The sequence below is a fragment of the Dryobates pubescens genome, chromosome Z, assembly GCF_014839835.1.
Source record: "Dryobates pubescens isolate bDryPub1 chromosome Z, bDryPub1.pri, whole genome shotgun sequence".
In the NCBI taxonomy this organism is placed as follows: Eukaryota; Metazoa; Chordata; class Aves; order Piciformes; family Picidae; genus Dryobates; species Dryobates pubescens.
In genome coordinates this window covers 58,363,866-58,485,761 of record NC_071657.1, presented here as the reverse complement: position 1 = coordinate 58,485,761, position 121,896 = coordinate 58,363,866, and the positions used below count along the sequence as shown (strand labels likewise).

Sequence of the window (121,896 nt, the reverse complement as noted above, 5' to 3'; positions counted from 1 at the left end):
TATACTAACACACCGTACCTTAAGAAACATCTTTTAAAGGAAATGTAAACATCTGTTCTTGACTCCTGCTGTTTGAATGCACTCCTATCAGAAGAAAAGTTTGGGAAACCACATTTGCTTAAATTACTAACCTGTCTCACACATAACCATTTTTAGAGTTACTGGTTTCAACAACCTACTTTTTCTTCTTGAACGAAATAGTGAAGTGTCTAAAGACACTGCATTTAACAGTTCAGGACTTTACAGGTAATAAGTTTTTCATAAAGGAATAACCTAAACTGTGAAATTAAAAACGCTGAATGAGGCTTAGCTGGAACGCCAGCTAAGTACGGTATGCAGATAGAGTTTCTATAAAATTAATGATCTGATAAAATTTTCTAGGACCTATGCTTTACATGTGAACAAAATTAAATTGGGAGCTGATGGAAAGCGATTAAGCTTGCCATCATTTTAAAAACCATGGCAAAGACCAGTGCATTCAAGCCAAGTTTAGATCTACTTTTTTTGGTTTGGTTTTGTCTTCCTTTTTTCCCCAGATGTACAAAGTACATGACATCACTTTTCAGCTTGGTAGTTACCAGGAGCATAGTTGTCAGAATAGTATCCACCTGTAAAAACCAGAAGACTAATTCTTTAGAAAATGCTGTGCAGGAGTGAGAATTCCAAAGCCATGCTCAAGACATCTGACAAGACTTTTTACATATAGTCATCTCTAACCACTGAAGGTCAGAGGTCTACTTAGTCTCACAGAAGTCTGTTGAGCTCTCAGATTACTTTACACAGACAGTGGGTTGAAGGCGATTTTCATTATAAACTTCACAGATTTTGTTTTGTTCCCCCGTGCACGTAGTCAGCTGCTAGAATAATTCTTCATTGCAAAGCCGATTTAGCATTCAAGCCACTTTCTTAGTGCAGGTTCCTTGAAGATCTTGTAGGTTTATTTTTGACCTAACAAAAGCAGTACAACAACTACATTACACAGTGAAAATGTCACACTGATGCTCTATGTTGCAATTACACCAGTAATTATTATAGAATCTCGTGTACTTGATGGGCAAAGCAGCAGAGATAGACAAGAATTTCTCCATTTCTTACCTGTTGTGGATCATGTGGCTCTTGACTAGATGCCCAGCTGCAAGAGCTGCCATTAGTGACAATTCCCCTGCCATCACTGTAGCACAAACAATTTTAGCCAGCTGACGGGCATTTTCACCAGGGTTATCTTGGCTTGCACCTTGAACCCCTAACATCTGGAGAGAAAGACATGTAATATTATGCTATCAAACCTAAGTAAGTTTACACTAAATTTAGTGTTACAGTAGTCTTTTCAAATTACATCCAAGCAACTAGCTTCAAGTCTAGTATCAAACATCTTAAGCTTCAGAAACTAGACACATGAAAATAATTCATTAGCTAATTCTAAAATTTCCATGTCAAATCCACCACGTTTCAAGAAGCTCTACTCCTACAACATTACTTGGACACAACACGCATAGCATGAAAGTGAGTTTTGATTTCAGAAGCTAATTTACTTCAAACTTTCCGATTTATACCTGCAAACACGCCTGCTGTGGGAGCAAGTTGGTGCCTCCACCAACAGTTCCTACTTCTATGGAAGGCATTGTGCAGCTGATGTAGAGGTCTTCATTCGTGGAACCAGTTTGCTCCATCAAAGTGATGCAGTTAGAGCTGCCCACGTTCTGTGCAGCATCCTTCAGATGAAGAAGTAACAAAACAAAACCAAGACACTCAACTAAGTGTTTAGTTAAGAATCACCAAAGAAAAGCTACATTAGTGTAAAGTAAACCTACCTGACCACAGGCAATGTAAATAGCTGTCACAATGTTGGCCGCATGTGCGTTGTAGCCACCTATGCTACCAGCCATTGCAGAGCCCACCAAATTTTTGTTTATGTTGACTTCAACTATATCTTCTGTAGTTGTCTTCAATACCTAGACAAAGTGATACACTTTTACTACATTGTTCCTTGTTAGCAGTAGAAGTATCCAATTTATGGTTAATAAGCCCTCACCCCTCATTTGCTTCCATACGGAACGTGACAATCATTATCTGAGGTAAGTACTTCTATTTTATTCAAAATGCAGGCTGCATTATCTAAGTAACAATAAGAAAGTCATTGTGAAGGGTTTGGACTTGCAGAGTCCTTGAAGAAAAGCTCACCATCTACATTCTCCATTTCAAATTCTCCTTTGTCTTCAGAATGAAGTAAAACTGTCTTGGCAGAAATACCTCATTAATTCACTTTACAGGATGGCAGCATGTCTCTCAAGTTGCTCCAGACACTGAACCCTCCCCAGTTTTGCTCTGCGTAAGACTCTTGAGCTAAACTTAAGAACTCAAACACAAACCACTGTGCTACACTGGTAAATTAACACTGCACAGTGATACCACATTTAGTGGCACATTTATACTATATTGGCTGTATTTTTAAACCTTCAGGTAAGGGATTTACACTGAATTAAGTATAAAAATGATCAAAGAACAAGAAAAAGTAGTGCTGTGAGTAAAATTTAAGATATTCCAGTGCTGTGGGAGTAGCAACTGATGACAGAAATTGCACAAAGTCTACAACACTGACAAAAATACAAAGCTTATGTATTAGAAATCAGTCTAAGTAAATTTAGTGATGCACGTGGCTGGAGGTTGGAGAAAAAAACATCTCAAACATACTCCAAACCTATACACGCCCATTACCAAAGGCCTGGGTCCCTATTACCACACAGGAATGAAGTCATGAAGTTATAATAGACATTGCCATTGAGCAGCCTTAAAAATACTAACAATATGAGAGTTAGGAAACTACTAGGAAGCCCCTGGCAAACTTGTTCTACATCACAAGAGCTATCTGAAGATTCTCTTCCACCCAAGCTCAAAAAACTGGCTGTGTCAGACCAAATTCATTCTTTGTTATCTGGTTGCCAGCACTGGCCATGAGAGACAGTATCTCTGCTTATAAAGGCTACCTACCCTTCACCATGCAGGACTCTAAGGCAGCTTTGGAACTAAGTGAAGCACATGACTATGTTTTCATTGTAGTAGAGCACATATCAACTTTGAAGAGAACGCCAGGTTTGTGCAAGAGACAACTGAGTGAAATGGTTCTGTTCAATGACAGACAAACCCCCATGTGATAAAAAGTTAAAAGCATAAATCCTAATGCCTTCAATAATGAAATATCTACTGTGTCAGGGAAAACTGGCTTATCCTACAGCAGTATCTGAAAATGCATGTAGGAATGATCCTTACCTATAAAAAACCAGCCATTGTTAGTAATGTAAAACAGCTATCTGGTTTTTTTAAATATAAGCATTTTTATAAACAAGTAAAAGACAGCAGACACTTACTTCTCTAACAACCTTGGCTGGAATGACTGCTTCACAGACAACAGACTTCCCTCTTCCTTCTATCCAGTTGATAGCAGCAGGTTTTTTGTCTGTACAATAGTTACCACTAATAGCTATAACCTGAAGATCAGGAAACTCTTCACTTAACCTTGCCAGTGCTTTTTCAGTACCCTGTTAGAAAAGAAACAGGTAAAAGTCTAGTATATCATTACAGTTGCAAATCAAGCTACGAATGGCAAGATAGAATTAAGTCTAATCAGATTATCAGTTACAGCTGAGGAAAAGGACATTTTCAAGAAGAAATGTGAAATAAGGTAAACCCCTTTCTGCTCCCCCCAACTCCTCTAATTACCACTGTCTTTTTTCCTAACCACTTTAGGAATTACATGTGGAATAATTAGTTCTTCCTGGTACATATGGACTCTCCAGATACACTCTAGGTGCATACAGCTACCATGCTGAAGATAAAGCACAAACCCAAGTCCAACACTGCAAGCATGAAATGAATTAACTCTGGATGGGGTGGAAAGGGCTTCTCTACACTAGGATATCAGACACAAAAGTCTGCTTTATGTAGTACCTGTCTATGACCAGAACCATTTATGTTGTGGATCTTGGACTTAAATTTTACCTGAAATAGGCAATCAGTATTAATCTCAATCACCTCAAGACATCCCAACAGTCTATGGGTCACATCTCAAGTTTTTCCACAGATCTGCATAAAACCAAAACCAACCAACCAACCTAAGTAACACCCCTTTGCTGCCATTTACCAGATTCCTAATCCTCGATTTTCAAGGAAGTGATAAGCACAGTAATACACTAATTACTGCTAAATAAAACGTTTGGCCTGAAGATACAGACCAACCAGCTTAACTTCCATATTATCAAGACTACCTTTAGATAATATAGAAAAACAAAATACAAAACAAAACCAACCAAAGTAAGTTACTTTCTTTCTTCATAATGTTCATCTTATTTGTGTTTACACTTGACATCAAATACTTCTATTGTTTTATAGGACTGTGACCTGTGCTACATCTTAGGTTTCTGTCTTCACAGACCAAGCATTCATATTGGTAGGGTGTCATTTGTTTGTTTTAAAAAGAAACACAGATTATTTAAAAAGACCTAAGGAGGCTGGTCCTTACTTTTGAAATCATATTCATTCCCATTGCATCCCCTGTTGCAGACTGAAAACGGATATAAAGGTTACGACCAGCCAAACTGATGAGAAGTTTTTGTAGACGGGCAAACCTGTAAGAAAATTTTACTATCACTTACAATCCTCAAGGGAAAACATTAAATTAAGTGACAAAATGACAGTAAATCATTGCAAACAGCGCTGTTAGCTACACTGTGTTCTTCCTTCCTCAGGGCAGGAAAAAAACCTTTAGCCAACATGCATAGTTCTCTTGAGCAAATCTTTCAAAGATGTTGATTGCAAAAGTGTTCACTGCCTTTTTTATGCTTTCTATCCCTTGACTTCGTAAGATCTCCTGAAATTCTAACATGAATTTAAATTTATTTGTAATCCTTAAAGCATGTGACTACCAGGTAAAATAAAATACAAATGAGGCCTTTTGAAATTCTTACATCAATTTTACAGCCAGGCAAAACCCATGCTCTCAACAGTGGAAGCTCCACAAGTCAAACATAACCCAGGAAATGCTGCATTTGAACAGCAGCAAGAATTGATTCTGTCCAAAGGACAAGCATAACCCTTGGTTGACACTTGTAAGATCAGTAAGAAAATTTCTCTGAATCTTCCTAATGAAAGCAGATAATCATAAATCTTAAGGGGACAAAAAAACAAACTCTAGAGCTCGAAAGAGACTTATTCTTAAAACTGTTTTGCAGTTTTAGCATTTCAATTCTAGAATTAGTTTATCTTTTATTCTCTGGAACTTCACAAATGAATTAACAACACTGGTAGTACCACCTGAAAGGCTAGATTCCAAACTTTAAATTACTTTTTGCACAGCAACTGCCAAAAATCCAAAGAAACTTTTGTACTTATCTTAAAAATGCTTAGATAAAATAAATCATGTATTAAGTACTACAGAATCTGAATGTATTTATTGCTAAGAGAGTTGTTTACAACTTATCATTGGAGAATGTTTATTACTAGCCTTTGCACACAGAGTGGCTTTTGCTCTCTTAACATTCCTGCTATTTGGGAGACCCAAAACGAACCCAAAACAAGTATGTAACTTTCTGTACTGCAGCAACCCCCCCACGCCCCTCCCCCAAACATGATACACAATTAGGAGCCTTCTACTATCCATAAAAGTCTGATGTCAAGAAGTAAGGCTGGAATAGCTATTATGTTAACCTGCTTGTGCTGTCAAAAGCTTCCTTCATTGTTTTAAAGCCTTCAGGGCTTTCAAGCCAAACTTTCACTTCTGCAGCCTGGCAAGCAGTGGGCATCCTTACAACAGGTCCTCGAGTCATTCCATCTGCAAGAATACAGCTACTTGCTCCTCCACCCAGCTAAAAAACAAAACAGAAAACAAACAGAAGGTAAACTAAAAACTACTGAAAGTGAATTTCAGTTTTAAAGAAGCAAAAAACATGGTTTCTATCATAGAATGATGGGGGTGATCAGCCTAGGTATGTTTTATACTAGAGGAAGCTTTTCAAGCTAGTTCAACAATACTTACACATATTGCTCTACATCCTCTGTTTGTGCTTGCTACCAGACATCCTTCAGTTGTTGCCATTGGCACCTGAAACTCTTTGTTATCCAAAAACAGTGGTCCTGCTATGCCTACAGGAATAGGCATATATCCAATCACGTTTTCACAGCAAGCTCCCATAACCTTACAAAAATAATACAGCACCATTAAGAACACACTACAGCAGTACAGTACAACATGTTAAACACTATGCCTGTGACTACAGCAAAAATCCCAGAAGCCTACCCATAAAACAAGCAGCTTCCACCTCAAGAATTTAAACTCCTACAGCCATCAACAGACAATACTGTTCAACTCTAGTTTTTTGCCAGATCAATCTTAAGAAGTTTTATAATAGTACTTAAAAATACCTTAAATGAATTTTAAATAAACTTTGATTTTAACCCGAGATCAAAGCAGCATTATCATCTGGCTGCCCATGCTCAGTATTAGTAGCATTCTGCATTTCTGATGTAAGGCAGCTGCATGCTTTGGTGGGAATTATTTTTTGAGTATTACAGAATTAACAGACCTCAAGAGCAACCAAAGTGCCTGGTGATTGCTTTTTCCATCTGCATCAGTTTTCACCAAGCTCACTGTTAATTCATATACATCATTCTAAGCATGTACATCATGTATTTGGAACAAGTTTTGCTTGTCTGCCTTTTACTTACCAAAGAATAATTGTAATTCCTGTAAGGAAGATACTGCAAAGATGAAGGATTAGAGAGTTTCTTAGATAACATCTGTCGGCGAATGGACACACCTCGCTCCTGAGTTTCCATCAGGGTTTCCAATTTGTATGCAGGAATATGCTTAGCATTAACTAAGCTGATAACCTCAGTATCAGTAAGGAATTTGGCTCCTTTCTGGAAAAGCAGAGGATGGGGAGAGAGAGTACAGATTCTCTTGGTGAAAATATTTTTATGTGTTTCCAAATGAAAAAAGGTAGCAAACTTTACTGGACATTATTAGAGTACATCTAAAAGGAACCAACTGCCAAGGTCAGGCTTTACAGTAGGCCAGGAGATGACCAAAAAACGTTTTACTCAGACATCCCCCTATGTGTTTACAGGACAAAGTTTCAATGACTTGGTATGGCATGAAGCTGCTTCCCCTTTCCCCTCACTGACTGACTGGAGGACAAGTGACTTACAGAAGGGTTTTTAGTTGTGATCTTCCACCTAACTTATTAAAGCTGCCTATTTTTCTGAAGACTGACACTACAATCAATAGGATCACTTAAAAGCTGGAAAACAAACTGCAGAGATTCTTAAACCAGATGTTTCAGTGAAAGTTTAAAAAAGCCCCACAAGTTATTTTTCCATACCTCTGCATTTTGAAGTATACGAACACATTCCTCAATAGAACGTGGCTCTGCAGGCAACTCAGTTTCTCCCTCTTTTCCATTAGGAAATGAAGATGTTTCCACAGGGCTGCAACTGCCAACTACAAATGTAGCCTTGGCTGATGACTCTGCTAGTACAGGTTTTATGACTTCAGCTGCATAAAGACATTTAAAAATGAACATTGGTTTACAAAATTCCTAAGTCTTGACTCCAAATACAATCTGCCAAGAGATTTCACTGTTTGTTACAAATATTCAGTTATAGGCTCAGACTTTACAACGTTAAAAATTACCATTTCCATCTTTGGGAACTAAGCCTTCTTCTACTACGTTAGATTTATGACTGGTTTTCAGAAGTACAGATTCCTTCCTGCAACAATTCTCAGGGACCTTTTTCTGGACCATCACTGGAGATGTTATAGGATTCTTCAGTGAGAGTGTGGACTCGGTTTCTGCTTGCTCGAAGAAAATATATTTGACGGCAAGAAGAAGGGCTAATCCAAGAGTGATTACTTGTTCAATATCCATGCTGGCCATTCTAAAACAGACAAATCGAGAAGTTAATACAAAATGCAGAGTTTGTTGTTGGTAACAGCGTTCTGACATACCTTTGCTTTAGAAAGGGTAATTGTTTCATCCTAATTTATACAGTTACAGAAACTACAGTGAAAAGACATTTTCCATCAGGACATTCAAGTATGCTTTGTTGGGATAGAAAAGCCATTCTTGGTATTAACGAGAAGAATTTTCAGATGTCCTCAAGCATTTACTCTTAAATCAAATACATCCCAGGAAGATAAATGACTGTAAAACATTCACTAAGAGCTACATCAAATTGATTCAACACCTCTCTCCCAATGGTAAAGCAGAAAGTTGCAGTTACCATCCTTTACCAATAATGAAAACCTTCCCAGAACAGATTGTTGAGTTTTCAGAAGTAATATGGAAACACAGATGTCACTGACTTCAGATGAGCTGGAGGGAAAGCAATAGTGACATGGCTTTTACACTTGTGTGTGAGTGGTCAAAAGCCCTGCACAAATAATTGCTCTAGCACAGTCAGAAAATTTATTCACCAGTGTGCTCTGAAAAGTATCAGTGCTAGTGGGAAAAGGTAGTGTTTTGATGCATACAAGACAGCTGGCTCCTGATCTTGTTCTTGATCACTTCAAGAATACCGGACAAACAGCGTAATATTGACATTTCTTATGAAACGTGATCTTTGTTTCCAAAAAATCCTACACCGGTCAGATCTGCAAATTTACAAGTGCTGTACCCTAGGACCATGGCTTAGTAGCACTGGAGGATAGATACACCCTAATCAAGGAAACACATTCCTTTCCTGTGAAGTCACCTACCGAGAAAGGTAGAACTGCCATAATGAAACATTAGGCTCAATTCTCTTTGGTGCATTGTCATCCAGTCCCACTGAATTTTCTACAGTACTGTTCTGAGCAGCCGGTTCCGCTATCCAGCGACTGTGGGCGTGAACAAGAACCAACCCCAGAGACTGCATTAAGAACACAAAACAACAAACAGGTATTAACTTTTCAGCGGTATCTATACAGCTACCCCACTGAGAGTAAACATCATCTTTTTTTAATTTGTTTGGGTTTAGATTTTTTTTTGCTGTTTCCCACGCCATAGAAGTCTAAAGCTTAAGGCTGGTGTTCCACCTTTCATCAACATCCTTTCTGGCCTACACCACTGCGCCTGTCCCACCACATCCTTCCTCCTGCTCAAGCAATAAGCAAAGGAAGCTGAAGGTAACTTAAGGATAAGAGGGAGGGAATTAGTACACACTAGCTCTAAGTGTTTGGCATAGGAATGACATAATGAGGACGAGTTTAGGTGCAGATACAGATGTAATTAAAAAACTACCATAGTAAACTAGACTAACAGGATGCAGAATACAATTCTATACAAAACAAAAGCTGGATTCATTGCACCAGGACACCTTACAGACTGCATAACAACAGGTGAAAGAGCGTCACAAACCATAATCATTTTGACCCTCTGTGTTACAGGATTTGGCTTGTTTTCTTCTTCTTCCAGAACACGGGCAAAATGGCTGAGTTGCCATATAGGGCGTCCCTCACGAGACTCTCTCGAAAGCTGCAAAAAACCCAAAAATTTAAGAATAGGTCCCATTTAGCATGTATTAAAAGAACCAACAAGTGATCTTCAGCATTACATTTTTATTTTTTCATTATGAAAATGCCAATAAAACAGCTAGCCAAAGACACTGTTTAGCCTACATAAGACTTCAAACAGTGGAAAACCCTGCACAGACAATAATTTACAACATTTACAAGTGTTTCCTCAGCTTTACATCTCCCTGTGAGAGATGGGTGTGATTGATCTAAAGTTGAATGTGAATCCTTTAGCAGTATCTTAATGCCACCGTTATCAGCCCTAACACTTTTTGCATATTCCCTTTGTCCACTTTGAAAGGAAGACAAACGTGCTGTTGCATAACTTGATGATGAAATGTACAGCCTACAAGAAACCCACGTTCTGCATACTAAGCTGGATGCTGTCTTGGAAGATGGCCTTACCTCCAATACCAAGGACACACAAGCTGGAAAGAAGGTCATGAAGACAAAGTAGTTGGCAAGCACAGACATACAGCCAAAGCAGCACATAATTTCAAGCTGTCGTACACCTACATGAAAAGAGAAAACATTTCTTACATTTAGATATGTGATGGGATTTCTGTGTAGTCAAGCACTGCAGAAGCAAGCAAGCATTAAATGGGCACTACGCATCATAGAACGAACTGTCTTAATTATGAACAACAAGTATGCTAAGCCCAAGTCACTGTGTCTGAGCTTACTCTAACCACAGCATGTATTTACAGAAAACTTTAAAAATGTAATTCTAAACAAATACCAGTAACTAATATTCACCAAGATTTAAAACTTCACATTGAGAGCTTGAAACTCCTCACTTATCTAAGGAAAGAACAATCAGCTGACATTATGCATTGAAACCCCTTCTGAAAGATGGCCAGTGAAGTGTTTAGGCACTAAGAAACAGTCTATACCCCACCTACTGTTTTACAAGCCTTGCATGCAGAAATCACCATTACAGAACAGCCTTTAGTAGAGCTCAAAGAGCTAACAGCATAAATCACGGATTATTTTTTTTTAAATCATCTTTATGCAACACCAAAAAAGAGTGTTTCTTCCCAGATGTAAAGGGGAAAACAGCTTAGCAATACACAACACCCTGAAAAGATGCAAAAATAGTCTGAAAACTGAGTGCTTTGAAATATGTCTTTAAGATATGCAAGGCTGCATAAATAAAACCCACACATAAAAAACAATAAATAAAAATAAGCATGCAAACAACCCCCCACTTTAGTCCTTAACATGGAGCTCTGATGTATTCTGAGATGCAGTTAGTTATTTACGTGCAAAACTCCCTTGCTTAATACATTTAAATATTCTCCTGATAAGGAAAGAGAACTGCTACTGCACATGGAACTGATAATGATTAGAAGATGGGGTAGGAAAGAAAGTAATCTAAAATGGCTTGGGTTTAATTGAACTCGAGTAACTTTCTGTGCCTGGAGTGATTTTGATAAATACTCTGTTTTGCAAGAATAGTAAGTAACTGTGCATGCACTGAAAGTGTAACCAATTTAAGAATGCCCAACAGAAAAATTTAGCAGGTTCTTTATGATGTTAAAAAAAACGACTGGAATGATAGGAGGTCTTAGTTTTTTACAAAACCAGCTGCATGCAATCCATTACTGCATGATGCTCAAGGAAATCTGCCATCTGTATTTCAAACTTCTCTTCAACATGTAGGTATTATCCCTACCTGCAGGAAATTACTAATACAGGCTAACTATATAGGCAAATAAAAAGCTAGATAAATAGCTGAAGTCACTCCACTCTCAGGGACAACACCTTCCATTTTACTGTCAGTACTGCAGTGGCTTTCAAGTCTTTCTTGCGTGCAAAGATTTACAGCCATAGGCTTTATTGCTCACCTGACATAGTGCCAACACCAATTACAAGACACTCCACAAGTGCATCCAGTGTAAATGTAGGGCCTAAAATTGCCATTCCACGTGAAATATTTTCTCTTACTTCATCCTAAAAAGTTCATTCAGACAAAAAACAAATTAAGGGACTACACATAACATGATCAGTACATGATTAGTAAATTGAGTGATATTATGGTGATGAGGCCTTATAAAATGTATTGAAATTTAACTGTAATGAAATAATAGTTTCTTTGGTTCCTCTATTTTCCACAGTTGTTATAGCAATTGTGATTAATATCTCTACATTTGACCCATTGCTATTCTAAGCTCCTAAAATACTGCTAGGTACAGACATTAATTATCATATATATTCAGAAGAACAGGATGTCTGCACTTTAAGATATGTCATGGTATTTCTGAAGTTCTTGCATTGCATATCTGTATGCTAACTTTTATTACTCTATTATTTAACTCTCTAACCTCAGCTGACATGAAAGAGGACACAGAGATACTGAATCTTTCCCTTGAAGGAAGAGCTATTTCCTCCAGCAGCCAGGCACAGCAAACCACATCTAGAGTCTCATGAGCTATGTTTGGTGGTGATGGAGGATTTGGGGGGGGAGAGAGCACAGAAGCTGTAGGGAAAGTCTATTTATGAAATACTTTCTTGAAACTTAATTTCAAATTCTGTACTCAAAATTACCACAAAATAATACAGAACACACTATAACAATATTGCACGTACAGAAGGGGTGCAATATATGCTAATATACCACATATTAAAATATGATCTGCATTTATGTTCAATTACTATGTGCAATATTTTATAGGTATGAATTGGATTTCCATAAATATACTCTTATTTCAGAACATTAAGGAAAAAACATTACAATGCATGATACACTCTCCTGTCAGCCCTTCTGTTCCACTGTGTAAATTGCACCAGAACATTAATGTGTCTGTCCACATGTATGCTATGTTTTTTCTATTATGACTTTGTCCAGAAATATGCTTTTTCCAGTAGCAGTGCTGTAACATTAGATGTCTCTCTACATAATGTTCCTGAGCCCTAGAAATTTTTCTATCAGTAACTGGTCTAGGCACTTTAGCCTCCTTAACAGAGCAGTAAGTGTTCCTTAAAGATGTGAACCTGCACGAGTGCACACACTAATTTTACATTGGTATTACCCACTTGAAGACTCATCTCAAAAGAAGACAAGTGAACACAAAATTTGGCTAAAACCCCATCCTTTTTATATCATCACCAGTATGGTATTCATCTTTATTTCTCTCTATCTGGATTATTAAAGAACCCAAAGCTCAATGCCATGGGATAATGCTCATCTCTGAACATTAAATTCAAAAACTCCCAGCCAAAACAAACAAACAAATATGAAAACCCAAACCCTCTGACCTGTGAGTTGGAACTGAGAGCAAATTTGGCTAATGCACTTGCTCTTGAGAGATCAATCAGAAGCAGAAAGAATGGTAAAGCTTCACTGAAAATAAAGAAAAAAACCAAAACATGTATGTTAAAATTTAAAGTTTATTGCATAGGAGGGGAGGAAAGGAGGGCAAGGAATCAGAACCAACAATTCATTACTTACTTTAAACCTGTCAGCTCTTTATCCAAGAAGTGAATTACCACTGTACTAAAAACAAAACTTGAGAAGATTGTGAAGAGGCCAGCAATACCTTTAGGGGGGGGAAAAATAAAAAGAGAGAGATAGTGAATTTTATCTGTTTATCTATATTTGGAATTTTAAAAAATCAGATAAATTCTGCAACAAAAATGACACTTTTAATCCCTCAGAGTGCATTAACATCAACTGAGATACAAACTGAGGTAGATGCCACTTTGTATACAGATATATTGCATTTGAAGTAAGACTCTAAGAAGTAACAGCCACATATCTTCTCACTCATTACCATCAAACATGGAAACTGGCTTTAACAGCTCTGCATTTTCAAATGTTTCATACAATACACAATTATTTTAAAAATTACACTGTGTTTATATAAAAACTACACAGTATCTCTTAAAAAAACTGTACTCTGATCTATGCAGAATATTTATTCTGCTGTCTAGCAAATAATTAAAATAACCCTCTTCTGATAATACATATTAAAATTCCAATATCTATTACCAACTCATGTTTAAAATACAATTAAAATACATACAGCAAATACGAAAATCAGATACAGTACCTAAAATGTATTTTGATCCAAGCTGCCTTAGGTTCTGAAACTGGAAATATATATAAAGGATTGCTATACAGCGCGTGATTGTCAGGATGATGATGTCACTGCTCAGAACATCCTGTGTGAAATTCAATGTGATTCAGTTAGCTTTGACATTAAGCAGTAACTTCTTGTTAAGTTTCAATAATGAAAAAAAAAAAAACAAACTGTGAAGATGCACTACAAGTGAGGTTGCAGAACAAAATACTGTACTCAGCTTTAAAACACTGCAAACAATATGAATATCAAATCTATTCACTTGCAACTGTTCACTGTGCAACTGCAAGTTAAATGTAATGAAAACCTTCTGTAATGTATCACTGACTGCATACAGTTTTAATATCCACAACAGGAAACAAAAAGCGTTACAGCTTCTGCTACTTTTCTCCTAATACATCATAACCTGATCTTGTTCTGCAGAAAGCCCTGGATCTAGTGATTAAGAACTAGTAACAGGAATTAAAATCCTTACTTCCTCGAGTTTGGGGCACTTATAATTCCAGCCACAGATCTTATCATTCCCAGTGAACATCTTCATGGACATCATACAGATTGTGAGAGTCACTGTCCCCACAATGACTTCCCATGGATGAGAGGCTACAAAAAGGCCATGCATTCTGAAGAGTCTGGACAACATTTTCAAGACTTCTTCTGTACTTCACTGACCTGCAACAAAAGAATATTTCATATAAGGAAGTATGAAATTCAGGGAAAAAAAGAGAGAACTCTACAAATTTCTGCAAGTCATTCCTCAGAAGAAAATCCACAGAAAGAAAACCAGCTAAGCAACAGCTGAGTAAGGCAACTAATCAGCAGCTCTCAGCCTTCTTCTATCTTCTCTGCTACAGTATGATCTGATCTTGCCTTCCAATTATTTTTTTTTTAATACACATCTCCACTGTTCTTTCAAGGTCTTATAATAAACCTCCAACACCCTCACATCTCTTAGTATCTTCCTATCATACAATTGTGATACTTCTGAGGTGTATTACTCTATGTAAGCAGTTACTAAATTGTTACTCTTCTCCGTTTACTCTTCCTACAACAAAGATTGATTCACTTCATTTTAAGAACGCAAATTACCATTGCTGGTAATGCTCAACTTCAACACAATGAACTGCAATGCAATCTTTTTCTGACTTCGTTGTCTTTATTTTCTGCTCAATATTCTTCAGTTGTTCAAGCTAATCATATTCAAAACAGTTTCCTCCTCATCTCAAGCATGAATGCTTTTCACATACAGCATTCTGTGACAATTCTCTTACACCCATAACTAGTTTCCCGGTTATGGACAATCCCCACTGCTTTCAACAGGTAACAGTCAATAGAAACTTTCACACTTTTCAGCTAACTGAGAAAATGTATGTTCTCCATGCCCTTCAGTTACAAACCCCACATCTCAGTCTATCTGCTGTGTTGTACCTCTAGAAAAGTTCATCACAGATTCTTACTTACATTTTATAGCACAGGAACAAAATACCATAAAATTATTACTTAAATACATTACTACTGGGACCTCACTTTTCTTGATGCTCAAAATTAACAGCTTGTAGAATTCTATAATGAATGTTAATATTGTGAAGCTCAAAACCTGCTTAAATAGTAAGCCAGGCTAACAGACACAATCCATTGTTCGGTATTTACATGTACAAACATAGCACTGAAAATTTCCACAGATGGTTTGGGGCTCTACACATTGTCATTTCAAAGTGGATATAAAAACACCTTCATGTTGCCTTAAAAGTAATAATTCATCCACCAGACTTCTCAAATGACAGACTCTCATTTCTTTTGCTTGACCATAATAAAAAAAGGAACTGTCATTCAGTGGAGAAAAAAATCCAAGGCACATCTATCTACGTAGTATTCCTGAAGATACCAGAACCATCTTTATTTCCTGCCAATGCCAGTCTTCATCATATGAAGCACCAACATATTTTTCTGTAATCCTTCCACAGTGTGTGGCAGGAGTTTTGTGTAGCTCATGGAACCAAATAGGAGAAGTTATTCAAGGGATTGCCTTCCTTATAAACAAATTATCCCAACAAGCATTTTGTTTTTAATACACAGACAACCCCACCTCCAAACAAACAAAGCAAACAAAACCCCCAAACCCACAAAACCCAGAAAAACAAAACAAAGCACAACAAATCTATTCCTTTTAAAGGCCAAACTAGTAATATATTTTTCCTCAGCAGAATAGGGGTACCTTTTAATTATGAACATTAAAATAAGCCAGAGGAGTATCTTGGTGCCAAAGGTTTTGGAACAACCAAAAAAGGAAGGAAAAAAAAAAAAAAGCCATAAAAATGTTCTATGAAACTACAAATACTTCAAGTACTTTTGAATACCACATTATTTCATGGAAATCAGAATCAGTATTTACTAGATGACTACACAGTCCTATAGGTCCTAAAACTAGTAACAGAATTGCTAAATACTGACAATTGTAACTATCAACTAGGCAATTAACAAACTGTTTGCAGTACAGGTAGAAAGATTTCAGAATCTTTTTTTCAAATATAATTTTTAACACTTCTAAGCAACACTAGTAAGTATAAATAGGGTTCACAAATCAATTAAGTAAATTTGGGTCCTTGATCATGAAAGCAATGATCCATAATATATATATATATATATATATATAATTAGCCAATATTTTATAATTAACTGCTGATAAGAAATACAGGATGACCTACTGCTGATCTTTCTGTTAACTAAGTGGCAGTAACTTCTCACCTAAAAGGATTCTTTAAAGCCTTTAAAGCCTATTCACCCTGACTAAAGTGCATGGGTAGTGCAGCTGACTCTCCTATAAAACACTGATGAAGATTTTGTACACTGATTCTGCATTGAACAACCGAGTCTAATTGAGAGGTGTCCCTGCCCATGGCAGGGAGATTGGAGTAGATGATGTCTAAGGATCCCTTCCAACCTAAGACATTCTCTGATTACTGAGAGCAGTCGAAACATAATTCAAGGGATATCACTGGCTCGCATTTCTAATTCTGTTTATAATATTACTATTGTTACATTGATTTAGAGCTTCAAATCAGCAATACAATGTTAAAGCTTAAGTTTATCATCAAGGTAATTCTGATTGATTTCAAAATGGTGGGTCAAAAGGGATGCTTTATAAATGCTATCATTTCCCTATCAAATAAAGAAATCCATTCTTAGAACCAAAAGAAAACGCAAAGAAAACCAAGGGCAACTCCTTCAAAAACTTAACCATCCTGCAAAAAGCAAATAAGATAGGTTGTACGCAATGCTTTCGAGCATCTAATCTGCCACGTAACCGCGTAACTATTTGAACACCTAACCCGTGTCACAGCTCTCACTAACTTCAGAGCGGTCATCCGCAACACCATCTATCAGAACACCACAAATCTCCCTTGCTGGCTGACTCAGCAACTGCTACAGCGTTACAAAGGAACCGAGCAGCCACAACTGAGCGAAAACATGTGCAGCGCTCACCTGAAAAGCATCTGACATCCACCAGGTCGTGTCAAACTGTCGGGTGGCGTTTCGTGATTTTAAGAAGGGAAACCACCCTGACACCGGCCCGACACTACAGCCCCTCTCAAACCCTGCACTGAAGTGGGGGTGGGGAAGGGATGCAGCCCGGAAGCCGGGACGGGTAGGGGTTCCGTAGGCTGCCGGCCGGGGCTGGGCAGTCCTGCGCACCGGTAGCGCGCTCTAGGACGTAGCGCCGTCAAGGCACCGGGACAGCAGCTCTGACCTCTCTCGCCCGTCACACCGGGCGGTGGCTACATTGGGCCGGAAAGCGGGGCGGCCGATGCTCCCTGGAAGCAGCGATAGTGACAGTGCCGTACAACGCGGAGCCGTTATCCCGCCGACCTCCGTGAAGCAGCTAAGGGCGTGGAGCCGCAGGCCGGGCCCCGGCCGCTCAGGACCCGTGCCGCAACACCGGGCTGGCTCATTGCGCCTGACCGAAACGCGGCCCTGCTGCCCTCCCCTGCCCCGCTAGGACCGCTCACCTGGCGCTACACGGTCACACGCAGGCAACACCCTCCTCTTTCGCGCTGCTCTGCAGACTGAGGAGTCCGCTCCTCTCCGAGAAAGGACACCCTGGCACGACACACCAGCAGCCGCCATCGCCCGATCGCGCAGCCAATGGCGAGGACCCGATACGCCCAGCCTGCTCTGCGTCACTCGCTGCGTCGCTCGAGTCTCGATCAGCAGCGGGGAACACGCCATCGCGCCATGGGCTGGCCGCCAATCGGCCACCGCGCTCCACTGCGCGCGTTCCGTGATTGGGCGGCAGGCTGTGGCTCATTTACATTCGCTGATCGACTGACAGGCCCGGCGTGCCCCCGGCGCCAGGGTGGTGCCGCCTGCCACGAGCCGAGCAGCCGGCGCGGGGCCCCCGCCCCTCCCCCCCCCCCCCCCCCCCCCCCCTTCTTTTCTACTCTCCCCTTCCCACTCCCCCCCGCCACTGTAGTCCTGGCCGTGTCGTCTACCCTGACGCAGGTTGCCAGCCAGGGCCAGGTGGTGTTGTGCAAGGCGGGCAAGGCCGGCAGGCCAGCGGGCGAGTGGGTAAATTCTAGGAGTCTTGATGCTTCTACGGCTCACGCAGATGCTGACCCGCAGCCTTGATATGCTTTACCACGGCGTTAAGTAATAGTGTGATAATTCATGGCTTTCCAGCTGGAAAGCAAGGGTACCCGCGACGTTCCGAAAAAAATGTTTATGACTTTCAGCCAAGGAGGATATACTGGTTTTCGCTCATGAAGCATGGGAGACTCCTTACTCTCTGGGCACACTGAGTCAGGTGCAACACACTGTTGGTGAAATGCATCGCTCCAGTTCTGTTTGTTACCTCTGACCGATTGCTGACACGCTTAAATACAAAGTGACCTGCAACAGTGTTGCACTGAATGATCTACAGTCCCGTTTTTCTCCAAAATGCTTCTTGCATTTGTCATTTTGTTTAGAAAATCTTACAGTAGCGCCGATAGTAGTGAAGTGCTAATGTGAATCTCGAAAAAGGATACACTGATCACAAAGTTTCCTAAGAACTCCACCCAAAGTGGCTGCAGTGATGAAATCATCCATGCTATCTCAGCCTTTCTACATGTAAATACACTTTTCATTCTCATCTTCAATGTGATGCTTATAAATTGTAGTAACTTCTTACTGTGCATCCATCTTCCCTGCCAGATTATTTCATAACATATTTTCTTGTACCTCTCCTGCATTATATGAACAAAAGTATTACTTTTGTCCCTCAAATGGGGTCATTCACCTGGCGTGGGAACTGCCAAAATGTATACAAAGCATTCTGATTGTATTAAATAATTGCAAATATGGGCATGCAGGGGTGATGAGTCACTCAAGCGAGAACCAAATCACACAAATCGATCATCATTTATAGACCTCAGGTTAGTGAATCCTTCCCATTTAATACATATTAATTAATATTCTACTGGTAAGTCCATTCCTCATTTCACTTTATAGTATTCAAAAAAAAATCAAAGCACATGGCTCTAGAAGATGGGGTTCTTCAAGAAGGTGCCAATCTTAAGAGAGGAGGTATGTCACTAAGATGTTAACCACATTATAACAAACGTAGTTCAGGCAAAGTTAAACTATACTTACTTTTATAACCACTAAACCTGCTTATTTTGCCAAATTTATGTGGTCTGTTTAGCAAGATGGTTATACCTCTAAGCTCTATCAATGCTTTTCCTATCTCCTCATTTTTCAAGTCATGTAGTCTTTCAGCAGTTACTCATCCATTGTTTCTTAAGACCTATGGTCATTTGGCTATCATTCATTCCTACCCTTGACATTACAAGCAAGATTTCAGAAGTGACTTGATAATATGCACAGCAATTGCTATAATTGCATGCGGATGTGACTAAGCCAAAGCAAAATACCAGTTTGTACACAGTTGCAACAGTTACGTGTAATTGACACACTATTTTATGACCTTTAGTATTTTGCACTCTTTTCCACAATTTCTCCATAGTAGTGGGTGATGGATATGATTTGCAAGTACTAAATATGATAATTTAATCAAGTTCACTGGAAGCAGAAGTTTCTAGGATTTGGAATTTGCATTCTGTACAAGCATATGGCATCACACTTGCTGCTATGAAGTTTTATCTGTAGCTCTGGTGGTGGCCTGGGCAGCCCAGCTGCACACTGGGTGAGCAGTACTGGCACTGCTGCTGAAGACTTGGAGGCCAAACTGAGGTAGAATGTCTCTGAGGAGTATGTTGCCATAATGACTGCTGGATTATGAACAAAAGCATTAATGCAAATACTCTGAAAATATTGGCAACTAATGATTTTGGTTACCCCAAACACTCCTACTCATGAACTATCCACTGTGCTCTGGACAGCAGATGAAGTTAGCTGCTTAGATGGGGCCATGGACACACCCAGATTAGGAAAAAAGGTGCAACTGTGGATGACATGTAGGCCAGTTGAGTACGCTAAGTGCTTGGTGGCTGTGTTGATGAATGTGCATGTCAGGGCCTGAACCAGAAGCCCAGTACTAGTGAGAAGGCCCAGCCCTTTGTCGGAGGTGTGGGGATGGCATCACCACCCCAGTCTGGTGGTGCTTGAGGGAAATTCATCTCAAAGGCATTGAAGGGAGAGCTTTATTTAACGTCACTCCGTGCTCATGGGGCTGCACTTGTTGATGTTGGGCTCCCCTCTCCCATTCTGCCTTTCCCCCCCAATCCCCGCCCCGGCTAGCGATGCCACCCGAGACGGGTACTAAGAGTTGCTGGGCACTGAGAGTTGCGGTTCTCAGCCTTCCCTAAGATGGCTGCCACGGCTTCTACTGCAGGGTGCCGCGCGGCGCGCCGGGGACAGGGTGGACTGCTGGGCGCGCCAGAGGAAGAGGAAGAGAGGGTGGAGTGAGAGTGGCGTCATGGCGGAGCTGGGCGGCGACGAGGACAGCCATAGCGACGAGACCATAGTGGAGGGCTCCGTGATGGATAGTGATGTGGATGAAGAAGAGTTACAGAGGAGGCTGTGGTAGCGCAGTTGTTGTCTTGAGCTGTAGCGGTGCGATCGCGGCGGCAGGTGTCGCGGAGAAAGGGGCGAGGGGCCTGCCACGGCGGGCTGAGGGGCCTGCTCCTGGCCCGCCCTTCTCAGCTGTGGGTTTGGTTTCGCGAAAACGCCAGTCAAGGACTCATCCTGTCCGGCATATGGTGTAGTGGAGAGCAGAACAGCTCTCCGCAGTGATTTAATAAATGTGTAATTTTAGGGTTGGTTGGTTCGCTTGCTTCTGTTTCGGGCGCACTGGTTTTATTTGTTAGGATATTTTTTTTTTCCCCGTGGGGATGGTGGCGTTTGTTTGGTTGTTTGCTCAGACGGGTTTTCTGCTTCCTTAGATTCAGTAGTTCTCAGCTCTCTGCAGATGGCTCCATTTATTTTACACACACCTCGTGCTCGATTTTGTGTCTCCACACCTTCCTGAGTAAAGTCAGTGGAAGTGAAAAGCACCAGAACCCGACTCACAGAAAATAAAAGAACACACCATTAAATACAGCTACTGCTGATGTTATTTACCAAGCAGCTGCACTTCTTCATACTGGCTTTGTGACTTAGTATTGCTTGGAAATACATAAAGCAGTGATGTACCTTCTTACCTAAGGTTTTCTAGGCAAAGCATCCTTAGAATGTGGAGGTCTCTAACTCTTCGTGTTTGTGTTGTGTGCTTGCCCAGCGCACGGTGAGCAGTGTAGTGACAGCAGAGGCTAAGATGTGTGCCCTCAACTGTGATGTTAATTTGTAGGACTGCAAAGCAGAGCATACAACTGTTTAAATATTTTTATTATTATTTTTATTATTTTGCAAAGGTTGCCTATTCTTGATACAGACATGGCTTTAACAGCTCAAGTAAGAATTAATGGAGGTAGGAAATACTCTTTTTGTCAGTCTATTTTTTTTTTCTGTGAATGGTTGCTGTGAATGTTCGTGTGAGTTTGTGTTATTTAAATCCAAGTGCTGCATGAAGTTCATTCTTATGAACTATTTGTGCTCTCTCAGGTCCATAGTTCTAGCTTTTATTTTAGAAGACTATTCAGGGCATTTTTAATATTTGAAAAATAAATCAGCTGTTAATTTCTCCTTTGTACTATGACTGAGGATGCCTGGCATGAGAAGTGCTTGAACTATGTGTGGGATTTTAATTTTTATTTATAGATGTTATTATTGATATTTTTATGCTTATTTATACTGTGAGCAGGATAAAATAATGGGAACTACTCATGTAACAATAATGGAATGTATGCACACAATAGTAATATGTAACTGTAGTTGCATATAATACTTTTTAAAAAAATACATTGTTCATATATCCATATACTTTTAATTTAACATGCAAAATTTGGGTAGGGATACTTAAGTGCATTAATTTAAATGTGTTATTAGAACAGTTTAAACGTAAATGCATGCACATTCATTTAAAGCCTTAAAATCTTCCCTAATAACTCCCTTAGAGCTGATTGTGTGAGCAAGCATACTGGAGCTACATAGTAGTTTTACCGGTACCTCCTTAACATTTTTATATAATCTGTTTGACTTGCACCCTGTACATTTTATTCCAGCACTACAGAGACTGCCTGTTCTTAAGGTGGCATGAGATGTTCTGAGTATCTTTCCAGATTGTATTTTTTGTTTGTCTTTTTGCCAGTTTGGAGATCAGGCTGGACCATTATTTTTTATCAGCCTACTGTGAATTAGTATGTCTCATCTACAGCCCACTGAAATCTGCAGAAACTTTTCCTGTGGCTGTGGTTTCCTGATGATGAATCTTTTATAGTTTCTCATTAGTTTTGTCTGACTGAATAAAACCCTGTGTTTTGAACTTATTTGTGGTTACCCACTTTTATTAAAACCCAGCAACATTCAGCATACATGGTTTAAGCCATGTTTGAATTGTGGAGTGGGGATTTGCCTGAGGGCTGTCTCTGTATAGATAATGATTTTTTTACCATTATGCTTGTGACATTTGATATTCAATAAGTTGGAATTAGTACTTAATTATTTGTGTATGTGTGCATACCTGTATAGTAGTGATTTGCTAATGAGATATGTAACATAAAGATTAATTTAATGAGTACTTTATTCATATCAGTTTAGTTTTGAAACCTAAGGGTGCAGCCTTAAGGGGTCTCTTTTTTTCTAGAGATAAGTTCTTCCTTTGCACAAGTCCTTTTCATCATCAGAAGAGTATTCCATAGAGGAATACAGATATTTTTAGTCAAACAAATCCATTATTTTACCTAAATCACAGTCGTTAGTTTAAAAAGCAAGAGGACAGAGCTATCTCCAGTATGAACTGTGAGATGTTTCCGGAACACTGAATGAAATAAATTCTGCCCCCAAGCTGGTTTTATTAATTTCTTACCTCATCTTCTTAGGCAGAGTGTTTGACCACTTGAGTCCTCCATTACTGTGTTACACAGGAATTCATGAAGAATTATATGTAATTATGGAAAGTTATATAGAAAGTTATATAGAAACTAAAGCAACCAAAGCCTCCTTTAATTACTGTATTTTTCTGTTTTGTTTGTTTATCTGGTTGTTTTTTTTTTCTAGGATCTTGCTCTGCAGAAATGTATTTTATATTTCATGAACCCCCCTGTAGTCAGAAGGAAGAACAGGTAAATCTGGTAGGTATAGAAATCATGCATTTCCTGCTACACATATCTAATTATTCATTATTAGTGAACTCACTGGGCCTCCCGTTTTTTATGTACAAAAGAGCCCTTTAGCTTGCAGCTGAAATGAATTTTATGGCAAGGTACTTGTCCTGTGTGTAGCACATTCTCTCCAGGAGTGTGTCAGAGGCTCTTCCCTGCTATTACATGAAGCTATAACTTTTCAAATTTGAGGACAAGCCCATGACAAAGATGAAGAAGTTGTGGAGCACAAACTTCATAATATGTTGCCTTCAGGAGCTGAAAGGTAACCATCTGAATTAACCATGGCAGACTCTGCCCTTAGTTACTTGTTATGTGATCCAATAATCAGATAATTGCTTATTTAGAATAAAGAAAAAATACATAATCTGAAATGCAGAATAAAATACTGCTTGTGTGATGATGGATTGATTATTCTGCTCTATGAATAATTTTGCACTGCCTGATCTACTAATCAGCCATCATTTTATTTGCCACAGTCGGCAGCTAGCCATAAATTATCATAGAATCAATAAGGTTGGAAGAGACCTCTAAGATCATCAAGTCCAACCTGTTACCCAAGACCTCATGACTATTACTGTTCACCTGTGAAGTCGCCTTTCCACCAGCATATGATATATTCACAAAGTAATCAGAAACAAGCAGAAAAAGGTGTCTACTCTTTAACTGACATTGTTTAAAACCTGTTTGTGTTAACACTGTGTTAGGGCTGTAGATTCACCACTACCTCTGTATCCTTTTTCCAGTATAGGAGGGTTTTTTAAAAATAACTCTACTGCTTCCTAGAGGTCAAAAACTATATTGAAAAAACACCCTTCTTCTAGTAAAGTGGATGTTTCCCCAGAGCATTGCAGAGCTGAAAATTAATTTGTCTCATCTGAAAGTGGAGGAAACTCTGAAAAGTTGGAAAAGATGCTGTTATTTCAAAAGCTTTTCTTCGTAAGTTTATTTTGCTGCTTGCATGTCCCAGAGTTGTGTGGACAAATTCATCACAATTTTCTGAGGACAGAGGAAATAATGGAATTTCACATTTCCATCCTGATCTGAGTATCTGCTGCCTAACCTACGGCTCTAGCTACCTGGCTCTCACCAGAGTAGCCAGTCTGCAATGCTATTATGGGATTCCTCCACCTCTAAGGACAAATCCCCTGTCTGCAAAAGGAAAGGTCAAAAAACAAAGAAACCTAGTGCTTTTCACAAAAAAAGTTTATGTGTAAACTCTCACTCTTTGCTTTTTTTGGTGACACCTAAACAGCATGCCACTGGCAGCTTAATCACATATGGCATGGGGACAGAACAGAGTTTAAATCTGTATTGAGTGTTGTTAGAAATGCTTTTGGCCTATTGTCCTTGATACTTACATGTGTAGATTGCAGCAATGTGTACCACTCAGATCATCTTTCCTTCACTGTGGCCTCACAAATGATCATGTGTGAATACAGCATCTTGATATGATGTGGTCTGGGGGTCATGCTGTCCATAGTGCCTGTGGATTTTTTTTAAGGAAATGTAACATCTGTTGCAGTAGTTCCAAAGAGTCTTGACTTTGTACTTCATGTGTGTTGGGGGAGGATTGAATGCACAGTTGTGTCTTTGATTCCACCACACAAGATTTAAGACTTTCCTTTCACTGGGGATGCAGTAGATATTCTGACAGAATTTGTAGGATTCAAGTTCTTTCCAACTAACAAGTCAAGCTGTTTCCTTTATTAACACCTTATTCTAGGGTTTGTTCAGGCAGGCCTCAGGACTGTGAGTTTGTGCTTTCACCTTCTTCTTGCCCAGCTTGATGAAGTGCAGCTGAAGTTGTTAGGTGGCATTTACAGCTTTCAAGCATCAGCCTTTTTTGTTTCTTTTGGGGGGTGGGGTGGGGGGTGGGGTGCTCAGGCTCACATCTAGAGCTCCCTCAGATAGCTGGATGTGTAAGTAAGTGCTGAAGTAAGAAAAATCACTTTAATTGTGTAGGCATTTTCTTACCAAAAGCAAGAGAGCAGGGCAAAAGGCTGTTTGCTGTACTTGCAGTCAGTATTTGTGTAACTTTTATGATTTGAGAAGACCTCTCAACCAATCAACAATACACTGATTTTGCTTAGAAGACATTTTTTTAGCAGACAAAATATTTCCTCCTCTTTCTTCTGAGATACAAGAGTAGTTCATTTAGCTTTAAGTGCCTGTCTGAGTCAGTGAAGGAGGTTTAGCAGTTCGTTCATCCTCCTGACTTCAGTTGGTGTCTGGATAAATGTTCTGTGTAAATACCCAGGATGATTTGTACAAAGGGTGCATTTAGCACAGTCAGTAACTTTCGGCCAGCTATCCCTCTGCTATATTTTGAAACTAGGTAGGTAAATAGTTGTTGCACAATCTGTTCTGTTCCAGGCAGCCCTTTACCAGTCATTCCTACTGTTTCTACCTGGTGCTCTTCAGGCCGTTGGTAAAATGGTTGTTCTTACTTTGTTGCTGATGCCTTGTGCAAATGGGATAGGTCATCACTTGTCAATACCAGAGTTTTCCTAGTGCTGTGAATGTTCTCCACTGTGTCAGTGATTTGTTTAGAATTGCGGTCAGTATGCTGATAGTCCTCTAGTAAACCTGGGTCTTTGATTAATCCCAAAGAGAATCATTCTGCAGTTTACTTGCCTATTTTAATCACAGGATCATAGAATCATTTTGGTTGGAAAGCACCTTTAAGATCATTGGCTCTAACCATTATCTATCTCTAAGAAATCTGGTGCTAAACCATATCTATTAGCACCACGTCTACACATCTTTTAAACACCTCCAGGGATGGTGATTCAACCAGCTCCCTGGGGAGCCTGTTCCAGTGTTTAATAAACCTGTCTGTGAAGTGGCCTATTCTAATACTGGATTTAAACCTTTCCTGGTGCAACTTGAGGACATTTACTCTCATCCTATCTGTTTTACTAAGGATAAGAGACTTGACACCTATCTTGATGCAACCTCCTTTCAGAACTCGCCTCAGCCTCCCTTCCTCCAGACTAAACCACCCCCATTCCCTCAACTGTTTCTCCTAAGGCTGGTTCTCTAGACCCTTCATGAGCTTCTGTGACCTTCTCTGGAGTCACTGCAGTACATCAATGTCTTTCTTGTAGTGAGATCAAGGTGTGGCCTCACGGTGCTGTGTCCAGGGGAGCAATCACTTCCCTTCCTGCTTGTCACAGTATTCCTGATACAGGCCACTATGTTTGTAGCCTTCTTGGCCACCTGAGCACACTGATGGTTCTGTGTTCAGCCAGCTGTCTAGCAACACCCTCAGAACTTTCTCTGTAGGGCAGCTTTCCAGCCACTCTTTGCTAAGCTGGTAATGTTGCCTGAGGTTGTTGTGACCCAAGTTCAGGACCCAGCATTTGGTGGTGTTGAATCAAATTCAGCTGGCCTTGGCCCATCGATCCAGCCTGTCCAGATTGGTTCCTCTATAGAGCCTTCATACCCTCAAGTAGATCATCACTCCCTCTCATCTTAGTGTCATCTGCAAACTTAGTGAGGGTGCACTTTATCCCCTTGTCTAAATCATTTATAAAGATACTAAAGAGAACTGCCCCAATACTGAGCATAGGTATGTTTTCCTTCTGAGTCAGTGTCGTCTTTCATAATCCTGATTTATTTTTCAACACTTTTCTTAGAGCAAATAAAAAAATATTTAAGTGTAATGGCTTTTCTATCTTGTTAGTAATATGTATGTAAAGATCTAAAAATCCAGTTTCCTAAATCACTTAGAGAAGGAAGATCATAGAATTGGTTTGTTTGGAAAAGACCTTGAAAGATCATCGTGTTCCACCATCAACCTAACATCACCATGACCATTAAACCATGTCTTGAAGTGGCATGTCTGCACAGTCTTTGAACACCTTCAGGGACCGTGACTCCACCAGCACCCTGGGCAGCCTGACCACTCTTCCAGTAAAGAAATTTTTCCTAATATCCATTCTAAACATCCCCTGTTGCAACCTAAGGCCATTTCCTCATGTCCTATCACTTGAAACTAGGAAGAAGAGACCAATACCCATCTCACTACAACTGTCTTTCAGGTAGCTGTAGAGAGCAAGAAGGTTTCCCCTGACTCTCCTCTAGTCTAAACGACCCCAGTTCCCTCAGCTGCTCCTCATAAAACTTGTTCTTCAGGCCACTCACCAGCTTTGATGCCCTTCTCTGGACATGCTCCAGCAACTCTTGTAGTAAGGGGCCTAGAGCTGCGCACAGTATTCAAGGTGCAGCCTCACCAGTGCTGAGTGCAGGGGACAATCACTTCCCTAGTGCCAGTGGCCACACTATTCCTGATGCAGGCTAGGATGCTGTTGTCCATCTTGGCCATCAGAACACACTGCTGGTATGTGTTCAGATGGTTGTCAACCAGCACCTGCAGGTCCTATTCCACCATGCAACTTCCCAGCCACTCTACCCCAAACCTGCAGCATTGCTTGGGGTTGTTGTGTCCCAAATGCATTTGTCCTTGTTAAACCTCATACAACTTGGCCCATTGATCCAGCCTGCCCAGATCCCTCTGCAGAGCCTTCCTACCTTCCAGAAACTCAACAGTCCTGCCATAAGCGTGTCGTAAAGCTGAGAACGTAAGCAATGCAATACTTTGTTTACTGATTCATTAATTCATGGGGTTTTGCCCATACAGATACATCAAGAGGCTTGCACATCTGACCAGTCTCAGTCTCTACTGCAGTGAGTATAATACCTCCCACAGGAACTCCAGTCAGGCATACTGTGATTAACAATTCCATTATACCTCCATTTGTATGGTGGTTTATTTATTTACATATGTAGGTAGGTTCTCTGTGTTCTATTGTGAAGCAGTTTTCTTGTTTGCTTAGTGAAAGGTCTCTGTGCCCAATATGGGTTAACCTTTATCTGTGTTTTTATTAACAATACTACTTTTAATAGTGTAAGGGCATAAGCAGCAGGAATGACAGTAAACCACTCAATGAAAAATCATTAGACAAATAAGCAAAAATGTGTAATAAATAATATTAGACCTTTTGTTCTTAGAAGTTACAGAAAGATGTCAGTAGACGATGGATTTACAATTGAAATACTGAAAGAAGTAATAAAAATAGGAAGGGTCATTCTTTTTTGGTAGAAAGTGAGTGTGCAAACATAGCCAGCTCCACTTAGGAAATCTGGAAGTCTTAGTTATACATTTTCATAGTATCATAGTATCCGTCAGGGTTGGAAGGGACCACAAGGATCATCTAGTTCCAACCCCCTGCCATGGGCAGGGACACCCCACACTACATCAGGCTGGCCAGAGCCTCATCCAGCCTGGTCTTAAACACTTCCAGGGATGGGGCCTCAACCACCTCCCTGGACAACCCATTCCAGGGCTTCACCACTCTCATGGTGAAGAACTTCCTCCTCACATCCACAGCCTGAATCTCCCCACCTCCAGCTTCATTCCATTATACATGCCTTGACTGTAACTGTAGTTATGTCCATAAATAATTGTTAAGTACAAAACTGCATAAATAAATTGAAAGTACTATGTAAATTTTCTTAAAGTGAGCAGATTAAAATTCTTTCAGAATAAGAGCTTTTTACTGAATTATTTGATTCTAGGGGTTGGATAAACTGTCCATCAGCTACTGAGAATATTTCTAAGCCTGATTTTTCACTAAATGCTGCAGTTGAGGAACAGCAAAATAATTCTGTAGGTAAGTTGTATTTTGTACAAAACTGAGAGTTGATCTAGCTATGGCAAAATCATTCAAGAAGCTGAAGATTTGTATCCCTCTAGGTTTATTTACAATCTGACTCTGTGTGGCCTTTGAAACAGTTCTTTTGGTTTTCATAAGTTGTCTTGGATTACAAGTTATGTTTTTGTAAGTATTCTGATAGGATTTTCTTTAAGAAGTAGCTGTTGTTCCAAGCCAGTGATGTATGTCCGTTGCTGTTTAATCTTCTGACACCAGTTATAGGTCACCTAGCACCCAGGTGCTATATGGATGTGTAAAAGGTAAGCATGGACATAACAATTGTTGAGTGTTCCGACATGCTTCTTACTAACACACCCAAGAACGGAAAACATCTCTAAGAAAGGAGAAACAAACAAGTTACTGGTTGTTCCCTAAATCTGTGTGTCACCTGCTGGTACTTTCAGTTGAGCCTCCATTCCTCTGTGCACCCAGCAGTGCAGGGCTGCCCCATCTGTTCTGCTTTGTATCTCTTGGAAGTAATTTTTGCAAATCTGGTAGAACCATTCACTGTATTTCTGATGAGGAATTTCCCAGGGAGTCACATAAATGTTGAAACATGCTGATGTGAGCCAGGGTTATGGGACCAGCCCATTTCAGAAGCAGTAAATTACTGAATTGTTTTAGCTGTCTTGTCTGATTCCATTGTAATTACAGAGGGCAGGAGATAGGTCTCATGCTGTGGAATGGGTAGCAATTTCATATGCTGATAGTCTGTGGAAACACAAGCCTCTAAACCTCACTGAAGAAGTGTGGCATAATGTCCCTACCAGAGCCTAACTTTAAACCTAAAAGTCAGTTCAACTTAGGGAACATGACTACAATAATTTGTAAGAATGTTTGCAACTTTAGTCCTAATCAGGAAGCGTGGCCACTTTGTTAGAGATGATGAGATCTTTCAGAAGTGGAATTCAATGGTAGTACAACTGAAATGTTTGTTTACTTTCCTAAATGTAGGTATTGAATTGAATGGAGTTCAGAAAGATTCAGAAGAAAAGGTTAGTGTGTTTTTAAAACTGAATGTATATAAAATATCATTTAATTCAATCAACATTATATAATATTTTACTGAAAAATATCTGGTTCTTTCATTTTAAGAAGCAGTTTAAACTAACTCTGAGTATATTGGATGAAAACATTTATTTTCTTCTCTTTAGATAGGAGCTGCAGTTATTAAGCTTGCAGGGCACAAGGGTGAGAAGCATAGCAGTAAGTGAAATAGGAAAGATAAGGAACCTACAAGAGCTGTTATCAATCTAAAGCACTGAAGACTTGTAGTAGATTAAAACATGGCTCCCACCAATGAAAACTTTACAAGAGGCATAAGGAAGGTCTTTGAGGATGAACAGAATATCTGTAGCTGTACTCCTCTTTGGGTGTAATGGCTTTCTTTGGCCAAAAATAGATAGTGCCAGTTACATCTCTTTCAGAATTGTAAAGCTGCTCATGAGTAACAGATTTTAGTGCTGATGATGGGCAGGAACAACCTAGTCTCAGCTGCTCAAGGCCTCATCCAACCTGGCCTTGAACCCCCCAAGGAGGAGGCATCCACAACCCCCATGGGCAGCCTATTCCAGAGTGTCACCACCCTTGCACTGAAGAGCTTTGTCCTAAGATCTAACCTACTCTCCCTCATCTTAAAACAATTTTGCCTTGTCCTATTGCTAGAAACTCCTACAAAAAGTCCCTCTTCGGTGTTCCTGTAGGATCCCCAAGTATCAGAAGGCTGCTGTAAGTTCCCCTCAGAGTCTTCCGTTCTCTAGGTGAACAACCCCAGTTCCCTCAGCCTGTGCTCACAGCAGAGGTGTTCCAGCCCTTGGATCATCTTTGTAGCCCACCTCTGGACTTACTCCCAACAGTTCTGTGGCTTTTTTATTATTGAGACACCAGAACTGGATGCAATTTTGGGCAACAACTGTCGCATGCTGTTGATTTGTTTTAGTTGTCCTACTTTTCAGACAGGTTATCTTTTCAATCCAGCTTCTCAGAAGAGTAGATAGGTGTCAGTGCAGCATAAGAAAGGATGTGGAAATCCATATCTGAAGGCAAGCAGAAGAAGAGGGATTGTATTAGCACTGGTTTAGATGAGGGTAATCTGAATGGTACAAGTGTAGCTGACAGACTGATAGTCACTAGTGGCGTCCCCCAGGGATCAGTGCTGGGCCCCATCCTCTTTAATATCTTCATTGATGATCTGGATGAGGGGATTGAGTCAGTCATCAGCAAATTTGCAGATGACACCAAGTTGGGAGCAGATGTTGATCTGTTAGAGGGCAGAAGGGCTCTGCAGAGGGACCTGGACTGGCTGGACAGATGGGCGGAGTCCAACATGATGACATTCAACAAATTCAAGTGCTGGGTGCTGCACTTGGCCACAACAACCCCAGGCAGAGCTACAGGATGGGGTTGGAGTGGCTGGAGAGCTGCCAAACAGAAAAGGAACTGGGGGTGCTGATTGACAATCACCTAAACATGAGCCAGCAGTGTGCCCAAGTGGCCAAGAAGGCCAATGGCATCCTGGCCTGCATCAAGAATAGTGTGGCCAGCAGGAGCAGGGAAGTCATTGTGCTCCTGTACTCAGCACTGGTTAGGCCACACCTTGAGTCCTGTGTCCAGTTCTGGGCTGCTCCATTTAAGAAGGACATCGAGACACTTGAATGTGTCAGAGAAGGGCAACGAGGCTGGTGAGAGGCCTTGAGCACAAGCCCTATGAGGAGAGGCTAAGGGAGTTGGGGTTGTTTAGCCTGGAGAAGAGTGGGCTCAGGGGACACCTTATTGCGGTCTACAACTACCTGAAGGGTGGTTGTAGCCAGGAGCGGGTTGTTTTCTTCTCCCAAGCAACCAGCACCAGAACAAGAGGACACAGTCTCAAGCTGCACCAGGGGAGGTTTGGGCTCGGGGTGAGGAGAAAGTTCTTCACGGAGAGAGTCATTCGTCATTGGAATGTGCTGCCCAGGGAGGTGGTGGAGTCACTGTCCCTGGAGGTGTTTAAGAGGGGATTGGACGTGGCACTTGGTGCCATGGTCTAGTCATGAGGCCTGTGGTGATGGGTTGGACTTGATGATCTTTGAGGTCTCTTCCAACCTTGGTGATTCTGTGATTCTGTGATAATCTTAGTATTTAACTACTTGCAAGCATTGCTTTTGATTGTGAAAGACAGAAAGGAAAGGAAGAAGAAATTCCCTGGCAACTTGCAGAAAACACAGTAGCAAAAATTCAATAATACATATATCTGAACTATCCAGCCCAGAAATATGCTGAGCAAGTGTTGGTGGCTCTGCAGCGATTAACATAAACATCCAGTAGTCAAATGTTCCCCTGAGTCCTCTCTACTTCCCCAGCCCCTTTTTCCTTTCACTAGTCCCTCCGTTCTTGGTTTGCAGTCAGTAAGTTCAAGCAGAAATGAAGGACTTGGGCAGATTTCTCTCCAATTAGCAGTGAGAGTGCTGGCAGCATTTCATAAAGGGGTTCTTGGCTTTTGCTTCTGTATTGTCTGTCTATATGCTATAACCTGCAACCATGATGTTAATTTATGTGTACAGAGAATCACAGAATGTTAGGGGCTGGAAGGGACCTTGAGGGATCATCTAGTCCAACACCACTGCTGGGACAGGATCACCTACACCAGTTCACACAGGAACTCATGCAGGCAGGTCTTGAGTATCTCCAGAGAGGGAGACTCCACAACCCCCCTGGACAGCCTCTTCCAGTGTTCCATCAGCCCCACAGTGAAATAATTCTTCCTCCTCTTTTCATGGAACTTCCTATGTCTCAACTTCCACCCATTGCCCCTTGTCCTGTCATTGAGCATCACCAAGAAGAGCCTGACTTCATCCTCTTGCCATTCACCCTTTACATATTTATAAACATCAATGAGGTCACGCCTCAGTCTCCTCCAGGCCCAAGAACCCCAGCTCCCACAGTCTCTCCTTGTAAGGGAGATGTTCCACTCCCTTAACCATTTTAGTGGCTCTCTGCTGGACTCTGTCAAGCAGTTCCCTGTCCTTCTTGAGCTGAGGGGCCCAGAACTGGACACAACATCTCAGATGTGCCCTCACCAGGGCAGAGCAGAGAGGGATGAGAACCTCTCTTGACCTACTGACCATAGCCCTTTTAATACAACCATTTGCCGCCTTTGCCACATGAACACATTGCTGGCTCATGAATATATTGAACAGCATTGGTCCCAGTACTGACCCCTGAGTGACTCCACTAGATAGAGGCCCCCAACTAGACTCTGTCCCATTGAGCACAACTCTCTGACTTCTTCCCTTCAACCAGTTTTAAATCCACCTCACTATCTGATCATCCAGACCACACTGCCTCAGTTTAGCTGCAAGTATGCTGTGGGAGATAGTATCAGATGCTTTACTGAAATCAAGATAAACCACATCCACTGCTCTACCATCATCTACCCACCTGGTTATGTCACTGCTACCTCTGCATTGTTACCTCCTTCTGTTGCCCCTCTGAGGCACAATGGATCCTGTACTTTTTCGTGTCCGATCGTAGTTGATATCTGGTTGGTTCATTGCTTTCAGGCCTACATATGCTGGACAGAGAAACTTTCCCTGAAATTTGCTCTGTTGCTATTTCTGGAGCAATGTGTTGTGGTTCAAGTTGAACCTGCTGCTAATGCTTAGTATCATGCTGCTCTCCTGCCAGCTTCAAAATGAAAATGCTAGCTGGAGCAAAGTATCATGAGGCTGGAAATTCAGATGGTAACATGAGAGGCTTCCTGTTCCCATTCCTGCTTTTGCTTTCCAGTTTTGGGGTGTTGGTCTTTCCCTCTAGGCATTCTGCAGGTGAAGGGGGGGTAGGGGTGGTTCCCTGGCTTCTGGTACTGCTTCTGCGTTTTGCACACTTTTCCTGCAAGTGTGTTACTTTGTGTATAGAGAGGGGGGACTTGTGAGACCAGGCTGTCTCAACCCAGGACACAGCGCCATGGGCAGTTTTAAGGATTTCTGCAGCACTAGGATGTCATTTACATGCATTCTAGAGAAATGAGAGGATCTTACTGAGGAAGACCTCGGTGAGAGAAACCAATATATCACAGGCTTCTGTGTATCAATTTGAAGAAAGGGTGGGACAAACACCTTGACAGCCAGCAGTGAATCACTGGGCATATTAGCTTTGTGTACCTGTTTCTGAAAATACAAGGTAACCTCTGCACAGAAGTCCTGATGCCATAAAATGAGTCTTGTTGAGTTTTCTCATTTTGATGACATATCAGGTTTGACTGCCTTTGTGGTTAGTCTGTTGATAGTGGGGCCAATACTGTTCAACATCTTCATTTATGGCCTAGAAAATGGGACAGACTCTGCCCTCAGAAAGTTCAGAGGTGGTTTTGGGAGGAGTGACTGATAAACCAGATAGTTTTGTTGTCATTCAGTGGGAGCTGGACAAGTAAACTTGTGAAATTAGACAAAGCTGCACATCCAGAGAGGAATAACCTCAAGCTCCAGCACAGGCTGGGGACCAGCTGGCTGGAAAGTATCTCTGCAGAGAAGGACATAGGGATCCTTGTGAACAATAAGATGGCCACAAGCCAGCAACGCACTTTTGTGGCAAAGAAGGTGAACAATATCCTGAGCTGCATTAGGAATTGTTACCAGCAAGTCAAGGGTGGTAATCTCCTACTCGGAACTGGTAAGGCCACTCCTAGAATTTTGGATTCTTAGTATGAGAAAGATATGGAGACAGTGGAGTGAGTCCAGCACAGGACTGTAAAGATGATTAAAGAAGTGGTGCATCTGGTTCTGTAACACCTTTGACACAGTTCCCCACAACATCTTCCTCTCTGAGTTTGATGGGTGAGCTGTTTGGTGGATGAGGAGTTGGTTGGTCACACCCAAAGGGTAGTGGTCAGCTTAGTGTCTGGATGGAGATCAGTGATGAGTGGTGTTCTTCAGGGATTTATAGTGGTGCCAGGGCTGGTACATAGCATCCTCAGTGAATTTGCATGTATCACCAAACTGACATATCTGAAGGATGGGATGCCATCCAGAAGGGCCTGGAAAAGGTCAGGGACATGGACCTTTTAGAGGAGTCCAGAGGAGGGCCACAAAACTCATTGAGGGCAGGAATACCTCTCCTATGAGGATAGGCAGAGAGAGTTCACAGGATCACAGGATGTTAGGGGTTGGAAGAGACCTCTGAAGGTCATCAAGTCCAACCCTTCTGCCAGAGCATGACCATAGAATCTAGCACAGGCTGCACAAGAACACATCCAGATGGGTCTTGAAAGTCTCCAGAGAAGGAGACTCCACAACCTCCCTGGGCAGCCTGTTCCAGTGCTCTGTGACACTCACAGTGAAGACATTCCTCCTTATGTTGAGGTGGAACCTCCTGTGTTTATATCCATTACCCTTCGTCCTATCACAGGGTGCAAGTGAGAAGAGGCTGTCCCCTCCCTCTTGACACCCAGCCCTCATATATATATAAATATTTATTAAATCCCCTCTCAGTCTTGTCCAGACTAAACAGCCCTGGGTCTCTCAGACTCTCCTCACAGGGCACATGCTCCAGATCCTTAGTCATCCTGGTGGCTCTCTGTTGGACTTTCTCCAGCAGATCCCTGTCCCTCTTGGACTGGGGAGCCCAGAACTGGATGCAGTATTCCAGGTGAGGTCTCACCAGGGCAGAGTGGAGGGGGAGGAGAACCTCCCTTGATCTACTGGACACACTCCTCCTGATGCACCCCAGGATCCCATTGACCTTGGCCACAAGGGCACTTTGCTGTCCCATGGATAGCTTGTTACCTACCAGGACTCCCAGGTCCTTCTCCAAAGGGCCGCTCTCCAGTAGATCACCTCCTAACCTGTACTGGTGCAGTTTATTATTCCTCCCCAGATGCAGGGCTCTGCACTTATCCTTGTTGAACCTCATTGGTTACCTCTCTGCCCAGCTCTCCAGTCTGTCCAGGTCTCACTGAATGCTGCACAGCCTTCAGGTGTATCAGCCAAGCCTCCCAGTTAGGTATCATCAGCAAACTTGCTGAGCAGACACTCTGTCTGTCTGTCCTCTCATCAGTGTCATTGATGAAGATGTTGAATAGGACTGGAACCAGTACTGATCCCTGGGGGACTCCAGTAGTTACAGCTCTCCAGCTGGACTTGACACCACTGACCATCACTCTTTGGACTCTATTTTGTAACCAGTTCCTAATCCGTCTCACTGTCTGTTCTCCTGTCCTACACTTCCTGAGCTTACTCAAAAGGATGTTGTGGAGTACAGTGTCAAAGCTAGGTCAAGGCAGACTACATCCACTGGTCTCCCTGCATCTACCCATTCAGTTATGAGATCACAGAAGGCTATCAGATTAGTCAAGCGTGATTTCCCCTTGGTAAATCCATGCTGACTACTCCTGGTCATCTTTTTGGGGTTATTCAGCCCAGAGAATAGATGGCTACAGACCTTGTTGTGGCCTTTCAGTAGGGGACCTCTAACAAAGATGGGGCCAATATTTTTAGCAGAGCCTGTTTGCAACAGAACAACTGGTAATTGTTTTAAACTAGAAGAGGACAGATTCAGACTAGACTTAAGGAAGACTTTTTTTTACAGGAAGGGTGGTGAAACCCTGAAACAGGTAGCCCAGAGAGGTGCTAGATGCTTCATCCCTGGAAACATTCAAGGTCAGAGCTAGGAGTTGTGAACCTAGGGAAGAGAACACCTGGGGGACACTTGCCAACGTATATGAACACTTGCCAGGAAGGAATGAAGAGGAGGGAGCTGGAGTTGTCAGCAGTGCCCACTGATAGGACAAGAAGGAATAAAACATGAATTTAAAATAAATTATGTCTGAACACACAAACCCATCTCTTAATTGTGAGGGTGGTCAGACACTGGAACATTTTGCCCAGAGAGGCAATGCATTTGCCTTCTGTGGAGATACTCAGAACCTGACTGGAATGGTTCTGGGCAACCTGCTGCAGCTGATACTGCTTGAGTGGTAAGGTTGGACTAGATAATCCCAAGATATCACTTCCATCCTCAACTGTTTTGTTACTCTTTTTGCATCCCTCATATCCCAGAACATTGCAGTGATCTTCAGCTCAGCATTCTCCCAAATGCTCGTAATGTTGATCCTTGGGAAGCTTTAGTTACAAGCATACATTGAAAGGCTGAACTTTGCTGCTGTTGTTCAACTCAGGACTAGCAAACAGAGGAGTTCGCTTAGCATTTCCACTCTGTCTGTAGTATTTATGTTTCAGTACTAGGCTGTCCAGTTTTATCTTACAGCATTTGCAGTCTGCAGTCTCTGACACCAGATAGCCATCAGTTTCTGAGTAACTTTTTATTTTTTCTCAGACACATGGAAGAAAGATCCCTGCATGTCAAGATTCACCTGTCTTACACTATCTGCTGCAAGTCACAGGCCAGATTTAAGCTTGCTCATATAGTGCACAGGGAGAGGTAGAGAACAAAGGCTTGACTAAGCCTAGCTTACTCATTGGCCTGTGGTACAATGAGTTTAATAACACAAAGTTTTTTATATTCATGGTCAAGTAAACTGTTTTTTTCAGATGAAGACCTCTGTCTTCCTTATCTTCCTGCTTTCACTGGTGCAAGGTTCCTAAAAAGCTGAGGTTGGAGTTGAGTGTGGTCATACTTAGCTCTTACTGAGTGTGTGCTTACTGGGTAAGACAGGGAGGTGAGAGATTCTGGACTGCTGCTAGTGGGTCAGCAGAGTTTGTACTTGGATTAAGGAGCACTGTGATTTGGGTTTGTACTCTAAGTAACTGAGACATGAGGATGGTGGGATTTAAATCAGTTTATGAAGTTGAGTGCTTATGCTTAGTGGAAGAGATTCACAGCCTTATGCCAAATAGATACCTTTTGGACATTCTTTTACATAGGAATCCCATTTTTAAATTGGTTGCTTGAAACATCATCTTCTGGTGGAGGATGGACCTTAATCTGCATTTACCACAATGCTGATATTTTACTTCTGAGTTGCCAGTTGAGGGGGGATCCTGCTCCTCGTGTGAGTGAAACTTATGACACATATTTACTGGACTGGGATTCACAGGAGAGAATTCCAAGTTTTGGTTCAGATCCCAGCAGGTGCAGCCTTTTTTCTTGAGCAGAGTCTCTTCCTTTGCAACAGACATTTGACAGGTACAGGGACCTTAGTCACCACTGGGGCTTTAAATGTAATTATGGGTAAGTGTCAGCTGAGGATGGCTTTTAGGGAAGGAAAGGTTTGACTTTTAATATGTTCTGCAAATTTTAGTTACTTGTAGAGCAAGTCCCACAGGAATTTTGCCAACAGAAGGGAATGCCAAGGAATTTAGGTACCTGTAACTGGATGAAGGTTTTGTGAACACCAATCACATTTAAATGTTGGATTTCAGTTGGCAATTGGGGGTTCAGGATCTTGCAAAATTAGTCATTTATGCTTGCCTGATACTTCTCCATTAATATAAATAGAAGTTTAACCTGCCCTTTAACAAACGAACCAAGCCTTTTTTCTTAGGAAGTTTGTAATACACGTACACACTGTTTATTTCACAGTTCTTAAAGTACAGAAAATTATGCCAGTGGAATTTTCCACCAGTTGTTTAAAGTCTGCACAAATTAGAGAAGTGATCTAAAAATAAACTGTAACTCAATACAGCAAAGTAAGAAATATCCAGTCCTTTAAAAGGAGCAATCAACTGCGCAGGTAACACAAAAGGAAAGAGCAGATGGCAAAATAATTTTCAACAAAGAGTCAGGGATCTGTAGTGGCTTACAAACTGAGTATGAATCAATGCTGTCAGATTACTGCACAGTTTTGTTTTGTGTCGGTTTTATGAAAATCGTTATCAGTGGTTAGAGGATTCTTGCACTACCCAGAATGGCCACTTGCTGGCAGCAAGAGCGTAAAAATGTGTTAAGATTTTCTTGAGATCCAATATTACTTAGCAACAGCACTGTTATATGCGAATGTTATATAGAAAAAATCCGGTTTAAGTCTGCCAAGGCATCTGATTTTCTCCTCCAGGAGCATTGGAAACAAGGATAAAAACAAAGAAGCTATCAATTAGCATAAAAACTGGTGCATCTCTTGAAAACACCTAAAGCTGATTGTACACCCAGTAGTTTTTCCCAAGAACACTTATGGTTTTGTGGTTCTGTACTAAGTGTAGAAACTCAACTGTGCAGTTTCCAAACATACTCCTAGAGCTGTGAACAGAACTTTGTGAGGCACAAATACTCCTTAGCTGTGTGGGATCCACATAAACACTTAATAAAAACTCAGGTATTGAGGTTTATTAATGATGCTTTTTATATTGTTTTTAATATGCTCACTTCCATTATTTTGGGGTGACAGAAATTTTTTATGCCTTTTTATTTTTTCTTTGAAGTCTTTTAACACTCTCAGGTGTTAAAAGCATACCTCCTTTGACTTTGTAACAGATATAATCTCTCTTACTTGGGATTTTCACTGCTTGGGAAGTCAACAGCTGAAGTGCTCTGCTTTTGAAACTTGAGATCTGAGTCTAACTCTTATTAATAGACTGTACGAGTGCATAGGAAAAAAACTAAGTTTTGCAATGTATGCAAAATTTGCATGTAAAATATATACAGAGAGAGATGACTCATGGATGTTAATTACAAGCTTTTTAGAAGGAGTTTTTCCATTCCTTTTTGTAAACAATGGTATGGGCTTTTTAATGTTTAGATTTCACAGAAATTAAGTATTGAAGATGACTTTCCAGGAATAAGCCTCTCTCTAGGTGCCCTCCTGGTGGGTATCGTAGGAGTTCCAAAGGAACAGACACCAAAAGATACCTTTCCACATACTTTTGAAGATTTCCAGAGAACCCACGTGACCATTATTGACACAGATACAGAGTAAAAGAATATTTTAATACTGATGCAGGGCTTTCACTGACATCCTCAGAGAAGATTTTCATGGAAGCATTCACTGATGGAGTATAGAGACTGGTGAATTACTGATTTGTTGAGATCCCTTAGAATAGAATAGAATAGAATAGACCAGACCAGACCAGACCAGACCAGGTTGGAAGAGGGTCTTAAAATGATAAACCTGAGAAGTTAGTGGCAGGATCCTGCCTTTCCTCCTCTGTGGATGAGAGCGGTAATGCTTTGCCATTAGAACCTGTGACAGCATTGAATTCCTTGTCAGGATCTTCTGTACAACTCATCAGTCCTGTAGTGCCATATGAGAGCTTAATACCAGCAGTTAATACAGCAGTTAAATTCAGAACCTAGAATTCCATGGTTAGGTGATGACTGCGCACAAATAGCAGGCAGGACTGAGCCTCACCTTGCTACAATTCATGTCAATTCATTCTTCTCCCAGGCAGCCAGTACCAGAACAAGACACAGTCTCAGGCTGCACCAGGGGAGGTTTAGGTTGGATGTTAGGAAGAAGTTCTATACAGAGAGAGTGATTGCCCATTGGAATGGGCTGCCTGGGGAGGTGGTGGAGTCGCTGTCATTGGAGGTTTTCAGGAGAAGACTTGATGGGGTGCTTGGTGCCATGGGTTAGTTGTTTAGGTGGGTTGGATTGGTTGAAGGTCTCTTCCAACCTGGTTTATTCTATGTATTCTATGTATTCAAAGAAATAAGAGCGTTTCGAGATCTAACTTGGAGACAAAAAATGAGCAAGTATGTGCACAGTATTTTATAGAACAGACAAATTACTTAGGGACTTGAGTAAAGAATAAATTGACATCAATAATTTGCATTTTTAATACATTTCAATTGGTTTTGTTTTAAAAGACCAGCAGTGCTTTTCTGTTCTGATATGTCTGTGCTGTGAAAATGGCTGAGCTTGCTTGGGTGCTGATTTAGTTACTGACGTGGAAATCAATGTCTTGTGTTCTCTCCAAAAGAAGTTCCAACCCCCTGTTCTGTTATTCCATTGTGGCCCTCTAGGTTCCTACACACTCCAGTTCTGTTTTTTCTCCAGACTATAGTATGCTGTCATAGTTCTCCCCACTGTAGCACATGAATGCTTTCCAATATTACAAGAGAAATTACAGCTGTGTCTTTGCTGTAGACTAGAAAGATTATTAAATGGGATTTTTAATGTGTATTTAGAAATGCATTGATTTTGTTTAGTTCTGCCTGTGTGAGACTTACTGAAAAAGATGGAGGCATAGTTTTATGGTAATGTCTTCCTGTGAGAAGCCAGCATGCATAGATACAATATGTTATCTGCCTTTTTTCTTCTCTTGCCTTGAGCTGTTCTCTCCACAACGTTAGTGTGCTGTAGAGGTGATTTGGAAAAGAGGTAATTTGGAATCAGCAACATGGAGGCAAAAATCTGGAGAGGAACACAAAGGGAAAACAATGCTCTTCCTATTGCGATTACAAGAAGGGAAAGAGAAGAACACATAGGAGATGTACTTATGCTATGGAATGCAGCAGATAGGCCTAGTAAACCTGAAATAAATTTCTCCACTCTGTGTTGTCTTTGAATAATCTGGAGCTGCAGATCAGTGATGAATCACATATAACTACCTATTTAAGGTGGCTTTACAGTGTCAGCATAATGGCAAAAGGCATCCAAAGAGTAGGAGCTAATTCGGTCTTTTGCTAGTGATATTCATAGATTCATAGAATGGTTTATGTTGGAAGGGACCTTAAAGATCATCTAGTGCCAACCCCCCTGCCATGGGCAAGGGCACCTTCCACCAGACCAGGTTGCTCAAGGCCTCACCCAGACCTTTAACACCTTCAGGGAGGGGGCATCTATGATGTCCCTGAGCAACCTGTTCCAGTGTTTTACCACCCTCACTGTGAAGAATTTCTTCCTAATCTCTAATCTAAATCTGTCCTCCTCAGGCTTCAATTCATTCCCCCTCATTCTATCACTACAAGCCCTTGTAAAAAGTCCCTTCCCAGCTTTGTTGTAGGCCCCTTTCAGATACTGGAAAGCCTCTATAAGGTCTCCCCAGAGCCTTCTCTTCTTCAAGCTGAAAAACCCCAACTTTTGCCTTGTGTCCCCACAGGGAAGGTACTCCAGCCCTCTGATTATATTCGTGGCCCTCCTTTGGACCCACTCCAGCAGTTCAGTGTGTCCCTCTTGTGTTGCAGGCACCAGAACTGGACACAGTAATTGAGTTGAGGTCTCACAAGAGCAGGCTAGAGCAGGAGAATCACTTCCCTCATCCTGCTGCTCACAGTTTTTTTGATACAACCCAGGACATGGTTGGCCTTCTGGGCTGAATGTGCACAATCCTGGCTCATGCTGAGTTTTTCATCAACTGATACTCCCAAGTCCTTATCCTCGAGGCTGCTCTCAAGCCACTCACCATCCAGCCTATATTTGTGCTAGGGATTTCCCTGACCCAGGTATAGGACCTTGCACTAGGTCACGTTGAACTTTATGAGGTTGGTTTGGGCCTACCGCTCAAATCTGTCCCAAGTCCCTCTGAATGGGATCCCTTCTTTCCAGCGTGTCAACTGGGCCACACAGCTTGGTGTCATATGAAAACCTGCTGAGGGTGCACTCAGTGCCACTGTTGATATTGCTGACATAGATGTCAAACAGCACTGATCTCAGTCCTGATCTCTGAGGGATGACACTTGTCATTTAGACATTGAGCCATCACCCACAGTTCTCTAAGTGCAGCCATCCAGCCAATTGCTTATCCAGCAAGCAACCATCTGTCTCCAGTCTGGGGGGAGCCCCAGTGAGCCAGGCTGGGTCTGATGCTCATGCTAGATTAGAGCAGCTAACAGAAATAGCGCAGTGGGCTCTTAGATGTGATAAGCGTTTGTGGTGAGTTAAAAATTACCCCCCAGCTGATTTGGAGAATCACAGAATTGTCAGGGTTGGAAGGGACCTCAAGGATCATCTTGTTCCAGCCCCCTGCCATGAGCAGGGACAGCTCACACTAGATCAGGTTGCCCAGAGCCACATCCAGCCTGGCCTTAAAGCCTCCAGGGATGGGGCTTACACCACCAGAATAAAATCGGCAGACCAGTTCAATTGAAAGCAAATGGAGCTACATTTACAAGCAGAACTACAATCCAGAAATATGAAATGCAATGGATAGGTACAAAATCTGCAATATTTACATGTATGTGCAATTTATAAACAACACAAGAATCCCCCCCAGACAAAAACAGGGGGTTACCAACAGCTTCCCCCTCCCTGCTCCCTTCCCCACTCCCTAGACAAGGGAAAAGAGAGAGAGAAGAGCAGAGAGCAGCTTATTAATACTTAGCCACAGCAAGAACACAGCCAAGGTCAGCAAGCCAGCAGAAGCCCCATCTGGGATCTGCTATAGTGAAAAAGCTGAAAAGAGAGAGAGTTGCTTTATACAACTAACTTAGACTCGAGGTGAGGAGAAAGTTTTTCCCAGAGAGTTGTTAGTCATTGGAATGGGCTGCCCAGGGAGGTGGTGGAGTCACCATCCCTGGAGGTGTTCAAGAGGGGATTGGATGTGGCATTTGGTGCCATGGTTTAGTTAGTCATGAGTTGTTGGGTGATAGTTTGGACTTGATGATCTCTGAGGTCTCTTCCAACCTTACTGATTCTATGATTCTATGTTTCTAAGTGGACCATCCCTCAAGTCCATGCTTTTCCAATTTGGTGATGAGGATGTTGTGTGGGATATAGTCAAATGCTTTACACAAGTCCAGGTAGATGACATCTTCCCCTCTTCCCCTATCCACTGATGCTGTAACTCCATCATAGAAACATCAATAAGTTTGTCAGGCAGGATTTGCCCTTGGTGAAGCTATGCTAGTTAGAACCAACCATCTCGTCTTCATTTTCTGCATGCCTCAGCAAGGCCTTCTGGAGGATCTGTTCCATGCTCCTGCCAGGCACAAGGTGAGACTGACACAACTATAGTTTCTGGGGTCTTCCTTATTTCCCTTTTTGAAGTTGGGGGTTATGTTTCCCTTTTTCCAGTCAGGAGGCACTTCACTAGATTGCCATGACTTTTTAAATATGATGGACAGTGGCTTGGCAACTTCATCTGCCAGTTCCCTTAGGACCCTGAGTGGATCTTGTTGGGCCTCATGGACTTGTGCACCTTCAGGTTCTTTAGATGGTCTCAAACCTGATCTTCTCTTATTGTGGGCAGATCTTCCTTTTCTCACTCCCCACCTTTGTTTTCTGGAGCTTGGTGGTTGTGGTGGGTTGAAATTGCCACAATGGTGATGAAGCTAGAGCCCTTGCTGGTGAGCACTGAGGCAAAGAAGTCATTGAGTACCTCAGCCTTCTCTGTATTTGTCATGACCATAAGTGAATGTAACAGTACTCAATAAAACATGATACAAGGACAGCTAATTTCAAGGTGCTTAAAGATCTCAAGTGTGATTGTCTCAGAACCATGGCAATTTACAAAGTTCTTTCATGGAAGTGTTGATTTCTGAAACCACTAGCACAGATGTGTGAAGCTTAATGTATATCACAGTATCACAGTATCACAGTAACTAAGGTTGGAAGAGACCCCAAGGATCATCAAGTCCAACCTGTTCCAACAGACCTCACAACTAGATCATAGCACCAAGCGCCACGTCCAATCTCCCCTTGAACACCTCCAGGGATGGTGACTCCACCACCTCCCTGGGCAGCCCATTCCAATGACGAATGACTCGCTCAGTGAAGAACTTTTTCCTCACCTCGAGTCTAAACCTCCCCTGACACAACTTGAGACTGTGTCCCCTTGTTCTGGTGCTGGTTGCCTGGGAGTATAGATACTACAGTTAATACTACAGTTAATAGAGAGTCCTGTGGGGGATTTCCAGCATTTTGTTTGTGCCTTCATCTGTGGTTCTTGAAGGCAGGAAGTAGGAAGATAATCACAGAATCACACAATTGCCTAGACTGGAATGACCTTTAAGATCATCAAGTCAAATCATTACCCTGACACTGATTAAGTCCTTGACTTAACCATATCCCTGAGCACTATGTCTAAGTGACTCTTAAATGTCTCCAGACATGGGGACTCCACCACTGCCCTGGGCAAGCTGTTCCAATGCCAGATAACCCTTTCCATAAATAAATTATTTCTGATACCCAGTCTAAACTTACCTTGGTACAACTTAAGGACACCTTCTCTTGTTCTATCACTTGTTATTTGGTTGAACAAACTGACCCCACTTCTCTACAACATTCTTTCAGGTAGTGTAGAGAGCAATAAGGTCTCTCCTGAACCTCCTGTTCTCCAGACTAAACAACCCCAGGTCCTTCAACTGCTTCTCACAAGACTTGTGCTCTAGGCCCTTCACCGGTTTTGTTGTCCTTCTTTGGACACACCCTGATAAATCAGTGTCCTTATTGTAGTGAGGGGTCCCAAACTGAGCACAGTATTTGAGATACAGCCTCACCAGAGCTGAGTACAAGGGTAAAATCACTTCCCTGGTTGAATGAAGAAAAAATCCCAGTTATTTTTTAGTAACTGTTGCATTCTAACAGTATGTTGTTCACCTTGTTCTTACCCTTATTTCTTCAGAGAGGAGAGCCTGCCCTGTCCTGTAGATGTGATTAGGATGCTGGATAACCCATGTATTTTAATATATGGGCCCTTATAAAGCAAATACCTTTTTTAAACTCATTAAAACATTTTCTTTTATAACCCTGCTTCCACAGCAGATGTAATACACTGTAAAATACTGCATTGACAGTTTTGTAAATTTGTTTTTCCCCAGCTGCCATGTCCACATGCATTATCTCAACCTGGAGGAACCAGTTCCAGGAATGCAATCCATCTCTTCACAGCCAGTCTGATGAAGAGTTAATCAGCGAATCCTTCATTTTCATCTGTATCCCAAGAAAGAGCTAACAATTTCTCCCACATCACTCTGAAAGAATTTTAATGCATGTGTGCTGAGGGTGTGTCCTAAGAGCTTTCAGCATTACTCAAGCTGAAGAGTGCCCAGGGTTCAGCAGCTTGAATAGTACTTAGCATCACAACACACTCGCTGCCTACAACAGTGAATAAACTCATGTAACTCAAATTGTCTGCTATGTGATGACATCTATTTAGGGCGTGATTTCTCTCCTTTTCTGTTAGAGAAAAGCTTCTGGTATACATCAGTTATTTAGGTGTATACCCTTTGCACAATTTAGGACAACATGAATCATCTTCATCTTTGAAATTGGCACTTCCTCCTCACCAGTGGTAGGGGTAATGAGGGTGCCTAGTGTCATCTAGGTGCCTGGCTTTTAGAAGGCTGAAGGTTAAATGAGGTGAATCTCATCTGTGGTGGCTCAGGGATGGTATGATTTTATAAATAACTTCTCAGCTAGCACTTACTGAACCTTAGGTTAAACATGGTTCTTGATCTTGTGCACATTTCAAGGCTTCTGCAAGAGTGAGATAAGATGGACTAGCTTAAGACATCTCAAACCTCACTTTATTTTTTAGGACAAGCTCATGTCAGGAGGAAACTGCAGTGTTATCTGTGAAGTCATTTCCTGTGTTCAACTGAACAGCTTTTAGAAAGCTACAACTTTTGTTTCCTGTCAGCCAGCCTAGATTTATTATTTGAGTAGTGATTCTGAGTGTGCTCGTTCCTTTGGCTAATTCTGCTGGGTCCACGCAGTGTGACGTATGTCTTGGAGTGCCTCTTCTACATGATCCTCTGTGTCTTGTATCCGCAGAATTCATTGCTTGCTTGAGCAGCCCCTGTGTTCCTGGAGTTCTTATTTATACAGCCCATGTTTTAACTACATACTTAGCAGTTGCTTGCAGTATTTCTTTTTGTCACAGCCTGTAGACAATCAGCAAAGAGAGAAAGAAGTAATTTCAGATTACTGTGGTGTCACCTCTGGTGAAGAGCAAACTGGTGAGAGAAGTTCACATCCAGTGGAGGCTGCAGCATGTGCAGAAACAGCCCAAACAGCATCAAGAAATGCAACACCGTTAAGAGAGACCCCCTTAAAATGCAGAGATGTTTCCAGTCATCACCAGATCTCAGAAGACACTCAGCAGGGAACATCTCACAGTGACAAAGCTAAGAATTTTGAGTATGACAAGTATTCCTAAATATTCTTTAAATGTTTTTTTTTAATTAATGTAACAAATCCAATGCATACAGAGTACTCATTCCTCGAGGGATTGGCTTTAAAATGATCAAAAGGGAAAAGCTGAACTTTTTTAAAGAGCTGAGAGGTAGTTTCTCTTGATTTACTCTTTATTCAGTATTACCTAAGTTAGTCTATATATTAGCATGCTATTACAGACGTCCTTTGGAATTCAAATGCATTCACATTCTTAGCTTTACTATAAACATCGATTTATATAGAGGATATCATATTTGTGTTGATTCTAAGCAAATCTCTTGTCAGAAAAATTCAGAAATCTAAAGACAAGAATGATCTAGAGATCAGCATATGCCAAGAAATGACTCTGAATGAGGATGGAAAAGAGACTACAGAGAGAAGAAGAAGCAAGAGAATAGAAAACAAACAGAGTAAGATACTTTCTGATCTTTATAAGGAACTTTTTTTTTTTTTTAAATTTGAAAAACTGTACTGAATCAAATGTAATTTACAACCTTTCCCATGTATTGTGGCATGGATGGTTTCCCTCCCTTGTTTAAACCTGTATATTAGCAACTTAAGTTGATTTTTTTTTTTGCACAAAATTGTTAAGACTCATGAAAATTTTTTCGGGAGGCAAATTTTTATTAGTGTTATATATGAAAAGCAGAATAATAATATTCTTATGCAGAGTGAAAATGTAGATCCTGATACATATTTATATATGCTTGTATAATCTAATACTCTGTGTACAAAATCATTCTGAGAGTAGTGCCATCCCCAAGAACTGACCTATGCAAACCAGTTTATTCTATTTTGAGTGCTTGCAGTTGTTACCCTGTTTTAAATACATTATAGGATCTTCACTACTGCAGTCTCTGAAGTATTTTTCCTTGCAGTGTCCTTTGTCAGAGAGAAAGATTTCTATTTTTCATCCTTCTAATGCGTGTGCAGAGAAATTCTGTCTCACAGAGGAAGTGTGTAAGAGAACACAGAATTTCCTCACTTAAGCATTCTTTCCAGCACGTCTTAAGACTGGGTTCTTCACTTTTTTTTTTTTGTTAAAGCCTACTCAGTCTAGATTCATCTATGTACTTAAAATAATTTAGATACCTTACAAAATAGGGAAGTGTTTGAACTGTAACAGCTACATTATAGAGATTACAAAATATGAATAATTTCACTTTCAATTAGCAAACAGGCTTTTTTCCAGGGTTTTAATTACTCCCAGCAGAAGCACTGCTTTTATGAGCTTTTAAGTTGTATGACTAACTGCTTATCTGTCTTGATCTGACTTACTAGTTTCCACTCAAAACCCAAGGTATTGCTTTTATAGTATGATTTCTGCAAAAAGAGTTATACTGCCTATAGAGGTGGCCTTTTGTTTAGCCAGTCTAGCAAGTGTACCTCTTTCATATCAAACGTAGGTATCAGGAGTCTGTGAGTCATCTTAGTTTAGTAATTCTCTGAAATAACAGCCCCATAAAAAGCTTTGATTTGGGCCAGCAAGCATCACTTGTTAGCACAAGGTTGAACAAAAGACACTAGGGAAGGCAAGGCAGAAGTGTCAGGGAATAAGTCCTCTTGAACTAGCAAGTTAAATTGGTGAAGTGTAACTTAATTGTGCCTCATTCTCTGAGTGTCTGTGGCTTAGTGCTTGCTGAACTGATTGGCTAGTTTAGAATAGTCTACTAGGGACTGCAGTTACCTAGACAGGTAGATTAGGCAAACCATCAATGTGCTTAGATGAGAGAAGGTCCTAGGGAATCCCTATATATTAGATTCTAAAAATTACATAGAGTCAACAATTGAAAAGGGTTAGGAAATAGTTTGAGCTTGTGGTATGTCACCATGCACAAAACAGCAGAAACACGAGGGTGTGAGAGTTACAGGCACAAACTATATGTTTTAAGGTCATAATTAAAACGTCCATTTCTGACTTGCAAGTAGAGTTTTAGGGCCAGTGGCCTACACCTTCTGCTGTTTGTAGAGAGGAACAATGCCTGCTATCCCAAGGGTTTTCACTAGTAGATCAATTAATGGCCTAGATTATGCATAGCACTTTTCTAAATCTTCCTGTTCCTCCCTCCCTTCCTCTCTCCCTCCCTATCTTCACCATATGAAGGGATGCTCTGATGGCTCTACTGGTGAAGTATAGAACAGCCCATCTATGTATTTGAAATAATTTCACCCAGTATGGAAGCTGTAATGAGTGCATAATGTGAGACAGCATTTGTTTTATAAACAACAAACTGGAATTTTAAACCAGTATCTTTTATTTATTTTTTGGTTTTTTTTTTTTACATTTAGGCTTCATATTCTCAAGCAGCTGCTCACCTTTCACTCTCTGCAGAAATGGCTGAGCTGGTTGTGAAATAATGGGGAAAAGTAATATGAGGAAGCTAATCTCAATCACTATTCCAGTATAAACACTTGTTGCTCATGAAGCAGAGTGTTTGAAACACAAATGAGTACAAAAGAACTGCTCATAAATTTGATTGAATAACTGTCTAAAATGCTCATATTCTGATGCGTAGAATAGCAGTTTTATCACCCAGTAGGAAACAGGGTACTTCGAAAGTACAAAGGAAGAAATCTGACCTTAACATACTTCTACAAAGTCATATGCTTGTGTGTGGAATTTCTTTCATATTCTTGTGTGTTGAAGTTTTGTTATGGAATTGACTGCAACATCTTTTATTGAATTGTATTGTTATTTAACTGTGATGTTTGGGTTTGGGTTTTTCTGATACTCATCTGTACTAGACTGAATGAGCACTTTTCCCCAAAAAATTTTACTTAGTAACTGTGAGGCAAGGTGGAACCAAAATGAGAGAGGAATTTTACTGTTTTTTTTTTCAGCAGCTCTTTTGTATTGTTTTTCAGACCAAGAAGCCTTTCGCAGGAATTTTGTAAATACTGTTTTCCCCATTTCACTTTCAACAATCAATAAGAGGAATATGTATGGTGAGACCATACTGCATAGAGCTGTTGCTCAACAAAATACAGACTTTGTACGCAACATAATCAAGTCTGGTGGAAATGTGAACACTCGGGATTATGCCGGTAAGTTGCAGTTGTATTAAAACAAAAACTTCAAAACAAGTATCTACCTGTAATTAATAAAAGTACATTTTATGAGTTTCTGGAGTGGGCAAGACTGTAAGTTTGTGAGTAGTCAGTAGATCATTAGTTGTGTTATTTTGTTATTTAGCTTGGTAATTCCTTGTGAGAAAATATGTAGACCTATGTTTAAAGTTAACCAAAAAAGTAAAATTTAACAAAATTATGCAATTAGCTTTACTTAGCCTTAATTAAAAAATCCTGTGCATGCTTGTTCCTTAATTAAATAATGTCTTTAAAATTTAATTTTTTAAAAAATCCATCTCTCTGGCCAACTTGAGACACCAAGATTTAGAATAGAATAGAATAGAATAGAATAGAATAGAATAGAATAGAATAGAATAGAATAGAATAGAATAGAATAGAATAGAATTAACCAGGTTGGAAGAGACCTTTGAGATCATCAAGTCCAACCTATCATCCAACACCACCTAATCAACTAAACCATGGCACCAAGCACCACATCAGTCTCTTCCTAAACACCTCTAGTGATGGTGACTCCACCACCTCCCTGGGCAGCCCATTCCAATGGCCAATCACTTTCTATGAAGAACTTCCTAACATCCAGCCCTAGACTTCTCAGGGTTTTTTTTAGTGACCCTGATTTTGCCCCCTGCATCTTAAAGGAACCTGGAGCATTATAGTTTAAAATGCTTTGATTTTGTTAAGTTATGAGTACTTAGTATTTTGCATTATTTGCATCTTGAGCACAAAACAGCCCAATGACAAATAGTGGCCAGTGCTGTCAATGTTTTGGTTGAAGCAATTCACTTTATGCAGCTTCATAGAATCATAATCATAGAATGGTTTGGGTCAGAATGGAAATCCAAAGGTCTTCTAGTCCAATCCCCCTGTAGTAAGCAGGGACATCCTTCATTAGATCAGGTTGCCCAGAGCCCTGTCAAGCCTGAGCTTTAATATTTCCAAGGATGGGGCCTCAACCACTTCCCTGGGCAACTTGCTTCAGTGTTCCACCACCCTCATGGTGCAGAACTGGTTCCTAGCATCCAACCTGAATCTGCTTTTCTCTAATTTAAAACCATTGCCCCTCATCCTACTACTAGAGGCCTTTCCAAACCTTGTAGGCCTTGTAGGCCCTCTTCAGGTACTGGAATGCCACTCTTATTTCTCCCTGTAGACTTTTCTTCTCCAGGCTGAACAACCTTGGCTCCCTCAGCCTGTTCTGGCCCTTTGATCATTTTTGTGGCCCTCCTCTGGACCTGCTCCATCAGATCCATGTCCTCGTGTTGAGGACACCAGAGCTGGATGCAGTACTCCAGGTAAAGTCTTACCAGCGCACAGTGAAGTCTCAGAATCATGTGTGATACTTTGTGTTGAAGACATTGCTACAGTCTAAAGTATGGATAGGTACCTTACTTGGACTAAGGACAGTTCTTCCTATCATCCGTTAGGCTCTGATAATCTTCCATAACAAAACCACCACCACCAAACAAACAAACAAATTGGTTTCAGAGACAGCTGGTTTATTTGGTAAAAAACTTTGGTCTGTTCCTGCGAGTCTTTCCATCCAATGCAGTGTCTAGGATTCCACTACAGTCCTGTGGGAACAAAAACACATATTCTGCAGTTAAAGACCATTGTATAATGCAGGAACACAACAGACCAAAATTAAGGTATCATTTCTATGTCTTCTGTAATATTATGAGAGATAGATTGACTCAGCTGCAAATTTTAGACTTCACAGCATAGGACTTTAGCTTTTAAGCTAACAGAGTGACTTGTAATGTATGTTAACTTGTGCTAGAGGTACATGCGAACAAATTTTGTTGGTGTACTTCAAAGCCACCTGCTGATAACAGAGAAACATTAATAGTGTGGGTTCAGCAGCAGTCTCTGTAGGCAAATGTATTAAAGTGCAGTGATTCAAGTTTTTGGCCTCACAGATTCTTCCTTTTTCATCCTTTTCACCTTTTGCCCAGACACTGTTTCTTCATCCACCAGCCTCTGGCAGCTGTTAGTGCAAAAGGAGCAAAACTGCACCAAATGAGGTTTAGTTGAACTCTGAGTACGTGAGAGGCTGACCTGGTCCTACTCTTTCTTTTTTAGAGATGAAAGTGTAATCAGAAGTAGAGTTGCCAGAGAGGTGCTATTTTGAAATGCACCTTCATCTCACTCTCTTTTGGAACTGTTCTGGTTATTATATTCAGCCTCTCTGCCTTCTCTCTTCCTTTAAAGCTTTCCACCAGTGTTTCTCCATACCTTAGCCTAGTATTTTTCCTTATTCCTGTGCTGCATTACTCTGCTTCCATGCCTTACTGACTTCTTGGGTTCTTTTGGTTTTCTTTTTTCTTCTATTTATTTCCTGAACATCAACATGTATGGTAGGGACAGCATTGTAGTGATATTCTCCATGCTCTCAGTTTTGTCTTACTTCACAATGTCCTGATGAAGCTTTAAAATATTTGCAGTGAAATTTGTATTTCTCCTTGGTCTGGAGCACATGCAGTGTCTTTGGAGCATCGTGTTGCTAGACTCTAATGCTTATCAATTCGATACGTTGCAGGTTCAATTTTTCAGGTAGAGGATACTTTTTACTGAGGGAGAAAAGTTAAAAATTTTCATCCCTGGAACAGACTTCAATCTTTTACTCCAGAATATGGAATGCCTAGAGTTTCTTACAGAAATAGACTTCGTGAAATGCAAGTAAAATGTTTTACAGAGAGTAGTGTCAAAAACCACTCACCTTGATGAACTGTCAACATTAGGCAATATAGTTTAAACTTATGAGTGTCAAGCATTTGGGGTCAAAGTGTAATAGCACAAAATTTTTGGACAACCTGATGCAACATCCTCTACTCAGATTAAATGCTATACAAATATGCAATATTTTCACTTAAGGAGAGAATTCTTTCTTTTGAGGGTCGTGGAGCACTAGAACAGCCTTCCCAGAGGAGAGATTGTGCAGACTCCTCCTCTGGAGACTTTTAAAAGCTGCCTGAACACATTCCCATGTAACCTGATCTAGATAAACCTGTGTGAACCTTGGGGTTGGACTAAATGATAGTCAGAGGTCCCTCCCAACTCTTTGCATTCTGTGATTCTGTGATTTTGGTTTGGCTGATAGAGAAGAAAACCTCAGGACATGTCCAATGACAACTAAGGTAGTTTAGCTTGGTGGGAGCAGAACAGTCTTAATAAGGCTAGTTCATATGTTTATTATGTGACTTAGGGCCGGAAAACATTCTGACAATGTGAGTGGGTTGAAGAGTAAGATCATCCTTCAAGGAGGGCATGCTGGTTTGAGAGCTAGAAAAGAGGAGGAGGGATATTCTCTCTATTTTTCCCTTTCCTTGCCCTACAAAAACTGTCACATAATGAATGTTTAAGGAGCTGATGCAAAGCTATGCTGCTCTCAGTTTGGGCTTACATTCTATTTTTTATTTTTCCTCACCTCCTTCATAGGATAGAATTGTTCTGTAGGTCATGGAGCTTATGTCTTCTTTTATGCCATATAGCTGTGAATGGATATTGAACTTCAGTGAGACTCTTTCATGGACTTCTTCAGATACTCAAACTGTTCTTGGATAGTCTTAAGAACATTTTTGTTTGTCAATAAAGACAGGGGCTTTATTTTGTCTTTTCTTACCTTCTTCAGCATGACTTTGTAAATAAAATAGTGCCATGAAAATGATCATGTTCTTAAAATAGCATATACATTTTATTCAGAGAGAAATTACTAAGGTTCTAAGAACAAGTTTTATTCTCTTCTTCTGTAACAGAACTGTCAAATCAAAACCTGGTACTCTTAGAGCAGCACCTGGTTCTTCAGTAAATCTTTGCAAAAAGATGGGATCCCCCAACCCTTGTGACTTGTTCTTTAGTATCTCTGCATAGAACTTAGTGTAAAATGCATCAGGTTTTACATTTTCAGTATACTCTCTGAATTATTTATCAAATAGGCAACTTGGAACTAAGAAAAAAAAATTATACCTTATTACATTAAAAAGTGAAATGCAGGTTTTTCTTTTTCATAGGCTGGACTGCACTACATACAGCAAGTGTGGAAGGGTTTTATGAGATAGCAAATGAGCTTTTGAAAGCAGGAGCTGATGTTAATGCTAAAGGAAATGAACAAATAACACCATTGCAAGATGCAGTTAAAGAAGGCCATTATGAGGTATGCTCCAAACTGGACGGAAATTAGGGTTCAGTAATAAAAATGGTTGTCTTTGGGTCCAGAAGGTCACATAATCTTTTCACATAGTCTCTTCACATGTGACCAGTCTTTCCAGGTTATGGATGAATTCAGGAGTTTGCAAATCCTTTCTGCCCAGTTTCTGTTCATTCCATCCTTTACAAGATTTGTCCAAAAGCAGAAATTTTCTCACTGTTTGGGACAATGGCTGAAGTACTGAGGAGTAGATTGCTACTGTTAATACTACTTATTTAGTTTACTACTAAGTTTACTACTTATTTAGTTTACTACTTATTTAGTTTACAGAAAAATGTATGACCTGAGCAGTGTTTGGGAGGTTTTTTTCATTGTGTGGTAAACATGCATGTATGGTGTGCAGGCACAGCCATGCTGAATAAAGGAAGGCAAAGGTACAAATAAAACTAAGCTTGGAATAAGATCACAGGGTTACCCACAGGAAATAAATCATCCCATGTCTTAAAAAAATATTCTACGAAGGTAGATGAAACATTTTGCTAAAGTGGTGATTTCTTGAGTAACAGCAGAATCAGGCTTTATGTTTGCACAGAAGTTGTAATGTTTGTAAAAGCATCTGAATGGGTTTCTTTTGACCAGTTGGTGTGTTGTACATCTGAAAACACTGTCAAAGCTTCACTTTGCAGTAACAGGGGTCATGATAGGCACACTCAGAGCCCAGTTTTTCTCTTGAAGTAGGTATCCTGGATCGATAAGCTCACTCATACAATAAAGTCAGCTGTTGTTTTCCGCCAGGGAATGGGAATATATTTTTGAGCCCTTGGCTTAATGGCATCAGGTTAATTACTGGAATGAAATTATATAATTGTAAGTAATAAGACTATAGGATTATGATACATCCAGGGGGATGATTGGCATATACCAACTAGAACAGAAAGGAGTTATTTGCCAGAGGCTTGGATTTGTTTTAGTTGTTCATGTACAAGTACATGCGCAAGTACAAGAGAGAGAAGGCTGTATAAGGAAGGATTATGGAAAACATTGTCAGAAAACAAACAATCAGAAAGCCTTCTTTTTCTAGGTGGTAGAGTTATTACTTTGGTATGGAGCCGATCCCTTATTAAAAAATGAGGTGGGAAGGTGTGCATTAGAAGAAGCTTCTGACCTGTCTATGAGGAAGCTGCTTGAAAGCTATGTAGCAAAACACAGAAGACATTCGATATCAGGTAGGAGAGAATTATTCTGATGTATCATCACCACCAAATGAAGAAATCCAAAACAACTGTTGCACTATATTTCCTTAATTATTGTGTTAGTATTTTCATGAGCTTCAATGTATGATGCCTGAGTACTAGGGAGAACTCATTACCAAACACAGTTTCTGTGTATTACCAAGGTATTTCTACTTTGTCCATCTTTTTCTTGGTCTGGAACTACCCTTACATTTGAAATGAGGATGTGAAGCACAATAGTTGTTGCCTATCTAAATGTAAGATGGGGCATGGCTGGACTTGCTGTTGGTTGAAGTATGGCTCAGAGCTAGGGATAAAGTTTGGTTCTAAACAGGAATCAAGGATGAATTTTAAAGGATACATAAGATAAAAATGGAGGACCTAGAACTAGATTTAAGTCTTAGGGGTGGCCAAGCATTAATGTCTTATCCTTATTGTTTATGTTAGGGCTGGGAGTAGGATACTATTGCTAAGGGTAATAGCTAGTGAGTGTGCAAGGGTGCAAGTGTGTAGGTGAACATTTTGGATAGCTGTTACAGAATTTATGGATTTACACTTAAGATATGACAAATATAGATGTAAATAAAAATAATAATAACTTTTTATTAATACAAAAAAATTGCCCCAAATGTATTAAATAGATTTGATGTACAGTTAGAATATATATTTGCAGTGGGAATGTACAATCTTTAGGCAAATACAACAATTTTAAGCAAAACCAGGAGGAATAATAGAAAGAGAGAATTCCTCAGCACAAATGGCACTTGATTACAGTGGGGGGGAGTCTTGACAAGAACCATTAAGCCAAAGGGGCAATGAATTAATTAGTCACGAGGACTTCTGCCCCAAATGGGGAGGGTGCTTCTGCTGTGTATTAGCTGTTGAGGCTTTTCAGGGTGCTCTTGTTCACCAGGCATGGCTGGTTTCCAGCAGGAATGCCGCATGGTCTTGGGGCTGGTCTGTCTCCAGTGGGACAGCAGGCTGTACAACGCTTCTCTTAAAGGGCTCTTGCATCTTCCTGGGTAAACTGAGGCACAGCAAAATTCTAGTTGCAAGGGGAACCAAGGCTTGACTCCAGCTCCTAAGGCTCGTGGCTTCTCTAGCTTGCAGTGAGTAGGCTGGCAAGTTCAAGCAAGGCAAGGCGACTACAGATCAGCCTGTATTTATATATCTTGCCCGAGACTGAATTGGACCAACAGGGCGACTGAAGCTGGCAAACAATTACCCAATGAAAAGGGACTCGGCCAGGCTGTGGCTATAAAAGGCAGAAACATAGGCCTGGCTGGGGAGAAGCAGTGGCCAGTACACGTGCTCTTACCCCAAAATGAGACTTGTTTACCAAACACATTGTTCCTTTTCCCATGTTACCCTGACTTCTGCAGGAAGGAGCAGGGAAAGGGGGACCATGTCTAGACACATCAGAGCCTGTCTGGATTTGTGGGGGCTTGTTTGGCCCTACCACTACAATAACACAAGAGTTGGATCTTGTGCAGTCATAGGAGCTAAGTTGAGAAGAAGGTTTAAAAGAGGATATTTGGTCAGGAACTGGTATGACGAAGTGCCACAAGGTAAGTCTTGATGAGAGTTATAATTAGGGCTATTGGACACCAATATGCTGTTGTGGGCTGTAGCACATTTAAGTCTGGAAGGAGTCCCTAGCCCTGAGAATATTGTCCATTATTATGCTTCAGTGTGATGAAGCCAAATGCATAGTGCAGGAACAATCAAAAGAGAATTCAGGGCCTTAGGACAGTTGGTAAGGACAAGGGGATCTGGGACATTCTATCCTTCTGGATCTGAGCAGCAACACTGGAAGAAACAGATGGACCTGTCTATTGATATGTGGCTCTGTAGCTGGTGTCACTTGCCACAGCTTGGGTTTTCTTGATGGTCTGCACATCACCAGGACTGGTAGTGTCAGATGGGATTCACCTTTCTCAAAGATGCAAGATGGTCTTTGCTCAGGAGTTTGTGGGGCACTGACAGAGCTTTAAACTAGACTTGAAGCAGGAGGGGAATACTATCAGGCTTGCCCATGGCAAGCTGTGGGTATGCAGTTCTTAGAGGGATGGGGTGCAAGCAGGGGACCTTAGCCTGTTTCTCTGAGACACTCCAGCTTCACTGGAGCATACTTGAAATCTTACAGAGATAAGCCATAGGCTTCTGAGGTAATAGGAATCAACAGGGAAGCACTGGGGAAACACCTCAAAGATTTTAAGGGGAGTTCCTCTAAGAAGGTGGCATGGCCAACAGCTGAAGTGCCTCTGCACCAATGCACATAGTATGGTCAAAATAACGAGAGTTGGAAGCCACTGTGCTGCTGGAAAGCTACAATCCAGTTGCTACTAATAAAACTTGGTGGGACAAATCCCATGACAGCAGCTATGAGTGCAGCTATGGATGGCTAGTGGCTGTTCAGAAGGGACAGGTGAGGAAGGAGGGGCAAAGACATAACCCACTTATTTCAAGAACTGGATAGAATGTGAAGAGATGTTCCTGGGGAATAGCCATAAGCAAATCAAAAGCTTATAGGGAAGAATTAGAGACCAAGGCAACAAAGGAAACTTTGTGATTGGTGTCTACTACAGGCTGCTTAATTAAGAGGAACCTACTGATAAAGTCTTCTTACTCCATCTATGGGAGGCTTTGCATTTGCAGGCTCTCATTCTACTGGTGAGTGTCAACTACCTTGACATCTGCTGAAAAAGTAGCATGGCAAGCTGTAGGCAATCCAGGAGACTCCTGGAATGCACTGAGGGTAACCTCCTAAGACAGGGAATAGACAGCTCTACCAGAGGTCATGTGCTGTTGGACCTTATGATCACCAATGCAAATGATCTAGTCAGGGATGCTAAGATTGGATGCAGCCCCAGCTGCAGTGGTTATGCCCTGGTGGAGTTCACAGTTCTAAGGGATATGGTTCAGGCAAACAGTAAAGTTAAAAAATTCCTAAATTTTAAGAAAACAGACTATCAGCTCTTTAAGGAGTTAAGTTACTCAGAAACTGCCCTCTTGGACAAGGGAGCAGAACAGAGCTGGCAGATCTTTAAGGGCACTTTTCGTAGAGCACAAGAGCACTTGATCCTGAGGTGTAAGAAATAAGTCAAGAAAGGCCAGAGACCAACATGAGAGGGACCTGGAGAAGCTCAAGCGGTGGGTCTATGTGAACCTTATGAGGTTCATCAAGGACAACTGCAGGGTAGAGTAGAAGCAACCCTCTGTATCAGTATTGTCTTGGGAATGAAGGGATAGAGAGTAGCCCTGTAGAAATGGGGACTTGATGGTACTGGTAGATCAAAAACCAGACAATGAGCTGCGCTTACAACCCAGAAAGCCAACCGTAGCCTGCATCAAAATAATCATGGCCAGAAGGTCAAGGGAGGTGATTCTGCCCCTCTGCTCTGTTGAGGCCCCACCTGGAGTACAGTGTTCAACTGTGTAGTCTTCAGCACAAGAAAATGTGGACCTGTTGGAGTGGGTCCAGAGGAAGGCCACAAAACTGATCAGGGAGTTGGAACACCTCTAAGGACAGGCTGAGGCAGTTGGGATAGTTCAGTCTGTAGAGAAACAGGGAGGGTGAAGAAACTCTGAAACAGGTTGCCCAGAGAGGTGGTGCTTGTCTCCTCCCTGGAAGCATTCAAGATCAGGTAGAACAGGACTCTTGAAAAACCTTTACTAGTTGAAGATATGCCTGTTAATTCAGGGAGAGTTGGACTAGGCAAGCTTTAAGTGTCCCTTTCAACCCAAACAGTTCTATGGTTCTAAAAGTTTAGAGTCAGGGTAGCAGAAGCAGGTGGGAATTACTGACATAAATTGTGAGTGAAACCAGCGTTGATGTTCCTGTAAGGTACTGGCCTGACAGAGGCTGCTGTGTTTGGGAGGTCCTATGACTAGAGGTTAGGGCTGCAGCCACCAAAGGCCATCTAGATGTTCTGAGCCTGTACTACAGAAATTTGTGGGCTAAAAATAGGTTCAAATTGATGGTTTGAATTAAGGTGTGACTTAATCAGTACTCAAAAGCTTGACCATTTGGCTTAATATAGGATCAAGACTGGCAGGATCCAGTGGGCTAACAGTTGTAAGGCTGGGGTTAGCGTCTGCCACATGAGATTCCATTAAATGTTGGCGAATGAGTTGCCATGCTGTGAAATGCTGGTTAAATGTAAGGCTGTTTCCTGCGTGCATTGTTGGCTGAAGCTTATACCTGGGGCAAAATAACAGAGGGTGGTGAGCAGGGTGGTGAGCAGGGTGGCTTTTTTCTTTTTTTTCAATATGATGTGGCTAGTCTAGTTTTAAGAACATACTGGCCAAAAGTAAATGCATAGAGCTGCATGATTTGTAAATGCTTTAATATTAATATTATTACTTTAATAGATTAGGTCTTGGTAGTTGCCGTTCTCTTTTTGTGCCATTTTGACTGCACAGAGGTTAGCTGGAAAACTAAAGCAAACCACCAGCAGCAGGGCACTGAATTGGTATTGGGGAGCATCTTTGCCTATTTTTACACCACTGACTTGGCTTCAGCTACTCCACCCCTTTCCCTGCCCAAATAGGCTATACAGGGAAAGGTGTAAGTTAGACTGGCTTCAGAAAAGTCTCCAGGGGATCAGAAAGTCTGTTAGAAGTTAGGAAATGTAGCTCCTCTAAGTTTCTAAAAGAATTCCTCAGGTCACTGATCTTAGAAAAAATAATTTGAAACCATAATGTCATACTTCATTCTCACCTGTTCTGGCTTGTACAAGATGCCATCTGCAAGAGAGATCAGACTCCCAAGACTTTGGAATATGTTTTATATATTCATGTTTTATATTCTAATAAAACCCTTATGGCTTGAAATTCCTTTTCCTGAATACCTGAATGTGCTAAAAACCATTACACACAGAACTGTGGACACAAGGTGGTATATATGTAAAGTAAATAATTATGATCTGATTCCAGTACTGATTTCTTTCTTTCATTTTCATTTCAGGTGGAAATGATTCAAAGAATATGTTAAATGCTCAGAGTGTCAACGATACAAACCTGCACCAGGTACATCGTTAGGATGAATTCTGACATTAATTTGATGGTGACTTTATAGCAGTGTTAAGGACTTTATAGCAGTGTTCAGTAAAATAAAGCAGAGATGTTTTTCATAAGCAGCACGTAATGTACTAGATGCTTCATACCTAGCAGGGACTGAAATTGAGTGATATTCAACATTATGCCAATTATTTTTCAGGCAGTTGTTCATCTTTATGTGTACTTGGGATAAGCTGCAGCCTCATAAAGATGCAAGACACAGGCAATAAGCTGCCGTTCATGAACAGTGGTTCTTGCTGAGTTTTTGTAAGCACAGCAAAGATGGTTTGCAACAGGCATGGTATATCAGTGCCTAATTGTACTTGCAGAAACCTGACTGAAATGTCAGTATGTTGCCTGACTTGTAGCAGTAAGCTGGCTGCTTTTTGCCTCTGTGTAGTAGGTTGTGTTTGGTTTTGATAGGAAAGGGTAAGGGAGCCACTGTCTTGCATAGTCATTTTGTGAGACCTCAATAAGATGCAGGAGCTAGTGCCTTACAGGAAGATGAGACATCATGATCAGTCAGTTTGGACATTGTTTGCATAGAGCATAGCAGCTTCTGGCTGTAAAAGCTGAACTCCTGTTGTTTTCTCCACTTTGAGCAATGGTTATAACCAAAACATACAGTGCATTGTGCTCACTTTATTCTTGTTTCCTGGTTTTATGTGGTTTTAACTGTCCTTGTTACTGACAGTAGTGCAGTCTACCCTGTCCTTAGAAGCGTTACACTATAACATCCCTGATGTATAGCCTCAGATAACACTTTAAAGCATTAGTTGGTTGATGAAGGATATTCTCCAAGTGGACAATGTTGTAAACGTTTAATTGGGAATGCTTATTACTGTGGCTATGTAATAGGTGATGTCAGTAGTTGTCTGAGTTGTTGCAGTTCTTGTGTTCTGGTTCTGTCTCCAGATATGGAGTAATCAGTAAGGTAATTTTTGGTAGTTGTTGGCCTTTGGAGCAGTCCTGTAAGATGGCCATGAATTAATTCTGCATACTTTCCTGTGTTATTTCCCAAACTGAATAATTTCCTACAATCATTGCAGACAGTTTTGCCTGTAATGTGAGACATTAGCTCTGATATATGGCCACAAAAGCAGTGTGAGGTTTTAACTCTTTGAGAGCAGCATTAACTTAAAACCAGATCAATTTCCATTTAAAAAATAACCAAAATACTTCAGTAATATTTATTACTGGATTTCTCTCATTCATTTTTACACTTATTTCTTAGTTCCTTAACTCTTTATCCTGCTGTCTTAAAAAGTGGCAGAGGACAGAGGAAATCAGAGGAAATCAGTTCATTTTATAGTAGCACAGTTTTATTTTAGTATATAATAAATAAGTTTATTAGACAATTAAATGAAGTATATGACATATTTTGCAGATATGCAAATGATGCAGTTCAACATGGTAATACTAAAGCATCAAATGAAGTTTTTGCTAAAAGTGGGGAAAATTGACAAAATATCCAAAAAGTAAAGGTATCCAGGATTCTGAAGGCAGAAAACCAAATTAATAATAACCAGCCAAACAAAACAAGAACAACAAACAACCCAAACCAAAGAACAAGTTCAAAAAAGACAAACAGATCAGTTATTCTTATAGCAGAGGCCACAGCTGAGAGTAAAGCTCTTCAGAAATGATGTCTCATGTTAGATGGAACTCATGTTTAGGTCCACTTACAGACTACTAATTTAACAGAACTTGATTTTCAGTCAGAATTTACTTGCTGTGACTGCCTGTCACAATGGTCTACTTCAAAGTTACAAGAGGAAGTCAAGAGTTACCACAGTGATCAACACAGTTATCAAGAAGAATAACAGTAGTAGTTTGAGTGACAGGAATCTAAATACTGATAGTGGAATACCATCAGAATGAATATATTTATTTGCAAAACTTGGCTAAGTTAAATGTGATGTTGATGGAAACAAAATTAATGGATGAGCTCTAAGTTTAAAACTCTCTTTGCCTTTGTTTGAACAGATTGTCTTACAGACAGATGAGTCAGAACTACCATGTGCAAATGTTGTAGATTCAAGTAGCATGGACATACCACACCAGACTGTTGTAAATGAGGTGCAAAACATTAATGCTAATGTATCTGAGGGTGGCACCAGTTGCACTAAACAGATGCTTCAAGCAAATGCAGAAGCACCATTAGCACATGAGGTTGTAGCAACTACAAATGGGGAAAGTGTTTTTGGAACCCCTTATAATTCTACTAGTGGTGTACTAAACACCACTGAAGAAAAGTTCCCACAGCCAGAGGAAGGAGGGAGGATCCTGCTGAATGCAGAACAAAGAATTGAAGAATGTCACATGGAAACTGCATATATCACTAGTTTAGAGTCCGAGCCTGTAGTTTTACAACTCCATGAAAAAGACACAATTCAAATTAGCCAAGAGAGAGAGGATCTTCAGGAGACCAACCTAAAAGAAGATTTACATTTTGGCTTTAATGCAGACAGCAACTCTCCTTTTTCATTTCAGATTGTGGAAAATGTGCAGAAACAAAACTCCCAGAAAACAGGTGCCATGTTTTGTTTGAAAATAATTTTGTTATGAGCTTGTTTTAAGCATGCTGTGTATTTTATTTAAAAACCCCAGCTGTTAGTCTCCAGAGAATGTATTTTTCCATAAATAAAAAGCAGGCACATAGAATGTGTTATGGTACAGCCCACTATGACAGATTAACTAATTAGTAATTTTTGCATTGTATTTTGGGGGCTGGTTTATATCCAAAGCTCCAGTGTATTTACTAAATTGCAGCAGCAGTGGTCATTGCAATCAATTAGGTTAAATTCTTAAGTACCTTATTATTTTTCATATCCAAGAATCAATGACTAAAACTGAATTGTTTTGGATTCAGCCTCACTACATTAACATATGGTGGAACTTATGGTCATTTTGACAGTCATTTCAGTTTCTGAAACCACTAAGTTTTATGCCATAGATACTCCTAATTTCTTTTGTTAAACCAGCAGACGAAGGAGTATTTGCTGGAGTAAGTGGAATGGAATGCACTGAAAAAAATGGAGTCAGAAATGCAGAGACCAATGTGTTTTCACAGTTTACTGAAACAGAAGTCCAAACTAAGAAAGCAGGGTTAGACCTTCAGAAGACAAGCCAACAGGCAGCCTCATATTCCAGTGGCAGCGAAAACAAGCTTTCCTGTGATCAGACACAATTCAATCAACCATCAGAACAGCAAACATCCAAGAAATCAGGTGAAAAGTTAATAATTTTATTGAAACCGTGGAGTTTTATAATACATGAGGGAATGTTTGGAAAAGCATGTATAGCATGTTGAGCAAATACTCTTAGTGAGTCCCAAATACTTGCAGTATTTCCAGAACTTCTTTCTGTATTCCATTGTACAGAATGTGCGTACTTCGTTTTGTTTATCTTACAACCTCCTGAAAGAAGGTTATAGTGAGGCAAGGGTTGGTCTTTTCTTCCTAGTACAGATGATAGAAGGAGATAAAATAGGGGAGAAGGAGATAAAACCAGGGGAGGTTTAGATTGGATAATAGGAAAAAATTCTTTATGGAAAGAGTGGTCAGGCATTGGAACATCTTGCCCAGTGGGGTGGTGGAGTCACTGCCCCTGGAGGTGTTCAAGAAATGCGTGGACATGGCACTTTGGTACATGGTTTAATGGCTGTGGTGATTTTAAGTTGACGGTTGGACTTGATGCTCTTAGAGATCTCTTCCAACTGAAACAATTCTATGAGTGTAAATAAATTCAGATGAGCCCCCAGAATCTTTCAAGTCTTTCACCATTGTGGTTGGGCATTGCAGGATCATAACTGAGAGCTTAAAAGAGCCTTAAATTGATCCTTAGTTAACTATGTTACATAAATGGTAGTTTAAACACTGCATTGGTCGTCATTTAACTGTTTTGCATATCGTGTATCAAAGAAGATAACCTGGCTCTCCATATGTATGGCACACATATATCCACTTATAGGTATATCCTCATCTAACATGAGTCACCATAGGCTTTGATTGTACTCCTACATTTGGTTTTATCTGTAGTATAGAAACAAACTTACTTATGTGAGGATTAGTGTTTTGCAGCAGTTATATTCTCCTTTGCCTCCACACACAGCTTTCTATTTAGCAGTTTCATCCACGTCTAAGACTTGTATTTTTCTTGCAGCCTTACCAACACAATAAAGCCCTGGTACAACTGACTACTCAGCATAACCTCCATGTATATTTCATTTACTGCTTTTCTGGTAAAGCTGGCAGTCATCTTGTGTGCTTTGATTCTTTCTGGAACCAGAGAACTATAGCACTCAAGACTTCCAAAAAAAACCCCACACCTCTATAGTTCAGTGGGATCCCTCCTGTCTTAAAAATTTAAAATGTAATCTATCTGGACCACTGATTCAAAAATGTTTAACCTCATATCATTTGGCATTCCCCTTAATGTGTGTTGAAATGAAGAGAACTGTGTCATTGAATGATAGGCATTTCTTGTGGAACTTTGCCATGATATGGGATACAGTATTTGTCTTTTCTGATTAACTTAGACAATTCTGTCATTTCTCTGTAGTAATGAAGAGTTTGGGAATTATTTTTTCTGGTTTTGATAGCTTAGCTGGCTGTGACTGTCTCCTTGTATTCTTCTGTCTTCCATAGCAGTTTTCTACAACTCCTTATTCGTACTTGCTACTGTTCACTTCCTATTTTTAAATTTCTCACTTACTGTTGCTAATTCCTTTACTAAGACAGATTTTTAATTGGTACAGCTTCTCTTCTTATGTGGAATATATGGAGAAGTACTTCCTAGATATTTGTATTTTTCTGCTGACATTTTTCTTCAAGCTTTTTTTTTTTATATTTGTTTCCAGCTCTCAAACACTCCCTTTCAAATAGCTACTGTGTCATGGGAAGTGTATACTGTGTGTATATATATAAAAATACATGCATAAATACACACACATAGGAAAAGGCAGGGTTTATATGTGGGTTTATAGAAGTAAGTGTGAATGCATGTATATTTGTATATGGATCTATCATTAGATTTACTTTTTTATTCCCCCTCCCCCACCATTTCTTCCTTGGACTGCAGTTATGTGTTTCTAGGGTCTATTGTCAAATGCTCCTGCCTTTGACAGGGATGTAAATGATGCTAGTATTAAGTATATCATATATATTTGGAAAATCAATGGGATTCATGATCCTATGTCCATTAAATGCTTTTAAAACTGCTGTTCATAATGGTATGTACACTTAAAATAATGCATGTAGCTAATAAATGTACCCACCTGTACAGGCACACACAATGTGAAAAACATCTCTGCACATATGCTATCGACATATTAATTTGTTTACCTGTTTTTGTCATCTGCTTAGTAATCTCTTTGGGGACTTTGTCTCAATACTCACTAGTCTTACAAGTTGAATTAAGGAGTCATCAGCCAGTCTTTGTAATGTCTTGTAACATGTGAGAACAAGCATTCAGGAAACTGAAGTTCATGGTGATTCTTTTCTCTCTGATAGTCAAAATTTTTTTATACTCTTCTGCCTTCAGCCATACCAAAATACTGTTTCCTCCTCCTATCTCAGGTGATTGCTAGATTTCAACCCATCTAAAGTTTGTGCTGTTTTGATTTTCTGGACTAGAAATTCATCACTCCTTTTGAAAACTGAAGGGAGAAGGAAAGGAGTAGGCGTTTCTTGTAACTTACTGCTCTCCAGTGTTTATTTGGTAATGTCAGTACTTAGCCTTCTTGTTTTCAGATTGGTTCCTCCTGGAGCAACAGTGCCTTTTTACTTCATCCACTGCAAATTATTGGAAGTATATACATTGAACATAAAAATTACTCCTTTAACTACAGTTATTCTTTTTCTGTAGCTCCTGTATTCCACCTTAATCTTTATAATAAGGTCTATGTGCATTAATCCATTTTTAGATTCTTTTTTTTTACTTTATATTTTTTCCTCCTAGATTGTAATTTTTTGAAAAGGTTTATTTGAGACATATGTTTTACATTTTGACGTCCTCTGGAATAGCATTTCAGCAATGACTTTTCCCCAAAATAGATTCTTCAGGTAATACTTTATTCAGCTAAAATTTTACTATTTCATTCATTCCAGGAGAATGTTGCTGTTTGAAAGGTGATACAAGAAAGTATGACTCTGTGTACAGTTGAAGGTATTAATACCTTTGGAGATTGGTACAAAAAGTTGGAAGATGGGATAATATTTTCTGATTTGTTCAGTTTTCAGATGTTTTTTTATTGTCTCATGCCTTTTCTTCATTAACTGGATTTTGTGTCTCATCTGATTGTTCCTGTGTCCTAGTGGTCTTCCTTTTGTTACTCTATTCCTGAATAAAAATCTTTTCTTCATAAATGCTACATTGTCACTTTCATCTGCAGTCAGTCATCTGCTAGGCTCTCCACATTCCTGTTCTACTTATACAGAAGGGAGGTACAAACAAGTTGCTTCTTTTTTTAAAATAATCCAATCTGTGGAAGGAATTAGTCATAGACCAATGCTGAAGTATTCAAATGTCTTTTTGAAGGAAAATATCCTTGAAGTCGTTGAGGTATGGCAGCCTAATCTATCCTGATTGCTCATTACTGTAATCTCTGTTGTATCTTTATATGTGTAGTGACAAGATTTTGTACTTTCCAAGTTACTGATCTTTCCTGCTTCTTACCCACCTGGCAATGCATTCTGAGGAGACCAGTGTTCTATGATTCACATACCAATGTTCCGTTATGCTTTTGCAAATGTTTCCTAACAACCATGAAGGAAAAAGTTGTGCATGACAACTTAACTGGAAAACTTTGCAATTGTTTCTGTTCACTTGCAGCTGATACTGCCAAGGGTCATTAGCTTAATGGGCTGTTGCATGCCTGTTTTTCATCCTATGTCTCTAGGGAGTCCCTAGGTCATTCTCTCATGAATCAGAGGGGAAGAAAAAGACTGCATCATTGCTTTGGGAGTTCAGACCCAGAAGCTTTTAGACAAAACACAGTGCTTTATCTTATAGAAAAAAAATAAATAATATTTTGAAGTGGGAGGAGTATTTCAATAACCAGACCCTTCTTGTGTCCTCTGGAATTAAAAAAGAAAAACTTAAGCTCTTCTGTTTGCCAGTACAGTGCAAGTTAAGCACCCCAATGCAAGGAGGGCCACCTGAATGCTTTCTGACAGGTTAAAATAGCCTGCAGTGAGCTCCACACTACCATAGTCTGGCTGCAGCAGTGTCCAAACAAGGTGATGTAAAATTAGTATGGATACATCTTTACCACATAGTTTTTATAGGCTTTACTATAGTTGCAGTATGTCTTTCATGTTTTTCCAAACAGTCTTGGATGACAAGCTCAGTAGTTTACAGTGAAAGAAGCCTTGAAAAGGCAAATTTTCCAGAAGGCAGGAGCCTGAAAAAAAACAGCTGTTGAATCATGGATTATGCTTGGTAGCAACGGGTGCTGATAATTGAAAATATTTGAGAAGACAGCTTGTGTGATGAGAGGAGGAAATGCTGGGGACGCAACAACTAATTATTCATAGAGTAATTAAGGAAACATGGATAAGAGTTGCAAAATGCTTATTTAAAACCTTACACTTTCCCTTTTTTTGCATGAAATCAATTTTTGAGAGATTGGCGAAAGAAAACAGTGAACTTTAAAACAAAAGTTGATAGCATATTATTACAAGAGTAGAAACAGGCATGGGGAGCTTTTGCAGATTCATCCACCCTGTATTTTTGGTAGCAGTTTCAGGGACTGTGTTGTCCTTACCCCATGTGCAAAATCAAATTTTAATTTTTTTTTCTTTGTGTCTGTTAAAATTTGTTGTGTCTGTTATCTGAAGCAGTCAAAATTAGGACCTGTCCAATAGTCTCATGACAATATTTAGAGTGAATGTTGCTTGTTGTGTGAACCAATATGAGAAAGCTCAGATCAAGTTTATTTGCCAATGTGAGGCCAGTCCTGCCCAGGTTTAATTGAAAGGCAATTCAGCTATGTCAATGGACATTAATCTGAGATTTGTAATTAGTCTACAGGACTTTTTCACATTACAGCTCTAAAAATATCTTGCGTAGAAACGTATCTGCTCCTTGATTCATGAATAGGAATGGAAAAGAGGTTATGGTCAAGTCTTCATTCTTTATATAGTTTCTTCAATATCTTTGAGTGTGTACTTTATATATTTAGCAGGTGTGCCCATGGAGAAACTTAACATACTCCCTACCTTTATACAGTGTAAAACATCAACATTTTTACCCTTTTTATTGATCTCTAATTTATTGTACCCTTGTTATCTAGATTTGAACTGTGAGTTTGCATAGAGACTATATGTTATCTGAGCTGTTATGCAGTATCTTCTAACCTTGTTATGTAGTCAGTTAATGTTACTGAATAATGAAGGCAACAGTATTGCACATATTTACATTAAGTAAGTTATGAAGCTTAATTCTTTGTTTATAATGAAACGTTTTTTTGGTGGTTTCTAATGAACATCCAATGTGTATTTAGACTCCTTCCAATCTACCAGAAAAGAAGCAGTAATTGTACATGGCACCTATAATACAAGATATGGGAAAAAGATGACAAGGAAGAGAAATGCAAATGGGGAAACTCAGCTGCACGTAGCTGCTAGGAGAGGAGATTTACCTTTGGTGAAAGCCCTAATATCTTGTGGAATTTGTGTCAATGATCAGGACTATGCAGGTTTGAAAACTACTCTCTTACAGGCTTGTTTCATGATACAGTTTTATATAACTTGTAGTATACATGGTTTTATACAATTTGTTTAACTCTGATATAATTATGGATTATTGATTTATTATGTAGTTGTGAGGAGAAAAGGAAGGTATTCTCCAAGTGCAAGTATATTCAGTGAATCCTTGGGGTTTATGTCAGCATGGAGCTAATGCAGCCTTTTTCTCATCAGGATAATTAGTTGGGTCTTGCTCTGCTGAAGAGCACATTTCCAGAGATACGTATGTAAAGTGGACTTGAAAGTTTGGCAAGAGAACTAATGCTGACACACATGAATATATACATGTGTGAAGCACATTCACACAAATCTTATTTCCTTAGGAAATGAGGATGAAAATCAAATTACAAGGTTCTTCTGTTTTGTTGGGGATTTTTCCCCCTACCTAAATGCATGAAGCATTTCTGGTTTTATAGTCTCAGAATGGATGGTATTTTATTCTGGATGCCAGGCAGACTTGATACAATAAAATGCCATGGGGATTAGAAGTCAGACTATTAATATTATGCTTCTGAATTTTTAGAGTCTTTCCACTCTGTTACTTTGTTCCTTTTATTGTTTTTATAGGGCAGGAATTTTTTTGCTTAACATTGGATGTATTTTTCTCTAAATTAAACTGCTTTATATAAGAAATAATTTACCTTGGCACTGCAAGATGACTGTTTGTATAAGATTTTTATCTTAAAGAGAGGAAACTATTGTTTATAGTACAGTAAATAGAGCAAAATGTGTAATCACTAATTGGTAATCTATGTGCATCTTTCCAAATCTGATGCATGCTGTATGTGTCACCTTGTTTTTATTAGGTTGGACAGCAATTCATGAAGCCTGCAGCAGGGGCTTTACTGAAGTGATCTCAGAATTACTGAAAGCTGGTGCAGATGTCAACAGCAGAAGTCTGGATGGTATTTTACCCATCCATGATGCTGTTCATGGCAATTATTTGGAGGTACGTTTCAGTTTCACATTACATTTCCTGAACCTGGTTTCTAGCAGAGGGTCAGCAAAACATAGTTCTGGTTTAAATAAGGAAAGTCAAAGTTACTAATACAATTTTAGTGTAGATTTCCACTTAGGAAATTAGCCAGTGTTCTTCAAAGTGATCAAAATTAGAGAAAGAGGTATTTTTCAGTTGTCACAGTTGTAATTGTAGAGTTAGCTGACTTTCATTACAGAATCACAGAATCAACAAGGTTGGAAAAGACCTTAGAGATAATCAAGTCCAACCTATCACCCAACACCTCATGACTAACTAAGCTATGGCTTCAAGTGCCATGTCCAATCCTTTTTTGAACACCTCCAGGGACGGTGACTCCTCCACCTCCCTGGGCAGCACATTCCAATGGCCAATAACTCTTTCTGTGAAGAGCTTTCTCCTCACCTCAAGCCTAAACTTCTCCTGGCGCAGCTTGAGACTGTGTCTTCTTGTTCTGATGTTGGTTACCTGGGAGAAGAGACCAACCCCCACCTGTCTACAACCTCCTTTCAGGTAGTTGTGGAGAGCATCAGCTTGCCCAAAGCTTTATGTCCAACCTATCTTTGAATGCTTCCTATGACAGGGCATGCACAGTTTCTCTGGGCAACCTGTGTCTGTGTCTCACCACCCCCTTCAGAGAAGATTTCTTTTTTTATGAATAAACCCCCTAAGCCTGCTGTTTAAAAATCAACCGTGTTTTCATTAATTGATCCCTTCCAACCCAAACCATGCTATAAGTCTATAGAATAGAATATACTGTTTCAGTTGGAAGGAACCTACAGTGCTTGTCTAGTCCAATTGCCTGACTATTCCAGGGCTGGTCAAAAGTTAAAATGTGTTATTAAGGGCATTGTCCAACAGGCTTGGGGCCTCGACCACCTCTCTGTAGAACCTGTTCCAGTGTTTGGCCACCCTCTCAGTAAAGAAATGCTTCCCGTGTCCAGTCTACACTTCCCTGGTACAGCTTTGAACCATTCCCACATGTCCTATCACAGAATCTAAAGGAGAAGAGCTCAGTATTTCTCTCTATACTTCCCCTCCTCAGGAAACTGTAAAGAGCAATGATGCTGCACATCAGCCTCCTTCAAACTAGAAAACCCCAGAGTTCTTAGCTACTACTCACAAGACGTTCCTTCCAGCCCTCCTATATGCATTCAAGGACGTTCACAGCCTTCTTAAATGGCAGGGCCCAGAAGTGCACAATGTTTTGGCACAATGAGTTCCAAGGAACTGAGTATAAAAAGGTGATTAGCTCAAATATACCATTTCTATTCCTGTCAGAAGAGCTGAAATTTCATCACATTTGTATTTTCTATAAGCAAAGACAAAATGTAAGGGATGATTTCATAGGCCTGCTGCCAAGCTATCAGTAGAGTTCTTGAAATCCTGTACGATACTATTAATATTGTGGAGGAATATCACTGGAGAAGATTCTGAACTTTCAGAGAGCATGCTCTTTGTGATAGCTTCTCATACTTAACAGCACCCTGAGTGTAAGAAGGAAGAAGAAATACTAAAGATGAGGTTATACATGAGACAGTTTTTTACCATCCAAGCTCTGACCTCATCAACCCTTTGATCTGATGTTAGTTTTAGGGGGTAGATAATTCCAGTATGACTAATCTCATTTTACAGTGATTTGCAAGTGATTTGCAAGTGGTTTGGAATTAGGGGGAAAAAAAATCATCAGTGCATGTAACCGAACCCCACAGGCACTATTAAATACCTACAGAAAAAAAAAAATCCACTTATTTTCTGGATTTTGGTCTTAACTGAGCAGTTCCTTTCAGTTCAGTTAGTGAAACTTTGTGATTGCTCTCTATAACAATACCATAAAGATGGCAAGTGTAATGCCAATTTGTGACTTATTTGTGCATTTCAATGGAAAAGTTAGAAATTTAAGATATCTGGGTAATAGCCAATTAAACATGTTTGCTTAATTGAGATTGCAAGTGTAGTGGGGTTTAGAGTGCCTTATATTATATCTTTATTATTTGAGGTCTATCACAGCTACAACACACTTGCATTATAAGTCCACAACAAGAATTATCACAATATAAATATTATATAATAGGTAGTCAAGATTCTGCTACAGCATGGAGCAAATCCCTATGAGAAGGATGATTCAGGGAAAAGTGCTTTGGATCAAGCTTGTAATGATCAAATGAAAGAATTGCTGAAGTCTTACAGCAGCATGGACTCTGCAGTTCCTGTTGAGACTACTGAAATCACAGGTATTTCAGTTTTGTAGAATAAAACATAAGATTGGTCTGTAGTCTTAAAAAAAATTACATTATAATGCTGCTAATTTGGGAGTTACATATTGTCTTTAATAAATTATCTTTGACTACTCAATTTTACTTATTTACAGACAATTGGATACATGAGTAGAGGCTTTTTCCCTTGGGAGAATGATGTATAAGGACATATTTGGCTCTTCAGGTTTTTATTGTTATCCATATTTCCCTTCACAGGAACCCTGAGTTTTGGAAGCAGTAGCTTTAAAGACTTAATTTCTTATGCTACCTAAAGTAGATCTCATTTGCATCTACAAGATATTTCTTTAAGATGTGATCTGTCATTGCACCTTTGTAACCTGTATTAACTAATTAGCTTATTATACTCCTGTTCATTTGTTCATAATTACGGAGAGAGGAGATATTCACTTAGGTCAAGAACAGTGAAACGCGGTGGTTGCAACTTCTATAAAAATGATGCTTTGGAGTCGCAGCATGAGAAATACAGTGTGGTAAGTGTAGATAATAGAGTTTTGATAACCCTTTGTAGTGTTTTGAAACATACTAATTATGCCCCACTATCAAAATCATGGATTCACAACATTGTATGACTGTAGGGTGTTACCATCCTGGACAGGAGATTCTTGGTCGCTCTCTTCCTTTCCAGCTCTCAAGCGTGTGGGTGTGTCTTTGCTTGTTTTCGGGCTCCAGATGGTATTTTTCCTTTTCCTTCCTTTCTGTTTCATGTATATACTGATGCAATCTGGTACTTTCATAATGGGGGAGTAAAATATTCTGTGTAAATCAACTAAGAAAACTCCCTCTACCTTTTTTTCCCTCCCTTTCTTTTCCCTTGGTAAGAGGAGAGGGAGGAGGCAGGAGAGGGAATGGGGGAGGTGGGGGAGTTTTTTTGCTCTTGCACTAAAACAGTAACACCCTTTCAATGAAGAAGTTTCTTCTGCATCAGAAGAGGTTTCTTCTGTCCCCTGGCTGACCTTGAGGCCATTTCTTCTTGTCCTGTCACTTGTTACTAGAGAGAAGAGACTGACACCTATCTTACTACAACCTCTTTCAGGCAGCTGTAGAGAACAAGGTCTCCTCCCCTCAGCCTTCTCCATTCTAAACAAATCCAGTTTCCTCCTGCTAATCACAATACCTCTTCTCTAGGAGCTTTACCAGCTTCATTAGCCTTCACCAGCCTCAGGATCCCAGGACCTCAGTGTCTTGGTCTTGCTTTGTAGAGTAGTACTGCATAGTGCCTTTTACTGGTGAATAACATAAAAATACAATTAACCCTTTAGAATGTGTGTAAAAAAACAGCATTGTGCAAAGGCTAGCAGTATATAAGCTATGACTTACAGTGTATAATCTGTGATTTACGGTATATATGTGTATGTATTATGATTTCTCTCTATACATGATTTCTGTTCATTTACATTGAAACAGTAGTCAATAATTACATATGCTTCCTATTGCCTATATACATAGGAAAAAAGCTCAGGAATCCTGAGGCTTTTCACCATATTTCCAAAATGGCTCTTTGATTTTTCTTCATGATAATTAAGATATTTAGAAATTGGTTAACCTTAATTTAAAAGAGCCAGGAAAATCTTTGCACAAGTTGTTAGGAGAGGTCTTGCTGTTACCTGTAGGCTATGCCCACATTGTGTAGGTGATGCTGTCATAGTAAAATACACAATCTTATCCCTGCAGTGTGCTCAGAAGTGGAACTCTGAGTATGGACTAGTTTGAATGCCTGGGCTAAACCAGTCTGTGACAGCCCCTTGCAGTGCATACCCTTGGCACTATTTATGTTTGTCCTGCCTGTGCCCCATTGCCTTTGCACAGTAATACACTGCCTGAAATGACTTGAGTTCACTACTATTTATCCTGCAGGCCATGCCTCATGGCTTGTGTTTTATATGGTGCACTTGGATCTCACTATAATTTCTGTGTTTGTTAACACTAGTCTGTTGCTGCCATACAAGATGCAGAAAAGAAGCAAAAGGAACTTTTGCTCTTTGAATTGAGAACTTCCAAAGATGCAGGTAGATGTAAAATTGAGTTGTTTCACCCTTTTTATAGGTGGTGGGGGAAGAAATGTCTTTGGTAATACAATTGTTTTTAGAATAGCACTGTACATCATTTGTTTTCATATCTCCCCTGAAATATGCAGTTTCAGAGAAAAAGATTTTAATAACAGCTCCCAGCTAAGTGCTCTCCGTATGTGCTTCCAGTTTACATAGGAATGAATATGATGACAAAAAAGGGAAGCATGCTACTTGGGGGCACAAGTTTCAGGTCAACTTGATCACATAGAGATCATAGATAAGAATGCACGCTGTTGGCAGCATTATTCAGTTACAAGTTTATAACCCCCCCCAAGATCAAGAAATCTATGTCTCTACATAAAATAACAGATGCAGCATTTTCATTGTGGTCCAGCTGGACTTCCAGGAGCCTAAAATGATGTATGAGGGAAAAAAAGGAGAAATCTTGAAGGCAGGCACTGTGTACGATTGGCTGTTTCAGAAATGCTGGTGCCCGCAGGTGTAATTTGTCTTGCTATCCAGTCTCGGTTCAGATGTATCTGAAGATGCTACTAAGTGACACCGAGTTTCTAGGAGATCACGATGCTGGTGATGTGTAGCAGTTTGAGCTGATTGTGTCTATGCCATTACTGTTCAAGTGGCAAAACAGGAACACATTTGACCAAAGTTGCTCCCCCATCTGCCTTTACCATCTAGGCAAGGTTTTTTGTTCCAAATAGTTTTGCTCCCTGATGGAAAGGAAAGAGGTTTTAAAAATACCTTTTCTTGACTATAAGATGGAGCTTTCAAATTATGTGTAAAGTAGTAAATCTGTCCCTTTAAAATTAAATGCAAAATACAGAATTATGCAGATTTGTAGCTTCCACCTCAGTTTTGTGGCATATGAACTGTTAATTAAAATCAATATACATTTTCTTGAAAAATACTTGATAAGCAGGTAGGTGACACAAACAGGCAGAAGGCTATAGGCTGGGATTTGTGCAATTTCATAAATGAGCAAAATTAAAGTGCCAGGCACATTCTGTTTAGGGCTGTGAGGGGATGAACATGGTGATCTGTTAGCACTAGTGACAAAAACATTAATTATCTAGCACCTCTTCAACTAAATCATAGTTATTGCTTGTGAAGAGGCATGAGACTGAACAAGAACATTGACCTTTGACAAACTTCTAATGCAGAAGAAAAATCCCCAAGGTATTTGCATGCAGTACAGTCTGCTACTGGTAAATGATGCAAAGTGGATGGTGAGCATTTCCACCAGCTCTCAGTGCCCTAAATAATATAAAACCTTGAAGAACTACAGCTGATAGAAATGACAATTTATAATTACTTTTTTATATAATATTTGAAACTACGTAAAACTATTATGCACATGCATTTACCATTATACATAACCTGTAACAATCTAAGCTCATTGTAGTGTTTCATAGCACTCCAAACATAAAGGTTTTAGTCACATTCTTAAGATTGTGTAACTTCTGTAGATAGCCTCACATGTAATTGTCATGTAGTGTAGCTTCTTGCAGTAAAGAGAACTTCAGAAGTTCTAGTGCTTATCATCCATGGAACAGTTCTTTATCCTGTTCTCTCAGTAATTTCCTGGACAAGACACTTGCACTTCAAAGATTTTCAGTACCAAGGCTATTTACTATTGAGTTAAACTTGCATTCAATTATTTCTGTGAACTATTTCATTAAAAGTACTCTAATTTTACAGAGTTACTTTTCAGTAAGACCTGTAAGAGCTGCATTACAGTATAAAGTACTGCTGTAATAAGTATATTAATATTTTGGCTGTGTGTTTGCTGCATTTAAAATGTTATTACTATGAGTATTTTATATTGCATATTGCCATAATTTCTGATCACATCAAAACATTGGACAGATGTGTATACCCGAAGGCTGTCTCAAACCCAAGACACTTTGAATAAAATGCTTGCAAAACAGAAAACAGAAAGGGATACCCTTGCTAAAAAATATAGGTAAGTGGAACACCTTGTCCTGTTTGCAGAAAAGTACAATGAAAAGCAGAAGCAGAAGCCACAAACCTACCCATCTACACCACCCCGCCCACCCCCCACCCCCCTCCCCACCCCCGCTTTCCTTCTGAATTCAATTATGGTCATATGGCACGTTCTCAGCTAACAGTGTACATCATGTTCAGTGGATGCTTCTAGGCCATCTGATGATGATATCTAAGTATTTTTGTCATGTAAAAGCAACAATCACAGAATCATTCAGGTTGGAAAAGACCCTTGGGCCTAACCGTTACCCCTACTTCACAAAGTTCACCCCTAAAGCAATTCCCCAGGCACCGCATCTAAATGACCTTTAAACACATCCAAGATTGGTGACTCAGCCACCTCCATGGGCAGCCTATTCCAATGCTTGACCACTCTTTCTGTGAAAAAAGTTTCCCTCCTGTCTAGTCTGAACCTATCCTGTTGCAGTTTGAGGCTATTCTCTCTTGTTTTTTCGTTCATTACCTGTGAGAAGAGACCAGCACCAGCCTCTATAACATCCTTTCAGGTAGTTGGTAGTGATGAGGTCTCCCCTTAGCCTCCTCTTCTTCAAACTACAGCGTCAGCTTCTTCAGTTGCTCTTCATAAGATTTATTCTCCAATCCTTTCACCAGCTTTGTTGCCCTCTTCTGCGCTCACCTCAGCACCTCAGTAACTCTTGTACTGAGGAGCCCAAAACTGCGCACAATACTTGAGGTGTGGCCTCACCAGTGCTGAGTATAGCAGGACAGTGTACAGCTTTCAGATAGTTCCATGGCAAAACATGGCTGAGTAGAGATAGAAAAATTTCTGACACAGACCATTTTGCCACCTATAAAATGCGAGATACATAGATTACACAGATAAAAACAAACCAAAACTGGCAAACAAACAATAAAATTAATTTCTACGCAAAGTTTGCTGCTTTTTAATGTTGAGAGTGTGTTCCAGAATGAAGTGATCAATATTTCTGAGTATCACAGATACCTTGCCAGCTGTCCCTCAACAGTAACAATTTACATGCTAAATGACACTACATTTCCTTTTTACTATTTTTATGCTGAACATATAATCATGCATACAGAATAGCACTGTTATATGGCAAACTATTAGCACAGAAGCTTTTATCACATGGTACATAATTAGGCAGAAAATCAGGAGACATGATCAGGTTTTCTATCTTTCTGTGGTTCAGTCAGTTGGCTGACTGGGAGAGGTACTACCTGCAGTTTTACATTTCTGTCTGTTCCTCTGAAGATATTAAGATGTACCTTTCCCCTAAGGAAAATGAGAAAAAAAACCCTTTAAGTTTGTCAATGCTTGTAAGTTACTTTGCCTTTGTCATTTTAGTCATGCCATTTTTGCCTCTTCAGTTGCAGTTTCTTCTGTGCCTGTATAACAATAAAGCAACAAAAACACTGCTATAAGAGTGGCCAGTGTAGAAGTCCACAGTTTTTAAGACTTACTCATATCAGTGGTCAGCTATATGGTTATGTGTTCATTGTATCATGGGTTCTAAACACATGTGATAACAAGCAGTATCACAGTACAGGCATCAATACTGTCATGCTGTGGTTTGGTTGTCCTTGTTCTGCTCCAGCTAATCTTGCTGTACCTCTGTCCTAAGCCCTTTGACAGTCTTTCTCTTCTGTGGCTTGGATGATGTTACTTGTAGGACATGTCACTTGTGGGTAAAGTTAAAAGCAAATTATGCTTCTATTCCTTTCCCAATGCCTTGTGGTACTCCCCCATATTCCCAGCATGGTGCCAGAGTGAGAGTGCAATGGCTTGTCCCATGAAAGGGAATTAGGAGAAAAGAGTATTATGCAGGGCTGGTGGCTTTTGTGCCAAAAGGAGTGAGTAAAACAAAGAATTCCTTTCTATGAAGAAGGAGGTAAAGTCCTCTGAGAAGGAATATCACAGGGGGGCTGTGTCAGATAGAAAGCGGGATCTGATGAAGGGAGAGACATTACCTAGACAACATCCTAAACTGTTCTATCCCCTTTTCTTAATGGACATACAGTATTACAATTGTGTCATGGTATCATAGTATCAGTCAGGGTTGGAAGGGACCACAAGGATCATCTAGCTCCAACCCCCCTGCCATGGGCAGGGACACCCCACACTAGATCAGGCTGGCCAGAGCCTCATCCAGCCCTTGTCTTCACACGTGTCTTCACATAATGTTTGGGTGTTTTTGTTTTGTGTACTCAGTAAAAAAATTCTGATAGTATCATCCTTCAGTAGCTCATTCTGAGCTTATTTTAAAAGGCTTTGAATTAGCACCACAAAAGATTGAATTCAGTGAACTGTTGTGAATTGTGGTGGTAGAAGAGCAGCCAGTGCTAATACAGACCCAGTTTTGATTCTGTGAATTAAGGTTAGTATAGGAGGACAAGGTGCTTAATGAAGTTTTGATGCTTTGCATCTTTCTTCAAGGTGGAATTCTGCAGTTTGTTGTACATATGTCTGGGATTTGAAATATAAGCTTTATACATAATAAAAAGATTGTTCAATGCTTAGTTGTTGGCAGAGGCCTTAGAAGCATGTTCTTGGTGGGTTATGGCTATTACACTGTTTTTGGTTTGTGTTTACAGTAACTCTAGTGTCATTATCACTTTTAAAATTTATTTTCTACAGAGCTTCAGTGGAATCTTTCAAAAAAGGAGAACTGAGAAAACAGTTAGTTAACCTTGGTTCTAGGCAAAAGAGTCTGTTGACTGTTGTACAAAAGCAGAAAATACAAAATTACAGAAAAACAAAGCAAGTGTTTAGTGCATCATGTTCAGAGAAGCAAATCTCAATTTCCCATGGAAATGATAAAAGACAAAATTTAACTGCAGATGCAATGATGAGTCCTGATGTAGTTACATTTAATATGGGGCTTGGTGCCAGCATGCATAATGGTAACCACCTAGAAGCACATCACTCTTCAGAAAATCAGGAATGCAGCCAGGATCCACATGTCTGCTTTGATGAGACAGCAGCAAATAAAGATGCAATTAGATGCAAAGAGGCTTCTGATCATTCTTTGGCATCCAAAAACAGAGTAAGAGAAGATCTGTTCAGCATGTCAAAGCTGACAAATGCTGTGAAAGTGGTGACATTGCCTTCAGAACCTGCTGTTTCCACTACTAAAACAAAGTGCTCACAGCAGAAAGATAGTGTAGCTTGTGTAACAACCGCAAAACAAGGAGATAGGTCTTTAAATCCCACTTCAGTGACCAACACATTAAATACTGTGAAAGCCCGAAGCTCTGTTGTCAATGTCTGTCAGCCAGGCAGTAGCTGTCAACAGGTTCTTGCAGATGAGGATCTACACCGACATGTGAATAAAGAAGCGGCAGCAATAATAAACAGCAACAAGCAGCAACAGCAACAGCAAGGGATTTTGTTGACACCTACAAAGAATGTCCCTAATATTCTGCAGCAAACTATCTCTTGGTGTAATGACAGCTCATTTAATGCCAACTCAGTGCTTACAGACCTTACCTCAAATACAGACTATCCAGTAATTGAGAAATCTTCCCAGAGCTGTAGTAATCACAGATATGTACAAAACCAAGTGAGATGTGGAAGAAGAAATAAGAAAAAACTCCAGTTGATAGATCTACTTGAATTGGGAAGAATTAAGCCAGGAGAAAATGTTTTAGAATTCACACTGCAGGTAATTGTTTTTATATACAATAATGTTAATATTAGCATATAATGAACACACCCCCCACTGAAACAGGCTAACAGCAGTTTTCATGGTTTAATCTGCATCTTCAACACTTAGTATTGAATGCTTTTATTGAAGAGTTACAGATAATTTGTATGAGTTTTAAAGGAAAATGCTATGAATGATGGATTATATCAGCCCATCATTTTAACAATGCAGAATACCGCTCACGTAAAATTTGTGGTTAACTATGCATTATCAGTTAATGTTAATGTTTCCTTTTGCTAGAAGGAGTGGAATCGCTGGTGGGTCTACATTGTGTAATACCTGATTTTCATGTTTAAAGGAGCAGGAACATAATATTTTTATGACTTAATGTGATTCTCAGGAGCAACTATCAAGTTTCTCCAATAAATGTAACATCAAGGATTTCATGGTGTTGTGATAGACATGAATATATACAAAATTACTTGCTTGTATGCCAACTGGTTCTATAGTTTGCAGTCCAGTAATAGCCATATTTTCAAAATACAGAGCCTCCAAATTCGCCTTCAAATACGGAGCAGATTTGCAAGGCAGTTAACCAGGGGTCTGGCTTGACATTGAGCAAATGATGAAATTACAAACTGAATTCATAGCTGCTAGGTAGTTAATTTCCAGGGCAATATATTGATTAAAACATGCAGGATGTTTTATTTTTCAGCCATATCATCAGGTGTAGCTAATGTAGAAAAGACTCCTTTTTCTGCACCTATTGTGTGTTTGGGAATACTGAGAGTGGCTGTTCTGTGTTGTCTTGTGTTCTGTAATATCAAGTAGCATAAGTCACAAGTCTCTGCATTTAGCCATGTTGTAGGTATATACAGATGCTTCTTTTCTTCAAAGGGCATGTTATATTCCTCTGAATCCCAAGATGTCTAAATGGAAGAGTGAAGAATTCAGTGTACTTAGTATTGTTTCTCAAGAATGTTATCTGTGATACTGTCTTAATGCATGTGGACCTTAAGGAATTATAACCCTGTAATGAAATCTGGATGTTTGGAGTGTAGAGAAGTCAGTGATTTTGAGTAGATAAAAATGACACTCATTTCTGTCTTAGAAGACAGTGCTATAGAGATTAAAAGTTTTAGAAGCCAGTGTCTCTTGCATTGCAAAGAGGAGATGATCAGTAAAGCTTCCTTCTTTAGCATTATGGAGAAGTACTGGATAACGACACAGAGCTAGCACATAGTCCTTACATAAGGCTAGATTTGGGAAGGCAAAACACAGGTTTTGAAGAGTGTAAACCTAAGGTATGAAACTGTGAACTGGACTGAGTGGTCATAAAAATACTTGGGTTAAACATCTTAATTTAGATTCTTACAGACACTTAAAGCCAGTGGATAACTAAGGAGGCGGTAAAATATTTGCTGGTGGATTATCCTCTAATTCTGATTGTTTAATCTCTTGCATGCTTGGCAACCTAACTAACTCATAATGTAGTTGAGCAACAACTAATCTTTGCATTATTCAGCTGTGGTAAACTGACTGAGACCAGTACAACAAAATTGTATTTTAATGAACTATAAGCAATGTCATTAACACTAAATTCTTTTATACTTTGTGTAAGAAAAGGCTATCAGGTTCCTCTCCCAACATACAAGTGATGTCCCTTAACATAAGTTGAATTCTTATGCAAGTATGTTTCATCTTTGAATTACAGCTAGAATTTCACTCTGACATGCATTTGTTCCACATGTTAAGCAAATTGCATTTCAGTAACAGTTTCTTGTTGCAAAGACCTGCCTTCTGAGAATTCCTGAGTTCACTGTTGCAAATTAATTTATTCACAGCGTTGTTACATCTGAGGGGAGCTAAGATGCAAATAGAGTTCTGATAAACACACATAGGGAGATTTGTCTTCTGACAGAGGTGTCTGTGTGGTCTAAATATCTTATTATGGTGGAATAAATCCTTTTATTTTACATACTGAAGTTTATGATAGTGGCATTAAATTCTTTAACTTTTCTCAGAGAACAGCAGAATTAGCTGCAACTTTTTAACTACACTGTTCCCCAGGATTTTTTCATGTTTTTAGGGTGTTAATGCAGATTTGTCAGTTTATCAATTGAAAATTATTTCTTAATTTTTGTTTTTTAGGAATTTAGTCATAAAGCCACACTCTTAAAAAATGGGAAGATCAGAACCAGTAGGAGACAAATACTCCAGAATCCAGTTCAGTGGGTTAAAGACCTACTAGGAAGTGATATTTATGTGTCATGGCAGTATGCATGGAATAAGGTAGGCCTCATTCTACCCCTGAACACAGCAATAATAAACAATGGTAATATATTTAATTCATCTGGACCTCCTTAGCATTCTTAAAGCAAAAGAAGCTACAAGTCTAAGTTTTTACATCTTACTACTTTTCATGAATAAGCAGTAAAGAAAGAGGTACATAGCTGCAGATTTAATCAACTAGTTACGAGCGTTGAGAAAGCCTGGAATGCCCACTGTAATATATCAGTGCTTTGAAAGAGTGGTCTTACAAATCATTAAGAGACTTGACAGAAAAAGGGGAAAGGTAGGTAGAATGAAAAGGAGCAAGCTTATTGAAATATCAGGGTGTCAGGAATAAATGTTGCAAAAATACTAGCAGAGTTTAGAGGGCTTTTGTCAATGGCTTGTATTATGCTTTTTTTTTTTTTTTTTTTCATTCAGAACTCAAATTAGCAGAATTTCTGCTTGATCTTGACAGACAGATTAAGACTGCTTAAGTGCCTAAACTCAGTTCCATAAGAAAAGTTAATTATTTGCACCTATCAGAAGAAGCACCAACTAAAATGGCCAGTTATCCATTTAGATTTGTTTGTGCAGGTTACATATCTGGGGACACAGTTGTCAAAGTTTTGTGATGAAGAGGTGGCAGTTTCCAGTGACTGGGAATTACCATCACAAGAGAGAGAATCTTTGGGTATGTATCACTTAGAATCTAATATTCATCATGTCTGAAAGCAGCAGGAATTGATTTCTAGAGACCGTAAATGCCAACATTCTTCTGTTGCTTTCTGATTTTTTTCTGGGCTGCATGCTTATTACAGGTTTTGGTCTTGAAAAACATATAATGCCAGAACTTACTCATGGTCTCTTAAGTATGTTTCACACAGGTGGTTGTGTGGAGAGAATAGTTTCTTATGACTTGGTCGCTATGTGACAAAATAATTATGTAGCATTTTGCATTAAAAATATTTAATATATAGTGAAGTTTTTAACAAGCTAATTAAATACTTTTATTCTATTGGAAACTCAGATACTCCAGCTTAAGTTTTAGTTGCATGTAGATCTTAAAATCACATTAAAAAATTTGTATTGGTGGAAATCCCACTATGCTCAAGCAACAGTAGCAACTAAGGGGATGTTCTGTTCTCTAAAAATAAACTGTCATAAGAAAGAGTTTCTATGACAAAATTCAGAAATGCCTGGCAGACTTAAGAACTTAATCCTAACTTTGATAAGTAATGTGTTCTCAGAGAAATAAAAGTCCCTTTAACAGCCAGTTGCACTTAGAGTCCAAAAAGCTTTTTTGGCTTTTGTGGTTGGTTTTCATGAGAGATTGCACCACACCTGGACTGGCATACCAGGCTTGGTCTGTTCTTAACACACTAAAATGTAAAGATGATAGTTTACAATAACTAACTTCATAGTCAGACTGTCACATCCTACTGGTGTGCACCTGCAGGCTAAGAGCATCCAGGTGATGAGTTGACATTGTCTTACTTATGTAACTTAAATTTATACCAGGTGTCAGTGACACAAAAATGGATTTAGTCTCCTAACTTCATAATATACTTTCAAATATGTCACTAGTTCTTGCATGTTGTTCCTCTTGTGGAAAATTGATGGCAAACAATGAAAATTCTAAACCAGAGAAATCTGATTATTCAAAAACCATTCCTGACAAACAAAAACCATCCTGAAGTTCAGCAAGTGGTTTTTTCCCCATGATTTTTTACAAAAAGCCCACAGTAAAGTGGGAAAGAACATTTTTTAAAGTTGTTTTCTTGTCATGTGTAATTTAAGATGATGGTAATGACTAACTGTCTCAGTCCAGAGGGCAAAAGAGACTCAGTTCTTTCGAATATTCCCGTGTTGTGAAATTAGAGGCACAAACGAGGCCAAAATATCAAGAGCTAGACTATTTATTACATAAATAAAGTGGATGGATCAGAAGGGGAGAGAGAGAGAATAGAGAGGGAAAGAGAGAAGAGAGAGAGAAGAGGAAAAGAATTATATTACCACACCCCTCAACCCCCCAAGACAATTTGAGTCTGTGGAGGAAAGGTGCTGCAGGAGATGTTGGGTCTGTAGAGAAAGGGTGCTGAGGCTTTGGCTTTAGAAGAGATGTGGTCCTCTGGGCAGCCTCTTGAGCTCCTTGAGTTGCAGCAGGTGGATCTTAGGACACGGAGAGAGGGTTCAGTCTGCTTCTTCCAGGCTCCATGATGATGTCTCTGTCATTTTTTCCTCTCCTGGTATTCTCTCCGTTTTCCTTCTCAGCTGCATTGTCCTTCTCTGTTTTGGTTCTGTATTTTTCTTCTGTGTTTTTGGTTCTGTGTTTTTCTTCTACTGAGCCAGTAGTTGCTCAAATCTTTTATACAGTTTTTAGTCCCTAGGTATGTGTCCAAGTATTGTCCCCCAGGAAATCACGGGCCAGGTGGTGAACCCATTGTCTCACCATCCTCCCTTTCCAGGGTATCTGATGGGTGATTATCTTGTCTTATGCATATTCCCGAAGGTAGCCTGGGTCCATTGTTGTGAGGCCAGCTGTGGTCCAGTGAGCAATGTTATCTTTGCACCCACCCAAGAGTCGTTTTAGTGGCTCTGCCCAATACACATCAGCTATTGTCTGGGCAAGCAGCAAGTGATTTTATCTTTGCTGAGTCACACCAGGAGAGACAAGCTTTTAGTCTCACACTAACCATTAGCCCACCCTAGATGAGAAACTGAGGGAGGAAAAGCCTAAGTACACAGTTTCAGTTGCACACACTGGGCTATGGTTTCAGGCCTGGTTCAGAAGTTAGCTTTTTCCAAGGGCTGTTCCCAGCAAACATGTTGCCTGCAGCTAACCTGATCAAAAGAGAGACTTTACCCCTGTGGATGTGAGCTGTTCTGTGCGGCTTGCCTGGGGACAAAAAGTGCTTGCCAGGCGTTTTTTCATCTAATATACTTACAGCATGTGTGTATTTTACGGTAGAAGTGTATCCTGCTTTTGTAAACAATCAGTCTTCTTTTTTTCTTGCACGATAGATCAATTTATTTTTTTTTTCTATGAATCCCAAAGCCTTAAAAAAATAAAAAAGGAAAAAAGACTGGAGGCTGATAATTTGAGTGTTCTTTTTGAGTAGAATGTTACCCCCCCCAGACACACATCTTCCTCCTTCCCAAATCTGAGCTCAGTGTTCATTGAGCTGACTTAGAGAAAGGTACACAAGAGACTCAGTAAGTTTCTTGTATTATGCTTCTATTTCAGCGCCGGACACAGGTAGAATCATTTCAAAAGGCCTGTGTGTCTTCAGACAGTTTTGGGCAAACTTTTATACAGAAAGTTATCTGTGGTATGTCAATACTCACAGAAAAGTCCAGATGCCTCCTATCTATACAAAGGTTATCTATCTAAAACCAGCAGAAGTATACATATCACCCAGGTGTCCTTTATCTAATACAAAAAACCCTCTTGTCCAAGACTAACAGAAGTAAATCACTGAAAAATCCTGCTATTCCTTATCTATGCAGAGGCTGTCTGCCAACTCCTCTCCTCCTCCCTGCATTCCAGCATTTTAGCTAACGAGGAAAATTCTTATCTACTTGGTTATTCTGTTAATGAGAATTTTCTGTTCATCAGAGCTACTGTATGAAGCAGATGGGGAAATGGGAAGAAAATTATACAGGCATTGGCTACATCTAACCATCTTTTCACAGAAGTAAGCAGCTACCACCAGTCTGTACTTTGTACAGAACTCAAATCAGGAAGCAGGTCCTATGAACCTCTACCAAATCAAGGTCCCTAGGCAAGATAGGTGAAGGAGTCGCTGGTTTGTAGCTGCTAGCAGAAGAAATGTACCACCTTTCCAGTTTGGTTGAGATTAAGATACTTGAAGATTTATATAGCAGCAGATTTTTTAGATACACTTTTAGAAATAAAGCAGTCCCAGACCAATGCAGGTATTTAATAGAAGTTTAAAGATTGAAATTTTGGAATTAGTCACCTGCTTCTTTGAGTCTAAGCCTTTAGTCTCTTTTAGGACTATACTAGCAGAAAGCAGGAATTACTGTATTCAAGTCTGAGTGAGAACTAAACATAAAGAAAATAAAAAGTACTTTTAGATTGTCTGTATATAGGAAAGCAGAAGAACCCATGATTGTGTGGTTTGGAATTAATTCCTCTGTAGTTTCTCATACATGTAATGATGATGTAACATTTGCTAAAATTGGCAAGGATTACAAGAATAACCAGGATTCAGAATCAGATGTCAGCTGAAGAGCAGATGTCAGCTGCAGAGCAGATGCTGCTGACGTTAGATATTTCACACTGAAATTCCAGCAAAATGGCTTAAAAGAAAAGCATTTTCCAGTTGTTACAGTAAGTGTGATATCTACATGAATTTTGAAGATTGTTGTTTCAGGAAGATGGCCTTTGGAAAAGGGCGTGACTAGTGCACTTCTTTTGTGCTGGTAAGCCCTTTCTACCTTTAATTAGCCACCCATGAATATTAGTTAATTAGCCACTGTGAATATTATTATTACTCTTGCTCACCTTTAGTTCATAAAAGACCCAAAAGTACTGTGAAATAGAGTGTTTTCAAGGGAATGCTTGCTTAAAGGCTGAAGCAGTGGAGCTGTTTAATGTTAGTGTTACTTAAGATGTCTTAGCATAAAACGAGCAGCTGGTCTCAATAATAATGACGAGAGATGAGTTTTGCTGCAATCATATGTGATCTGATCTGGTTTGATATGTTATGATCATACGTTTATGATGTGCATGTTTGACTTTTCCTTGAGATAAGCAACTAACCCACATATATTTAGCAGCCTACTTTCAAGTTAAATTTGTGTGGCATCTAATGCAATTTTGCCATATATTGTAAAGAAGAGGAGGCATCAGTCGTCTTACAGCAGCTGCAGCTGGGCTGGTAAAGGAGCAGAGGAAAGTCTACCCTTACATGTTTTAGGTGGTGTAAGGCTAGTGAAAATTTCAACGATGACCATCAAGAAAAATAAAAAGACTAACTGCTCTGTCCATTAAACCATCACACCACTAGCGTTAAACGGGCTTTTTTGTTCTCAGAACAGAGTTGTCTTTATCTTCTTGTGCTCACAGGAAAGAATTTTATAACAAGGCACTCCAGCAACTACAGCCACCACCATCAGAGTCTTGGTACTGTCTCTATTACTCAGCGCCCTGGGAGCTTTGTCCTGAGCGATGTGCAGCCAAAAACCTCATCCTTGCCACAAAGAGGTGTGAAAACATTGCTGTGCACTGATACAGAGGCAGCTGTTACCAGGGAATTGAAGAGTAAGATGTTTTTCTTAACTTCCTGAAAAACCTCCAGCAGCTAATGTTGGGTGCAAGGGCTATACAAGACATACAAAAGGAAAAAAGTAGGTGGCATGAAACTGATTTGTGGGGGGGAGGAAAAAAGTGAAGGGGTGGGCACAGAAATTATGACTCTGCTGATGGATTGGATTCATCCAAGTGACCCAATAATGAAGTTTTTCAGAGCTCAGTATGATCAACTCTCCTGTGCCCAAATTAGAAGCATTTTGTTACTTTAATGTAGTTAGCAAAATAACTCATTATTTTAAGTACACAGTTAAATGTCTCCACAAAATAATAGCATAGACAAATGTCTTCTGGATTTAGGTGGAGAAATATGATACAAAAGCACTGATGAATAATCTCATATAATGTAGTTTAAAGGGAAAAGTGAAAATATTCCTGAAGATTTTTATGGAAACAATTGAGCTTGTGACTGCACTTTCAGTATTACATCTCTGTGGTACAGTATTTGCATTATACAGATATTTACAATAGCAAGCAACACGAAAACCCCACTGGTCAGAGACCAGGGAAGCTGTTCCACTGCCCCTCCCCTATCCCCCTGTTCAAGAGAGAAAAGGTGCTGAGAGAGAAGCAGTGGCTTAGACTTAGCCAAGGCCAGCCAAAGCACACAGATTAATCCTCCTGAGCGAAGCAAAAACAGCCAGAGATCAGAAGAGAAGAGAGAATTGTTGTGGTACCACTTGTCTTATTCCAGATATTTATCCAATAAATTTGTTTAGCATAATCTTTTGTTTTCCTTTTTACACCTGATAGTGATTTATTTATTTTTTTCTACTTTTCTGCTCAACATCTGTAACTCAATTTTAAAGGCACAGCCTAAAACCACCACACCACCCTATTATCTGAGTGCTCAATCTTGTGTGGAAACAGTTACAGCAAGAGTGCAGAGGCATTTTGTATCAAAGGCGATGGCTAATATGCAGTGAAGGTTATGCAAAACCAAAATGACTCCCAAAATTAATTTGGAAATCCAGGAAAATGTTGTTCCATATGTACATTTTTGTTTATATCTACCACAACCCCCCTGGTAATTGATGGAATAAACTTCTTAACTTGCAGTATAACCTTTAAAAAAAACAACCACCACATCTCTGCCTTATAGAACCCACCAAAGCTTCTGCATCCACTTCTGAGAAGCTTTTCAGGTTTCATACTCTGACCAAAAGCATTTTGGAAATCAAATTATGAAAAAGCAAACTCCTGTTTAAGAAGGAAGTTCCTTTAAAAACAAGCATCTCAGGGTATTTCATTGAATCTGTTAAACAAAGCTTTGGAAGTGCCATGGGAAGCCCCACAGCCCATAGATGGATTTGCTCTGTTCGTTTGTCCTCTACATCTGTTTCCAAAGAACCATTCAGATACACAATGCCACTGCCACTTTATTTCATGCTAAATGAATTCTGAATGTAAAGCTTGGCTGTATAGACTCAAAGTGAGGAGAAAGTTCTTCACTGAGCAAGTCGTTCGTCATTGGAATGGGCTGCCCAGGGAGGTGGTGGAGTCACCGTCCCTGGAGGTGTTCAAGAGGAGATTGGATGTGGCACTTGGTGCCATGGTCTAGTCGTGAGGTCTACCAAGACAGGTTGGACTTGATGATCCCTGGGGTCTCTTCCAACCTTAGTTATACTGTGATACTGTGAAACTGGCTTATAACTAGTTTACTTTCTTGGCTTTGCTATTCCTGAAAAGTGATAGATGAGTAAATAATTTTTATTTTCCTGCTAGTCAGTCTTACCTTCTCTTGTTCACAAGTACAAAGTTGTGATGCTGAAACTACTGACTTGTCATGAGAATATTTAAATCCAGATGAATTGCTCCAGTACTATGAAACCAGGTCATTAAATGCTTCAACACCTCCTAGAGAGGTGTAAAATTGGGCTACTAGTAGACATTGCTTGTGTGCATTTGCAAGAATTATTAGACTTGAAATTGTAAACTCCTCAGAAGAGGGATTTCATCTGTGTCTTTGAACTGATTGAAGATAGTATTTTGGTTTGGCCCATTAGTCCAAATAACACATCTAGCCCACTGGAATATATTTTTCCTGCAATATATTTAAAGCTCCATGCAATAGTAATGAAATGTCACCCATTCTTGAAAGTTTGCAATGTATTTTGTGCTGCAGAGTACACCAGTTAAAAGCCACTGCTTGTCTTAGGCTCAGATAGTTATATCAGAAACTACTTTAATTGGAAATTTCTGCTATTCTTACCTTCATGTGTTTGGGGGGAAGCTGGAAAAGATGAGACTGTTGTTTAGTGATTGAAAATTCAAGGTATAAACCGAGAAGCCTAAGTCTGTTTTGTTTTAAGTAAAATAGCATCACTTGAAGGGGCTTGGTTATATATATCTTAATTTTTTGAACTGGGTATTATTGACATAGTGTCTCAGCACAACCATCAATATTGGCAAAGTGCTTGGAAGTGCATTAAACAGCAACAAATAAAGCACACATGCCCTCTAAACCAAAAAACTCCACAAAGCCAAAACTCTTTTAACATCTACTACCTGCGGCTGGAGAGCTGCCAAACAGAGAGGGACCTGGGGGTGCTGATTGACAGCCGCCTAAACATGAGCCAGCAGTGTGCCCAGGTGGCCAAGAGGGCCAATGGCATCCTGGCCTGTATTAGGAATAGTGTGGCCAGCAGGAGCAGGGAGGTCATTGTGCCCCTGTAGTCTGCATTGGTTAGGCCACACCTTGAGTCCTGTGTCCAGTTCTGGGCCCCTCAGTTTAAGAAGGACATTGAGACACTTGAACATGTCCAGAGAAGGGCAACAAGGCTGGGGAGAGGCCTTGAGCACAAGCCCTATGAGGAGAGGCTGAGGGAGCTGGGGTTGTTTAGCCTGGAGAAGAGGAGGCTCAGGGGTGACCTCATTGCCCTCTACAACTACCTGAAAGGTGGTTGTAGACAGGAAGGGGTTGGTCTCTTCTCCCAGGCACCCAGCACCATAACAAGGGGACACAGTTTCAAGCTGTGCCAGGGGAGGTTTAGACTCGAAGTGAGGAAAAAGTTCTTCACTGAGCAAGTCATTTGTCATTGGAATGTGCTGCCCAGGGAGGTGGTGGAGTCACCTTCCCTGGAGGTGTTCAAGAGGAGATTGGACATGGCACTTGGTGCCATGGTCTAGTCATGAAGTCTACTGAGACAGGTTGGACTCGATGATCCTTGGGGACTCTTCCAACCTTAGTTATACTGTGATACTGTGTGATTTATCAACTACAGAGTGTCCCCATTTATGTGACTGTGAAAGACCAGAAGACTAACTATTAACTATTTCTCTGTACCTTACACTTTAGAAGCAGAGTGAGGTTGTAGAAGAATATTTCTATCCATAATTGTTGTCCTTCTCAGAGGAGTCTTAAGGTGCAGCTATTCTATTGTTTTATCGTCTTTATAGCTTGCAGAGAAAATATTGTAAAGTATTTTCCAGTTTACTATAGTTCCATATGTTTGCTTTAGGTACTTGCATACTTCACAAAGAAGCACATAGTTCCACCAGCAGAATTTACAAAGCTGTGTTTTGCAGTGACCTTGCATACCATGACTTGAATGATAGGCTTCCTCCATCTGCACACCTTTCCTTTCCAAAATCCTTTACCTGCTCTTACTTGGCTGTCAGCAAGGCAGAAGGTAGAATGTCCATGACTGCCTTGGAATTAAGCTTTTTGGCCAGCAAGAGTCACACAAAGTTTTCTTTTTAGGAGACAAAAAAGGAAAAACCAAAAAAGCATCAGCTCTCACGAGCTACATACCATGGAAGCCAGTTCTAAGAATTTAATGTCTTTATTTCTTATCTGTTAGTCAGGTTTTTCTGAAACTGTCAGGTCATCTGAAAATGAACTAGGTGACAGTGGGATTGCACAGAACAATAAAGTAAAGTAGGTTAGATGGGGCCTCTGGAGATCTCCTGTTTAAAGCAGGACTAGCATCCAAATTAGATAAGGTATATTCAGCACCTTGTTCAGTCAAATTTTGAGTATCTTCACACATGGGCATTCCACAGCATGTCTGTATAACGTATTTGTGTACTTAACCATGCCCATAGTGATTTTTTTCCCCATATATCTAGTTGGAATCTTGTGTGTTAGAACTTAAAACCACTGCTTCTTTTTGTTGCATTCAGAAACTCCATTTTTTGTAAGAATCCTGCCTAGAAGTATGTAAACTGACGCCTAGTCAAGAGCTTTCTGGCCTTTCCACTTTCTGAAGCAAGCTGTAAAAGAAATCCTTTGGTAACTGGCCCTCGTTTGTAATTCAGCAGCTATACTGTAACATTGTCATCTGCTTTGATGGTCCCATGGAGACTGAGGGAAGACTGAGACAAACAGAATGATTGTAGATAAACTTTCTAGAGCAATTCTGTCTTTTGGAGGGCAATAAATTAAAGACCATGTGACAAATCGAAAGCATCAAGAGGCAGTAGCTTCAGCTACTGCTTTGCTTGAAAGACAGGTGTCAGACATTTTTGATGCTATAGTTGGTGATGTCAAAGCATTCAGGACACTACCTCATGATCTTACCTTGGTAAGCGTTCAGTTTGTATCACACTTCTATCTTACATTTTTGTTCAGGAGTGACTTTTAACAAAGTTGAGATAAAGGTTCTAAACAAAACAATTCAGTCTTTAAACCACCACATGATTATAGGCTAGGAGAAGGCTCTAGAAGATTTTCTGAGGCTGTACATAAAACCCACCAAAGGTGTCATTGCTCCTGTAGATTTTGCCAGTGCATGGAAAAAAATGAAATGCTGCTTTTCCCATCAAACATCTCTTCTAAACTAAGCTGAAACTTAATTTCTACTTTGTCTCCTGTTTCTTGCAATCTGCACCTCAGAATGCTCTAAACTGCAAGAATTTTAGTGTTCTAGTTTCAACTACCCAAACCTGGCCCTGGAACTGCTTCTTATCCACTATCTTGGCACACTAAATTCAGGGGTTTTTAAAGTTAGAAATAATTTTGAAGTACCATCTATTTTCCTTCCAAATTAGTATAATGTGAATTATTATATAATCAAGTATACAATAATGACTCAAGATAATAAGTTTTAAAAGGAAAAAATACATGGTGGGAACCTGCACACTGCTAGTCATACCAAGAAACAGTCTCCTGTGATAACATTTTAAACCAATCTTAGTGCCTTTTAATGGAGGGTACTACTGTGAGCATTTGATGTAGTTGAGTTCAGACTTGGTAATTTGATATTTAAAAAGAGTGACTTAAGAAACTGAAAGGTGTTGTGAACAGTGGATAAAAATACTTGGGTGAGGAAAAGGGAATCAACTACTGTGTTTTATTTTAAAAGTACTTATTTTATTCCTTTATAAATTCAACCTTGAATATATATTCTTTTACGAAAGGCTGCATACACTTCTCAATTGGTGTGAGTAGGTGTGACCGTTTGAGGCTGTGCCTTTAAGGAAGGGGCACACAGTAGGTCAATTGTACCTCTCACCTTATTGAAGAAAAAAAAATCATGTTACAGCTGTGCTAAAAAAAATACATAAATGTAACAGCCACTGAGATTTAAATTGTTCTCATTTCTTTGATAGGTAACACTCATGGATTTCTGTAACAGATTGGAGGTTTTGAGCTCTCCACATTGATAAGTAAAAACTTAGCAATATCGTAATACAGCAAATCCAAAGAAGAGTAATAAGTCATAATGTAGCACATCGTAGAAAATGTTTGTTACTGGCTAACAGAGGTATACCAAATGTATCTAGGAGAACAGAAAAAACAGTTACTGTGTAAGATTATACACAAAAGTTTTAATAGGGACTAATGTATCACTTATCTAGGCAGTATAAAGTAGTATAACAAAGCTATAAAGTAGTATTAATATGGTTCATTTTCAACTATTCAGAAACAGAAAGGTTTCCTATTATCTACATCTCATGAAAGATTACATCTTCAAGCCTGTGTTGTAGGAACAATACTTCTTGCCATTTGAAACACAAAATAATTGAAGAGATTTCAGTATAAACCTTGAGAGTGATGCTTTAAAATAAAAGGCATGAATTCTTTAATCATACTGTAAGTCTTTTTTCCATGTGGATACAGAGTGTAATAAGAAAGGCTACTGATAAAAATTACTTTCAAATAAGCATGATTATAGATGCCTAATATTTTTTTTCTGCTTTGTGACATTGCTTCTGCCAGTCTCATTACAGGAAAAAAAGGACAAAGAATAAACTAAGGAGCACTATTCTTTATTGAGTGGAGGAATAAATCTTGCTCTCTCAGATCTAGTATTTTATCTAGAAGGGACAGAATAATTAATTGTGAAAGTATGAAATAAGTTCTGCATTATTAGTATGCAATTTCTAGTTATAAGCAAACCATGAACTTAACTTACAGATTATCCACATTGGATCATGTCTGATACATGAACGTAAAAACTGTAGGCTAAGGCACTATGAGAAGGTGCTCTAAGTCTTTCTGCCACTGTTACAGCTGTGCTATGAACTATCTGGTATTATAGTCCATTAGGTAGCTTCCAAACTGAAGTGTTGTATTTAATTCATAAGATGCTATAAAAAACCTTCTTTTTTTGTTGTTTTTTTCCAAAGACTCATAACTACCAATGCAAAAAATGCAACGTGCATAGTTCAGGATTACCTCATAAACATGTTCCTGGGGAAAAAGTACTTTAAAACTTGGGGTGGAAGTGAACACAGAACAGCACACAGCAATTAGGCAAAATCCCTGCTGTCTTCTGTATTTTAGGGGATGGACACCTTAATTTCAGGTGTCTGACTGGCATGGTATATCTAATTGTCAGAAGCAGATTGCTCCTAATTGATTGGTTCATAAAGACAGAGACCTTGGACTCCGGAATTCACAGGCAAAGAAAGAATTAAGATCTGTATCATGTAAAGTGAATCAGGAGCTGTGGAGGGACCTGGAGAATAGTGAAGAAATTTTGAAGGAAACTCTTAAAAAAACAAAACCAAAACAAACCAACCAAACAAAAAACACCCCACCCCTCCCACCCCCCAAAACAGAACCCCCCTCCCCCCCCCCCCCCCAAAAAAAAAAACCAAACCAGGAAAGCATTGTATTTTGACAGAGAAAGAGCAAGTCTTACAATGACAATCAGTCCACAGACTTTTCCCAAGATACCAGGTCTTGATCAGCCAAAAAACAAATTAATTCTAAATACTCCCTTATGGCACTCCAGATCGAATGCTGCCACCTTTAAGTGTGTTGTTCTTAGAACTTTTTGCTTATGCATCTGTACCCAAAACAGCACCAGTGCAGCAACAAGATCCGTGTGAATGAGAATAACATCTCCTGTAACTTTGCCACAGGTGCTGCAAAATCAGTTCATCCTTCCCTCTGATGTGATAATAACCTTTACCGGTTTTACAGAAGTATTGAAACTGCATTTACTGTTGCCTCTAAATTGACTCAAATATGTTGCTTAAGCTGAAAGAGTGGTTTAAGTCCTTTTGCAAATAATTTACACAACTGAAATAGTTACAAAATGCTTAACCTTATCTTTGTTTAGTTCTAGTACTTCTTGCTTGAAAAACTAAGGAGGATACAGTGAGTTTAAAAACTGATCTTTCAGGAGCTATTTTCATGATCAGAAAATGGTGATGCTGCACAGAAGTCACCGTCTTTGGTAACTAATCCTTATGCAACTGAGTCTGGTCTGACATATATATTGCACCATTAATGGGACTTTTCCTTAAATACAATTTTCAGGTTCTTAGCAGCAACAGAGAAAACCTCTTGTAAAGCTGTGGCACCACAGAAACACAAATTGAAACACATTCAGAATGGTTTCAAAACCATAATCCTAAAGTAGTGACAGAAAAACTATTAGCAATCAAGATGCAAAAAGTACCAAGAGACGAGATGTGTTTTTCCAAGATTTATGGTAAAAAAGCTTATTCTGACATTGATACTAATTGATACTTATCCTGTAGCTCATTAAGATGGCAGAAGACTCAGACCACCTGACAGGACAGTAAGGATAGGAATGCAGAGAAAGAGCTTTCTTGTGTGTGTCTTACTGTACTAAGCTTTCTTCTGTACTTGAGGCACTAAGAGAAGTTTTGGATAGTCTCCACTGCTTACAGCCTGTAAGTTTATGGAATCATAGACTCATAGAGTGTTAGGGGTTGGAAGGGACCTCCAGGTATCATCGAGTCCATCCCCCTGCCAAAGAGGGATCACCTAGGGCAGGTCACACAGGAACACATCTAGACAGGACTTGAAAGTCTCTAGAAAACGAGACTCCACAACATCTGTGGGCAGCCTATTCCAGTGCTCCATCACCCTTACAGTAAAGAAATTTTTCCTCATGTTGAGGTGGATCTTCCTGTCTTCCAGTTTGCATTCATTACTCTTTGTCTTATCACTAGCCACTATTGAAAAGAAACTGGCCTCTTCTTGACACCCACTATTTAGATATTTGTAAACCTTAATAGGATCTCCTCTCAGTCTTCTGAAGATCTGACTTGGAGATATCCTTAGAACTGTTTTTTGACATTTCATCCAAGTGTTCCTGTTTATGCCTTTTGAAACATCAGTTCTAGGTGAGTGTGTAAACTGACTTCTTCTGGTGTAACTGACCACTGCTTCGTAAGTGATGTGAGGTCCATTGTGATGAAACTTGTGTTCAGCCTGGCCATTATTGTAATCAACATCAGATCACGGGGTTAGTTCCATTATGTACTGTGTTATGGCATGAGCACATTGAAGGTGCAATAAGGGTATTAGATACCAAATGCAATATTGTTCTCACTGGAGTCAGAAGTTTTGCAGTGGATGTCATGCATGTTGAACAACTTACATCCACAGGAACAAAACATCTGTGTTTCTGAACACAGGCTTCTTGCTTCTAATAGCAATTTGCCACTTTGCTGCTATGGGTAGGGAGCTTCTGGAGGTGAGTAAATGGCAGGGAAATCCTCACCAAAACGTGGAGTTCAATAATATCTACAAGTTACAGTGATAGTGGCATTGGGACCTACTGACGCTGTTAGTTCAGTGAATATATTTTGCTGTTTGGAATTGGTGTAGGTGTCACACCTGGAAAAATGTGGTAGCAAGGAGACAGATTCTTCAGATGGCACATGGGAATCCAGAAATAAGGTGCAAGCTAAGTGATGAATGGGTGTAACATCAAATATGTTTTCTCTGTATTTTGACAAGGATTTATCTTGACAGATTTAATCATCCTGTTCTACTTCTAGAGACATTTGAGTGGTGTCTGAACACAGGTGTTTGTTGTTTGGTTGTTTTTTTAAAAACCAAGAGGCTGTCCCTACTTTCATGACAACCCTCCCTCTCTTGATAACATCTGCTACATGTGACAGTTCTGCCCTCAGCAGCAGCTGCTGTGTTGGGCTGGCTGTGGTAGCTCAGCTGCTCTGCTCCTTTTGCAAGGTGCCAAAGGAAGAAAGTGTGGACAGAATATGGACAAAAGCAAGTAATTCTGAAAAATACAGTTTGGAGTCTGTACTGTCAATGGATAAAAAAGTAACGTTTCTTACAGTGTTAATTTGTTACTGATTTCAAAGTGAAAACTGAACATTCAGCTGCTTCTGCCTGACACAGGTGCCTTGAGTTTATGCAGATAGTTAAAAATCGCAAATACCCATTGTTGACTTTGTTGCAATTTCTTGTATACAGGTGTACATATTGCTTTTTACACAGGCCATTCAGGACTGTGTGAAGAGCACTGCCTATGAGAGGGACTTACCCCTTTGTGGTCATAATGTATGAAATTCAAGCAATGGTGAAAAGCAATGGCGTCCTGTTACATAATTAGAAAGGGCTGACTTCTAACCCTGAGCACCACAAAGTGTAGTACAGCTCTTGTCTCACTGAAGCCTAGGTGCAAGTAAGAGATACTCCTAAGATGGCCAAGGTCTTCCTAGGGATCACTAAGACGTACTTGTTCCTGACAAGCTATTAACAACTCTTTAGATCATAATGACAGTGATTGCTTTCCATGACTCTAATATACACTCTGTAATCATTTGTATTCATTTTCAACAGGGTCCTCTGTCTTGTTCACTTCAGTGGAAGGTCTGACACATTTTCTTCAATTCCATGAGATAGTAATGGTGTGTAAAGAGGAGTTTCTGCCATGCCCTGTAATGGAAAAGCACTGGAGTTTCTACCGAGACTGTGAAGATTTTGGATTCTAGAGGCTTCTTGAGCGCTAACATTTTTTTCTTCATTGTCACTTAAAAGTAACCATTTGAGCTTATAGATCTAAGTGTTTTGCTACTGTCATTTTGAGAAATTATTTACCTAGCACTTGGAATAGCCTGAAGGACTGAGTAAATGAGGAGCGAGGGAGTACTCTGTAGCAGGTGAGGGTAGCTGTCAATATTGACTTTTGCACCATAAGATTAAAAAGTGGGGAAGTAGACAAGAGCTGTTGTACTCTGGTGTTCGTTGTGAATTATATTGCAAGTTGTTAATGTCATATGAAATTCCACTGACTTCAGTGGCTGCCTGTGCTTGATGGGGTTGCACAAAATCATAGAAGTATCAACACTCTTAGTCACTTCCTGTTACTTAAACCTGGAGCTGTGCTGCCTGCGCATATGCTATCAGAAATTGTTGCTCATGTTTGTGTAGTAACGTAACTTGTTAGGTCAGGTAAAAAATCCAGATGGGCATCTTTCAAAATCACCAGCAGCTTTACTTTAAGTGGCGTTAATATATACAAACATTTGAGAAGGGGGTGGATGCTGGGAGAGGTTAGAAAGAGGAGTCTTAGCCATTGGAAATGCTCAGGGAAATTCCATTCATATTGCAGCCAAGTTTTTCTGGTAGGCAGAAAATATACTGGCATATGGCAAGAGATGCAGTTAGCCTGTCTGTGGGGCACAAATTCTTCCATCTAACAATATTTTAGATATTCATCCTGATCTCTGGAGGATTCCTATTTGTTTTAAGTTTACAATCTGTGAATCTGCCTTGGTAGCATATTTATAACACATTTGACTGTCATGAGAGTTATCTGCATTCAAATGGCATTCTGGCTCTTTCGTCTTCTGGGTTATAAGAAGAGATGAAACAATAGCACCTGCTGCTCCTAACTCCAGTGAATGGGATGAGAAACACCTCCTGTCAATACATAACAACCTCAGCTAGCTATTTGGAGTGCAAAGAGCTGTTCTGCAAAGATTTGATTAGTGACTTAAACAGAAGGTGGTTCAGGGAAGAGAGAGGGGTCTGATGTGCTAAGAGCTAGGATGCATGAGCAATCATAGCCTGATGGGCTGTAAGAATAAAGAAATGCAGACTGCCTGAAAGTAAAAAAAGTAAAAGGCTACTAAGTGATAGGTATCTTGTAAAGGTCACTTTCCACACAGGAAAGGAAGTGGAGTGGTCTTACAGCTGCAGCAGCCAAACAAACCTGAAGACATATTTGTTTAAGGTAAATGCTCATTCAAATACACTTCCACTGAAAGAATTTTGACTGTTAAAATGACTACAGAATTACTTACATGTTTGCTTGACAGTTTTCCTTTGTTACAAGATGTCAAATAAAATTGTGTGTAAAACCTGGGAGGACTGGCGGTAATACTTTTAGTCCATTATGTTAATGTGATTAACATGACCTAAGGCAAGTCTAAGATACAGTGACCAAAAAACCTCCAATCGATTCAAGCTGGGCAAAGATGTAAAAATGCAAAGCATTACATGAAAATGTCTCCTATGGTATACACAAAAGTAAACTACCAGAGGTTTGTTCAATATTTATATTATATATAAGCATCTTGTGTTTGTTAGCATACTAGTATCTTGTTAGTATGTTTTCATATGACTAACAAATAGAAGATTCTACTTCCCAAATCTTCTTGCAATTTTCCCTCTTCTCCCTTCTGGAATCTTAACGTAAAGATCCATTAAGAGATGGCAAGAAGTTATACCGTCATGAGAAGGGTGTTTTACATTCTCTGTTTAATTGCATGCTTTCTACATTTACTTTGGCATAAATATATACAAGCTGTTACACAGGTTAAAGATATTCAGCTATTAGCAATCCAAACTGCAGCAGAGTCATAAAGCTTCTGCTCGCAAACAAGGGTTAGCCCTCCCAGCCACTCCTGCTCCTTTTCTAATTCAGTTCTTTTATTCAGTAAACCCTTTCTCCACTCCCAGGCTGCAAGTTAGCACACATTGTGTGTGGTGCAGGCTAAAGTAAAAAGGACATAAAATCCAAAGAATTCAAAGCCCCTGGCATTGTGCCTGCTGTAATTATTCAGATGAGGAGTAAGAGGAGAAAGAGATGATGCAGTAATCAAAATACACAGATGAATGTTTGCTTTATTTATTGCTGAGATGGATTTAAACAACAACAACAAACAGTGGAAAGATTAATACCAGTGAGGAAGACTGCAAGGTACAAACCAAAATAACTAGAGGAAGTTAAGCAGCTGGGAGGTAGACAATGCAAGATTCATAGATTTTAAGGCCAGCAGGGATTGGTGTGATGAGCTGACCTCTTGAATAACAAGCCAGAGATTAAGAAAGGTATAGGCAGGGAAAACAGAAAAGAAAGACACAGAGCTAAATTCGCTCTAGGCAGAGGATCAGCACAAAACACTGCACCTTCATGCCAGACAAAGCTGAAGTGTAACCAGCAAGACAGTTACCGTGTGAAAAACATGGAAATGAAGGCCAGCTTCAGAAAGTTTAAAGTACTCTGGGGCACAAATACATGTTGGGGTTTTGGTGGTGGAAATGGAAGGAGACATGGGAACACCCATCTTGAAGGGGGAAAAGGATCCTTGGGCAAGAACTAGCAGGGCTCACTGAAAGGTCTTTAGACTCAAGGCAGGGTGGGGATGAAAACTGTCTTGCTAAAGAGGAGCCTGGAAGCTTCATGCCCCGACGGTGTGGCAGTAAGATCTTGAAGCTGGAAAGCTGCCCCGAAGGAAAGGACCTGGTAGTGCTGGTTGACAACCAGCTGTGCATGAGCCAGCAGTGTGCTCAGGTGGCCAACAAGGCCAACAGCACCCTGGCCTGCATCAGGAATAGTGTGACAAGCAGGACTAGAGAGAGGACTAGAGTCTCCCTTGACTTGGTACTGGTGAGCGTACATCTTGAGAACTGTGTTCGGTTTGGGGTACCACAGAGATACTGAGGTGCTGCTGCAGGTCCAGAGAAGGGCAACAAAGCTGATGAAGGGCTTTGAGGAGTGGCTGAGCTGGGGTTGTTTAGTCTGAAGAAAAGGAGGCTGAGGGGAGACCTTATAATTCTCTGCAACTACCTGAAGCAAGGTTGTAAAGAGGTGGGTGTTGGTGTCTTTTCAAAAGCCACAACTGATAGGACAAAGGGAAATGGTGTTACACCAGGGACGTTTGACATTAGGAATACCTTTTGTACTGAAAAGGTTGTCAGGAGACTCTAACAGGCTACCCAGCAAAGTGGTTGAATCACTATCCCTGGATGTATTTAAAAGCTGTCTAGATATGGTGCTCAAAGATAGGGTGTAGCAGTGGCTCTGGTAGAGTTAGGTAATATTTGGACTTGATGACTGTAAAAGTCGTTCCCAACCAAAGTGATTCAGTGATTCTATGGGAATGAAGCTTTCTAGCCGTGTTTAACATACTGTAGGGCACAAGTACACCTTGGGGCTCTGGGGGTGGAAATCAAAGTAAGGAGGGAGGATGCAAAAGCAGTACCAGAATAGTGTTCCCAGTAAAAGACTTGTTTCTCAGGTTTTCAAATCATAACTGCATAAAATCACCCTGTTCCAATTATCAACAATACAAACAGCTGTGTACATGAGATTCAAGCCCTTTGGACACCTGTAGTTACCAGTTGGGTAGGAAATCATGTCACTGGTCTGGAATTTGAATTATTAAGGGGTTTTTTTTGAAACTTTTTTTAAACTAAAAAACTTTTGCATTTTCTGGAAACATGGCAAGAAAAGAGCTTAAGCATGATGCAGGAAGGGAGTAAAACATTTCAAAGATTAGGATTCAAAGGACTCTATGAAGTTTTTCTTACATATGGGGGGGTTAGATGAGGGGGTTTGGGGTTGGAGTTTTGTTGTTTGCTAGAGTGAGTGTTGTTGGTGCTAAGACTTTCGTTTTCTTTCTGTGAGAAAGTTTTACTACTCACACCAGTATTACATCAGAGTAACCAGCACCTGAGTTGCCTAGCAGTTATCCTTTCGATTTCATTTCGGTTTCTGTGGAAGGAGCTCAGGCACGCGGTTACACAGAACTCGGTTACAGTGGCTTAAGCAATTAAGCATCCTTCGGCCGAGTTATCCCATCTGTGCCCAGCTGCGAGGTCAGAGCCAAGGGAGCCGACAGCTTTCCGCTCTGGTGGCGTCTCCCACGATTTCTCGCTGAATGAACCAAAGCCCCAGGGCGTGCAGGCCCTCGGAAAGCAGAGTCTAGCAGCTCAGGCTGGCTTTAAAATACATGCCTGAAGCATGTTAATGCCTGAGCTGCAGGGCTTCAGTGTGCGGGCGTTATTTCACTGACTACCAGAGGCTTAATACCAGACTGCAGCTTTTTCGTTCACAGCGGCTCGCCCCGGCGCCGCTGCAAACCGTCGTTTCGCGGGTGCCTGTGCTTTCCTGGAAGCAGCCGAGCGGAGGCAGTCGCCGCCGCCGCTTTGAGGGGAAGGGCGCACAGCCCAGGCGACCGCGGCCGCCCGGAGGCCCGTGCCCGAGTACCGGCTGGCGGCACCGGGGCCCGGCTCAGCAGCCCTGCCTTGTCGTCCACCGAGCAGGCTCCTTCCCGGCCGCGGCGGTCGCAAAACCACGGCACAGGCCCACGATACTACCTCCGCCGTCCCGTGTCTTCGGGGGCAGCTCCGCGCCGCGTCTGGAGGAGAGGCAGCGGAAATGCGACGGGCTCTTCCCGAGCCCAGGTGCCGGCTCCTAGCAAGGGGCCGCTCCGCTATCGGGGACCTCGCCGCTGCTCCCTCTTCCTCTTGCCTGCCAGGTTGCGGGGCGGGCGGCGGCCCCTCCTTTTCCCTCCACGTCATGGGGTGCCGTGTCGCACACATGTCTGTGCCCACACACCACGCGCGTCTCCCCGTAGGGGAGCGCACCCCGCCCGCAGCGCCCAGCCCAGGACGGCCGCGCTCGGAGCCGGTGAGCGCTGTGCGGCCGGGCACGTCCCGGGACAGCGGCAGCGGAGGGAAACAGCCCGAGCAGGGCCCTAACTTTTTGTGCGGATCGGCGCGCGGGGGCCGCAGCAGCTGCCGACTCCTCACGGTGGCTCCCACGAAGGCACAAACTTGAAGACTGCTGCGGCTACGGAGTTGGAGCAGGACGGGGGCGGCAGCTGCGGGGCGCAGCGGACCGGCCCGGGGCCGCGCCGTGCCGGCAGGGCGTGGCTCTAGTGGCTGGAGGAGGAGGGTCGGTGCCGGCGGGTGCTGCTGGGGACCTCCGGTAAGAAGGCGCCCTGCGCCGTAGAAGTTAATGACGGGGGATTTTCCGTCTCGGGAGCAGCAAGAGATAGCGGTTAGGAGACTGCAGGCGGTCGAAGTGAGGGCACCCACCTGCCTCCAGCCCGGCTCGCAGAAGGTGTGTCCGGGCAGCGGCAGCCACATAAGCTTTTCTTCAACAGTTAAACCAACTTAAACGTGCAGTTTGGTAGCAGGAGACGGGTGTGTTGTGACGCTGGCTGAAGTGTCCTGTGTTTTTGGTTTTGTTTTTTTTCCCCCCCATCTTCTTCCCCCCCCCCCCCCCCTTTTTTTTTTTGCCCCCCTAAACAAAACCATACGTGTTAGTCTGTAGCTGTGTTTGATTTTTCAAGTGCACTTACTCGTTTCTTCAATACGGCGAGAGGCCCTTTTTCCTTGCGAGGTAACAGAACAGTAGAGAGCTGTCAGAAAAAAACCCCAAACTGTTTCGTTTTCCTCGAGGAGAGGCAGTAACAGCTTCTCTCTCAGGGGTGAACAGACTTGCTAATACTGAGTAAGGCTCGTGGAAGGAGACCCTAAGGGTAACTTCTCTTGAGATTAACTCGTCCATCGTGTCTGACCTGAAGACTCGCTCCACTGAACATCCTCTGGCTTCTTCCAAAAATCTAGTCCATAAACCAGCTTATTATTTTTTGAGTTAGGCAAATTTCCTTAGTAGTAACCTTTGAAAATTAAAGACTTCCTTAATTTTTTTTTTTTTTTTTTTTTGCATTTGCTAGCCTGGGAAAGAAACAGCCAAGGGGTAGATATGGTAGATCAACTTGCAGCTATAGGGAAGGCAGTGAACAGGAAAGAGCTGCTTGCTCTCTTGTAGACCAAGAGCTACAACAGTTGAGTGAGACTGAAAGTCGGAAGGTTGAAAACAAGTAAGCGAGAGCTGCGTTTTACAGAAATGTCAACTGTAAAGTGTCTTGTCGTGTCTCTTCTTTCACCTGCCCCAGTCTACTGGATGCCAGGAAATGTACATCGGTTCAAAAGCAACCAGAGGGGAAAAAAAAAAAAAAAAGACATTTTATGAGAAAATTGTAACCCCTGGCTTTGGAAACTTTTGAGCTGTAAGGGAATGGAAACTAAAAGAGCAGGTTGAGAAGATTTTGGAGACTGCTTCTGCTTTTTCTTCTCTTTACAAGCAGCTGCTTTTGGGTACTCTGAGACAATATCGTGGAGTAGATGGCCCTATTGGATGTGATGTGCCTGTTCTTCCATGCATGTAGCTTCTGTGAGATGGTCATAGAAGGGGAAGTGAAATGCTGCTATGTTTGTACAGCTGTGGGTTTTTTTGGTCTTATATATCTGATAGTGATGAGGTTTTGGTCCAGTTCTTCGGTATTTTTCTGTACACTGGTGGAGCTGTAGAGGCATTTGGAGATCAGTAACAACAGTGGCTAGTGCTTTTGACACATTCTTAAGGACTACAACTTTTGGAAAAGTGATAAGGGATATGTTCATGTTTGAATTGAATATGTTGGCACAACCCTTGTACTGGGATTGCACTGGGAATGCAGGAAAGTGTAGTGGACACTGAGAAGTGCTTGTGTACCAGGTTTTGTAGATTTCGTGGATGGTAACCTATGCCGTATATGCTATTTTCTGACCTAAAATAAGCAAATTATTCTTGGTCAACAAGCTGGCTGTGATAATCTCAAAAATGCTATAGTGGCTGCAACTACATCTGCTTATGTAGAAGTAGTCCAGGTGAGCTGGGAAGAGTTAACTGAAGGTAAACATGAAAAAGTACCAAAGGGCCAAAGCCATGTGCTATCATTAAATATACAGGGAGTGGCGAGTGCTAGCACATAGTATTCAGGGAAGCCTGGAAAATGTAATATTGGTTGAGAACAAACAGGTAAGTCCAGAGATCTTTGATCACATGTATCTTTTCAGCCTGATAGCTGTTTAGCGTGGCCAGATACTGCTGAGGGCCTCAGTGCATGTCCGCAGCGTACAGAATGATTTCAGGAAGCTTCATGTGCACTAACAGCACAGCAGACAAACAGAGCATTTTCTGGCAGGTTTCGGGAAAGGATGATGCAGGAGTATTGGAAACACATTAGCTGTTAGTCAAAGCTAGGAGTGGAGCACCAGAGAGGTGCTGAGGTATCTGTTCAGCCATTAATCATGACGGTTACTGTGTACCTACCTAACAACTGACTTAAGATAGAAGATGGATGAGAAGAGTGGACTGTCCTGACGTGTGGTGATGAAATAAGTTTGGTCTTATTAACAGATGATGCTTAAGAGGACTCTAGAAGGAGCATAGGTTGTTCACATAACTGGTACATTTACAGAAAGATACCAGAAGTCATATGTTGACTCCAACTTTCGAGGTCTCCAGGAAATATAAATAAACTAAGAGATGGAACAGATGAGTCATAAAAAAAAATCTCATTTCTGCAACATAAAGTGCAGGGCACCAAGTCCAGCGAGGAGGTTAATTTTGAGTAACTCTGTCAAGCTTTATCAGATTTTCAGTGTGAACAAGCGCAGCACACAGGTCTCTCCGCTTTGAGCGTGAGTTGAACAACTGTGAAGAAAGAGAAGCTCTCTAATCGTATCACACTCAAATGCACCACTAAGCAGATGACAGGGTACATACCAGCTGGAGATTCATGCATCCTTGTGCTCTGTCATACTGTCTAACTGGAATGTGGCTTGCATAGTGCATCAGGAATCCCTGATGCTAATTAAAGACCTTTTCCTTTTGGACTGACGTTGCAAAACCCTGTTGGCCCTTGTGCGTTTTTGTGGTGCATCGTTATTTGATGAGGAGGGGCTTTCTGCATGCTTGCTTTTCAGGCAAGGACACATTGGTACCCAAAATGTTATGCAAGAAATGCACAGCTGTCTGCAGACCTTTTAAAATTTTGTATGTGCAGAGAGCTTTTGTCTCACAGAAAAGTGACATAATCTCTAGATTCCTGTGTTATTAGCTTTTTAATCAATTGATAACTTTTGATGCCATTGCCCACTGTGCCCTTCTATAACACTGAAAAGAGCTAGACTATTGTCACACCATGTGGTACTTTATGCATTCAGGAAATGTCCAATATTAAGTGGGAAGTTAAAAACTGCATGAATTCACCATGCTGGGCCCATGAAGCTGAGGCAAGACTTCAGGGTCCTGTTGTTGCGGAGCTTATGAGAGTCAGCCTGCTCCTACCACATCAGAGATTGGAGTGCAAATTATAAGCTCCATAGTATAGAGGTGTGTGGTTTGCCAATCTCTGTGAGCTAGAAGGCTGCTGCTGAGGCTGATGTGCACAATACTTTGGTCAAAATGTGGATGGAGAGGAGGAGAATGCTACATGTACCTTTAGGCACTGCTGCTGTGCTTTCCTCAGGGGAGAATACTGTGGCGTTTCCTCCTGGTGCACACAAATGGTACAACATACAATGTTCCTCAATTTTTTTTGTTACCATTACACACATACCATTTAGGTGCAACAGCACTAACAATACATTTCTTGCCATACAAAACATACTATATACTTCATGAGGTATTTAGAGGTGAAATTGCCATAAAGATGATTGTGTCTAAAGAGGGTCAGACCAGTAGCCCAAATATCTGGCTGTGGCTCTGTTGGGGGGAGACCACAGACAGTGCTGTTTCATCTGTGGAGGGAACAAGACCTCAAAGATCTGTAGTCTCAGTACCTGAAGTATTATATGAGACCTGTACTTGGTGAAGCTTTTGACACAGATTCATAACATCTGGGTATTTTTCTACTTCTCCCCAAGTCCTCTTTACCCTTCTGTAGGAGGAAATTAGGTTGCTTTGATGTGATCTGTTCTTTCTACAGTTTCCCCCACCCCATCATCTTGATGCTTAGCAATGCTATGTGAGTAAACAAAAATACATGCTTATTATGCAGATAATGGCTTCCACAGATTATCATACAAAGCCTGCATACTCACTATTTTTCTGCTAACATTTTAAACTTTCCTTTTATAATCTATGCAAGCAACAATGTTGTTCCTGCTACTTCTGTGTGTCCGACTTCATACACGCTTGAAACGCCCATAAAGATGAAGGCTGCAGGCGCCGACGGGATAGAGCAGACACCAGGACTTTGCTCGGCTTCTGAGCTGGCTGTGCACACGTTGATTTTCTGGCACAGAGTGTCCTAAAGAGCTCTGTGAGGGAAAGAGACCACAAAAAAGTCCAGAAGGTAGGTCTGCAACTCTCCTTGAAATGAACTTGCTGATGTAACAAACTGTGACTATGGGGGTGAAGGTTTGACGTGGGGACAGGTGACTCAGAGGTGGTGATTTCCAGCAGAGGCTCGCAATGAGTGTCTGCAAGCGGCTTGATGGAGAGGTGATGGAAATGGACAAATATTTGAGCTGTTAATGAGAACTTTTCTGCAGTGTGGTGCAGTTTTTCCTACTGCCCTGTCTGACAGGAAACTTCCACCCTCTTTTACAGTGCTTCTCCTTGCCAAGGTACACAAGTTCTGCCCCTTGGGCCTGATTTATATGTCATGTGATAGTTAAGGGGTAAATTTTAACCCTCTTTCCACCATAGTAGTAGTAGTATTTGAAAACATTCATATGAGTTGTAATGGAGCTGTTAAACTCCAGATTGCTCTAAATTAGAAATGAGGGAATTGCACTTACAGAGGCTTGTGATTAAAAAAAAAAATCTTTCAAAATTTGTGTCTATATCTCTACTCTTGCCTTTGTGGTGCTTAAGTTCTTGGCAAACATGGATGTCATTCCATCTCTTAAAGAATTTAAATACTCAATGTATAAGCAATCAGGCTTGAAAATTTCCATAGCAAACTATCCCTGATCTTTCTAAACACTCCCATGCCTTAACAGGGTGCAAATCCTCTGACCAGCAGGACAGAATAGTTTGGGATGTACCAAGGGATTTGCTGAGAGATTTTTCTTTTCAGGCCTCCACCAGAACAGCTTCCATGAAAAGTTACTGTAAAGCAGTTCATATTAGTTGGAGATGCAGAGACACCGTATTCACTTCTTTCTTGTGCTGCTGTCTTCTTGAACAATCCTGCAGAAGTCACCTGCCTCCTTTACTGGCCAGAAAGCAGACACATGGAACTTCCTTTACCTTGACATATCTCTGGGACATGGACATGCAGGGATTAATGTTAGATATTTTATTACAATTATGAGGATCACTGATGTACTGAAGGCAACTAGAGAAGGGCATCCAGACTTCTTCTGAAGAACATGTAGAGAGTTAGGACTGAGTGGCTGAGAGACAAGCAAAACAACGTAACTGTTAGCACAGCAGGTTCTGTTAGGAAACATGGAGCTATGTATCCCATGCAATGAAGAGTCGTCATGTTTAAGAATGGGGGACAGTCATTTGTGATACCTGTAATTGCCAAATCTTTGCAGAACCTGTGTTTTCTGTGTATGCAGTAAGAAGCTATTGTTCCTCTTCCAGAAGCACAAAACATGCTGTAGCAAACTGTAGGATGATGTTGCTTTTCCTTGGGGCACTGTGTTAAGTCTTCAGGGTCTTAAATTGGCAGGCTTATTATTTGATTAGGCTTAGGCCTAAAAGTAACAGCATATTTTTCCACATCTTGTAATTAGAGGTCTGTAAGGCAAGTGTTGCTTAGGCCTTTAGCTGACCTGTGTTTAGAGAAAATCTAACCATTACATGGACCAAAACAAGGGGGTGGGCTGTGAAGAATGAAGCTATTCAACCTTGGTGATTCTGTGTTAGTGGATGCTGCTATGTTACAGGGGCCTAGGCTGAGGCTCCAGTGCAGGGAAAGTGGGTGAAAAAAACCAGGCAAATGCTACAGAATCGAGTGATCTAGACTTAATGCCAATAAAATGTGCTCCTGCAGAAGCTCTGTGATCCTTACAAATAACCAGCTAGCAGCACTAGGAATGGATTAACTTTCCCAGCAGCACTGAATAATGCACTAAAGTTTAATTCAGACTGTTTATTAAAAAAATATATAAAACAATTAGCAAAGCAGCTCATTGCTTTCCTCCTTTCCCAGCTTCCCAGGAACATCATCCCTTCTACCTTCCCCAGAGATCCATCAAGTGACTTGATTTGTGGAGAGTAGAGGGAAAATCAGAAGTTACTAATTGTGTCTTTCTGCAGAGCCGTCTGCAAGCAACTCAACAAGTTTGCATTGCTGTGTGATTGGGTGTATATTAAGGGAATAGAGATACTTCATCAGGGAGAACTTTTCCCAAAGTGGTTTTGCCTGGAGGAGAGAGAATTGTTTCCCTAGTTTCTGCTATTATATGGTAATGATGTTGGTTGCTGAAATACATGGTGTCCTGATTTCCAAGAAAAGGTGTAGACACTGTTTTTGACTCTGATGCCTTTGAGGGATGAGGGTGTAGAGAGTTGGAGAAAATATTTGTCTTGCTGCTGTTTGATTTTTATTGTTAATGTTACTTGCATGAAAGCACTTACCCTCATTGATCCCTCTCTCCATGCTCCTGTTTCATCATTTCCCAATGTCTATGCTTCTGCTCTTACTCTTCTCAGCATCCATGTTCCCTTTCATTTTGTTAACCCAAGTTAAAGGCAAGGAGCTTGGTTTGTGCTATGCATCTGCAGAAAACAACATGCCATTCCTGCATCCACTCTCCCCATTTCCTCTGTTTGCACAGACTTGCAGTCAGACGACCTTTTCACTTAACTCTTGCTCTATGGCAAGCACAAAAGCGAGTTAATCCATGACAGTGTTCATGGTGAGCACTGTGTGTTTCAGATCCATCAAGGAGAAGACTATTGCCTTCTCACAAACTAAATTTTTCAAGAATCCCTGTTCTGGTAGCAGCCAGTGTGGGCTATGCTTGACATGACGAGCAACAGTCTGCCTTGCCATGCCACCCTCTTGTTTAACCACTCCCAAGCTGATGTGATAACAGTTAAAGAAATGGTTCCACCATCTGGCCATCTGATGTACAATAGAATCATAGAATGCATTGGATTGGAAAGGACCATCAAAGGTCATCTAGCCCAACCTCCCTTCAGTAAGCAGGTACATCCCCAACTAGATCAGGTTGTTTAGAGCCCCATCGAGGCTGACCTTGAATATCTTCAGGGATGGGCATCCACCACCTCCCTGGGCAACCAGTTCCAGTGTTCCACCACCCTGAGAGTAAAGAACTCATTCTTAATCAAAGTCTACCCTGCTCTAGTTTGAAACCATTGCCCCTTGTCCTAGTGCTACAGCTTTCTTATAGGCTGCCTTCAGGTACTGGAAGGCTGCTTTAAGGTCCCTCCAGAGTCTTCCCTTCTCCAGGCTGAACTACCCTGACTTTCTGCCTGTCTTTGTAAGAGAGGTGCTCCAGCCCTCTAATAATTTTTGTGGCCCTCCTCTGGACACTATCCATCAGGTCCATGTCCCTCTTGTGCTGAGGGCCCTAGAGCTGGACTTAGAACTTCAGGTGAGGTCTCACCAGGGCAGAGTAGAGGGGCAGATCTCTTGATCTGATGGCTACAGATGCAATTAGTCTGCTGGGCTGCAAGCACACACTCTTGGCTCCTGTCCAGCATTTTGTCCACCAGTGCACCCAAGTCCTTTTCTGCAGGGCTACTTTCTCTCACATCATCCCACAGCCTGTATTGATAATGAGGATTGTCCCAACCCAGATGCAGGACCTTGTACTTGGCCTTGTTGAACCTCATGAGGTTCACATATGCCCACTTCTCCAGCTTCTTCAGGTCTCTCTGGATGACATCCTGCCTGTCTGGTATATTAATTGCACCATTCAGCTTGGTATCATCTGCACACTTGCTGAGGCACACTCAATACCACCATCTGTTTCACTGATGAAGATATTAGCACTAGTCTCAGTATGGACCCCCAGGGGACACCACTTGTTATCCATTCCATCTGAGCCATTGGCCCCTGTATACTGTATGTATATGGACTCTCTGTGTGTGACCATCCAGCCAATTTCTTGTCCACCAAATAGTCCACCCATCCATATTTCTCCAGCATAGGAGGATGCTGTGGGAGACTGTGTCAAAGGCCTTGCCCAAGTCAAGGTAGATGACATCCATTGTCCTTCCCTTGTCTGCTGAGGTAGTCACTCCATTTTATAAAACCACTAGGTTGATCAAGCAGGACTTGCCCTTAGTAAAGCCATGCTGGCTGTCTCAAACCACCTTGCTGTCCTCCATCTGCCTTATCAGAGCTTCTAGGAGAATCTGTTCTATGATCTTCCCAGGCACAGAGTAGGGGCTAACCAGGTCAGTAGTTCCAGAGTCTTCCTTTCTATCCTTTTTAAAAGTAGGTGCAATGTTTTCCTTCTTCAAGTCACTGAGGACTTCACCTGACTGCCAGGACTTTTGAAATACCATGAATAGTGGCTTGGCAACTACATCAGCCAATTGCCTCAGGACTGTGGAATGCACCTGATCAGATCCCATAAACTTGTGTATATACAGGTTCCATAGATGGTCATGCACTTTGTCTTCACTTAGAGAGGCTGGGCTTTCAGCCCCTGGTCCTCATCTTGTGGTCTTTTAACTCGTGGAGTGTGTGGATATAGGTTTCCAGTGAAGAACCTCATCCTTCTCCTAATTTGTTGTTGCTAGCTTGCCATTCTTGCTCATCGTGGGGGTATGTTTCCTTTAACTTCCTTTTTCTGGTTGACATACCTGTAGAAGCCATTCTTATTATTCACAGAACCCCTTGCCCAGTTCAGGTCCAGCTGCCTTCTGGTCTTCTTGACCTTATCCCTACACACCCAGGCAGCATCCCTATCCTCTTTCCAAGGTACCTGTCCCTGTTTGAACTCCCTGTGCAGTTCCTCCTTGTCTTTTAGTTTGATCAGCAGCTCTCAACTCAGCCATACTGGTTTCTTGCCTGATTTCTTACACCTGGGGATTGAGAGCTCTTGCACTCCATGGAAAGTGACATCAAAATGACATAAAAAATAATTTGTGTCATCTGTGGCCAAATTGTAGTAAGTCCCAGACCTGTTTGATGGGTAATGCTAAAGTCGAAAAGAAGTAGTATAGATTTTATAGAGCTACATGTTAAGGGAGATCGTGACTTCTATTTTTCTGTAGCTCAACATAGTTTGTAGTTGAGCTTGGACTTTTGCTTACTTAAAATGAACAGATCCTTCAGGAAGGACTGGCAGAGGGCAGAGCAGTGGACACTGGTTGATACATACCTTGCATTTCACAAGAAAGCTGAGATTCATCAGTTGTTGCAGGCAGACTGGTTACAAGCTTCCTTGGGAAGTCCTGTTTCTTTCAATGCTGTCTGGTGTGCCTTTCTTTCTCCATGGGGCCAGCCTGCTCTCAGCAAAGATCCCTCCAGCCTTCCTCAACAAAGCTGAACATTCAAAGCAAGATTTTCATCCTTCTGCCTTTGGGGAGGCTTATGGTGCATCTTGGACCCACCAGGCTCTGAGCTTCCTGTGATGGACTGGGGCGGTTCATGACAGCTTCACCCTGCACACGCAGCATCCAGGGAGTTTGTGGGCTCCATAGATCCAGCTTCTACTTTAATCACTAAAGCTCTTGTGTTTAGTTGAGCATGAGTGATACACAGTGAGGAAGGGGAGGCAAGTCCTTGTAGTCTCAGACAAAGTGGGTGCTGAACTGTTAATAAATCAGTGTGGTCTGACTACAAACTGGGAACACCCCTGCAGTACATAGGAAGGTTTGGAAGAAGACCACAGATTTTGATGAAGCCAATGACAATTTTCCCCTTTTTGGACTGGTTAAAGTAAACTCTTAATTTGATACCTTTTAGTTACAAATGGTCCCTGTCAAAAGTAGCTTGTCTTAGCCTTTGCAATTCTTTATAGTTGAGTTTGTCCTGTGGGAGGTTTTGCTAGGTGGGGAGAAGGAGAAAGGAGTAAATGTTAAAATGTAAGTGGACACAAGTCTTCGACTTACGAGTTAAAGAAAAATTATGTTGAGTAATGCAGGGATTACTTTAAAGGAACAGCTTTTGGTAAACTGCCTTATTCCCAAAAGGCTGTTTCTGATAGCCATGGATGAGTCACTTGTAACATAGAAGCAGAGGCTTCTGGAGGGGCTAGTGCTACTTCAGTGCCAGCAGGGGCAGTGAGTTTTCATATTTTCTAATTTGTACTGATAGAAGAATGCAAGAGGCTAACTGTGTGGACTGCAAATGAGACTTTACCACACAGAGCAAGAGCAACATTACAGTCAGTAATTTATTCCTGTTCAAGAAAACCATGTCCTCTGGGATAAATTGATGGTCCTTCGCAATTCTTTATATCTTTCCACCAGCTGTGGAGGGAACTAAGAGGCTTAGTTTGGCAAACGTCGGGCAAGGTTGACCTTGCATGAATGGTACAGTGACCAGGATACAGAACAGCTTTTCTGCTAGTTTTATTCAAGGCCAAATCCAGAACAACTCTGGGTAGTATAATCACATTGAGCTCTGCTCCCTGGCATAAAACATTTCCAGATGTTGTGGGTTAGCCTCAAGTAGCCCAATGGAAATGCCCCTGCCCATGGCTGGGGGTTTGAACTAGATGACCTTTAAAGATCCCTTCCAACCCAGTCCATGTTCTATGAAATAATGCATGATGTCATGACTATATAGTTTCTCAGTAGGAGTGGTGCTTTAAACTTGCTTTAAACTCTGAAGGAATGGATGTACACTTTGTAAAAAACGTTACTCCAAGTAAGTTATTTTGCATGCTCACAGGAAGCTCTTCAGAGCAGAAATTGTGACCATCACATCTCATAATATACAGACTTGTCTGGTTAATAGCTGACTGTTTTGTTCCTCCTCTAATACACATCATTGGCATCTTCTGTTTTTCATTTGATGACTCATGGACTCACAGGGAGGTGGGCACAACTTCTCACCAATCTGCTTCCTGCCAAGGAAGAGATGCTGGGCTGGTGAAAGGTATCCTATGTTACCCCAGATACACGGTTCGCTATCCAAACCGTGACAGTTTGTCTGCATGGCACTGAGAAGATGCAGCAGTTTAAAAGGTTTGCTTTTGTGATGATTTGGCATATACAGTGAAAACTTCGGTAGGCACGCTCTAAGCTGATTCAGATCTAGCTTATGCTGTGTGGTGGTGTTTCTGTCTAGTTGGTCAGTGTTATGGAACTATAAATTACATATTAAATAATACAGGAGGGTTATAGCCTTCATGTGCAGTGACCTTCCTGCTTCTACAGTGGCAAGTGGCCTTAGCCAGTGTGTTTAGATCAGAATGCAAAAAGAAACCAAAAAACCTCAGGTGAAACCGCAGAAGAGCTTTTAGGCAGGCAGACCATAATTCTCTCTTAGATTCTGGTTTGGAGGCCAGGATTGTCATGGCTACTCTTTACAAACTTTTACAGAAGAGAATGTTTTGGTTTTTTTTTTTAGCATGAAAAATGTGAATAAGGAAGCAAGCATTACTGTAATCCATCTTAATTTTGGCGGGGGGTGAGGGGTGGAGGGAGGAAGAAAAAGAAAAGCTAAGCTGCAAAACAAGCTAAGAAGTCTGTTCTTGCCATCTCTGATACTTTTATTCCCATTCAAAACTGGGTTTCTTTTAGAATGTTTTCAGTTCAGTTTGAATAAAAAATCCTGAAAAAGGATCATAGAATTATAGAATGGTTTGGGTTGGAAGGCACCTTGAAGACCATCAGCCAAGGTCAAGCAGAAGCAAGTTTGTGTCTCCCAGAGTGAAGGGGCAAGAAGAGCAAGAAATTGTTTACTTTACTAGTTTAAATCCCATATCTCTCCAGTGGGATTTTTTAGAACTATCATTATTTTCCTTTTTACACCCAATAGTGATTTATTTACATTTTACTACTTTCTGTTCAAGATCTGTCAAAAATTGTAAAGGCATAGCCTAAAACTACCACAGCTTCCAACCCACCTGCCACGAGCAGGGACACCTTCCACTAAACCAGGCTGCCCAAGGCCACGTGCAGCCTTATCTTGAATACTTTGAGCAAGCTTCTCTGGGCAATCCATTCCATCACCTCATATCTCTCACAGTAAAGAACATGTCTTCCTTTGTATCTAATCTACCCTCTTTAGTTTAAAGCCATCACTACACTCCTTGGTAAAGTCCCTCCCCATTTTTCTTATAAGCCCCCTTTAAGTACTGAAAAGCCACAATAAAGTCTCCTGGAGCCTTCTCTTCCCCAGGCTGAACAATTTCAGCCTGTCTTTGTAGGAGAGGTTCTCTAGCCCCCTGATCATCTAAGTGGTTGATTTTCAGTTTGAGAGAAATGCATTGACTGGAGGCAATGACACATGTTTTTGGGGACTGCCAGTGGAATGCAGAAGCAGCTCTGTGATCACATGGCTTACAGAGTTTTCTGTATGTGTGGGAGGGAGCAGGGAAGTAGGGTGCTGTGGGTCCTGTTTTCTTCCAGTAGAGAGGGGCCGGGTCAGATGCACACATGACACAGTCTTTGCTCATGACAGATCCAGACTAGCCGTACCCTGAAAACGTGGCTGGGGAAGTCCACATGGTAAGGGCCTGGTAGTGAGTAGAAATGCAATGAGTCAGCAGAGCTAGAATTAGAATGGTTTTAATACTTTTTATTTTCCCTCCCAAAATGAATCCTAAAAAGCAGTCTTGTCTTTACTTTTAACTAGCCTCTCCTTTGGTTTCACCTTCCTAGCATTTAACATCTTGAGTGATTACAGCCTCTGAGTAGAAATTCAACATTTCTGGGTTACAGTAATCCACAATGTACAAGACAAGGTAAGTAGCCACCACTTCAGTTTGATTCTCTGGCCCTTAGAGATACACTTTGCTTTTATCTCTGTGACAGTGTTCTAGTACGAGCTTCATGATTTACCCAAGCAGGTTGCCAGTGCATGGTGTACAGGTGCAAATGCTGCTTTTCATGTTCATGATCTGCCTGCTGTAGGAGTTTGCACACTTTTGGGTACTCTGCAGATTCACTGACTGTTCATTTTGTGTTTATAGATCAGTAGTTTAGTAATTATTACAGTCATTTTCAAGCAAGAACAACAATTCTTATGAAGGTAAACTTCTGCACATATGGCTGATCACTGCTGGAATACAGCAGGACTTCACAGATATTTCCCTGTGATCAGGCCATACTTCACTTGCCCAAACCTTTAGAATAGAATAGAATGGAATGGAATGGAATGGAATAGAATGGAATAGAGTAGAGTAGAATGGAATGGAATAGAATAGAATAGAATAGTTCCTCTGTAATCCAGGTGGAAGTAGTTAGAGACCTGCTTAGCCACTTGGATCCCCACAAGTCCATGGGACCAGATGGGATCCAGCCTAGGGTGCTGAGAGAGCTGGCAGATGAGCTGGCCAAGCCGCTCTCCATCGTTTTTCAGCAGTCCTGGCTCAATGGAGAGGTCCCAGAAGACTGGAAGCTGGTCAAGGTGGTGCCCATCCACAAGAAGGGCCGGTTGGATGAGCCAGGGAATTCCAGGCCAGTCAGCCTGACCTCAGTGCCAGGCAAGATTATGGAAGAGGTCATCTTGAGTGCAGTCACACAGCACTTACAGGATGGCCAAGGGATCAGGCCCAGTCCACATGGATTCAGGAAGGGCAGGTCCTGTCTGACCAACCTGATCTCCTTCTATGATCAGGTGACCCGCCTGGTGGATGTGGGGCAGGCTGTGGATGTGGTCTACCTGGACTTCAGCAAGGCTTTTGACACTGTCCCTCACAGCAAACTCCTGGCCAAGCTGTCAGCCTGTGGCTTGGACAGCAGCACTCTGTGCTGGGTTAGGAACTGGCTGGAGCCCAGAGAGTGGTGGTGAATGGTGCCACATCCAGCTGGCAGCCAGACACTAGTGGTGTCCCCCAGGGATCAGTGCTGGGCCCCATCCTAGTCAATATCTTTATTGATGATCTGCATGAGGGGATTGAGTCCTTGATCAGTAAATTTGCAGATGACACCAAGCTGGGGTGTTGATCTGTTAGAGGGTAGGAGAGCTCTGCAGAGGGACCTGGACAGATGGGCAGAGTCCAAGGGCATGAGATTTAACACATCTAAGTGCAGGGTTCTACACTTTGGCCACAACAACCCCATGCAGAGCTACAGGCTGGGGTCAGAGTGCCTGGAGAGCAGCCAGGCAGAAAGGGACCTGGGGGTACTGGTTGACAGCTGGTGGAACATGAGCCAGTGGTGTGCCCAGGTGGCCAGGAAGGCCAATGGCATCCTGGCCTGTATCAGGAACAGTGTGGCCAGCAGGAGCAGGGAGGTCATACTGCCCCTGTACTCACACTGGTTAGGCCACACCTCGAGTCCTGTGTCCAGTTCTGGGCTCCTCAATTTAAGAAGAACATTGAGATACTTGAACGTGTCCAGAGAAAGGCAATGAGGCTGGTGAGAGGTCTGAAGCACAAGCCCTATGAAGAGAGGCTGAGGGAGCTGGGGTTGCTTAGCCTGGAGAAGAGATGGCTCAGAGGAGACCTTATTGCTCTCTACAACTACCTGAAGGGAGAATGTAGCCAGGTGGTGGGGGTTGGTCTCTTCCCTCTGGCACCCAACACCAGAAGGAGAGGACACGTGTTCAGCACATGGGGAGAAATCTTGTCCCCTAGTTTTCTGTGATTTATGCTTATGCTGTGAGTATTGTGTGAGACACGAGAGAGCTGTAGAACTCTACAGCCTACTGAAACATGAGATGTGCACACTGGGTTGAAGCACGGAGGAAGGAATGGCGTTCCACTACCTGCTTGAGGAGTGGTGTGCATTTTCTGCTCCTTGTGCAAGCCCAGCATTATTGCCTTAGGTAGACAGACATCTGAACTTGACTGAAGAGTGCCCTGGAGGCAGTGCCTGAGGGTTTCAACTTGAGGCTCAGCCTTTGCCCAGTCCTCTCTGAAGGATTTGTTCTCCTATTCCCAGCACAGCTTTCAGTGAACAGAAGGACTTGACCTACAGCTGAATTATTCAGGAGGGTGTGAAAAGTCTCCCACCACCTTGCTCTGTCTTCAGTGTTGTTACACAGCTTGTGCAGCTGCAGAAACCCAATGATTTTAAATATCTGAAGGTGCAGAGATGACCAGAACTGCTTCTTGCCAGGAGGACAGTAGACCCAAAAGAGGAAAAAAAAGCCAATTAAATACACCAGTGGAAAACACACCCCATTTCTGGGTGGAATATAAATATTAACACCATGGCTGTAACTGGTAATCCCTTTCTGGTCTCAATAGCCAGCTGATTGCCTAATTTTTGTTGAATCCTGCTGATCTCATGATATTTAGATACCTTATGACAGGCTATAATTATGTGTTGTGTAAAAACACGTGTTTTGTTACACAATACACATGTATTTCCCTTGTATTTGTTGAGTGTCTGTTCTCTCTGAGCAAAGAATAAATAAAAACACCCATTTACCTTCTCCAGATCATTCACTCCTTTGCATCCCAGCCAGGAAGTGCTTTGACCAGGTTAGATGCTTTGTATGAGAGTTTATAGAGCATGTGTCATATTTGTTGATTTCACAATGAAATTAGTCTCCATTCATTTCTCAAGAGTCTTTCTGAATGGAGAAGAGAAAGTGCAAACATTATACAAAATACAAAGTGCCGTTTTACAGAAGACAAAGTGGTGATAAAAATTCTTTGGGCAAAAGGTGGGACATTGGTCCTGCATGTAGTATGGTAGCACCAGAGTAAAAAGTACTTGTGAGCAAGATAACCAGAGGCCAGTGCTACCTCAGGTAGGTGCTTCAGGTGGCTCTAGGTTCCCATCTGCCATGTGTCATTCATTCCCTCATCCTCTAGAAAGGACTGTGTGTGCAGCATGCTGCTGTATGTGTGGGTCTTTGAGTGCTGCACCTAGTAAGAAATAGGAATTTTGCACTTGAGGCAAAACCTGATGAGATTTGCAGTGGTTCTTCTGTCCCTGGTCTTGCACTGTTTGTCATGAAATCTTGGTCTTTTGCAGAAATTAACTTAATGCTGATTAGAAGCAAATGATTTGTGCCTAAAGAGCAAAGCTGTTGCCCTCATATTAATATACTGATCCAGGCTGTGGAGTATATGTTGGCTGTAACAAAAAGAGAGTATGGATTTAATGTGCTCAGGATGGAGCAGGAGGGAAAAGAGGGATATCTGTAGTGGTGAACTGCACTGGGGGAAGATCACAGTATCACAGTATCACCAAGGTTGGAAAGAGACCTCAAAGATCATCAAGTCCAACCTGTCACCACAGACGTCAAGATATTAGAGTGCTTAAATCATTGAGGTTACACGTAGCCTCTTTCTGCCTGGACCACTGTGGTGATGGTTATGTAGTGTGTGTTGTGGAAAAAACCCCAACCCAACCAACAAAAATGAACCACAAAACCAAATCCCAAGAAATAAACAGATGGGGCTGTGGATGTAATTGCTGGCTGCTGATACTCTCATCTGACCAGATGCTGGGCGGGATCAGGGGAAGATCCTCCATAAACATTGAATTTGGGGGAGGAGCTGTGATTTCTCACCAGTGCTCCTTAATTCCTTCCTCCACAGTGAATTTGAACCACATCACTACAGTGTTCTGAATTTCTGTGACCTCTTTATACAGCACAACAATGTCTTGTGGTTGGCAGTGCTGAAAACCACAGGAATGTTCAGGAAACTGAATGTTGTTCCTTTGCTCATCAGCTGCAAAGAAGAAGTCAGTTCTGTCCAGGTGATTTCTTGCACTTCCTGGTCTAACTCTGGTCCACACCAGGTTCCAGTGTTCTCATTGGTAGTTTAAGGCAGGGAAGTGTGATGCTGTTGCCTTTTTGTTTGTTGGCATGGTGACGGAATGTTTGGAACTGGGTGGAAGCTGGTCAGGGCTTCCCTTCCACAGATCGAAGAGTTACCTGGAGCAGTGGAGGATATTTTTTCCCCACTTTCTTTTTATCTTTCCAGGCTCTTTTTTGTCATTTGGTTGGTTGGATTTTGTTTGGTTTTTTGTTTTTAAAGGAAGTAGAGAGAATGAGATTTGCTCCCTGGATGAGGTGATCCCTGTTTAGCCAGGAGTTGTAGGGGTTGTCCCTGGTAGCTGAAGAGACCACTGGGCAGGCACTAGTCAGGCTTCACACCACACAGGCCTTCTCCTTCCAAAGAACAGGTTAGCTGTGTTTTCCTCTGCAGGGCTTCTGTCACATGGCTGGAAACCTGGCTTTGGTCAGGTGCAGCTTTTCAGAGTGACTTTTCTCCAGGAATATAGATACAGCGAGGAATTAGGTGCACCTGGATGAGACAGTAAGCTGGCATTAGTCTGGGGAAGAAGTGAAGAAAAGCGCCTACCAGCTGAAGAAGAAAGTGGGAGTTTTTGGCTTCATGAAGAGATAAATCTCTTTTTCTTTGTTAGTGTGCCTGGAGACTGTTTGTAAAACCTGCAGAGAGCTGATGAGCTTTATCTTCTACAAAGTAAATTATGTGTTGGTTTACCCCACTCCCTTCATGCGGTCTACAAGGAGGTAGCATTTCCTTCTCTTTTTCTGTTGCCCCCAGAAAAAGAATTATCAAGAATGATGCCCAGAGAAAGGGAAAATGAAGAACAGAATAATGAGGCAGCTCTGCATTGACAAGCTGCATTTTAACTGAAGCTACAACTTGCAAGACCTGACAGTGGTAGGAGTGCCGAAGATGCCTAAGTTAGTCTTGCAGTAAGTGTTGCACGTATATCTTAATACTGAATTTTACACATGATCTGCAGATACATCCTTTTAATTCAGAGATAGCAATAATGCTGCTAGTGCTCATTTGGTAATGCAAAGATATATGGAAACAGGATGACTGTATTTAGCTTTTATTGTGGTAGTACCTCAGTTGTTAAGTTGCTGTATGGAAATGCTATTAAGTAGCCTACTGCATCTCTGTTCTTCCAGTCACATCTGTAGTTGTGTCACATGGCACAGAGTAAGACAGATGTGCTATTGCTCACTACTACCCCTCCTGCCTTCAGAAGTTTTCATCCTACAATTGCAATTGATTGATGTGCTGTGCCATCATCCATCTGTTTCTTCAGGACAGGTTAGCAGTGTTTTACAGAAAAAATCTGGACACAGGGAGGACTTTGGGCTGGTCAGAGCCTGTTGAGGGAGGGCAGGAACGAAACTGATTTCCCCTTGGACATTATCATGCACCAACTCCAGTGTTAGAAACAATAAGCCTACTGCAACTGAATCGTACTGCAAGTGAATTCTAATTCTTTCAGTTTAATGCTTTATTTACTTTTAAAAAATATAAGTAGCTACCATTAAGCATACACTCTTTGCAGAGTCACAAGAAATCCCCCTAATTCTCTCTTTGAACCCCCTGGGGTTACTCAGGAAAATAAAAAATCCTTCCTACTCACTTAGAGAACAATCATACTCCTGTCAGTGCAGGGCTAGTTGTGCTTCAGTTGTTGACTCATAAGAAATTTAAAAAGGTTTGGAAAATAAAACAGTGGGACTCTTGTTCCAATACTCATGTTTATCTGGAAGTCATCTGAAATCGAGGTTGGTTTATTGCCTCTAGTCAGCTCATTCAAGGGAATTAAATCTTTGCCTATTACTGCAGTAAAATCTGTGTCTGAACTAACATAATGATTAAGAAGAAACTAGATTTTCAGGGCCATGTCCTTCCAAGGTGGTGTTTATGCCACAGATGAACACATACCTTTGTTTGATGCTGGAATTTTCTCTGATGCTTTGTTCCTGGTTTAAAGTACCATCATGTCTCTGTTTTCTTGCAGAATGAAGAGA

The 121,896-nt window shown here is 40.9% G+C and overlaps 3 protein-coding genes across 3 annotated transcripts in view; 2 read left to right on the top strand and 1 right to left on the bottom strand.

Annotated features, from left to right (window-relative positions):
- Positions 1–301: 301 nt before the first annotated feature.
- Positions 302–17,772, bottom strand: HMGCR (3-hydroxy-3-methylglutaryl-CoA reductase). The gene is made up of 20 exons (XM_054178370.1): positions 17,631–17,772; positions 14,102–14,295; positions 13,597–13,708; positions 12,996–13,083; positions 12,803–12,887; positions 11,392–11,497; positions 9,950–10,056; positions 9,390–9,506; positions 8,750–8,901; positions 7,685–7,929; positions 7,374–7,546; positions 6,718–6,912; positions 6,029–6,187; positions 5,701–5,858; positions 4,517–4,622; positions 3,366–3,536; positions 1,812–1,952; positions 1,554–1,712; positions 1,096–1,250; positions 302–948 (listed from the first exon to the last, which is right to left on the bottom strand). The coding sequence occupies exons 2-20, from the start codon at positions 14,264–14,266 to the stop codon at positions 894–896; spliced, it is 2,649 nt and encodes an 882-aa protein (XP_054034345.1). The 5' UTR covers positions 14,267–14,295; positions 17,631–17,772; the 3' UTR covers positions 302–893.
- A 2,764-nt stretch (positions 17,773–20,536) lies between these two features.
- Positions 20,537–99,359, top strand: ANKRD31 (ankyrin repeat domain 31). The gene is made up of 25 exons (XM_054177778.1): positions 20,537–20,643; positions 21,471–21,526; positions 23,215–23,279; positions 27,964–28,010; positions 28,902–28,996; positions 29,993–30,033; positions 46,729–46,985; positions 47,307–47,431; positions 49,887–50,066; positions 54,119–54,261; positions 55,337–55,481; positions 60,457–60,518; positions 62,535–63,081; positions 63,536–63,778; positions 69,055–69,249; positions 70,105–70,247; positions 72,349–72,508; positions 72,926–73,023; positions 74,481–74,559; positions 76,447–76,543; positions 79,202–80,228; positions 82,362–82,502; positions 83,079–83,175; positions 87,577–87,771; positions 97,838–99,359. Exons 1-25 carry the CDS (start codon positions 20,537–20,539, stop codon positions 97,987–97,989), a joined length of 4,497 nt encoding a protein of 1,498 aa, XP_054033753.1. The 3' UTR covers positions 97,990–99,359.
- Positions 99,360–120,641: 21,282 nt separating this feature from the next.
- GCNT4 (glucosaminyl (N-acetyl) transferase 4) overlaps positions 120,642–121,896 on the top strand; it is a 2,959-nt gene continuing 1,704 nt past the window's right edge. Inside the window, exons 1-2 of the mRNA XM_009899873.2 lie at positions 120,642–120,813; positions 121,887–121,896. The exon at positions 121,887–121,896 is cut by the window's right edge and continues 1,704 nt beyond it. Coding sequence (XP_009898175.2) covers positions 120,794–120,813; positions 121,887–121,896 — 30 coding nt within the window. The 5' untranslated portion in view covers positions 120,642–120,793. The remainder of the gene's footprint in view (positions 120,814–121,886) is intronic.

Bases quoted from the DNA above. Each gene is read 5' to 3' on its own strand.
- ANKRD31 (XM_054177778.1), top strand. From the start codon at position 20,537: ATGGCGGAGCTGGGCGGCGACGAGGACAGCCATAGCGACGAGACCATA. The intron at 70,248-72,348 runs GTACGTTTCAGT...ATTATATAATAG, and splicing joins TTCATGGCAATTATTTGGAG to GTAGTCAAGATTCTGCTACA. The intron at 80,229-82,361 runs GTAATTGTTTTT...TTTGTTTTTTAG, and splicing joins TTTTAGAATTCACACTGCAG to GAATTTAGTCATAAAGCCAC.
- HMGCR (XM_054178370.1), bottom strand. From the start codon at position 14,266: ATGTTGTCCAGACTCTTCAGAATGCATGGCCTTTTTGTAGCCTCTCAT. The intron at 7,547-7,684 runs GTAATTTTTAAC...GTCTTTATGCAG, and splicing joins AGTTCCCAAAGATGGAAATG to CTGAAGTCATAAAACCTGTA. The intron at 1,953-3,365 runs GTAAGTGTCTGC...CACTTTGTCTAG, and splicing joins CAGCCAAGGTTGTTAGAGAA to GTATTGAAGACAACTACAGA.